General features: G+C 43.9%; 2 protein-coding genes and 2 pseudogenes across 3 annotated transcripts; 2 read left to right on the top strand and 2 right to left on the bottom strand.

Moving 5' to 3' along the window:
* Positions 1 to 38,142: 38,142 nt before the first annotated feature.
* Positions 38,143 to 64,507, top strand: MRPS5 (mitochondrial ribosomal protein S5). 2 transcript variants are annotated; one of them, XM_090281773.1, is made up of 12 exons: positions 38,143 to 38,419; positions 40,238 to 40,318; positions 44,468 to 44,605; positions 51,563 to 51,688; positions 53,056 to 53,289; positions 54,985 to 55,019; positions 56,425 to 56,515; positions 58,751 to 58,797; positions 59,268 to 59,325; positions 59,615 to 59,677; positions 61,905 to 62,041; positions 64,127 to 64,507. In XM_090281773.1, exons 1-12 carry the CDS (start codon positions 38,362 to 38,364, stop codon positions 64,349 to 64,351), a joined length of 1,293 nt encoding a protein of 430 aa, XP_090137899.1. In that variant the 5' UTR covers positions 38,143 to 38,361; the 3' UTR covers positions 64,352 to 64,507. The 2 variants fall into 2 exon arrangements, with proteins under 2 accessions (XP_090137899.1, XP_090137900.1); XM_090281774.1 differs by lacking the exon at positions 59,615 to 59,677.
* Positions 64,508 to 74,539: 10,032 nt separating this feature from the next.
* Positions 74,540 to 97,304, bottom strand: MAL (mal, T cell differentiation protein (MAL blood group)). The gene is made up of 4 exons (XM_090281772.1): positions 97,093 to 97,304; positions 79,313 to 79,480; positions 78,045 to 78,170; positions 74,540 to 74,725 (listed from the first exon to the last, which is right to left on the bottom strand). The coding sequence occupies exons 1-4, from the start codon at positions 97,183 to 97,185 to the stop codon at positions 74,651 to 74,653; spliced, it is 462 nt and encodes a 153-aa protein (XP_090137898.1). The 5' UTR covers positions 97,186 to 97,304; the 3' UTR covers positions 74,540 to 74,650.
* Positions 97,305 to 113,060: 15,756 nt separating this feature from the next.
* LOC150006503 (calponin-2 pseudogene) lies at positions 113,061 to 113,864 on the bottom strand (annotated as a pseudogene).
* Positions 113,865 to 122,737: 8,873 nt separating this feature from the next.
* LOC150006502 (DNA-directed RNA polymerases I, II, and III subunit RPABC4 pseudogene) lies at positions 122,738 to 122,914 on the top strand (annotated as a pseudogene).
* The last annotated feature ends 21,265 nt before the right edge of the window (positions 122,915 to 144,179 follow it).

Below are 144,179 nucleotides of genomic sequence, written 5' to 3'. Positions count from 1 at the left end.
ACTTATTATCCCACTCCTCAGACTATGTAATCTTTACAAAATTGAGTTAAAACCAAATTTCCAACCCATTTAGTATGTTCTTATCTTTTTCTAATGTATTCCCTCTACTTCTTGAATGAAGTTACTGTCATTTGAAGCTTGTGTTCTTATGAATTATGATGGTGATGGAAATAGTTGTTTCACAGAATGAGTTTTGTTCTTACATGATTTCTTAAAATGCAACAGAAAGATAAACATGGGCTATTTAGAAATTTAATGGCTGACTGAATTTCTGGCTTTCTTTGTGTATAAACAGATAACAGTAAGTATGTGGGCTCCCCCCACCCTAGGTCATTTATATTTAACATCACTGTTACGTCATGGTGATGTCTAGGAGGTTTGCTCTTTCAAAACCTGTTCTAGCCCTGACTGGTGTGGCTCAGTGGGTTGGGTGTCATTCTGAAAACCAAAAAGTCCCTGGTTCAGCTCCCAGTCAGGACAGGCCTGGGTTGCTGGTCCAGGTCCCCCGTTGGGGGCGTGCCAGGGGCGGCCTGTTGATGGTTCTGCTTTCATCAGTGTCTCACTCCCTCTTTTTCTCCCTCCCTTACCCTGTCTAAAAATAAATATAAAAAATCCCTTTAAAAAAATTGTTCAAGTGGTAAGTTCTAGTATCAAGTGGGATAGTTAAAAATGATACTCAAATATTTAATCCACGATGTCATAGATCAATGTGTTCCAAGCTCTTAGGTTAAGAAGATATTTCAGTTCTTGGAAATTTCTATCCCAAAATTTATTTTTGTTTAGTTCCTTTGTCTCTTTAGTTACAGTGTGATTGATCATGGTTGTTATCTCTATGCATTATTGCCTGCCAAGTATGTGTAGTTGTTTTATCTATTTATTGTACATGTATCAAAAACCCAAGTAAGCCTTTTTAAGGTATATTATTGTCAAGTATGTCAACCAAAATAAATTTCACCATTCAGTCTGCCTGAGAAGTTTCTGTTTTTGCATTACCTTGCATTAGGGGAAATACTCTTGCTTTTTGTTATTGTTGTTTTGTTTTTTGTTTTTTTTCATTTTGTTAAAACACAGAACACTTAATTGATTTTCTATATAAAGAAAGTAATGCACATTTCAAATAGAATATTCGTGTCCACTTTTCTTAAAGATACTTTCTCATGACAAAATTAAAGTTTCTGACTTTGGTTTGGGGAAATGTATTTTTTGAGGAATTGCTTCTTATGCTGTTTTCTTTTTACTTACAGTATATCTCTGTACCGGGGTAATTGTAGACCTATACGATTTGAACCACCAATGCTGGATTTCCATGAACAGTAAGTTTAAAATGTCTAGACCATAATTCTCCTTTAAAATATTGTATGTACCTAACTCATGCATTTGTCTTGTCTTTTGTCTGTATTATCTCTTTGAGAAAGTTAACGTTGTAGTCGTCAGGGAAACAAATGATGTTGAATACTGTTTGCAAATGGGAAGTGATATTATGAACCTAACATGATATTAACTTCTGAAGTTTGAAAACTACTCACATATTTGAGTCTCTGTTTCAGAGACTGTTACCTTCAGAAGCAGCATAAAAATTATAGGTTACTTTTTCTGATGACACTTCATTTCCATTTTTATTATTTAAATGTTTTCCTGTGGATGTAGAAGGATACTTTCTTTACTTATTTGATGTATTGCTTTCTTCTTCTTCTTCTTAAGCCCCTGTGTTGGAGGCGAAACAGCACTAGGTGTTAGACCGGTAGAGTCAGACCTGACCTTGGTTCAGCAACCTTGATGCTTGAGTCTGACTAAGAAATAATTCAGAGCCAAGGCTGAAATTTTAAGAGAAAGTTTATTTAGACAGTCAAAGAGGTAGAAGGAGTGAGCTGTAGAAGAAATAGGCTCAGGAGACGAGTTACAGAGGCAAAAGAAGGGCTCATGGAGCTTAGTAGAAAAGAGAGGAGAGGAAAGCATGCCTGGGGGAAGGGAGCGGGGAAAGGTGTGGGGGTGCTCCAAAGTACAATCATCAAATTAATGATATTATCACCAACCCAGAAGGGTAAACAAAGGCAAATCCCACAGAAGGACAGGTTCAGCTACAGACTTGCTTCCTCAAACTACACTTCTGGCTCACCTCCTACCTCTGGGTCTCAGGTTTCTCACACTGGAGATACACTAAGGGGAAAACAAGTCTTCACCCATATTTGTTCCCAACCCAATTTAGCAGGTGAATAAAGAGAACTTCTTAAATGATATAACTAATAGAGTAATGCCCCTCTGATAAGTTAGAATGGACAGGATAAAAACTGATGAACTCCATTCTAAGACTGTGACATAGGCAATACGAGGGTATATGAGCATATGTGAGTGTGGGAACAGAGGAGATCAGTATGCTATACCAAAAATTTTAGTCTAAAATAGTCAATATTTTTTATTTTGAAAAACTTAGTAACCATTCTAGAAAGATTGTTTAAAAAGTTATATCCAGCTGTTTTTCATTTTAACATTTATTTTTTTGAGAGAGTTTTACAGACTTCATGCATCCCTTGAGATAAAGAAGTTTTCAGGTATACAGAGTACCTGAATTGGAATTGGGAGTTCCTTTTCCAAATTATCTATTCCTCAACCCTTTGAATAATGTCCCACGCCCCAAATTGGAGAAATTGAATTTTCATAAATCTATTGTCATAAAAACCACATGGATGTAAACAGAGGTTCCTAAATTTAGAACTTTTCTTTAAACAATTTTTTTAAAGATTTTATTTATTTTTAGAGAGAGGGGAAGGAAGGGAGAAAGAGAGGGAGAGAAACATCAATGTGTGGTTGCCTCTTGTGCACCCCCAACTGGGGACCTGGCCCACAACCCAGGCATGTGCCATGACTGGGAATTGAACCAGTGACCCTTTGGTTCACAGCCCGGTGCTCAATCCACTGAGCTACACCAGCGTGGGCTAGCACTTTTAACTGTAGAAAATTGGAGGAGATGTGAATGAAGAATTTACCTAGCATTTTTGGAGCCTAAGGTTCATATGAAACTTGAAAGTAGTTATTATCTCACTTATATGTGGAATCTCATGAACGAACAAAATAACAAAGTGGAGACAGACTCATGGATACTGAGAACAGACTGACAGCTGTCAGAGGGGAGAGGGTTGAGGGCTGGGTGAGAAGGGTGAAGGGGTTAAGCAAAGAAAAAAGAAAGATTCATGGACATAGACAGCTATATGGTGATGCCAATTGCTGGAGGGAAGGAAGGTAGAAGAGGATAAAGGGGATCAATGGTGATGGAAGCAGACTATTGTGGGGTGGTGAACACACAATACAGTATACAGATGATGTATTGTAGAACTGTACACCTGAAACCTATATAATTTAACCAGTATCATTCCAATAAACTCATCCATTAATAAAAGAGGTTTAGAACAAACAAAATGAAGTTGTACATTTCATTGCAGAAAGTAAATTATTGTGTCAGATTACTAAAGAAAATCAGAGATTTGTTAGCATGTATCTCTTTTTAAAGTTGTTGGATGTTTATTTCTTTTTACTATCAGAAGCATAAACTTTAATTGGTTGAAATTTTTGCCTTCTTCAACTACTCTTTGCCTCCAAAAATCCCTGCTCTTTTTTAAATGAGTATTAAGTGGACAAAGAATCAGGTTAGAATACCTTAGCATAGAATGGCCCATCTTCATGCCTGTTACTCACCATCCACTCCCCCAGTTTTTGTTAATATAACCCCAGTTTTTTTCAGTTATCCAGCCCTTAAGAAAAGTGACCCTGTTCCCAGTTGAGGAGTAAATCCAAGTTAATCTACATCGGTTGTAATAATCCCATTCTTGTTTGTGATCAATTCAGAGGTGGATGTGACCTGTCCTACCCAACAGTGTGAGAGGGCTGGCCTACTGAAGGATTTCTGGGGGAGGATTTTTTTCATTCTAAAAAAGAGATACAGTAAAGAAATAGCCCTCTTGCATGTTGGACATTGTCTGCATGTGATTCCTGGTTGATAAGGCAACCACCTTGTAATCAGTGGGAAGTGCTAGCCTGAGGATAAAACCAGCAAGGTGTGTCTGACAGAAAGGAAAAATGGATAGAACTTGTGTCCTTGACCATAGTGTGGAACTGCTGAATTAATCAACCCTGGAACTGCCCATTTCAAGTTTTTCTGTTAGGTGACAGTTACTAGTTTTGCTTTCTTGATCTCTTACAGATTACATGGCATTGCTGACCCATTCCTCCCTCTCAGCTCTCTCTGCCTCCACCCTTGTGAACCACGCTCTCTCTTTTCCTCTTGTGTCTAAGGCCCTTTTTTCTTAGTCTCTTTCAGGGTTCTGTTCCTTTGTCTATCCCCTAACTGTGGCTGCTCCCATTTCCTCAGCCCTTTTCAGCCAGCTCCACACTTTCTTACTAGGTGATACTTCACAACTTTGGTATATATCTACGGTTCCCCACTCTATACTCCTAGTCCCCTCAGTACTCAACTTTGCATCCCCAACAGCACCTTAACTTCAGTGCATCCTGCTCTTGCTTCTGTATTTCCAATCTCTGTGAACGGTGCCATCCAGTCACCAAAGCCTGAATCCTGAGGATTCCTGGGTTCCTCCCTTTTCCTCAAAGCACCCCATCCCTTTTTCTCACCAATCTATTACCAGAATCCTGTCAGTATTTCCTGTCTTGTCCTCTATAACCTTCATTGCTTACCCTTCTCCCTTTAATTCAGCCCTTGGTCCTTTCTTATCTAGACTGTGACCACATGCTTGCCATTTCCAATTTATGATTTATACTATCAAGAGAGCAATCTCTTACTGTTGAGATCTTACCACGTCATTTCCTTCATCTTATCCCCCAAAAAACCCCTTGAGGATGTCCTGATATCGTCAGGATAATGTGAAATGTCTTAACATCAAGTGTGTTCTTTATTTTTCTTATATGCCACCCCACCCTGAACTATACCTGTAGAGAACTATTGATACTTAACGCTGCTCTGAAATACCTGATCTTTCTAAGCTTTAGGTATGTTTGCATACTTTAAGAGTTTCTCCCATATAAAAATATTTTTTTATGGAAGCTTTTATGTAGTCAGAAAAATATAAAGAACAAATGATGACATGCTCTGTTAACCCAGATTCAATAGAGAACATTTTTGCCATATTTTATTTTATATTTTTGTTGATTTTGAATCATTTGAAAGTGGCAGACATGATGGCATTTTATTTCCATATTCTTGAGCACACATATGCATGTATAAGATCATACTACATATTGCAATACCATTACTGGTATTATAAGACACTTCACAATAATTACAGAGTGCTTTTGATTCCTCTGTTTTGGTCAGTGTTTGGTTCTGAGGGATAGAAATCTCGCTAAAACTAGTTGGGGCAAAAAATGAGCATATATTGGAGGAATATTGAGGACCATAACATATCTGCAGGAAGGTAAGAGATGCAGCTGGGACCTGGGGACAACAGGATCACTGTTATCCCATGCCAGTAGTACTCCTCTCTGTGCCTTTTATTTTTGCCTGTTTGCATTCACTTATTGCCCCATACCAACATTTCCTTCCTACAGTGATAACACACACTGACTGCTCTTTAGACTTACCTTGTTTTTTTTTAGTTTGAAAAATCTCAGAGCAATTCGGTAATCACTTTTGCTTAGATCAGATGTCTACCCCACCAGACAGATAAGGCGGGTATTTGGTAGTGAACGTGTCTCCTGGGCATTGTCCTTATGTTTAACCCAGAGAAGAGAAATCATACAGTGGGCAGCTACTCCAGTTGAAATCAGTTACAGCCTCCTTGGCCTGTTGCCTCCCTAATGACCTTTAGCGCGATAGGGGATAGCTATCCTCTGTAAAGCAGGTCTTTCCCAGCCTGCCCAGCAGAGGTGGAAACTGCCTTCTCTCTGCTTCCATGGGGCTATGTTGACCCATAAAAGTGGGATGGCTCTCCACCCCAAATTTGGTCCAGGTGTCAAGTCTGATGACGTCACATGTACACACCAAGAGGGTATGAAAAGGTTTACTATACTCACATAATGAAGCTTTCTGGGGAGACCTGGGTGGGGGTGCTCCCAAACAGGTCTGAAACGTGGCTTGAGAGAGCAGAGAAAGGAGATTGACTTGGCTTTGATTGTCGTTAGGGGTGAGGCTGAGGTGGAGTGCATGGTTTGAACTTCTGACTAGATCCAAGAAGGGAGAGTGTGCAGGCTTCCTTACTGACTTGCCCAGATGTGTAGGGTAAGGTGAAGGGATGTTTGGGGCTTGAAACTGTGAATAATCAAACATTAAACAAGGAGTTAAGAGTCGTCATTATTCATGACGTCTTCTACTAGCATCTGTCAGTCAACTGGTGATCACTGTGATATCTGCTGCCCTACTAGGCCAGGCTATTGAGATAAATACACATTGCCTATCTTTGTCCTTCTGTCACATATTTCACATTTAAAACTTATATGTGGTACAGTAAGTCCAACAAGACTGTATGCTGATTTCTTTTGCTTTAGTTAAATTTGTTTTATGTTTTCAAGTTGTTTTTGCTATACTTTTTCTTCTTGATCCAGCAATGTACTGATTTAATGTCCATGCTATAAATGTTTCAATTTCTTGTTACGTATAGCAGTAATTTTAGGACTTGAGAAGTGTCCTTAACGGAACACATTCTAATATTTTTCCCAAAAATTTTAAGGGACACTTTCATCTCTCACTACCTTGACTGAGCTGCTGAAGTTTTGTCAAGGTACTCTGTGATCTTTTTTTCTACTGTTTTGTTATTTTGCAAATCCAGAAGCCACTCTTAAAACACCCTTTGCAGCATCTGGAAGAACTTGAAGTTGGGTGGAATTTAAGGCTCCATGTTGAGTCTGATTGCCATGCAAGGCCTTGCAGAGGTTTTCAGGCTCTTTTGCAAGAAGCAGCCTCCAGTTCCCTGGCCACTTTCTAGACCTTACATATACTGGCTTCTCTCACTACCCTGATTGTCCCTACTGCCCTCTAGAATGTCTTTCCCAGTAAGTCACATTACCCTTGCTTAGAAATGGCTATCTTTATTTTTATTTATTTTGTTTTAATTTATTCTTTAATTCTACCTCTTGTTCCCTTTTCCTCTCCCTTTCTTCCCCTCCCACCCCCCTTCATCAGTTGGCTGGAATAGTCTGGGCATAATTACCTCCCCCCTTCCTCTGCTCCCCCTTTAGTTATTTATGCCAGTCAGTTAAATATTTTCTTTTTCCATAACTCCCTTTCTCATACATTTTTTGCAGACTGTAAAAGATGCTTTGGATGGAAACTTGGTTTACTGAGTTCTTTGGCTTATATAATAATTAAGAGCAGAAAACTTGATTTGGAAACTAAAGCTTAAAATGGAGACTTAATGGTTCAAAAAAATGGAAATTGAGTAGACTCATAAAAATGGAGGTCTTTATTGTCAAGTTAAATGCAGTTCATCAAAGGCATTTCTTCCTTATCACTTTTTGGTATTCCAAGAAAATCAAGTAGGCTCTCTTTTCTGAAGGCACATTTGGTGCCTTTTAGCTTTTCAATTTCTGTTTCACCAACACCCAAGCTCAACCTTCAATCTAAAATGTGTTTGAGGAAATGGTCAGGTTTTGTGGTAATTGAGTAGTACAAAGTAGTACTTAGTGATTTGGCGCAATTTCCTGCCAGAAGTTGTGTATTAAGTGCTGTGTCACTGTCATTCATGAGGTTTGTCTCAAGGCAGTTGCTCAGCCATCTCTTCAGCTGTTTCCTGGCATTGCATGTTCTCCCTCTGTGGCATAGGAAGCTTGCCATTGACCACAGAATTGCAGTTTACTTTCCTAAGTACTTTCTGATTCATAGCTGCTTCTTCCTAATTCTTTTAAGCCTCAGACTCTTCTCAAATATGAAAAATAAGTAGCTCTGCTCTAACAGTACAGAGAGCAGCTATATATTTGATTCATCTTGGTTTATTTATGAGTAATTCACACTGTCCCCTTTGGTCCTACTTCTGTCTTTGAAGCAACTCATAATGGAAACAAACAGGACAAGCACTGGCAGACACTTGAAAATCTCTGTTTTATTTTTAAATCTACCTCTCTAGCCAAGCAGTCACATATGCTGCTTATGACAGGCAGAATTCAAAGATAGTCCCCAAATTCCTAGCCTCTGAGGTCCACACATCTTCTCCCAAGTGTATTCAGTCAAGCAGTCATCTAGATATTGCTCTACATGATTTGAAAATGTAATCAAGGTCCCAAATCAGTTAACTCTTAAGCTAGGGAGGTGGTCAGAGAGCCTGTCCTGATAACCAGAGTCCTTTCAAACCTGGCTATAGTAGTCAGAGATAGAAATGTTGGATATTTGAAGCATGAGACGTATTTGATGCAAGGGAGTGTCACCATGCTGGTTTTGGAAACGGAGGACACCAGTATGTCAAGAGACTGAGAGCATCCTAAATTTTGTCAGCAACCTGAATGAGCACCAGGAAGATAAACCCTCATTACCGCTGGCTGTAAAAACAAGTGCAGATTGGGGTGGCAGAAAAAACTGTCGAATTTTTGCCCCTTAAAGGGCCCACATGGTCTTAGAACTTATGCAAACCCCAGGGCAGCAACTGGAAGGTACCAATTGCATATGGGACATGGGTGAAGTGACTGGAAAAATGGCTCATGCTGGGCAAATCACCAGAAGCCAAGCAACAGCATTGTCCCCTCTCGTAGCCCCCCACCACAAACTAAGCCACAAAGAAGTGAAGTAGTTGGCTCCACCCTGGAAATTACCTAAGGCTCTGCCCCACACAATTTATAGGTGCCTTTGCTATATAGGCCATGCTACTAAGACAGGGAGTAAAAGCAGCTCTACCTAATATACAAAAACAAACATAGGGAGGCTGCCAAATTGAGGGGGCAAAGAAATATGGCCCAAATGAAAGAACAGAACAAAACCCCAGAGAAAGAACTAAATGAAACAGAGATAGCCAACCTATCAGATGCAGAGTTCAAAATACTGGTAATAAGGATGCTCAGAGAACTCATAGAGTGGGCAAAAGAAATAATAAAGGAAGAAATGGAGGTTACACAAAGTGAAATAAAGAAAAACATACAGGGAACCAACAGTGATGGGAAGGAAACTGGGATTCAAATACACAGTTTGGCAAAAAAGGAAGATATAAAATTCAACCAGAGTAAAAAGAAGAAACAAGAATGCAGAAAATGAGGCAGGGCTTAGGAACCTCTGGGACAACTTTAAATGTGCCAACATCCAAATCATAGGGGTGCCAGAAGGAGAAGAGGAAGAGCAAGAAATTGAAATTTTCTTTGAAAAAATAACAAAAGAAAACTTCCCTAATTGGGAAGGTAAATAGACATACAAGTCCAGGGAGCACAGAGAGTCCCAAACAAATTGCGCCCAAAGACAACCACACCAAGACACATCATAATTAAAATGCCAAAGGCTAAAGATAAAGAGAGAATCTTAAAAGCAGCAAGAGAAGAGAGTTACCTACAAAGGAGTTCCCATAAGATTCTCAGCTGATTTCTCAAAAGAAACTTTGCAGGCAAGAAGGGACTGGCAAGAAGTATTCAAAGTGATGAAAAGCAAGGACCTACAACCAGGATTACTCTATTGAGCAAAGCTATTATTTAGAATGGAAGGGCAGATAAAGTGCTTCCCAGACAAGGCAAGGCTAAAGGAGTTCATCATTACCAAGCCATTATTATATGAAATATTAAAGGAACTTATTGAAGAAAAAGAAGATCAAAACTATGAACATTAAAATGACAACAAACACACAACTATCAACAACTGAAATTTGAAAAACGAAACAAACTAAGCAAACGACCAGAACAGGAACAGAATCATAGATATGGAGATCATATGGAGGGTTATCAGCAGGGAGGGCGAGGGGGAGGGGGATGGGGAAGAATGGGGAAAAGATGCGGTCATTAGGAAGCATAATTGATAGGAACAAAATAGACAGGGGGACATTAAGAATAATATAGGAAAGGGTGAAGTCAAAGAACTTACATGCATGACCCATGGACATGAACTAAGGGGTAGGATTGCTGGAGGGAAGGGGAGTACTGGGCAGAGAGGGGCAAAGGGGAAAAATTTGAGACACCTATAACAGCATAATCAATAAAATATACTTAAAAAAATAATTATACTTGACAAAAATTTTCCACGGTTTAGTGTGGTTCAGTCTCCCACTTTATTGTGGATTCTGCTCATATCACCAAGGGAACTGAGAAGAGGGAGGGGCAGGGAAAGCTGTTCACACAAGGTCCATAAGCAGGTGGGTCCAAGCCTGTGGTATGGACTGCCCAGAACTGCAGGAAGCCTCCTGACACACTTCCTAAGACCTTCCCTCTGTTCTTGTTACTCCGAACTTCTTTGAAAAATATAAGTAGATAACCCTTCTTATCTGAGCAAGGATTAATTTGTGTAGGGTAGGGCCCGGGACCTTTCCTCTTTGATCCCTGTTAGAAAGGGCAGGGCAGCCTCAACAGCATGCAAATCAAGCATTCTGATCCACTCTGTGTTTTCAGGTTTCTAGAACCTCCAAACTTCTTTCCTTACCCCAAAGTCCTCTCCTGCAGTGGGCCATCTTTCATCCTGTCTTCTTGAAGAATCCCCCAGATTACAATTCATCTTATACCATCTCCTTTTTCTTAACTAAGATTGATTGCATGGAGGTCACAAGAGGAAAAACATTAAGAATGAGTTCATAAGGATTTGAATGACTGGTTGTCAGTTAGCCAACAGGACATTTGAGTGGTAAAAGAGTTTATTTGTTGACTAAAGCACATAATTGGCCATGGTTTGAGGCCCCAGCTGGATTTGTACCCTCTTCCCTAGTTGTGTCATCTGTGACCAGCCCCCTTCCCCTCCCCCCCGCCACATGGGATTGATGAGTCTGTTGGCTGAAGGGTTCAGAAAGTCTGCATCTGAGGCAGGAGGGATTTCACACATTGGGGGCTCCTGGGTTTGAGGAGCTTCTGAGGGTGCTCACAATCCTTCCTCTGGATATCCCCTCTCCATTTCCCAGGACTCAAGCCCTAGTTCCACTTTTGGGCTTTTTCCTCATGGCTGAATGGTTGAGCCACAGAAAGGTGTTGTCCCTCATGTTGGCTGGGCTGTAAGTCATGAGATACTGTTGGACAAGTCCTGGCAAGCACTTGAAAATCTTTGTTTTATTTTTAAATCTACCTGTCTAGCCAAGCAGTCATACATGCTGCTCTCAACAGGCAGAATTCTAAGATGGTCCCCAAATTCCTGGCCTCTGAGGTGCACACACATCTTCTCCCAGTTGTATTCAAATACTAACCTAGGTGTTGCTTCTCTGGGTAGAGCAGAGAACGTCTCCTATGGAATCCCGCCTTCCGCGGGCACTCTGGGCACAGCCTTCCAGTGACCAAGTGCAGCCAACTCATCTGCTCCCACTTCTGCAAGAGGTGGTAGCATCTGCAGTGACAAGCCCTCAGAAGGGCAGGAGGTTCTGGGTTGGGCCTGAGAGGCACCAGAAACCATTTAACCTTAACAACAATAAAACTTCATGTCAGCATTATAAATTCTCAAACCGATGTGCTGGCTGTTGAAAACCTTAAATATGTGTTAAACGTTTACAAAAGATAACAAAGAGTTTTTATTTACGTAGTTTGTGAAACCTATGTGTATGAACCTGACTTCTTGATGTAATATGGAAAGAAAATGTTATTCTGTTCTTGAAAAGACAATGTTTAAAATGATCCATGCTTGAACAGTAGATGAAGCTGTAGAAGAAAAGGAATAAAGTGCTAGTGAGGTAGATTTTGATGTTGTTTTAGATGATACTGACACCTCGTAAAACCTTTCAAGAATTACTTAATCTTTTTAAAAATGTTGGGTTTGGCTCATTATTTTTGTCCATGTTCTTCAACTATTTCTACATTTCAGTTTCCAAAATAATAACATTTCTAGTTATGGTCTACATAGCTCTTTCTTTTTTTTAAATTTCATTAGCTCTATCTTTTAAAATATTATAAATATATATTCTTTCTTGCTGAATTCTGAAGTAAATTGTCAGTCTGTTTTTCCAGCTCATTAATAGACCTTCACCGACCTATTTCATCTGTTGCCTTTTTATGGTATACTTTATACTAATATTTTGTTTTCTATGATTTCTTGCTTCATTTTCCTAATATCTTGCCATATCTCCTTAAGTATATTACATTATGCTTACTTTTAATTCTTGGCACAACTTTTCTAGCTTCAGGTCTTTTGCATTATTGAGCTTTATTAGATGATACTGTGAGCATAATTAAACCCAAAATCTCAGTGGGATTTAGACCAAAAGAGCACTCCTATCTGGGAAGTGCCACTTTCTTGGCAGAGGAAAGAGTGCAACAAAGCTCTTAAAACTTAATGATGCGTGTCACTTGCTCGCATTTCATTGGCCAAAACAAATCATATGGCCAAGCCTAATGTTTCTGAAGTGAAAAGTGTAATTTTCTCACAGGTTCAGATAACAGATCAGCAACACCATTACAGTATATCATGACAACATACATGTTTTCTAATAGATTGTTCTCCTCACAGATCCTGTTATTTTGAGGTATAAACTTAGGAGCTCCTGTCTCGTAATGCATATTGAGGAAGGACAGAAGGCGAGGCCTTGGTTGTTGTCTTTTGTGAATTTAAGAAGGGAGATGATCCCTAAGGTGGAGCCCCAGTTCCACACATATGGAGGGGGTACCCAAAAATAAAAAAATAAAACAGAATTATCTTCTGGAGGGCAGGCTCCTTGTAGTACAGGCTTCCCCCACTAGGTCAGTGTTCTAGGAACCCATCTGTATCAGTGTACCAGCTGGTGGTGTTGTGAGACACTGCGTCCGGCTTCAGGGAATTTTTTTGAAGACTCTTTCATTGCGTTTGCTCATTTTACGATGGGTGATTTACGAGCGCACCTGCCCACACTGCACTGAGTGTTCAGCAATTTTAACCAAAAAATGTTACAACCCCTGTGCCCTACCCTTCTTCCTTTTTTTGTTTGTTTGTTTGTTTCCCCCATGCAAAAAGTCCTCAAAGGGAAACATTTTGCCAACATGGAAGAGGGGACCCAAAAAACGACAGAAGCACTAAACGGCTTCAAAGTGGATGAGGTCAAAAACTGTTTTGAGCAGTGGAAAAAGCATCTAGCTCATAAGGCAGATCTGCTCATATAACTTTGCCAATTTCTCCTCCTAAGTTGAAGATCATGCATCAGTGGAATTGGGGAAGAAGTGGACACAATTCAAATTAATAGGAAGGTAGGGTGGAATTACAGAAAGAACTAAAAAGATCTGTCCATTTTGTTCCCTGCCTGCTTCCTTACTACATTGTAAGCTTCATCCAGGTAGAGACTTGCTTCATTATATCCCAGCATCTGGCTCAGTGTGTGACATATAATTAATTGTCACTCAAATATTTGTTGAATGGCTAAGTGCATTTTTATGTGTAAATTTTAATATCAACCAATTTATAAACAGTTTTATACATTCAGCTGTGTATTTGTCTAATAATTTTAATGTTTGATTTTTAACAACTAGAAATTAACTCAATAACTAGAAGTTATCTTTGAAGGATTTTTGACAATTTTCTTTTTGTTTTTGCAGGCCAGTTGGAATGCCAAAAATGGAAAAAGTTTATCTACATAACCCTAGTTCTGAAGAAACTATTACTTTAGTATCAATTTCTGCTACAACATCACATTTTCATGCATCATTTTTTCAAAATAGGGTAAGTCATTCTTATTTATAGCAGATTTCTCTTGAGTTTGAAGTTGAAATGTCTAGAATTTTTTTATGTGTAATTTTATTTTGCTGTAATTAAAACCTGTTTAAATGTTCCAAATTTGTTCTGGATTTCAGTTTGCCCCATTTCCTAAAAATTATCACTTTTGTTAAATACACATTTTTCTCAATATATGAATAGCTTATCAAATGAACTTTGAACTTTAAGCACTCTGCGAAACATAGCATTCCTATGTTCAGTTGATTTTTTTTTTTTTTTTGTTTGTTTGTTTGGTTTTTTTTTTTTCTTTTTTTTTTCAGATTTAATGTGAGTTATTGATTAAAATATTACATTTGTGCCAATTTCCCTTCCCTCTGCTCCCCTCCACCCGGTGGCCCCCCTCCCTCCAGTTGTCCCCCCCCTTTTAGATTATGTCCATTAGTTGTGCATACAGTTCCTCCCAACCTCTCTCCGTCTATTCCATTCCCTCCTACCTTGATCCCCAATTCCTATATCATCTCCCTCCCTTTCCCCATTCCCCCTCCCTGTTGACCTCCCCCCAATATGCTTCCCGTACCCACAGTTCCTTTTCCACTCTCGTTGCCTATTTAGTTTGCCTTTGTTTCATCTCCCTAGCTTCTGTTTTTTTAAACCAGTCCCTTTAACATCTCATATAACAGTGGTTTGGATCTAATGAACTCTTTCAGTTTTATTTTGTCCTGGAAACACTTTCTCTGTCCTTCTATTCTGAATGACAATTTCGCTGGATAGAGTATTCGTGGTTGTAGGTTTTGGATTTTCATTACTTTGAATATTTCTTGCCAGTCCCTTCTTGCCTGTAGGGTCTCCCTTGAGAAGTCAGCTGATAGTCTAGTTGGGACCCCTTTGTACATAATTCTTTTCTTCTCTCTTGCTGCTTTTAAGATTCTCTCTTTATCTTTAATTTTTGACATTTTGATTATAATGTGTCTTGGAGTGGTTCTCCCTGGGTCCAGTCTCTTGGGAACTCTCCTTGCTTCCTGGACCTGCAAGTCTATTCCCTTCCCCAAGTCTGGGAAGTTCTCCTTTATTATATTTTCACTCAATTTTTCAAGTTCTAGTTCATCTTCCTCATTCTCTGGCAAACCAATGATTCTTATGTTGGGTCTTTTATAGCTGTCCCAGAGGTTTCTGATCCTCTCATTGTTGCTTCCCATTTCCTCTCGCTGCATTGGTTGACTGCTTGTTCCTTCTCCATATTCCAGTTTGTTGAAATGAACTCTGGATTTTTTCTCACCTTCTATCTCGTATGCGGTTTTGTTCCTTTCGTTATGAAATTTTTTCGCTTCTTTCTTATCTTTTTCCTGCTCTTTTGTGAATTCTGTAAGCCACCTGATAACAATGGCCCAGAACTGAGCCTCTGACAGGTTTCTTATCTGTTCATCTGTCAGGTTCTCTATCTGCTGCCTGGTGAGTTGTGTCACCGGGATCTCTATAGTTGTCTGCCTCATTTTGACAGATGCGTTTTGTTTTCTTGGGCCGGCTGTCCGGGGCAGTGCCTGTGTACTCGTAATGACCCAGCGACCGGCGCCGTTTGGCGTCACAAATCAGCGACCGGCGCCTGCCTGTCCGCGACCTATTTCGCAGCCCTGTGGTGCTTTCTTTGGGGGCGGGGGTCCAAGATGGATTCACACAGTTATTCAGCTAGGAGACCGGGATCCGTCCTCCCGTCCCCCTGGGCCTCACTGTTCAAGGCGATGCGGCGGCCGCTCTCCCCAGCGCCGGAGTCGCGCACCGCCAGGGGCTTGCGCAGCCGGGATTCCTCGCCTCCCGCCGCTCCGGGTGCGACCGCAAACAGCACTGCCCTCTTTAACTCTTACCTGCCCAAATGGCACCTCTGGTTTATAACTTCATATGTTGGACTTCCGTGTAGTTTTATTTTCTGGAATTTCTAGTTATCCTTTGTTTTGAAGTAGTTGTATTCCTCTCTAGTTGTAGAGGGAGACCTAGCGTGTCCGTCTAAGCCTCCATCTTGGCCGGAAGTCGATTTTCTTTTCTAATAATAGGTAATTTCCTCATCATTGTGTTAGTTTTCTATTGATGCATAATAAATTCTCGCAAACATGATGGTGTAAAACGGAACTCACTTATTAGCACATAGTTCTATAAGTCATTATTAGTCCAGTGGGTTCTTAGGATGTTGGCTGGTTTGAGTCCTTGGCTGGGGACTTGGGGCGGGGGGCGGGGGGGGGATTTACTTTCAAACAACTTGCAGTTGTTGGCAGAATTCCGTTCCTTGTGGTTGTAGAACTGAGGTCTCTGTTTCTTTGCTAGCAATTGGCCAGGGACCTCTCTTTAGTTTCTTACAGCACCCACGTTCCTTTTTCAAGCCAGCAATGGTGTGTCACATCTCCCTCATATCTTCGGAAATCTTCGGCTTCCTCGGCCACCAGTGGAGAAAATTCTGCTTTAATCATGTCATTGGGTCAGGATAACATGGATAGTCTCCTTTTTGATTAATTAGAGTCAACTGACATAATCTCAATTTCATCTAAAAAGCTCCTTTTATCATGTTTATAAATAATCACAGATGTGATATCTCCTCATATTGATAGTCTCAGAAATTAGGGCCAGAAGTTTGAGGGGCTACTTTAGGGTTCTACCTACCACGAGTATCCTCTATGTTTTTACTTATAATCATTTTTGTTGATAGTATGCAGACTTATTAAAAATATAACTTTCATCTGACAAAAATATTGGGTCGTAATAAATTTTGAAATTGAGAAACTACATTAAGCCTTACTATATAGGCTTCCATAATGATTAGCTAAATAGCAAATATTGGAGGGAAGTAATGAATGGATCCTAATTTCATCTTCCCAGCAATATGACTAAGGAGAAGTTTTAGTAGCATATAAAATATGTTATTTAGATTTTTATATTTCTTCTTTCTAAAATCCTGTTTCATAACATGTTGTCATAAGCTAACAACCTCTAGAGTAAAGATATGAAATATAATATTGGCTTTTTAAATTTAAAAGTATTCTATAAATAAGGAATTGATAACTCAGCATATTAATTTGATAATAAAAACTTTAACTTTCTGTGGTACTCATGGAGAACATTCCTTTTTAAATGTATTTTTAATTATAGCTGATGTAAAATATATAAAAAACATAAAATAGAACATGAATGTCTATTCATGTTCTCTGCCCATTTTTAATTGGATTGTTTGGGAGTATTTTTATGTTGAGTTGTATGAGTTCTTTGTATATTTTGGCTATTAACTCCTTATGGATATATCATTTGCAGTATCTTCTTCCATTCAGTAGGTTGCCCCCTCCCTTTTTCTTTTTCTTTCTTTCTTTTTTTTTTTTTTTTGTTATTGGTTTCATGTTGCAAAACCTTTTTAGTTTGATGTTACCCAGTTTGTTTATTTTTACTTTTCTTGCTTTTACCCATGGAGATATACCAAAAAAATACACACACACACTGCTAAGACCTATGTTAAAGAGTTACTGCCTATGTTTTCTTCTACTTTTATAATTTCATCTCTTACATTTAAATCTTTAATCCATTTTGAGTTTTCTTTCTATATGGTGTAAGAAAGTGGTGTAATTCCTTCCTTTCTTCCTGCCTTCCTTCCTTCCTCCCTTCCTTTCTTTCTTTCATATATCTTTCAAGTTTTCTCAACACCATTCTATATACCCCATTGTGTACTCTTGTCTCCTTTGTCATAGATTAATTGTAAGTGTGGGTTTATTTCTGGGTGCTCTCTTCTGTTTCATTGATCTGTGTCTGTTTTTGTGCCAGTATGATAGTTTTGTAAAACAGTTTGAAATCAGGGAGCATGATACCTCCTACTTTGTTCTTTCTCAAGATTTCTTTGACTATTCAGGGTCTTTTGTGGTTCTGTATAAATTTTATGATTGTCTATTTTAGTTCTGTGAAAATGCCATTGGTATTTTGATATAATGCAATCCCTTTGGGTAGTGTGGACACTTTAATATTAATATTAATTCTCCCAGTCCATGATCATGGTATATCCCTTAAATGTGTATCTTTTTCGGTTCTTTCATCAGTATCTTACAGTTATAGAGTAGAGGTCTTTCTCCTCCTTGGTTAAATTTTTTCCTAGATATTTTGTTCTTTTTGATGCCATTGTAAATGGGATTGTTTTCTTACTTTCTCCTTCTGATCATTCAGTATTAATATAGAGAACCCCAACAGATTTCTTTATGTTAATTTTCTATTCTCCAATTTTACTGAATTCATTTATTAGTTTTAATAGTTCTTGGTGGAATTTTTATGTATAGTGTTGTCATCTGCAAATAACAGGTTTACTTTTTCCTTTTCAATTTGGATGCTTTTTATTTCATTTTCTTGCCTGTTGCTGTGGCTGGGTTATTGAATAAAGGTGGTGAGAGTGGCCCTCCTTATCTTGTTTCTGATCTCAGAAAAAAGCTTTCAACTTTTTACTGTTGAGTATGATGTTACCTGTAGGTTTGTCATATATGAACTTTTTTATGTTAAGGTATGTTCCCACTATACTCATTTTGTTGGGAGTTTTGTATGTTTTCCTTAATTTTTATTATAAATGGATGTTGGATTTTTATCAGATACTTTTTCTGCATCTACTGGTCATATGATTATTGTCCTTCATTTTGTTTATGTGGTATATTTTGTTGATTGATTTGTGGATACTGAACCATGCTCATGTTTATAAGATAAATCCCTCTCGATCATGGTATGTAATCTTTCTAATGTATTGCTGAATTTGGCTTGCTAATATTTTATTAAGGCTTTTGACATCTGTGTTCATCAGGGATATTTGTCCTGTATTTTTCTTTGTAGTGTCTTTGGTTTTGGTATCAGGATAATGCTAGCCTCATAGAATAAGTTTGGAAGCTTTCCCTCCTCTTCAGTTTTTTGGAAGAGTTTGAGAAGGATAGGAATTAATTTTTCTTTGACTATTTGGTAGAATTCATTTTTTAAAATATGTTTTATTGATTATACTGTTACAGTTGTCCCAATTTCTTTTCCTTTTGTTCCCATTCACCCAGTCACCCCCCTTCATTTGCCCCCTCCCTTAGTCCATGCCCATTGGTTGTGCATCTAGTTCTTCTCAACATCTTCCTGTCTACTCCACTCCCTCCTACTATGCTTCTTAATTCCTGTACCATCTCCCTCCCTTTCCCCCCTTCCCCCTCTCCGCTGACCTCCCCCTAATATGTTCCCCATACCTATCATTCTTTTCCCACTCTTGTTGCCTACCTAGTTTGCCTTTGTTTCAGTTCCCTGGCTTCTGTTGTTGGTTGTTGTGATACAGTTTTCATTTTAATGTTCATAGTTTTGATCCTCCTTCTCCTAAACAAGTCCCTTTAACATCTCATATAACAGTGGTTTGGATCTAATGAACTCCTTCAGTTTTACTTTGTCCTGGAAGCGCTTTCTCTGCCCTTCTATCCTGAATGACAGCTTCGCTGGATAGAGGAATCATGGCTGTAGGTTTTTGATTTTCATTACTTTGAATATTTCTTGCCAGTCCCTTCTTGCCTGTGAAGTCTCCTTTGAGAAATCAGCTGATAGTCTAATCGGGACCCCTTTGTATGTAATTCTCTTCTTCTCTTGCTGCTTTTAAGATTCTCTCTTTATCCTTAATTTTTGATGTTTTGATTATAATGTATCTTGGTGTGGTTCTCCCTGGGTCCAGTTGTATTGGAATTCTCTGTGCTTCCTGGACCTGTAAGTCTGTTTCCTTCCCCAAGTTTGGGAAGTTCTGCTTCATTATTTTTCGACATAACTTTTCACCTTCTGGCAGCCCTATGATTCAGTTGTTGGCCCACTTATAGCTGTCCCATAGGTTTCTGAGCCTCTCCTCATTTTCCTCACTTTTCGTTTGCTCCTTCTGCACTGGTTGACTGTTCCTTCCCTGTGTTCCAATTTGTTGATTTGATCCCTGGTTTTCCTTCCCTCACCACTTGTTGTGTATGTGTTTCATTCATTTCAGCAGGACTAGCCTTCATTCCTTCCCTGTCTTGTTTAAGATCCGCTGTTAGGTCTGTAAGCTGTCTTATAACTGTAGCTCTGAACTGTGCCTCAGAAAGATTATTGATCTGCTGGTCCAATAAATCATATATTTGCTGTCTGGTCAGCTGCGTGATTGGGATCTCTATCATGATCCCTGCCATCCTGACAGTTTTTGTTTACCTTTCCTTCTGGGGTGGGGCTGTCACACCTCCTACACTATAGAGGGTGGAGCCCCATGCACTTGTCACTATCACGACCCTTCTCACCACACCGTGGCACTTTGTGTGGCGGCAGGGGTCCAAGATGGATTCCTGCCGTTCACTCTCGTCTTGAGTCCTAGAAACATCTCTTACATAAAATATTTCTTAAAATAAATTTTCTTTGAGTTATTCTTTGTTGTTACCTAAAAGCTGTTTTCACAGTTTTTATAATTATTTAAAATTTCTTAAAGCAATAGTTCTCTCAAGTCATTTTCTGTCTTTAAGTTTCTTTACTTAAAAACTGTTTTTGCAATTTTTGTAAATGAGCTAATGGTCTCGAATAATAGAACCCTCATGGTGGGAGAGAACTGTGTATTCATCTAGTCCAGCACCTAATTATAGAAATAAAAAGCTAAATCGGAGAGGGGTTGGCCCTGGTGATACAGTTAGTGACAAGAGCCAAGGTGAGAGTCTAAGTGTTCTGTTTGCCTTATGCAGAGATTTGGATCATATTAAGCTCCAGTTTGCAGCATATACATTAGAGCTTGTATACAGAGGGGCACATGTGGATAAAAGTAATCGTCCTGCTTTCAGGCATTCAGACATGTTAGGTTAAAGGCAAAATACTGAAGTGAAAATAGAAACAGTTTTGAAATAGTTCACAGCTCCACTACAGATTTTATTTTTAACTTGTTAACTGTCTTTACTAATTCAAGCAGCATTTTATTGTTTCTAAACTGATTTAGGCTTCACCCTCATTAAAGGAGTGGGTTTTTACTTTTTTCACAATACAGAGACTAGACCAAGAGTTCCAAACACCGATTGTGACAGGAGCCAAGTGGGCATATAAACAAGATAAGCAGGCCACGTGGAACCAGGGGGCCTGGAGGGAGCGCCAGCCAGTGGTTGCCATGGGGCGCTGGTAAGCCCATGCGCAGTTTTTCTGGTTTTCCAAAAAGAACCAGAAATAGTAATTTTTCTATGATATCCCAATTCTACACATTGAAAATAAATTCAACTTTAGAAAGAAGCATAGGGGAGGCAATAGTAATAAATAAATACTTTCTATAAGATGTTAGGTGCTGGTACAAATTGAGAAGACAGGGATTATTGCAGTGAAGATGTGGTTCAATTCTTATCTTTTTCTTATAACTGAGATGTAATTGACATATAACATCGTGTAAACTTAAGGTGTATAGCACCTTGTATTGATACATTTATACATTAGAACATGATTACCACCATAGGGTTTGCTAATGCCCCTGTGATTATATAATTTGTGTGTGTGTGTGTGTGTGTGTGTGTGTGTGTGTGTGTGTGTGTGTGGTGGGACCATTAAGAACTAGTCTTAGGAACTTGGAAGTTTATACTACAGTATTATTGTTTGTCATTACTATTCTCTGCATTATTAGATCTCTAGACCTTATTTATCTACTAGTTGCATATTTGTACCCTTAAACAGTATAAATCCCCAATCTTCTCTCCCGCAGCCCCTGGGAAGCACCATTTACTCAGTTTTTACAAGTTCGGCTTCTTTAGATTAGACATATAAGTGATAACATGAAATCTTTGTCTTTCTCTTCCTGACTTATCTAATTTAGCATGATGTCCTCAGGTTCATCCATGTTGTCACAAATGGCAGGATTTCCTCTTTTGTGCTTGAATAATATTCCATCATATGTGTATATGTTTATCCATTCATCAATTAATGGACACTTAGTTGTTTCCATATTGATTATTGTGAATAATGTTGCAATAAACATGGGTGTGCATGTATCTCTTTATTATCCTATTTTCATTTCCTTTGGATATATACCCAGAAGTGAGATTAATGGATCATACAATAGTTCTTTCTTAATACTTTGAGGAAACTCCATACTGTTTTCCATAGTGGCCATACCAATTTACATTCTCACCAACAGTGTACAGAGATTCTCTTATCTCCACATCCTCCACAACATCTGTTATCTCTTCTAATGTTACCCATTTTAACTCGCATTTCCCTTACAATTGATTTGAGCTTTTTTTTTTTTTAAATCTTCACACGAGGACGTTTTTTCATTGATTTTAGAGAGAGAGGAACATTAATGTGGGAGAGAAGCATTGATTGGTTACCTCTCGTACTTATCTGGACTGGAGACCTCATGCTGATGCCCATGCCCATTCTGGGGATTGAACCTACAACCCAGGCATGTGCCCGACCGGTTATCAAACCTGCAACCCTTCAGTTAGGGGATGATTCTCCACCCAGCTGAACCACACCAGCCAGGGCAAGCATCTTTTCATGTACCTGTTGGCCATTTGGATGTTTTCTTTAAAAAAATAAAAAGTCTATTTAGACTTTCTGCCCATTTTTTATTCAGATTGCTTGTCTGTTTTTTCTGTTACTGAGTTGTATGGCATTTTATGTGTTTTGTAAATTAACCCCTTATCAGATAATATGGTTTATAAATATTTTCTCCTATTCTGTAGGTAGCCTTTTTATTTTATTGATCATTCCCTTTGCTGCACAGGAGCTTTTTAGTTTTATATTCCTACTTGTTGAATTATGCTTTTGTTGCTTGTTCTTTTGGTGTCATATAAAAAAAAAAATTACTTCCCAGGCCAGTGTCAAGGAGCTTCTTTCCTGTGTTTTCTTCTAGGAGTTTTACAGTATCAGGTCTTATGTTTAAGTCTTAAGTCATTTCAGTGTCGGTAGGTGATGTAAGATAGGGTTCCGGTTTTATTTTTCGACGTGCAGTTATCTAGGTTTTCCGACACCATTGGTTGAAGAAACTGTCCTCTCCCCATGGAGTATTCTTGCCTCCTTTGTCAAATATTAGTTGACCATATGCTCGGGAGTTTATTTTGGGGTTTCTGTTCTGTTCTGTTGGTCTGTATGTCTGTTTACTCCAGTACCACGCTGTTTTAATTGCTGTAGCCTTATAGTATAGTTTGAAAGCAGGAGCATGATACCTCTGGCATTGTTCTTCTTTCTCCTGACTTCTTTGGATATCTGGGGTCTGTTGTGTTTCCAAACAAACTCAATGATATTATTATTTACTTTGTTCAGTGATTTGGTCATCTTGAATTGATTTATTGTTGCCTACCTAGAGTTAAACCCAAGCATTCAATTACTTGGCCTTGCTCCAGGGAACATACAAACTAACACCATATACTTTCAGTAAAATTCACCCATTTTAGTGTACAGTCATGCACCGCTTAATGATGTTTTGTTCAATGATGGACCACATATATAAAAGTGGTCCCATAAGTTACAATAGGGCTGAAAAGCTATCACATAGTGACATTGTAGCTGTCAGAAAAGCAAAGCACAGTGCATTGCCGTTTTCCTCTTTCTTGGTCTTTCTGTAGCAGTGCTATTGGTGAGAAATGCCTGGGGGCATTCACCCGGGTACAGGTGAGCTTCCCATAAACATCTCTCCTTTCTACACCAATGTTATGACTGGATCACCACATGATTCTTACTATGATTGCAAGATGGCCTTCAGTGATAATCACTGGGAAACTCTGAAGGGATGAGTTTATTACTGACAGGCCATGGAGTGTACAAAGCATGCCTGGGAGAGAGCAACAGGGACCTGGTGTTCTGCTTTTATTGGGGTTGAATGGGGGCTCATCTTTACTGGTGAATTTAAAACATCATAAGGGTGGGGATTTCAAGTACAGGAAGAGAAAAACCAAGAAGCCCAAATGGTCTGTGTCTAAATGAACCAGGATCTCTAAAACAAAGGAGCATCAATCACTGGGAGAGAGGCAGCCTGCTTCTTTTATCGGGTCTTGCTGGCTTTGAAATGGATGCCTCTGCAATAAAAGCTTAAGTGAGGCATTTAACTTGTTTGTGGTGATGTTGATATTAACAAACCTACTGCTTCAGTCCTATAAAAGTATAGTACATACAATTACTATCTAGGTTTGTATAAGTGCATTCTATGATGTTTGCACATCAACAAAATGGACTAACCACACGTTTTTCAGGATGTACCCCCTAATTAATCTGCATGTGACTAGAGTTCTCAGTTTTGACAAACTCAAAAAGTCATGTAATCAACAATTCAACTCAAGTCTTGAGAATAGCCTGTTCTGGAAGGTTATATAAATGGAACTATGCTGTATAGAGCTTTTTGAGTTTGTCATCTTCCATTTCAAATTGATCCAAATAGTTGGATGTTTCAGTTCTTTGTACCATTCTTTTGCTGGGTGATATTTCACTGGAAGGCAGCATTGCAGTTTATTTATCCACTTATCAGTTAAAGACATTTGGGTAGTTTCCAGTTTAGAGTTACAAGAAATAAAGTCACTATAAAAATTTATGTACAGATTTTTGTGTGAACATAAATTTGCATTTCCCTTACATAAATACTTAGGAGTGGAATTGCTGGGTGGTGTGCTAAGTATATATTTAACAGTTCTTCATAGTAACTACCATTTTGCATTCCCACCTGAAATGTTTGAGAGTTCCAGTTGCTCAACATCCTTATTAGGACTGTACTGTTAAGTTTGCGTTTTATTTTATTTTAGTCACTCCAATAGGTGTACTGTGTTCTTTTTTATTTTAATTTACATTCACTAATGACTTATGGTTTTTGAGCATCTTTGCATTGACAAAAGTTCTTTATTACCTGTGTGATTGGCAAATCTTTCCTTTTAGACTGTATCATGTCTTTTCGATCTCTTATAGAATCTTTCACAGAACAGAAGTCATTAATTTCCATGAAGTCCAGTTTATGAAATTTTCGTTTTATTAGCCATGCTTTTAGAGTTGTAGCTAAGAACTCTTTGACAAAACCAAGGTCATAAAGATCGTCTTCAATTTTTCTTCCAGAAGTTTAATAGTTGGAGATTTTACATTTAGGTCTGTGGTCTATTTTGAGTTAATGCTTGTTGATGGCATGGGATATAGAGTCATTTTCTTTTTTGTTTTGCACAAACAGTTGTTCCTGCACCGTGGGTTGAAAAGACTGTCTCTTCTCATCAAAATCCCTCTACATTTTGTCAAAAATAAATTGACCTTGTATATGTGGTCTGTTTCCTAGTCTCTATTATGTGCTAATATGTCTACCCTTTCACCAGTACCTCACTGTCATGATTATTGTAGCTTTTTAGTAATTCCTAGAATGAAGAAGTTCATGTGGTCCAATTTTATTTTTATTTTTCAAAATTGTATTGCTCTTCTTACTCCCTTTCTTTGCCATCTAAATTTTAGAACGTGCTTGCTGGTCAGTTTCTCTTAAAAATCTTGCTGAGATGTTTTATTTTGAATTAATCTTAAATATACAGAAAAGTAAGTATAGTCTTTGTATGTTCTTCACCCAGTTTCTCTTAATGCTAACATGTTATATAGTCATATTACAGTTATCAAAACCAGGAAATTAACATTGGTACAATACAAAAACTTATGTGAATTTCATTAGTTTTTGTATCAATGTACTTTTTCCATTCTAGGATCCTATTTCACGTTGCATTTTGTTATTTCTCCTCAGACTGAAGTTTTTATTTCAATTGCATTGGATATTGAAATCAGTTTGGGAGAATTAATATCTTAACAATATTGAGTCTTCCAATCTATGAATGCAGTAGTAGCTCTCCATTTTTTAAAGCTTTCATTACTTTCAGCAAAGTGTTGTAGTTTTTAGCTTATATAATTATATTAGATTTATACCTCAGTATTTCTTTTATGTATATGTACATGTTATTGTAATAAATACTTTTTTAAACATTAAAATTCCAGTGTTAATTGCTAGGATAGGGAAATACCTTTTTAACATTTCAGTTGTGTTTTTATCTTTCTTGCAATAATAAAGCATAATATGCTGGAAATGTCGCGTATTTTATTCCATCTTCAGTATTAAAATGGCTACACAAAAATACACCGATTTTGATAAGTTTTTTTAAATGCACATTAATAGGACAGCTGTCACAATACAATCTAACAAAATTGTTTCAAATGAAGTTAAAGCTTACGAAGCACTGCTAGAGCCATCTTATGGGGGGAAAAAAACTTTGGGGCCAACCCAATATGAGTGAACAATTCATCTTTTATAAAAGCACTTAACAGAAAAAGAGAGTTAGATTACATATTGACCTAGTTTACTGAGATTTTAAAATCATGAATGGACATTGAATTTTGTCTTAATTATTTTATGCAGCTATTGAAATGACCATATGGTGTTTCTTCTTTAGTAAGGTGATAATATAAATTACATTGTTTTGAGTTTTGAATGTTGAACTGTAGAATTGCAGTGTTAAGATAAAAATCACTTGGTCAAGATGTATTATCCTTTTCCAAACATTGGCTGGATTCAATTTGCCAGTATTTTGCAGATGATTGTATGTCTACGTTCATGAGAAATACTGGCTTCTAGTTTTCTTGTGAAGTCTTTGTCTGGTATAGATATCAGGGTAATGCTAGACTCGTAAAATGAGGTGGGGAATGTCCTCTCTTCTGTACATTTGAAAGTTTATGTAGCTATATTATTTACTTATTTAATGGTTGGTATTAAATCCTTTTCTACCAGTGAAACCATCTGAGTTTGGGCCTTGCTTTTTTGGGTGGTGGGGGGAAGTGCCAAATTACTTTATTTGAATGAATGGTACAAATGAAAGGAGATATAAGTTGATGATTTTGTACAAGTTATAGGAAAGGTAAAGGTAACTCCCAACATGCAGGCACTGCTTTGGTGACCAGGGAAGTAACTCCTGTGGCTGTAGAAGACAGCCCAAGGCTTAGCTGTCTGTACTGTCTCGCAGAGTGTGCTTGTCAAAGAGACACTCTGCCACGGCAGATTGAGGGGCCCCCAACCTGCACAAGTTGGTTATGTGGTTACGTACTACTTTGATAGATTTCACCTCCTCATCTAGGTAGTGAGTCTCAATGAAGTCACACAAACTCACCAGAGCCTTGTCCAGAGTTTTTATTGGCATTTTATTATTTGGAATGATTGATTGACCACACAGTTGAACTCAATCTCCAGTGCCCTCCCCTCCCTGGATGTGGGGCTGATGGTACATGGCTCAAAGTCCTGGCCCTCTCATTACTTGGTTGGTCTTTCTTACATGGCTGGCCCCCATCCTGAGTCACCTTATTAGCATAAACTATGAGGTGTGGTCCTAGGGGCCCACTATGATAATCTCAGAAAATACTAAGAATTTAGAAGTTAACTCCCAGGAACCTGGGACAAAGGCCTGCCAAGTTCTTTATTACACAAACACACGCAGGACCCCTGGCTGCTGTGGCTCAGTGGATTGTGTGTCAGCCTGCGAGCCAAGTGTCGCTGGTTTAATTCCCAGTTAGGGCACATGACTCGGTTGCATGTCAGGTCCCCAGTTGGGGGAGGAAGTGAGAGGCAACCACACAGCAATGTTTCTCTCCCTCTTTTTCTCCTTTCCCCTCTCTCTAAAAATAAATAAATAAACTAAACAAACAAATAAATAAATAATTTAAAAACACACACACACACACACACACACAGCAATCAATGTGATAATGTTTCTTCAGTTATTCAAATAAAGTCCCAAATGTTAACACTGTACTTTAGACATTCAGAGAAGGAAAACTCTGACTCCAAAAAACCTCCGCTGCCTTGCGGCATACCTCTTCAGGGGAAAGGCTAAGGGAGTAAACCCCGACAGAAAATCCGGAGCCGGAGTCCCTAAGGCGGTTTGACGTTGTAGTCAACACCAGCAACTCCTGCGGCGCACCTGAAGCCAAGCTGTATTGACTCCGTCTTTCCCTTGGACCCTTCAGCTGCGAAGAGAGGGGGGGTCTGCTGCATGGGCAACAGCAGACCCTCCATATCACCCTGCCCAGGCTCTGCAGCTTCAGCTTCACTGGAGAGGACACTCCAGCGACATCGCAAGATGTCGATTCATCACGGGAGGAGACAGATACCGTGTCACTCCCGAGTCGGACTGCACAGCCATTCTCGGCGGTGCAGATAGACTCTTAAGAAGTTACACCATCGTCTCTCGAGACGGACGGCTGCCGACGACTTTAGACATTTCTCAACAAATAACTACAATATACCACTTCTGTTTACAGACCACTGGCAAGAACTTAAACATAGACCCAAGGGAGTCTGGAAATTGAAGTCCTTTTCCTGGTCAGCAATGGGCCCATCTAAAATTTGGAGATTCTACTACTAAAGAAGAAATGGAGTATAGGTGTTAACAGATGACCAGAAATCTGTGTCTCAAGACCCAAATACTCCAAAGCCATTTGGGACTGAGGTCCCATGCATGATATTCTCTGGGTCTCAGTTTTCTCTTCTGTTAGATGACGGACTTTCCACTTGTGGAAATAAATGAAGACCCTAAATGAGAAGAAAGAGACTATTTATTCAGAACTTGCTATAGCAAAGGATCAGCCACTATCTCCTGCTTTTGGCAGAGAATGAAAGGCATGCAGGGAGTAATAAAGCCTTATAATGAGTAAAAACAAAAGGGAAGCTTCAGGTATCCCCTAATTCCAGTTGTTGGCATGGGAACACTGGAGGGAGCAAGACAGCTTATGTAATTGGTTTGGGAGCATATTTAGCTTTCTATGGTTGGTCCTAGGTTGGAAGTGTGGGGCGGGGGTGGGAGATGTGGGAACTGTAAATAGGAGAACTAGTAGTCATTGACCAAGTTGTGGCTGTTGTGAGCTGACAGCCACAGAGGCCATGGTTTAGGTTTTAGATTGCTGGAAAGGTGCGGGTCAGAGTTCTATTGTCATATGTGGTATAGCCATTGTCCACCGGTATAGTAAGTCCCTCACTTCCTCCTTTTGGCCATTCTCTTGCCTGAGAGAGGCTGACCAATTTAGAGATCCAGATCTTTGCCACTTGGAGATTGTTCTGTTGTCCCACAGTAGACAATATCATGAGATCTTTCAGACTTTTTTTCCTCATCCAAGGATATATTTTTTATTGATTTTAGAGACAGGAAGGGGGAGAGAGAGAACATCAATGGGTTACTCTCATACATACCCCAACAAACCGGGGATTAAATCTGCAACTTAGGGACCAAAACCACAACCTTTTTTCTACATAGGATAATGCTCCAACCAACTGAGCCATCCAGCCAGGGCAATCGTTGGGATCTTTTATGTTGTACCATCATGGCACGCATCTGATGAGACAACAGTTGGGCAGAAGCATTGAGCCAGGTGTTTTTTAACACTTGTTATAGCACCTGTTCTGCCATGCCTGTTCCATGGATCCACATACAGTGAGAAGTAATAGCAATGGCCCAGATGCTACTGCAATTAGTCAATTACAAGTTTATGTGCCCTGGCTGAGTGGTTCGGTTGGTTGGAGTGTTGTCCTGTATACCAAAATGTTGTGGGTTCAATTCCCAGTCAGAGCACATACCTAGGTTGTGGGTTTGATCTCCAGTTGGGGCATGTACAAGAGGCAACTGATAGATATTTCTCTCTCTTAAATCAATAAACATATCTTCAAGTGAGGATTAAAAAAAAAAGAAGTTTATGCAATTGCCCATACCTACTTGTGCCAGTAAGCTGAGGCAGGTTTGCATATCTTCCAGAGGCAGTGATAGGTCTCTTACAGTATTTTTATTTTCCACCATTGAAAATACTGCTGAACGTTCACATGAAAAATGAGCCAGCGATTCCCCAAGGTAGCGTGCCTGAGTAATCAAGGGCGACCTTATTTTGGAGCTCGCGCCTGAGTTGGAATTTACAGCATTGGTGACTTGGAGTTACGATTTCTGTATATAGACAAGTCTTTGAATACTACTCCTAAACTGCATGAAGTTTTAGTCTGAGGAAAACAAGATGACTTGACTTGGCAGCAAGGAAGTAGAGCCCAGTAAGGGCACGTAGAGATCCAGGAAAACAAGTTGTTCATGATGAGATTGGAAACAAAGCCTATATTAGCTGTGTGACATATTTGGGTCCCTATTAGTTTCTTTCAAGTGACAACTCACCCATTACCCTGTGATACTTATTGAGTTCAAATTTAGAATTGCCTGGGATCTGATCTATAGATGGTAATAATTAGCTCTTTTTCTGGGAAAGAGAGATACTAGTCACAGATTGATTTGTTTTAAGATAATTTGTCCCTGTGGGTGCAAGTGGAAAAACCACTGGCTATAATTTCCTATAATTTCATTTAATGAGAGCAGAATTGTTCACATTCATTTATCATGGTGGTCTGGCAATGAATGGCATATCCAGCAGTTGGTAAGACTGAGAGCAGTGGCTAGTGTTTGGAATAATCTAAGAATGGGGTTACAATGAGTATGTTTGACCTAACAATTATAATAAAGAGGATAGAAAAGAAAAAAGGGACCATTATGATAGGTGGTGACAACCACGGATTCACAGAAATGAGAACAATAACTCTAGGCAAGCAGAGGGAAAAAAACAAAACAGGACTTTGGCACAGGTCTTGGTCTGATATAATATCTTGGGAAGAAGCTATCTACTATCTGAGGTGACCTATTTGTTCCAAAGTTCTCTGATGTGCATACGTCTGAAGATCAGTCGCTTCCAGATTATCTTGGAGAATTCTCAGTTTGAAGTGCTCCATTGAAGTAAGTTTCTAGTTGTGTTAATTTTGAACTTCTTCTTTAGTTGTGAAATGCATACTGAGAATGGACTACCTAGATTCTCACTGCTGTATTTGTTACCAGTACCTGATAAGGCCCCATACAATGAGGCTCAAGAGCAGTTTTTCTCTGATGTATCTTCCAATAGACAAAATCTCATGGCTGAGGATCATAAAGAGGCTTTTTAGAAAGATCCTGTGGGAAGGTTGTTCACCTGTTGATGACGGCACTGGGTCTAGTACATGAATCCCTTGCAATATTTTGCATGTCTGTATGCAGCAGGGTAGAGTTTAGTATTGAAAGCCAAATCAATCACTAAATAAGCAGGTCTTCTAGTTATCACTTCTTAGGGGGATAATTAATGCATCCTCAAGGGAGTGAACCACATGGTCATATGTGTTTCTGGCAGTACCTCTGGTCAGGGAGCTAGAGGGTTTCTGAAAGTTTTGCTAATTTTAAGTTAAGAATGTCATTGGTTCTTTCAGCCTTTCCAGAATATTGTAAATGGTAAAGGTAACATAGTTTTTGAGTAAGGGTTAGTATCTTATGGAGTTCTGTTATAATGGTTCCTGTAAAGTGTGTGTGCCCCGGCTGGAAACACAAAATAAAGAAGCTTTTAGTGAGTGTAAGGACTATAGCTTCTCAGCAATGAAATGCTTCATCCCATCCTGAAAACAGACTTAAAATAACTAAAACATATTAAAATTTCACAAAGGGTGAAAGCTAAACTTCACCTGAAGGTGGCCAAGGACCCTTGAGGCTTTTGTTCCTCTACATTTTTCCTAGAATTATGTTTACAGGTGAAAATGACCTAAAAATAACCTGCTAAAAATCGGTCTTTTAAAAGTTTATTTTACCAGTGTTAATTTAAAGTAGTCACCAATTTGTACCACAATAGGTAGTTTCACCCTTTAGCTGATAATCCATTTGAAGTCATCTGGCGCCACCAAGTGGCCATCTTGGGAGCACCAGAGATAACCTGAGTAAAAGGGTCCAATTGTGACCATGTTTTTCAGAATCAGGGGCTAACCACTGATATCTTATAATGGCCTCTTTGACTTCCTCTAGTTAGGATCCTCACCTTGGTTAAGGCTGCTTGCTTGGCATAATGATCTGCTAGGGCATTTCCTTTCACTTCATCTTATCATTTTTGCATGAGCCTCTGCATTCCTAAAAGCTACCGCTCTAGGAAGTAGGAGTGAATCTATGAGTTCCTTAGCTTTAGGCTATTTTTGGTGGGGAGTCTACCAGAGAGGTTAGGAAACCTTCTTTGTTTTGAAAGCATCTCAAACTCATGTACTGATCTCAAGTACATCTGTTATCCGTGCATATGCCTATTCTCTGGTCTTTGATTAGTTGACAAACTACATGAGGACTGTCTGGAAAGTCTAACCATTGTTAATCTAATGAACTATTTGCGTGACATCGATGTAACCTGGCAGCCATGGAGAATGGACTGGAATTCGAATGCATGAACAGTGACGACTTCACTGTACTAGTCAATGGGGGCGGCAGACATTGTTGAGTGAGCATGTGTACTGTGTGGCCATCGCATTCAAAATGAGCAAGTAGAGCAATGAATCTACATCAAATTTTACATTAAACTTGAACATTCCTTTGCGGAAACGATATGATTCAGAAGGCCACAGCTATGGGCAACTGGTGATTGGCAGCTTCATCACTACAACATGCCTGTTCACACATCACGTCTCATGCAGAAATTTTTGGCATGACATCAAATCACTCAGGTGACTCAACCTCCCTACAGCCCAGATTTGGCACCCTGTGACTTCTGGCTTTTCCCAAAACTGAAATCACCTTTGAAAGCAAAAAGATTTCAGACTGTTGATGAGATTCAGGAAAATACGATGGGGCAGCTGATGGCAATTGGGAGAATTGTGTGAGGTCCCAATGTGCGTAGTTTGAGGGGTACCAAGGCATCATTGTCTTGTGTACAATGTTTCTTGTATATTCTTCAATAAATGTCTGTCTTCCATAGTACGTGGCTGGATACTTTCTGGATAGGCCCCATATATATAGTAAGAGCAGAAAGTTCTACCATCTGGGCTGATTTTACCTCATGCAGAGGAGTGCATACTAAAAAAAATGTAAATTAGTAATAGCATATCCTGCTTGGTATCTTCCAGTTTCATTTTTGATATATGATTCATTAACAAAAAAATATTAGTTAGGAGTTTTTCATTGGAGTCTCTAATCAGACTGAGCATGGTACAGAAAGTTCCTTTACTGTGGAAAGACAATCATGAGGTTTTCCTGTTAAGAGCAGGTGAGTGGTAGGATTTGGGATGCCGCAGCAACATGCAGAAATGTGGGAGGGAGAGAGTAACGTTACCACAAGATGTTAATTAGTTGGCTTAAAGTGTAACACTATCTTTATTCACAGATGACATGATCTTATGTGTGTAGAAAGTCCTAAGAAATACACTGAAAACCTACTAAAATAAATGCGTTCAGCAAAGTTTCTGTGTACAGATCAATATACAAAAATCAATATTTCTCTACTTTATCCATAAAAGGAAAAAGTTGATAAATTAGATTTCAATAAAATTAAAACCTTTGCTTGGTTAAAGACTCTGTTAAAAGAATAAAAAGACAAGCTGCAAACTTGGAAGAAATATCTGCAAACAACCTGTCTGAAAATGTATTCATATCTGGAATAAATAAAGAACTTTCAAAATAATGGTAAAAGAAACCAAACAATCCAACTAAAGAGTGAGCAACCATTTCACCGAAAGGGACATACAGATGGCAAATAGGCACATGAAAAGAAGTTCAAAATCATTAGCTATGAATGAAACCATGATGTGATATCACTACACAACTATTAGAACAGCTAAAAAAATTTTTTTAAGTGATAATAGCAATTGCTACTGAGAATGCACAGGGACTAGATCTCTCACACATTCTGGTGGGAATATAAAATGGTATGGCCATTTGGAAAAGAGTTTGGCAGTTTCTTAAAAAAATTAACCTACACTTACCATACAGTCTAGCAGTCTCACTGTTTGGCATGCACCTCAGAGAAATGAAAGCATATGCTTATAGAAAACACGTACATAATGGGTATACACCCCAAAGTACTGAAAGCAGGGAGTCAAAAAGATATTTGTACACCCCCATGTTCATAGCAGCATTATCCAGAATAGCCAAGAGGTCTGTTGGCAGATGAACAGATAAACAAAATGTGTACATACATACAATGGAATATAATTCAGCCTTAAAAAGAGAAGGAAATTCAGACACATGCTTTGATGACATTATGCTAAGTGAAATACGCCAGTCACAAAAAGACAAAAATTATATGATTCCTCTTACATGAGGAACCTTGAGTAATCAAACTCAGAAAGCTAGAAAGTGGAGTGGTGGTTGCCAGAGACTGGAGAGAAAAACGAAGGGTGGAGGTTGCTGTTTAACAGGCACAAAGTGTCTGTTACGTAAGATGAAAGAGGTCTGGAGATGGATTTAGGTGATGGTTCTACAATGATATGGATGTTCTTAATGCCTCTGAACTGTACAGTTAAAAGTGGTTAAGATGATACATTTTATGTTATGTCTGTTTTGTCACAAATTTAAAAATTTAAATGTCAGAAAATGTATATGAATATTCATAGCAGCTTTATTTGAAATAGCCAAAAATTGGAGACAAACTAAATATTCTCCAATGGGTGAGTGGTTAAACCAAAAGGAAGAACCTACCGATGCATGCAACAACTTGGATGGACACCAAGGGCATTATGGAGAGTAAAAAAGCTAACATCCGAAGGCCACACACTGTAAGATTCTATTTATATCACATTCTCAAAATGGCAAATTTATAGAGATGGAGAACAGATTTAATGGTTGTCAAGGGTTAGGATGAAGAGAGGGAAGAGGGACTATAAAGGGCGATCACCAGGGATGTTGGTGGTGATAGAGCAGTTTTGTATCTTGATGGTGGTGGTTACAGAAATCTACATGTGATACAAATGGAAAGAGCTACATACACACACACCACAAATGAATGCATGTAAAACCGATAAAATCTAAATAAGCTCTGTGAATTGCACCAATGCCAATCCCCTGGTTTTGGTATTGTATGATGGTTCTGTTACCATCGGGTGCATGGGACCTTTCTGTACTAGTTTTGCAACTTTCTATGAATCTACAATTGTTTTAAAATAAAAAGTTAGAAGCAAATAAGAAACACACTAACCAAAACCTGAATGCTTGATCATGGGCCAGCAAGTTCTCATGTGACTTGAGCTGTCCATGATGAGCTGCCTGCTCCACCAGGTCATGAAGTTGGGTGCGCAGCAGCACTCCATCATCAAATGGAAGCAATTTATATGAATTTGGGTTCAAGCACATCCTAAAGGCACAAGTAATTGTGTGATTTCCTCATGACCACAGCCTCACTCCATGGGAAGTTCCCATGAACAGCTGCCTGGAGAAAACTCAAGTTCTGCTTGATATGCAGGTACCACTGAATGGGGACAGTGGTGAAGGGAAATCACCTCAGTGGAATGGCTTTTGAAGACTTGGTTATGGTGTTAGTTAGATGGTAACATGTTGTGTGCTGGGGCAAGGTCCTCCAGGATGCTAAATAAGCATCCAATATATAATGCTGATTCTCCTATAACTGGGATTATGGGTCCAGTTATCGAGAGCTGGGAATGGGAGTGCCTCCTCTCACTATTATCCCCAGTAATTGGCAAAAAATTTGTTTCCTGTCCCTGCTTATTTAGAGATCTTAGTTCCATATGGAATAATGCTTCTACCAGGTGGCACAAAAATGATTCCATCCAATTGGAAGTTGATATTGCCATCTGGCTACTTTTAACTACTCCTGCCACTGAAACAAAGAAAGGGTTTCTTCTGCCTGGGGTTATTGGTCGTGACTACCAAGGGGAAATTGGATTGCTGCTACACAATGATAAGCAGGAGTGTACATGGAATGCAAGAGATCCCCAGGTGACCACTTAGTACTCTCAAGTCCTGTAATTAAAGTTGGTGGAAAACTACAACAACTTAATCCAGGCAGAACTTCTAATGATCGAAGCTCTTCAAGAGTGAAGGTTTGGGTCAGGCCAACAGCAAGGAACCATGGCCAGTTGAGATGCTTGCTGAAGGCAAAGAGAACATGCAATGGGTTGAAGATGGTAATTATAGATATTAGCTATGATCACATAACCAGTTACAGAAATGAGATCATGATAGTTATTAGTTGCTAATTTTGATGTTTGTATAAAACAAAATATTTTGCTTACTTTCCTTCTCTTATCCCCTTAACAAGATATATTGATAATAGTCAATCTTTTTATCTCAGTATTTAAATTATAGGATATAAAAGGGGAGTATGAATCAGCCAGAGGGAAAATAAACATCACACAAGGACAAGAAAGCCTTTGAATCCTCTTTTGGGAAAAGGTGTTTTTGGTTGTCCACAGGGTAGTTGTATCATGCAAGGCAGAAGCGCAACCTTTTTCTTTATTTGAAGATTAAGTATGGTTTAAGGAGGTATATATTGGTACCAAGTTGAAAGGGATGGATTTTTATGACTATAAAATATGTCAACTTGGCTAGGTTGAATTACATGTCCTTATATGGTGACTGGATACCAAAGAGATTTAAGTGGAAGCCGCCAGTCCTCTTTAGGCCTTGATTGGACATCCCCAAAAACATCTCTCCAATGCAGTCTTCAAATATTTTTGTCCCTTTTTGTCTTTTCACCTTCTGAGACTCCCATTACTTGGATGTTGGAATGCCTGACATTGTCCCATCAGTCTTTGAGGCTCTGTTAATTTTTTTCAGTCTTTTTTCTGTTGTTTGCATTGGGTGATTTCTATTGTGAACCTTGAGAAAGAAGACATCTACTAAGAAGGGCTCCTGGTGGCTAACTGGGCTAATTTTTTTAAAAAATTATTTCTTTTTGTTGTTTATTTATTTTAGATAAAGGGGAAAGGAGAGAGGGAGCGAAACATCACTGTGTGGTTGCCTCTCACTCACACCCCCAACTGGGGACCTGATGTGCAACCTAGTCATGTGCCCTGACTCGCAATCGAACCAGTGACACTTGGCTCGCAGGCTGACGCACAATCCGCTGAGCCACAGCAGCCAGGGCTTGGGCTAATTTTTATTTTAAAAAATTACCTAGAGCCTAGCAGCCATTTCTGCACAGAGGTCCCTGTGCAAATAGTACTTCAGGAAGAAGCCTGTGCTGAACTGCCTGCCTACACAGTGTGGCTGCCATCTGAGCCATCTCTTAAAAAGGAGTTCCTAGAATCCTATTTCAACCAAGGCTTTCCTAATCCAATTGGAGCTGCATAGCTCCAACCAACCAGAATGACTCTATTCTGGCCAAGCAGGGCAGTGCCTTTTGGACCAATAAAACTTCGAGGATTTGGAGTCCTCATTTGCATGGCGACAGACCAATCAGGAACCAGGAAGGGGCCTTCTGTCCTATAAAGCAGCCCTCCTCTGACTCTGGGGATACATTTTCCCTTTCCACCAAATCCTGGAGAGTGCATTTCCCTCACCGAGCCAAAACACCAAAAATGTCTCACCAGAGCAGAGCACTATCTAGCCAGAGAAGGGCCTGGCTCCAGTGCTGCCTGACAACCATGCTGTCTCAGGAGCTAAGTTTCCTTCTTCACCACACTCCAAATTGAGGATTCCTGTTGGCTTTGCGCAAACAACTGTAAATTGACACCATGCAACCTCTTTTCAAGGTCACTGGTTTTCTCCTCTGCCTCCTGAGGCCTTATACCACTCTGTTGATCAAAATAGCGGTAGCTCAGCCTGAATTCAAGGTAGGGGGCGTAAACTCCATTCCTTGACAAAGGATGACATGCAACTACAGGAAGAGAAGGAAGTTTTGGGGGCCACATTTGCAGGCATCCTATCATACATGAATTATTTAATTAGGCAGCAGTTCTCCCGCTATAAACTAGCTCTGTGATGTTTCCCAAACCCTTACCAGCACTAGGAGTGATCAGTGTCTTTCCTTTTAAATAGGCCAATTTGATATGCTAAAAGCCTATTTTAAATGGGATGCACTATAAAACAGGCAAGAGTGAAACCGGTGGTTTCGTTCAGCGAAGTTAAAATAGTAGTAGATGGCGGAACTGTATCAATCTTGATAATCTCGGACTCTGACTTGTCACTATTTTTGTTTTCATATATGTTTGAACATTTTACACTAAGTTTGAAAGCCGCAGGTCTGTCTGAGCAGCATTCCTAGCTTCCTACAAAATGTCAGTGTTTTTCCCTTTCTGGGTAGTTGGGTCATAGTGGCATGCCCAGATGAAGCCATGCCCAGGTGAGTAAAAACTGTGGCCCAGATCTGGGATACAGGTGTGTGGCGAAACAGAATCATATTAAAGCTAATGATCTTCAGAGCGCTACTGGAGTGGTATGAACGACACCTCCATACTCCTCGTCCTTCTTACCCCATGGACCTCCACTCACACTTTCCCCCTGACGCCTGTACCTCGCCCACATGGATGGAGGGAGGGTCCCCGAGCCCAGCACGCATTGGCGGGAGGAGGTGATCACCGGCCCCTGCCCTTCGCTTTGGAGATCCGGCTAGTCCCGCCCCCTCCCGCGAGGGAACGCGGACCTGCCTTAGTCCCAATCCTAGGCGGCGGCCAGCCCAAACGCCGCTTCCGGGTCCTCACGCGAGGACCCTGCCAGGCTGTCCGCAGCGGCGCCGGACTTATTCCACCCCGCTGCAAGTCGGAACGCTCTCCCATTCCGCTCCGCACAGCGGTGCGGCCGACTGACGTCGGGAATTCGGCTGCGGGGAGCCGAGGTGCGCTGTCCGACGAGCTGCAGTACCGCCAGGCGGTGGGGAGGGCTGCCTGGAAGAGGCGTCGTTGGGGCTCCAACATGGCGGCGGCAGTTCGCGCGGCAGGCTGCTTCCCTGCGTGGTGTGGCGCGACGGCGGGTGAGAGCCGGGGCGCCTAGTAGGGACTGATAGTCGGGCGGGGGGCTTTCCCAGGCGGAGAAACGCGGGAAGCCGCGCGCAGACCCCGGCCGCTCACTCCGGGCTCCGTCCTGCTCTGATCCGCTGTGTGACCTTGCGCGCGCCCAAGCCTTACGGGTTGCAGGGTCCACCTGTCAAGTGAGGGAAGACTGGGGCCAGGAGCCGCAGGCAAGCGCCCTCCTGATGGGCGCGGCCCACGGTTATTGCGGTGATGTCGTTGCGGGCTTTCAGCTGGGTGGGGGCCGGCAAAGCCTGAGAGAGAGGGCCGCGCTGCAGCTTGAGTCGCATGGGGTTAGTGTCAGTCGCGTTAGATCCCGGCTTGTCAGTGCCATTGTTAAATACAGGGATGTTCTGAATGTCGGTACTTTTGCTGTCGCTCCCCACCCCGTTGGCTGTTTGCAGCTGTCCTCCAGCAGTACTTGCGGGTTCTTAATTTCTCGCATCCTTGCCGACGTTTGTTGTCAGTCGTTTTGATTATCGTCATCTGAGTGAGTGTAAAGTGGTATCACTGGTTTTGATTTGCATTTCTCTGATGGCTAGTGAGCATCTTTTCTTATTGCTTAATGGCCATTTGTATACGGTCATCAGAGAAATGTCTGTTTAAATCTTTGCCCATTTTAAAATTGGGCTGTCTTTTTATTAGTGAATTATAAGAGTCTTATATTTTCTAGGTATAAGTTCCTTGTCAGATACGTGATTTGCAAAAAATGTATCCCATTCTGTATTGTTTTTATATTTTCTTGAGTGTTTTTTGAAGCATAAGTTTTAAATTTCGAGTCTGATTTATCTTTTTTTGTTTTTGTTGCGTATGCTATTTGTGTTATATCTAAGAAACTATTGCTAAATCCAAGGTCATGATGATTTACCCTTGCATTTTCTTATGAGTTTTTTTCCTGAGTACCTTTAGGTCTTTGATTCATTTTGAATTAATTTTTATGTATGATGTGGAGTAGGGCTCTGATTTCATTCTTTTGCATGTGGATAGTCATTTGTCCCAGCACCATTTCTTGCCTTAGCACCCTTTTCCATAGTCAGTTGCCCACTAATGCTGTTGTAGCCTGTGGTGAAGCACTGAACTCTGAAATGGTACCCAGTACAGCGGCAGCCAGCACTCCCGAGGGGAGAGGGGAGCAGCATGCGGGGCATGCAGGGCGGGCACGGTGGGAATGGGGTGTGGGGCTTCACCAAGAAGTGCTGGTTCAGAGAGACCAGAGAACATGCAGAGACACACAGAAGGCTGCAGGAGCAGAGCGTGCTCAGCGCTGACTGTGAGTCTCATGTGGCCAAAGGGAGGGTGCAGGCAGTGAGGCTGAGCCCTGCAGGCTCTGCTGAGGAGTCAGCCTTGTTCTATAGGCAAGTGATACACTGGGGCTGTGAGAGACCAGGCCTGTTATTTTAGAAAGGCCTGCCAGCAGGTGGTGAGTTACAGGGGCGCAGACCAGAAGCAGGGAGACCTAGTATGGAATTGTTGTTAGTTACCACGTGGCTGAGGGATGATGACAGCTGCATAGGCAGTGAGATCATAGGAGGATTCGGCCCACAGGTGGGTCAGTTTTTGAGGAGAATTTATAGGGCTTGGTAACTGGTTGGATGTGAGAATCAAGATGTGATGTGATGTCTCTTGGGCAAGTGGTCATGGAGCCCAGAAATTACTCGTTTACTTGTCTTGGTTCTTTTATTCTATAGATATTAATATTAACGTTAATATGGGTTTTACTGTTCTTAAAGTTCCTCGTCATGTAAAAATGTATCTTAACTTGTTTTTTTTTTAACTTACAGGTCACTTATGGTCCAGTCAGCTTTACATAAAAACCTTTCCAGCAGCTTCTACTTTGGCACTGAAGACTGTTCTCAATAATGGTAAGATTCATTTATCCAGCTATCTTCTCTTATAAGATCTAATGTAAGAGTACTTTATGTAGTTTTTAGAAATGTAAGTGAACAATGCACATTCTTTATAATTGACATGTGTAGCGTCTAAAGAATATTATTTATGATTACAGTTGTTATAGTTCAAGGCTTTAAAAATAGCTACAGTTTGCTTCCTTTGTCTCTCTAACCGCTTTCCTGAGCCTATTTCTTCTCCTGGCTCACTTCTTACCCCTGTGACTTTCTAAATAAACTTTCTCTTATAATTTGAAAAAAAATAGCTACAACATATCGAGTAGTTACTGTGTGTCAGACTTATAACATTTAATCTTGGGTAATTCTCACAAGCAGTGTTTATGTGGAAGTTGTTACTCCCATTTTAGTTGATGAGATAACACTGAGAAGCTGAGCAACTTGTACAAGGTCACATAGCCAGTAAATGGCAGGGCTGGGTCCTGAGTTGTCTGGATGCTGTGATGTCTCTTCCACACATAGTTTTTGTCGAGGCCTCTGCTCCTGGCCTGATGTGGTGCAAGACTTTCTCTCTAGTCACACTCCAGAAAGAGAAGAAGCTAAGCTTTGCTGAGCCCATGTTGTACCTGTGGTCAGTTTAATCCTACCTTTTCCACATGGACTGTGAATTGAAATCTCATTGTGTCCTTGAGTTTGTGGATGTGTGCTGGGCCTTACGTTTATTGTTATTCCCTTTCATTGTTAACCTCACCTGTCGAGATGCCGGTATGCTTTGCTTGAGAGGTCCAGCAGAGGAATCTGGTGGGCCTGGGCTCTTCCCTGTATCATTCCATTTGTTGTTGCATGAGTCATTCATTCATGAATTGCTTACTTTGTCCTTTACTATGAGCCAGGCCATGTCCCCAGCCTACACTGCTGGGAGGAAGGTCAGAGAGCAGCCCCTTGGCTGAGGGAGAGCCCTGCGGAAGGCTGAGTGCAGAGGAATGCTGAGTGGCGGAGGGACGCACAGCTCTCTGACCCCGCACTTTCTGCCTTTTCACACACAGGCAGGTGTCACCCCTCAGGCCCCCAGTTTCCACATCTATCAAATAGGGACATAGTCCCTGCTTTGAAGATTGTTGTGTTATTCTTGAAATATTTATTTCTACAGAATGCTAAAATGTTTCTATCTCATAGCCAGTTCCCTTTCCTACTTACTCCTTCCTGTCTTTCTTCTTGTCAGATAATTTCAATTTTTTCAGCTTTCATCTGGTTATATTTCTAAATAGATTGTGTATATTGGTTTTGCCTCTACTAACATTGTTATGCTAATTTTTAGTCTATTAAATTTGTTGGGATGATGTTGGTTAATAAGATTGTATAGGTTTCAAGTGTACATTTCTATGATACATGATATGTATATTGCCTTATGTGCTCACCACCCAAAGTCACGCTAACTGAAGAGGTCTTACGCCTCCATCTCTGCTTTTCCCTACCTAGTTGTATGCACAATTTTGATGGAATCTATGGAAGTGTTTTCATTATTAAGGTTTTATGTATATTATTACCACAGCTGAGCTAGTTAGTGTTCTGTCATTACATTTCCTTCAACATTTTCTTTCTCCTACAGTTAATAATTGCCTTGATTTTAAAAAGTTGCTCTGTTTTCTTTGTACCTACTCTGATGTTTGCAGCAGATTGGTTAGAAACATAGCCATAATCTTTCAAAAATCTCAAGTGTCACCAGTTAATCAGCTTGATTTAATAGTAGAAGCCTAGTTAAAAGGAAGAAATTCTTCATGGTGAAAACTACTAGACAATGAAATGAAACCTTCAGGGACAGACCCTGTGTCTCGGAAGAGGTCCGCCCCATGGGGGCTTCCTGGGCTTGGCCCTCCATGGGCTTCGCGGTGGTTGTTTCCTGAGATAGGGACATCATTGTTTGAAATTAAAAAGAAGTCAAAGGATCAGAACAAAAGTGATCAGTGATTGTCTGGATAATTATCTGTAACTGACCTTCAGAATGTGACTTAGCAGGAGCTGCTGCCATCTTCTGTTTTAAAAATCACAAGTTAAGTAAATTAGTTGTAGCACTTGTATATTAAGGGGTTATTTCTAAACTAAAATTGAATTCTTTCAACTTTTGACAATTAGACCTTTTCAGGCTAAATACGTTATTGTGAATAGCATTTTGCTCTTATTGAAAAAACATTAAAGAATTCTAAATCTGATGGTAGTGATTTTTACACTTGAACTATATCAGGTAAATCAGATCGCAGTACTAAATGGTGCAAGGTAAAATTCATGTGCAGTTGATATTTTATTGTAGCCTGAGAGCACAAGAAAAGCTAAAATGTGTCCAACAGAATGGGGTTTAGAATGATTCTTGAAGCCCTAAATTTATTTAAAATGAAAAGCCATTATTTCCTATTTTTATTGAGTAATTCACTAAGCAAGCTATCCCATCATGTCATGTTGTAAAGTACAAAGAACCTGCTAACTCTCAAACCAGAGTAGGAAATAATTAGCAGCAAAGAACAAATGTAATTAAATCTCGAAGTAGGGAGTCTCTGAGTAAGAGTCAACAGTATTAGAATACCTACAAGTCAGGAAGTGATATTTCCACAGCTCAATGCAAATACATCTGAGATCGAAGCGGAAAATTATTCAGCACCAAACACCAGGAAATGAGAAAATGTAGCTAGACAGCTCAGCAAACAATTTAGGAAATTACTACCCTCAATTAATTTAGTTAATCGCGTTAGATTGTAACTCTGGAGTGTCCAAGCATGGAGAAACAGAGGAGGAAGTGGGGAAGCCGTCCGTGGGGGCTACTTGCGATAGTCTAAAACCAGCTTGTTTTCTGTTTGGGTGTACATGCCTTTGCTGTGCACCCAGCTCTGCAGACCTGGGAATAAACAAAGCTTCATCTACTGCTGAAGTCCTGTGTCCCGGTGTTTTTTATTGTGAGCGTTTCTCACAATGTGAGCCAGCTTCCACCTTCATGCCTTTGAGTAATTCATTTGGGATTGAAATTGGTGTTTTAAATCTCATCTACTAACATGTCTAATGACTTTTGGCAAATCCCTAACCGTGTAGGCCTAAGTTTCTTGTGAAATGAAGGAGGTGGATGAAATGATTTTTAGTTATTATTAAAGGAGATTATTCCTGTATTTTTTCAATGTCTATTTAAAATGGAAATATTTTGACAGTTTATTGCAGTCATAGGATAAATTTTCCACATATGCTCAAGCAAATTGTTTTCTGTTGCCACTAAGATCCTTTCTCGTGTTTGGCCCTCAGTGGGATGAAGCAGTTGTTCTGTATTCTTCTCTGTAACTTCAAACTGGAGAACAGCTACTGTCACTCTTTGGCTTCCTCTTGGCGCAGCCCAGTACCCTTAAATAACCTTTTTCCTCTACTTCGCTGTTAGTTGCTAGGTTCCCCACTGAAATGCAAAGGCTCAAGCATATGCACTTTCTCTAATCAACATTTCCATTTCCTTGAGTCCACTGATTCTTCTTACCCCTCACAGGACACCACCATCCATGGCATTGAGGAAATGACTGCCTCTAAGAAATGGCTGTTTCAAAACACTTTTTAAAGTGATACATGTATGTTTAAAAAATTCCAAAAAAAAAAAAAAAAAAGAAAACCCCAAAAGCCAGTCCCTCATCTCCAACTTCAAATGTATCTGTTTTCTTCCCAAAGGCAACCACTGTTACCTTCCTATGTATGCTTCCTGGAGTCAGTCTGTTCATACCCCACTCCTTATTTTTTAAACAAGAGGGGCAGAATGCTCTACGCATTGTTTTGCACCAGGTCTTTGTTTTCCCAATGTGTCTTTCCATTGTCTGGTTGCACAGAACAGAGGGCGCCATTTGCTGGGAGTGGATAGTGCAATGCATGGGGTCCTGTCCTGGAGCACAGCAGCCCTGCTGCTGCTTTAGACAGCTCCAGCCATTATGTGGATGAACTGTAGTTTCTCTAACTGTAATGGCCATTTTGGTTATCAGTCCAAAGTTTAGTTTTAGTTTTAAAAGAAACATTGTCCTTAAAATGTGATTCTTAAAAGTTCAGAGTTTTAATGACTTATTTTTATTAGAAACAGTTAATTATTTGGTGCTGGCTATGTTTCTTCACAGCCATGGAGAGTCTAACTCAAAGTTTTATTCCATCTACCTACAGGCCTTTTGTCATCTCCAGGAACCAGAGACAATTGTCATTTCAGCAGCTTGACCGGTGCGCTACAGACACAATGCTGGATTTCTTCTCCCAGCAACTCGATGGGCCAACAGTATAGATCCTATAGTTTCTTCACTAAATGTACGTAGACTGGCCACAAGCTTCCCATTTCATGAGACAAGAAAATAAAAGGTGTTTATATCTTAGTATTTCTGATTTGTCTCAAATGAATTAACACTTCAGTGATTAGCATGTGATGTACTATTAAAATAAAAACGTTTCTTCATGTACCTTGTAGAATGATCTCACATGCCACCAGTTGTAGTATTTGTATTATACTTTGGGGACCACTGGTTTACTTTAATGGCCTTATTTGGAGTATCTGAGGCTGATTTAGATACACACTAAGAATATACTCAGAGTTTGTTATCAGTTCTGCTTTAGTTGAGATATGACATTTAATCAGGAAAAGTTCATTTTAAGTAGACATTTTGTTAATACTACTCTACTCCTACTTGTGGTGGAATTTGAAAGAATCCAGTCTGAACTGAAATAAAATGAGATTAAAGTTACAACTAAGCATTAGGCAAATTTTTAAAAAGTAGAATTATAAAACCGGTTTATTTAAAACTATTTAGTAAATATAGAAAATCAAAAAAAGAAAAGCACCTATAACCTTCTGCCCTGAAATCCTGAGTTTGCCATTTTTTCCTGCAGCAACATATTATACATTTTCCACGTTAGTTCAAGGACTCCTCCAGTGCGGTGTTATGATGGTTGAGTGTTTCTCTGCATGGGTTTAGTTCACTGTGATGTGTAGGTCTCATATAACCAGGTCATTTGTGTAGCAATGCAAGAAAGAGGACCAGATGGTAAGGACATGACAAGTAGCATAGGCGTCAGGGTGCCTGCAGACTGGGGTGCAAAGAAAGAGGAGAGGTGGATGGAGTTGGAGTCTCTTGGTGTGCTCCTAGCCCCAAGTGTTCCTAGGAGTCGACTTTGTACTTTAGGGGCCATATCAGACTTGGAGGCCTTGGGAATTTTTGAGCCTTTCTTTTTCCTGCCCTAAAAGGCCTATCTCTTAACTCCTGTTGTTCTAGAGGTGCCTCTTGCCGTCTTAGGCCCCGTCCCTACACTGTTGTCCCACCAGCCTCTTGACTGCATTAACCTATGGGACCCTGTACCCTTATGAGTTTATTGCTCCCAAGTCGTACTGAGATTAGCTTCAAGGGGAAGAACTCAATTGGAACTAGCATGGGGCTAGTTTTTGCTGTTTCAGTAGAAAATACTTAATTTTCCAAATCTCCAAGAAGTAAAAAACAAAAAAACACTTTCAAAATTCATTAAGATTTCCTAAGAATACTTAATGTTTTACTTTACATAATTATGGTAGTTAACAGAAGTATATATTAACCTACCTATGCCCTTTCCAAAAAATGCTGGAAAGAGTTGACATAGTGGTAAGTCTGTTCTAAATGGCGTTTTAGGTTAATTAGAATCTTAAACCAGTATATTCTGATATTAAAATAATAAAAATCTATGTCAAAACAACCTAATTCAACTTGCAACCATTAAAAAATTATGTTTGTGCCCTGGCCAGGTGGCTCAGTTGGTTGGAGCCTTGTCTCATACACAAACGGTTGCAGGTTCAATTCCTGGTCAGGCCACATACCCAGGGACCTAGGTTGCAGGTTTGATCCCTGGTTGGGGTGTGTACAGGAGACAACCAATCGATATTTCTCTCTTATTGATGTTTCTTCCTTTTGCTTTAAAACAAAAATCAACATATCTTTGGGTGAGGATTAAAAATTTTTTTTAAATTATACTAAGAATATGAAGTAAGACTCACAATGTAATAAGTAAAAAATACAGGATACAAAATTGTACACATTATAATTTCAGTTTTGTCTAAACATGTATGCAAGCGTGAATAGAAGAGACTATACATACTGATCTAATGGTGATGGGGTTATGGTTGCTTTTATATTCTTCACACTGTATATTTTCAAGATTGAAAAAACAACTTTCTGTTATAATTAAAAAGATTAAAACCATTTTAAGTAGCATGATGCCATTTAAAAGTTGACATATGACTTGTTTTTTTCCAATGTAGTCAGAAATTTTAGTTTCCGCTTATGTAAAAAAATGAACTAAACATTTTGGTTTCCTACATTTTTGTCTAAATACCAAGTTCTTATTAAATAAAATCCATTTTAGTCTTTTTTTATATGTTGTATTGATTATGTTGTTACAGTTGTCCCAATTTCTTTTCCCTCTGCTCCCCTCCACCCAGTGACCTCCCTCCCTCCAGTTGTCCCCCTTTTAGTCCATGTCCATTGGTTGTGCATATAGTTCTTCTCAACATCTTCTTGTCTACTCCACTCCCTCCTACTATGCTTCTTAACTCCTGTACCATCTCCCTCCCTTTCCCCCTTTCCTTCTCCCTGGTGACCTCCCCCCATAATGTTCCCCACACTTATATTCTTTTCCCACTCTCGTTGCCTGCTTAGTTTGCCTTTGTTTCAATTCCCTAGTTTCTGTTGTTAGTTGTTGTGATACAGTTTTTATTTTAATGTTCATAGTTTTGATCCTCTTTCTCCTAAACAAGTCCCTTTAACATCTCATATAATAGTGGTTTAGATCTGATGAACACCTTCAGTTTTACTTTGTCCTGGAAGCACTTTCTCTGCCCTTCTATTCTGAATGACAGCTTCACTGGAAAGAGTAATCATGGTTGTAGGTTTTTGATTTTCATTACTTGGAATATTTCTTGCCAGTCCCTTCTTGCCTGCAGAGTTTCTTTTGAGAAATCAGCTGGGAGTCTTATTGGGACCTCTTTGTACATAATACTCTTCTTCTCTCTTGCTGCTTTTAAGATTCTCTTTATCCTTAATTTTTGACATTTTGATTATAATGTGTCTTGGTGTGGTTCTCCCTGGGTCCAGTTTTTTTGGAACTTTGTGCTTCTTGGACCTATAAGTCTTATTTCCTTCCCCAAGTTAGGGAAGTTCTGCTTCATTATTTTTTCACATAACTTTTCAATTTCTAGTTCTTTTTCACCTTCTGGCAACCCTATGATTCGGATGTTGGCCCGCTTATAGCTGTCCCATTGGTTTCTGAGCCTCTCCTCATTTTCCTCACTTTTTGTTTCCTCTTTCTGCACTGGTTCACTGTTTGGTCCTTCCCGATTAGTTGACTTGATCCCTGGTTTTCTCTCCCTCACCACCAGTGTTGTATGTGTTTTCATTCATTTCAGCAGGACTAGCTTTCATTCCTTCCCTGTCTTGTTTAAGATCTGCTGTTAGGTCTGTAAGCTTTCTTATAACCAAAGCTCTGAACTGTGTCTCAGAAAGGTTTCCTATCTGCTGAGCTGTTAGATTAGATATTTGCTGTCTGGTCAGCTGCGTGATTGGGATCTCTATCGTGATCTGTGCCATCCTGACAGCTTTGTGTTTCCTTTGCTTCCTGGGCAGGGCTGTCACACCCCCTGTGCTATTGGGGGCGACCCTTCTCACCACTTTGTGACGTTTTGTGTGGGGTGGGGGTCCAAGATGGATTCCTGCCGTTCACTCTCCACTGAGAGACTGAAAGCCTCCTCCTTCGTCCCCACCTCCTCTGGGCCTCACAGTCTGAGGCGATGGGGTTCTTCCTTCCCTGGTGTTGGAATCGCAAGCTGATGGGTTTGGTCTGCAACTGGGGGTGCTCCCCAGGCACTTCTCATCTCCCCTTAAATACGGGTGTCTGTGCTTACTGCTGTCCCACTGCCGTCGCTTGCAGCTGCCGCCGCCAGCATAGCTTGACCTCTCTGCCCCAGTTTCACCCCTCCTACCTGTCTGGACGAGCACCACTTGTTTATAACTTCATACGTTGGACTTTCATGCAGCTTTATTTTCCGGAACTTCTGGTTATTTCTGGTTTTGTGGTAGTTGTATTCCTTCTTAGTAACTGAGGGAGACAGAGCGTGTCAGTCTAGACCTCCACCTTGGCTGGACGTTCCCATTTTAGTCTTTATGAATAATTTTCTTATTTTGATTCTAAGTGATGAAAATATCTAATCAATTGACCTCTTAATATGATCCCATTAGAAATGCTCTCATTGTGAACTTTCAGGTTCAGATGGCATTTGTAGGTACCATAATTTTATTTTATTTTTTTAAGTGTATTTTATCATCTTGTTACAGTATCCCAATTTCTTTTCCATTTGCTCTCCTCAGCCCAGTACCTCCCTTCTTTTCAGCAATCCCACCCCCTTTAGTTCATGTTCATGGGTCGTGCATATAAGCTTTTGGGCTTCACCCTTTCCTATATTATTAGTATCTTCTCACTGTCTATTTTGTACCAACCAATTATGCATCTTAATCCCTGCTCCATTTTCCCATTTCTCCGCTTTCCCTTTCCTAGCTGACAACCCTCCAAATGATACCAATACCTATGATTCTGTTCCTGTTCTGGTTTACTTAGTTGGATTTTTTTTTATTTTTTAGATTCAGTTGTTGATAGTTTGAGTTTGTTGTCATTTTAATGTTCATAGTTTTGATCTTCTTTTTCTTAAATAAGTCCCTTTAACATTTCATGGAATAATGGCTTGGTGATAATAAACTCCTTTAGCTTTACCTTGTCTGGGAAGCACTTCCATCTGCCCTTCCATTCTAAATGATAGCTTTGCTGGATAGAGTAATCCTGGTTGTAGGTCCTTGCTTTTCATCACATTGAATACTTCTTGTCAGTCCCTTCTTGCCTGCAAAGTTTCTTATGAGAAATCAGCTGATAATGTTATAGACACCCGTGTGTAGGTAACTCTCTGCTTTTCTCTTGCTGCTTTTAAAATTCTCTATCTTGAAACTTTGGCATCTTAATGATGATGTGTCTTGGTGTGATCCTCTTTGGGTCTAGCTTGTTTGGGACTCTCTGTGCTTCTTGGACTTGTGTGTCTATTTCTTTTGCCAAATTTGGGAAGCTTTCCTTCATTATATTTTCTCATAAGCTTTCGATGTCTTGCTCTCCTTCTTCTCCTTCTGGCACCCCTATGATTCAGGTGTTGGCACATTTAAGGTTGTCCCAGAGTTTCCTAATCCTCTCCTTATTTTTTCAATTCTTATTTCCTCTTTCTGTGCTGCCGCCGCTACCACCACACCATGTCCACTCTGCCCCGGCTCCAACCCTCCTTCCTGTGTGGATGACTATTTCTTCTTGATATCTTTGCTTGTTGGACTTTCATGCAGCTTTGTTTTCTGGAACTTTTGGTTGTCTCTAGTTTTGAGATAGTTGTATTCCTTCTTAGATGTGGAGGGAGATGCACCGAGTCTGTCTAGGGTACCATAATTTTTAAGCAGTCAGGAAAGAAAATCAAATCTTTAGAGTTTCGCCTGAGGTTGGTAATTTTTTTTTTTTAAGATTTTATTTTTTAGAGAGACGTAAAGGGAGGGAGAAAGAGGAAGAGAGAAACATCAATGTGTGAAAGAATCAGTAGGTTGCCTCTTGCACGCCCCAACCAGGCACCTGGCCCATAACCCAGGCATGTGCTCTGGTCTGTAATCAAATGGCGACCTTTCAGTTTGTAGGACAAGGCCCAACCCACTGAGCCACACCGGTCAGGACTGAGGTTGGTAATTTTATTTTGAACCTGTGGTTCTTTAAAGTGAATCAATGTTATCCTAAAGTTTGAGCTCAACCTAAACCCTTTGCTCTGATCAGGGATATACAAAGCAGCATGTGACATGGAATCTCACTTTTTGACCTTTAGTTATGAAGAACAGCTATAATCATATGTCTGTATTTTGAAAAATGGTATGCTGTGCAGGTAAAAACATTTAACACTATTATAAATCCAAAACATTTTTCCCTTTCCATGTTGTCTACCCTGAAGGTCAAGGTAAGGCCTTTTATGAAGCAAGCAGGTAGAACTTTTAAACCCTAAGGGCCCATAAGAGAAGGAGAATGAAGATGCTCACTTGTTTTCTAGAATATGTTTAGTACTTCAGGCATGCAGCTATATATGTAGGTTAGATTTTTGACTAGTACAGCATTTGTTGTGTGGCTCTTGATTCTTAATTAAATAAATTGATAATTGAACAATCTGTGGCTATAAAATCAGTTGGTGATACTGTGAAAGGCTGGAAGTCCTTAGGAAGAGAGAATTTAAATCAAACAAATGGTGTGGCTACACCAGTGAAATTCAGAAGTAAAGAATCTGAACATTCCACAAGCACAAAGGGGAAAATACTGATTCAGAAGTATGGTAGAAAAATATTTGGGGATCCCAGAAATTCACAAGTGGAAATAAATCAGCAGTGTCATAGTCTATACATAAGTAAAAGACAAGCATGATTTTTTTTTTTTTTTAATAGAGAGGAAGGAAGGGAGAGAGTGAGAAACATCTATATGAGAAACATTGATTGGTTGCCTCCGTATGTGCCCTGACTGGGGATCGAACCTGCAACTTTGGTGTATGAGATGACATTCCAAACAACTGAGCCCCAGCCAGGGCAAGATAAGCATGATTTAAGAAACACACACACTCACATGCAAGTATTAACTATCAGGCCCCTACTTACTCATTCTTTCATGTGGATTGATTAGACTTTAATCAGAGTTGAAGATAAATTTGGGCATTTGATTTTGAAGAATACACAGAGATGTTTAGGGCATTCACAGAAGAATAGAGCAAAAAAATCCAAATTATTAACATTCATGGGTTCAGATTGACATATTGATTTTTATTTGGACTAAAAAACCTCTATTTAAGAAGGGTTATAATGGAGGCAAGAGGGCAGGGAAGAGACCTGTAACATAGCTGATTAAATGGGAAACACATCTGGTGAGTGGGATTGATTTATTTGTGTGTGTGTGTTGTGAGTGGGATATAAATGTCGGTTGTCTTTTTGTGGAGGAAGGCCATATTTAAAAGTTGCAGAATCGTCTTCTCTTGGGCTTTCCAAATGTAACCATGTGATAATGTGCAAAGAGTGATTTAATTTTGCTTTCATTGCTGCAGTGTTGCAAGTGAAACTGGCACCTTCTGGCTTGTTTTATTCAATGGGAGACCATGTATCGTTGCTTAAAAATTTTAAGACAAATAAATAAAAAGTTTCATTACAGTGACAGCAGATGAGCTATGGAAAGGTGCTTTAGCAGAGACTGGTGCTGGAGCAAGAAAAGGAAGAGGCAAGAGAACTAAGAAAAAAAGAAGAAAGGATTTGAACAGGGGTCAGATCATCGGTGAAGGTAAACTTACCTAAAAAATAGCTGATGTACTCCCCTCGTCCCCAAATTTTATAGATATTTTTACAATTTAGATGCGTTAAAACATGTCTCTTGAAGGGCATTACGATCTGCTGCTTACTTATTGCCCCGGGATAATGGGGAAGAAACATTTCGTAGAAAGGGATTCAGTCATTCCTTCAACAACAAAGTGCCAATGTGGCATCTGCTTTGATGGTTCCCATCCTCAGCTTCTGATTCAGGATAAGAAATGGAATAACTGGAGAGTTGGCAAACTGCCTCTGCACAGGGCTAGTCATTAGTCTCAGCTTTGTGAGCCATTCGTGTCTGCTGTTGGGGCACAGAAACAGTCCTGGACAACACACAGCTTGTTCCAGACAAGCGGTGGGTGGGATTCAGCCCATGGCCCTTAGTTTGCCAACCAGAGGAACACATGATTATTCATTCTTGTGTTTTTTGAAGAATTAAAAATAGTATGGTGTACTTAAATTGGCATTTTGTACTGTGGTTGCCAACAAACTATTGTTGATAGTAATAGCCTTTTAGGCATGAAAAAAGTACCTTCACTGTTCTTCTAGTTACTTACTTCCACTTTGATGTTTTTTTCTGACTTACCTTGCATTTTATTTTTTAACATTTAAAAAATTATAACCATCATATATGTATAGTTCTCAGTAAAAAATTTAGACTGTAGGAGAAACCTAAGTCCTCCTGGTGCCCTTTCGATAACCCCATTTCCCAGTTGCTACCCCCAAGAAAACCACTGATCACCTTTTGGTGCGTTTCCTTCTGACTTTTTTTAATGCTTTTATATACATAAAAACTCTAGAAGAAGTATAAATATATATATGTGTATACACACACACACGTTTTCTTTTAAAAATAATTAAATTATATCATGTGCTACATAGTGTTTTATAATTTACCTTTTTCACTCAACAAGAGGCCTTGGGAATTGTTCCACATCAGAGCCTATAGAACTACTTCATTATTTCAATTTAGTGTAGATTTCATAGGTTGGATATGCCATGGTTTGTTTAACCACCCCAGTAGTGCTGGGCTTGTAGCACATTGTTTCCATCCTTTGCCTTTACAACTCACACTTCACTGGACATCCTTGTCCAAGTACCCATATGCCTCCTACCTGCGTGGGAGTATTTCTTTAGGCAATACCATGAAGTGGGATTAATAGTTATTAAGGTAGGTACATAAGAAATGTTAATACATGTGCCAGGTGCGCCCTGCCAAGTGACTGTTAGTTTAAGCACCTACAAGGAGTGTCATCTGTACACCCATTGCCTCGCATTTTAACACTCAAGAAATGAATGCTTTAAAAAATTTTTTATTCATATATGCTTTTAAACCTTCAGGGCGTAGTGGCTTCCTGTGGCCTGGTCTGAATGTCCCTCTTATGAGGGATGGAGCTGTGCAGACCATTGGCCAAAGAAGCAAGGAAGAGCAGGAGAAGGTGGAAGCTGACATGATCCAGCAGAGAGAAGAGTGGGACCGGAAGAGGAAGATGAAGATTAAGCGGGAGCGAGGCTGGAGTGGAAACTCATGGGGAGGTGTCAGTCTTGGCCCCCCCGACCCTGGTCCCAATGGAGGTAGCAGAGTCCTGGTTTTGTTTACCTTTGTGACAGTACTTATAGTTCTAGAATTCCTTAATATGATTTTATTTACTTACCTGTTTAGATTGTCCCCCCCACAAAAGGATTTGAACATCGTTGAAATAACTTTATATTATTATCCAGCTCTATTTTATGGAACATTAGAGTCCTGTAACCAAGAAGTATTCCACAAACAGGATGCAAGCCCTGGGTTCTGACATTGTTATTGTATGGCTTCTCAGAGCCTTAAATGTGGTGGTGTGCATTATGGAGCTGCGCAGGCATTTTCCCAAACACAACAGGTCGTGAGGTGCCTGTGGAGCAGCATGGCGTGGGAGTGCTGTTTCCCTAACAGAGGATAGACCAGAGAGTTGTCATGAAGCCTCATAAAGGCACACATGGAAGAAAAATTGGTAACACTTACCACTCCAGATTATTAAACAAAGTTCCCTGCACTCCCCCCACCCCGTGTATGTAGATGTAAAAGTCATCTCGAAAATTCAGTATTGAGGTGGAGATGAAGAAATAGATAAGGAGTGTGTCTGCTTTCTTAAGTTTGGCTTAAAGAGAAGAGCAGAAATTGAGATGGAGAGACTGGTGAACCTTCTTAGAACTGAATAAAATGTTTCAGGTGGGAGGTGAAAGATATGGGAGGGAGAGGGGGGAAAAAAGATCAACTAAGTCCCTAATGGGGGCCCAGATTCAGAGTGGAGATAAGTGGGTTAACGCATGACAGATTCGGGAGAGCCTGTATTATTGGTAGTGGAAATGTGTGTGGGACAGGGTGTGTGAAAGATGTCTGTCTGGAGTCTTCAGCTAGACTGTGAGGATGAGGGGGCCATCTGCTGAAGGGAGGATTGGGGGCACTGATGAGCATGGCCACCAGAATATTTTGATGAAAAGTTGGGCATCTGGGACTGGCTTCCAGTGGAGTGGGAATTGAACAGTTTGGAAGAAAGAAGACCATGAGTTGATAGTCGTTAAAGCTGGCTAATGAATACATAAACTGTCATTCTGCTATCCTATCTTTGTATATGATTGAAATTTTCTGTAGTAAACAGTTAAAAGAACACAGTATTTGAGGCTGTGTGGTGAATGGAGAGAGGCCTGAGTAAAGGGACGCAAAAGGCTGACAGGTGGCAGGGAGCACTTGATTGAGTTAGAGACCGTGAATATTTAGGGGCCCACGTGTGTGCTGTGCTTTGACTTCTCTCCAGCAGCACCCAGCAGGCCAGGTGTGGCCGGACAGCTGCACGGATTCAGGCCTGGACAGTATGGTGGAGAGAAAAGGGAGAGGCAGTCGAGGATATTCACAGGATCTGGTGGAAAAGATGGACTGTGGTGTGTTGGCTGAGTTGGAGAGGCTGTGAAGACCAGAGAGGGTGGGAGGGAAGGGAAAACAGTGGTCAAGAGTCAGGTGCTGGGCGGCTCCCAGAGCCATCGCTCGGGGAGTCACTGAGTGAGAAGGCTGGAGGGGTAGGAGGAAGCAGGCAGGGAGGTGGAGGCCCAGTTTATGCATTTAACGGAGCAGTCTGGTGAGGGTGGAGGACCAGGGCATGGCCTGGGGAGCGGCACCAAAAGAGCCGAGTTCTTTCTCACATAAACATTGATGATTGTGCCTGTGTTGAAAATGCTTTTGTGCATTGATTGTATAGACATGTATCTGTATGCCTGTTTCTTTTTTTTCTACAGAAACATATGATGATTTTGATACCAGGATTCTTGAGGTAGGCATGCTGAATTCAGTACCCAGTTAGGCCTTTGGAGGAGTTGGGAAAGTTGGGGCAGGTGGAGTGGAGATAGGGCAAGAGGACTGTGAGGAAAAGCCTTGATGTGTGACATTTCCTAAGACACAGAGCTGATTTGGGTAATAAAATAATGAAACTTGAGTTTTAGTTACTTGATATTGATTCTCCTGACTTGCCCTTTTGGGGGGCTACCAGTTGAGGCCTAATGACAAGGCAACTTTGATGATGTTGATAACAGAATTTGGTGATTACATTTAGATTTTCCTCCTTCCTAAAGCTAAAGTAGCATTCACAGTCTGTCCTTAAATTATGAACCAGCTGTATCTGGAATCAGTTCAGGGAGCAGAGACTATAAGAGCCATGGGGCAGGAGTGGAAAGCATGGATCTGCTATGAATATACAGCTCCTGATGGGAAATCACCCAGCAGCCCCTTGAGACTGAAGCTATGTCAGGTAAATTTCAGTCACCTTTCAGGGCAGTCCCTGAAATAGTCATCTTTCCTTAGAGCTGGTGCTGCAGTCTTGGTCAGTGTTAACTGCCACATGGAGTAATCATTTATTGAATTTGTGACTGAATTTATATATTGTTTCTTTAATACCAGTTGTATTACAGAAGTTAAAATATGTTTCCAAGTATTTTATGTGTTTGGGTCCCACTGTATACCTTTTGGAAGTTAATTCCTTTGAAGAATTCTTGTATTTGTGAGTGATTTCCTGTAAGATGATCCACAGGAGTGGACTCGAGCTCGCTTTTCCTTTAACCTCATTTTATGGGAAAGGGGCTGCTATGTAAGCATTTTAGTTAACAGTTTCATGGTTCCTGGCTTTTTATATATACAAAAAAAAGCAGGTTTTCCTGCAGTTCATAATAAGCAAGTATTTCCAAATTTTCTGTTTTCTGGCAATCCTAATCCTTAGTGTAGAGATCCAGTTTTATGCTAATTATCTATATACTGCATTTTATTACTTCTAGATATACATTTTTTCATACTTCAACATCTCTGATATTGGGATGTGTCTTATAGCCACCAGTTATGAACTATGTCAAAGTTTAAGCAGCAAACTTTTCCTTTGTATACATTCATTAAAGTGAGGTGTGTTAAGTTGTGCAGTTTCAGATACTTTTAAGTTACCTCAGTTGAACTGCTAAAACCCTAAGAAATAGGAAGAGAGAGTCTTATTTCCAGTTTACTCCTGAAGGAACTGTCTAGAGAGTGGTTTCCTGTGGAGGAAGTTTGCGCTTGTGCTCATGGATGGGGATGACGTGTCTTCACCATGAATGTGCATGCGTGTGTGTATGCACACATGTGTAAGGAGGCCACTGCAGTTCCCTGCTTCAGAATTTTCTTAAGGTGAAATATTTATGAACTATTTTGTCTTTTAGGTAAGAAATGTTTTCAATATGACGGCAAAAGAAGGAAGAAAGAGATCCGTCCGTGTCCTGGTCGTTGTGGGGAATGGCAGAGGAGCCGCAGGTGAATGGGCTGTGGTGATGCTGGTTGGTGGTGCAGGTGGTGGAGGTGGGGATAGCTGTGGCCTGTTCTTGGATTTGGGTCTTTGAGTTCATGCTGCTGACCAGACTTTTTCTACCAATGAATGAAATCTTTTAGGGTTTGAGCTCACAGACCTTGTGATCAACCCATGAAATCCCTTGGAATAGAAAGAAAAGATCTTCCCACATCTGCTCTTCTCTGTGAGGACCAGTGGATATTTTAAAAGGCTTAAGACACTATTGTGTTATGTATAATAGGGGAAAATGAGGAGGAAAGAAACCACTACATGTTCAATAGTAGGGACATAGTTACAAAAAGAATGCAGCCATACATCATAATCTGTAACCACGAAAGAGTTATGGGAACTTACTAAGAATGCTACATTATAAAAAACAACCTCATATAAGAACAAATGTAATTCCAATTTTTTAAAAAGTATGTTTATATGCAAAGGAAAGACTGGAAGTATGTATACCAAGAAGGTTATTAACATTTAATGCCTAGGTTTACCACTATTTAAATTTTTTTTTTAATACTTTTCTGTAAGTTTTCATGGTGAATGTCTGTTTTTGAAATATGTACCTGATTGTGTAAAGGAAAGAAAACTGCCTATTAAACCACATTGACACTTTAAAACAAGTCATACATATGGATAGTATGTTGCCAAAGGAAATCAATCTTAAGTTATTTTTGTATCTTTCCAGAAGTCCTTTATTCATATATCTTTTTACAAACATTTGTACAAAGGTATCATAGTATATCCATAATTTTTTTTTACCTTTTATCACTTAGCATTACCCAAAGACCTTGCTGTATTAGCATAAACAGCTTCCCCCTCATTCTTTGTACTGATTGCATAGTGTTTCATTGTATGGGTAACTTTAATTTTTGTTACTTTTTCCTTATTGATAAACATTTCTTGTTTCCAATTCTGTAGTATTTATTGAAAAAGCATGGCTTATTGTATATGAATTCATTGAACTTTGGCAAGAATGTCAATAGAGGACATTTCTTGCACTGAAATTGCTGCCTCAAAGCTATATGTATTTTGAATGTTGATAAATATTGCCAGGACCCTCCCAAAAGGTTGCATCAGTTTTTGTTCATCAGTACCCTCACACCCTTGTCAGCACTAGATATAATCAAACTTTCCTAATTATCAATGTTCTAGTGAAACCTAGCTCTTTATTTTGATTTGCCCTTCCTTATCTGTGAGTTTGGACACCATTTTACATGTTTATCGGCCATTATTATTTCCTCTGAGATTTGTCAGTTCATTTGCTTTGCCCATTTTTCTGTTGGGTGATTATTCTTCTTATTGAGGATATAGCTCTTTGTAAGTTAAAAGGCATTGGCCCTTTGCTATCATATATTTTGACTTAGCTTTCTTTATTTTTCCCACACGTAAGTTTTAAGTCCACAGAAGTTTTAAACCTGTAGGTAGCAAGTGTATCAGTCCTTTTTTACTTCTGGTTTTGTGGTTTTATACTTAGAAAACTTTCATTTGAAGGTTGTAAATACATTCACTCATATTTTCCTCAAGGACTTGTATGGTTTAATTTGTTGTGTTTAAATTAAGAATTGGAATCCTTTTGTCCCAAGTACTCAGATGTCTTGTATCTCTCATAGAGTAATATTGTCTTATGTTACTTTCCTGTGTATAACTTTCACATACATTCTTCAGAATAATTAATTAGTGGTCACAGCAATCAGTGGAGGCATTTCTGGTAACTTGTGATAAGCCTCACTTCATGGGGTCAAGCATTCACACACTCAGGGATCATCGATTTTATCTTCTAGTTCATTGAAATCTGCATTGCATTTGAAAGTTCCAGTGAAATCATAGTTTTACTCTATATCCATGTATGTTTTCCCAACCTTTCTGTTTTTAAAAAAATATTCAAAACCATGTACCTTATTAATGTAGGGCATGGTTATTTTTTATTGAGTATATGTGGTTTCCTGTAGAGATTTATAAAAGGTAATGTTATAGATTTAATAGCTAATCAAATGTACTATTTCCAAAATGCCCCAAAACAGATAAGCAAATGTCTGTAGCCTCATGCTTTATCGTTTGTTTTGGATAGCAGGTTTTCTGTGGGCAGATGAAAAATGAAGTGCCATGAAATATTGTGGGAGCTGAAACTTGAAATGTGTTGAGAGACATTATGTGCTAAATGTATGCCCCTTTTCATATTTTGGCTTTTTCTTTTAAAGGTTTTGCCATTGGGAAAGCCACTGAACGGTCGGACGCTTTCAGAAAAGTGCGTACATTTTTTCTTTGTTGATAGTAAGAGATCAGTAGGCTCTGTGGTAGACACCATGAGACTCCCACACAATAATAAAATAACAGCTCTCCCCTGAGGCTTCCTGTCCGAGTTTCTATCTATCACAAAGAGCAGTTACCTGAAATACATGTGTTCTTTTGCATCATTTTCATCAGACTTGTGATTGTTACCAAAACTGTGAGACAGCTGGGAAAGTGTCTCCCACTCACAGGATGTTCTAGGACACTAAGGCATTATTGTTAATTTTTTCAGGTGTGATAGTGATATTATGGTTAAGATTTTTTTTAATTAAATCCTTTGCTTTGCTTTTATAAGTATGTATTGAAATTGTTGTATATGTTTGAAATTTTCCATAATAAAATATTCTGTGAAAGGTCTTTTTTGAAATCGGTGAGAAAATGTAAATTCCAACAAAAGATTTAAGAAAAATATTTTTCTTCTTTCAGGCAAAGAACAGAGCTGTTCACTATTTGCATTATATAGAACGATATGAAGACCATACAAGTGAGTGTTAATCTTTCCTTGTAAAATTTGCAGAGTTTTGCTTGTTCTTTATGTATGGCAGTATCTCTGTGGTAGCTTTGTTTTTCTCTACTTGTTGTTACATTCTTACAATAACCATATAAAATGTAGAAACAAACTTTCTTTTCTGAGGTGATGATGAACGAAATCAGACTTTGTCATTCGTCCTTGGCCGCTGTGTGGCTGCTTAGGGTCTTATGAGTTGCTCTGTGATATTTGCCAGGGCATTAACGCTACACACCTAATCCTGCTCATCTTTTTTATTCTCCAGTATTCCATGATATCTCTTTAACATTTAAAAGGACACATATCAAGATGAAGAAGCAACCCAGAGGTAACTAAAGAATTTTTAAGATAAAGCAGAGCAGTTATAGAGATTCTATCACATCCTTTATTTTGCTCCCTTTTACTCGAGCTCATTTTGAAAATGCCGAATGGAAAGCTAAGTTAGATTTTCAAGAAGGCTAAATGATTTTTATACCTAAGTGATTTTTGAAAGACTGCCCCAAATTTTAATTTAATTATAGAAGTTACCATTTTTAATCTTCTCTGTCTCCTAATCATGCTGTATTTTTTAGGTTTCTATTGATTATATAGTTTAACCTATTACCTGCGCATTGGGGTTAAACATTCTGATTTTGAAGCTAAAACAGTATGATATTATAGATAGCTCTCCCTAAAGTATGTTCCTGTGCATCCGTATTTCTGTGAGAAGATATTAATAGGTGTTACTTCAAAAAGAACCCAAGTAGGAAAACTGGATTAAGGAAAGTCAAAAGGATGTTTGTGTATCTTTGTGCGTCTCCCAGGTGGGCACTTAGAATGCAGCATTCCCAAGCTTACTTAACTGTGGGAAACTACTGTCTTGGCTGCAGGACAACACTGAATTCTTTACAGCACTACAAAGCATTTCCCATACAACACACACACTTGCACACACGAATTTAGCTTTTATTAAACAAATGTTTTTTTACATAGTCCCTACCTGGAAGTCTTCACAAAGTACATACAGAAAGCCCTCACATAACATTGTTCATATGTTCTGCAAAGCAGTTGCTACCATTGGTGGAGTGTCCCGTGTGGTCCAGGTCCTGGGCAGCGTACATTCCTTCCTTGAGTGCCCCATCATACCTGGGTCATCGAGCGAGTAGGGTCTGCCTCTGAGGACCTCCAAACAGCTGCCTCTCACTCCCTTGCATGTGCACCTCTCCAGGGGTGTGTGCATCTGTACATATCAGTATGTGTATGTGCCATACACACACAGACACATGTTCTGTGTGTAACTCCACACAGAACAAACCACCCCATTGTTAACCTGTCTTTAGCCACCCTCTAAAGCCCTCAGTTCTCAAATGATCTGGTATAGCTATAGAGTCCACAATTAGTTTTCTCTTTCAAATAGAAAGGACAGTTCTAGGTAAGACTGTGTTATGTGCTTATATTCAAATAAGTTTTTACATGCATATATTGAATCACCAAGAAAAATGCTGTGCCTTCAGGTGAGTGGGGAGGTTGCTGAGTTTCATGTCTGTCTAATCAGAATGTTAGCATCTAAAGTTGGGGCTTTTTTCTCTCACTCATTCCCACCTGCCTTTGCCAGGTACTGATCTAGGCTTTGGGGACAGGGCAGTAAAGAAACCATATCCAACTCTCATGGAGCCCACATTCTACTGAGGGGAACATCGGATACAGAGGTTCTGCTGAGGGCCTGAAATAGCAGCCAGGATGCCGGTTTGGGGGGATCTTGGCCTTGGGGAAGGAAGGGTGACACCTTCAGTCTCGTGGTTAAAGAAGGCCTCTCTGAGGAAGAGGTCTTTGAGTGAGACCTTGAAGGTGAGAAGTTAGCCGTATGGGGAGAACAGACAGGGAAACACCAAGTGGAGAGTCCTTGGAGGTGGAGCCAGAAGGGCAGAGTCTCTGTGTGAGGTCAATGAGATGTCAGGTCCTAGACAGCTTTGTGGGCTAGAGTTCTTTATTTTTATTTTAAATTCAGAGAACAATGGGAGGTGAGGGCTTGAAAGGGGAAGTGATGTGTTTGGTTTGTGTTTTTAAAGCTCTTCTTGAAGAAGGTATTAGTAGACATGAATAAGGCATGCGGTTGGAGGGAAGGCCAGCAAGGAGGTGAGAAGGACGGGCCAGAAGGACATCAGGGGAGAGTGTTACTAAAGCCAAAAGAGTCTCCAGGAGGAGAAAGTGGGCATCTCTGCTCAGTGCAACCAAACAGTCGTGGGGCGACATCAGATGTGTCCCCGGACCCTTATTTCTTAGCAGGGTGCCAAAGACTTTTAGGCAACTCAGTTAATCTTCATAACAACCTTGTTCTTTTTTCTTTTTCCTTTTCTTTTTTTTACACATGTGCTCAAGAAATTTATATAATTTATTTAATCTTCATAACATCTCATTAAAATAAGGTAGGGTCTTCAGGGGAATTAAGTAAGTTGTCAGGGTCACCCAGCTGGGAAGTGATGAAGCCAGACTGTGACCCAGAGTCTCCTAAACCCAGAGCCTGGAGCTCTGTGAAAGCCAGCAGGGTGACTGACCCTGACTTTTCCCTTTTCTAGGCTATGGTCTCCGCTGCCACCGGGCCATCATCACCATATGCCGTCTCATTGGCATCAAAGACATGTACGCCAAGGTCTCAGGGTCCCTCAACATGCTCAACCTCACCCGGGGCCTCTTCCATGGGCTCTCTCGCCAGGTAACCCTGCCTGGGTCTGATACAGAAGTTGTGGTTGGCATTTCAGTTGTGTGCATTGAGACCACCATGTCCTGGGGCCACCTGAGGACACAGGGGTGTATGCTGTCTAACCACATAGTTAATCCAACTGGAGAGTTAGTTCATGAAGATTAGCCTTTACAAAAGTACTTCATGGGTGTTTGAACTTCCAAAATTCAGTATTTTTAAGAGCCAGTAATTATAAAATTATTATGAAAAGAATATATGCTTGTTCTAAATCTCTAGCAGTACAGAAATTAAAATAAAAAGAGAAAATTTATTTCCTAATTTAGTCCTTTCAGCTTGGACTGGGGTGAAGCCCTTCAGCCCCCTCTCTACTCATGAGAGCTATCTTCAGTAGAAGCAGCTTTCGCGATACCTACACAGGTTGTTCAGATACCTGAGTTAGAAACCATAAGCACTAATATGCTGGGTTATTTCTTCACATAGATGGGAGCCCTGGGCTACTGCCCACCTGTCCCCTCAGCCCGGGTGGGCTCATAGTCACTCTGCTGCCAGTGGAGAGGAAGGTCTGACTGTCCCTTGAAAGGGTGGGTAGATCTTAGCAGAGCAGGAGGAGCAAAAAAGACCACCAGGTTCAAGAGACTCCTTCTTCTGGATTCCATTTATTGAGGATTTTGACAGGCTTCCTGACACTTAGAGAGTTTAATGGTTGTTTTTTACTAAAGTGACCTGTGTAATAATTGTAGTTCTCTCTGTTCAAAATAAGAAAATTAATTAAAAGAAAAAGCTTTGTATAAAAAGATCTTTTTTGAAGAGCTGTACGTGTGTGTTTGTACTATCCAAAATATCCTTCAAAAGTATGTGCTTCTAAATTTAAACTTATTGTTAAGAGGTTTGTTGGATGTAACTAAGATTGGTTTTTAGATAGGTCACATTTATAATCAAGTATACTCATTCAATTATGTGATATTTTTGTTTTATGTTAGTACTTTGAATCTTCTATTGTAATTACATTGTATCACACAAACCTTCTTAAATGCCATCAGCTATTTAAAAAGCTGCATTATTTAATGCGCTACTTGAGAAAAAGAAGCCACCAATTTAAGTAACATGCTATTGATTATAACACACTGATTTAAATTATTTTGTTCTTATGAAACAACTCACCTCTTCTCTAGTTTCAAACATGTATAGAATTAGAATACTACAAGGTGGACAGAGTCTGGAAACATGACATTGAACATATCAGGTATTTTAATAAACCATCTACTAAAGTTATTTGCCTATTTCCAGACTTCGGTGGCTATTTTCTTTTGTGAATCCCCTGGTGCTCTCATCTAATGTCGACAGGAAGCAGCAGCTTTGGTCAGTTTTGTTTCTCAATAACATCCACACCCAGCTCCAGTTATTTGCACCAAATCTCAGACATCATTTTATTTCATCCATAAATATGTATCTCTGAGAGAGAAGGAGTTTTAAGAACCCCGCAGTACTATTATTTTCTTACCTAAAGAATTAATAGGAATTTAGTATTATCACACTTCTCATCAGTGTTTGTAGAAATGTCCATTTGTTAGATTAAAAAATATTTTTATATAATTTGTTTGAATCAGATTATAGATAGGTCAGTACATTGTAAGTTTTTGCTATGTGTCACTTTTAATGTATAGGTTCCCTTTTTTTTTTGGTTTTGTTTTGTTGAGGAAACAAAGTTGTTCATCCTGTTGTTCCCCGGTCTGGTGCTGACTTCATGTCTGTGGATCCTTCACATCTTCTCTCTTTGTGTCCTATGAATTGGGAGCTAGACTGGGGCTTGATGAAATTCAGATTGATTTTGGGCACAACATAGCACGTGATTGGGAGGACTTGGAAGGCAGGAGACCAGAGGCCAAGGCCTTCCTCCATCCCAGCTGGAGAGGCAGGGCTAAGATTATTCCACCTACAGCCAGTCACCCCAGAATCAACTGAAAGGGTATTTTAAGCCCCTTAAGTGGTACAGTGCTGTCACTGCTGACTTCACCCTGGCTGAAGGCAGAGCCTGCTCTCTGAATTACAGTTGTGCCTCAGAGACTTAACTGCTGTTTTCCATTCGGTCTTGCCCAGGAAACCCACCAGCAGCTGGCTGATAAGAAGAGTCTCCATGTTGTAGAGTTCCGGGAGGAATGCGGCCCTCTGCCCATTGTGGTCGCCTCGCCCCAGGGGGCCTTGAGAAAGGATCCGGAGCCAGAAGATGAGGTTCCGGACACCAAACTGGACTGGGAGGAGGTGAGGGCAGCCCAGGGAATGAAGCGCTCCGTGTGGTCGAATTTAAAGAGAGCTGCCACCTGAGCTTCCCTCGGCCTCACCCGCCAGAGGTCAGTGGCTGGAGGAGACTCACTCTCACACCTTGAAAGAAGCCCAGGGTGGTGGTGGTGGTGGTGTTGTTTTAAGGAAAGAGCAACTTTAACTTCCTTATTTACCAATAATAAATAGAGTCTTAACTTACTGACTATGTGGTATATACCCGTCGCTGTGATAGGAACTTTACATAATATCTTAGTTCAAGACTACTCTAAATAATCATGTAAACTAGTAAAAATAAATGAATTAGGGAGATAGGGCTTACAGTCTGACGTAATCAAACGTAATATGCAGTCAAGTTGTAGTTAACTATAGTCAGCTTGAAAGTCGAGGAAAACAGGCAAACCTTGGTTTTTGGTTTTTGGTTTTTGTTTTTAATTTAATTAATTTATTTTTAGAGGGAGGGGAAGGAAGGGAGAAAGAGAAGGAGAGAAACATTGATCGATTCCTTCTCATATGCACCCTGACAATTCCAAACCCACAACCCAGGCATGTGCCCTGGCCGGGAATTGAACTGGCGACCTTTTGCTTTGTGGGGTGATACTCCAACTGACCCATGCCGGTCAGGTCTAAACCTTGTATTTTTTGACTCTAGAAATTTTATTTTTATTAAGCCTTTTGTATAGATATTTTAGTGCTTGCTCTGGGTATTACATTGTGCATGTATCACTTACACTAGTCTACTGATGTTGCCCTTTTTACCAGTCAAGTGTCATGTAAAAACCTTACCTCTCTTAAGTTCCTTTACCCTCTGTATTTCTGATTGTTTTTAAAAATCCTCTACCTACATTGAGAACCACATTAGACAGTGTTACACTTCCTGCTTTAAGCATGAGACATGATAAAGAAAACTCAAGAAGAAAGAAAGCCTGTCGTATTACCCATAGTTTTACTCTTTCAATTGCTCTTTCTTCCTTACTGATATTCCAAGAGTCGTTTTATCATTTTGAGTAGGAAAATCCCAGTTCTCCTGTGTTTCTCCTGTACTGTCACTGCTACCACACACAACACTTTGGACAGCAGCATGGTGTCCTACAATTAACTCAGTTCTGACACTGCCTGGATATAGCATCAGATCCCACAGGTTAAGGGCTCAGTCCCACAAGGCTGCCCTCCCTCCATTTCAAATGCCAAACCCAAATTGGGTTGTCGCCTGTGCTTCTGCTGGATGGTTGTAAATCGGGAGTTCCCACAGCTGTCCTCTTCGGGTTCCATTAATTTGCTAAGAGTGGCTCACAGAACTCAGGAGAAACAATTTACTTACATTTACCACTTTATTATAAAAGGCTGTGTTGAGATACAGATGAACATCCAGATGGGAGATGCTTAGTGTGAAGCATATAGGGAGGGGTGTGGAGCTTCCATGCCTCCCTGGGCATCACTTTCCCAGCATCTCCCCCTGTTCACCGACCCAGATAGAAGTTCTCCAGACTGAGGAAGTCTGCAGAGCGACCCACCAAATAAATACTCTTGTGTACAAAACACTGCATGCTTGTAAGGAAACTACTCAAGGCCAGGGAAAGACCTACCCAAAAAGATTAGGGGAAACAATGTTTAGGGCTAAAAACAGTGCCCGCCTTCAACAGCTGTAGTGGAAAACCTTGTAATTCGTGTGGCATTGGAGAAGTAAGGAGACTCTTGACTTGAGGGTGGAAGGATTAACCTCACACTAAACCTATCTCTGGTCCTGACTCACAAACCTAAAATGCGAGGCCCAACTAGAGCACAGCAGTTTCCAGGTAACTTAACTGTGTTCCAGAACGAAGCTCAAGGATATTTGTAAGAATGCAGAATAAAACACACAGTGTAGTCTAATTCACAGTGCCTGGCATCTAATAAAACATCACCAGGAATGCAGAGAAGCAGAGAATAAAACCCATAACAAGGTGTAAACCAGCCAATTGCAACTGAGCCAGAAATAACAATAATTGAATTAGTAAATAAGAACATTGAAACAGATTAGTAGATGAGGACTGTATTCCATATGTTCAAAAAACTAGAGAAAAAACTTAACATGTTAAGAGGCATGGAAGACCAAAAATACACAAATGAAACTTCTAGAGATGAAAAACATACTGGCTGTGGTTAATAGCAGGTTAGATTGTGGAAGAAACAAGTCAACCTGAAGACATAGCAATAAAAGGAATACCTAAAATTAAATAGGAAAATGGGGAGGAAAGGGTCTCCGGTGTCTACTCTCTAGGCGACGGCAGAAGGGCCTTGCATGATGCCTTGGTACTTACTAGTGCTGGTGTGGAAACACCAAGGGAACCAAGCCAGACAAATCAGAACACCAAACCCATGTCCGCTTGTGTGGTCGTGCCCAAGAAAGGAAGGGTTTTTATCCATCTTTGTCCCGCACACCTCTCCCAGCCACCTGACCACTCCCAGACCCTGATGGCTACTGCAGCCATGTCTGTTCTTTCTCACAGGTGTTCTTTCTGGGAAACAACTTACTGGGCCCAAACAGAACAGAGCTTGCTTAAGCCGAGGGCTTCTTTCTGCTTCTCAGTACTGGAAGCTCCGTTCTCCCACCTCAGCAGGAATTCTCATTGAGAAGAGTTTGGGACAGAAAGCCTGGGATCCTGTATCTGAAACACCGTGATTAAGGCCTTCCTCTCAGATTTTCAAGGGTCTTCCAGAGCAATAGCCCTTCTAAGCCCAAAGGTGAATGGGGCAGCTGAGAGCCTGCATTCAGCCAGGCCTCAGGGCTGGGGGCCGACAGTGCTCTGGGAGGCCAGGGAATGTGGGGGAGGCACTCGTCTACTAGACCCCCCTCTGCAAGGTGGCTGCGCCCTTGCCTGGGCTCCCAGGCGGCCAACCCTGTTTCAAGGCCTGGCTAAGCCACATAGCAGGCAGGGGCCCCAGAGGGAATGATTCAGTGTCAAAGAACCTACTTCCTTGCCTGCACAGTGGGAGTGACAGTAACACCTACCTCAGAATTGTCATGAGGTGGCAGTAAAGAGCGTGTAGGGAGCTCTTAACTTGAGTCACACAGAGTGATGCCAGTGACTGGGGACCTTGTGTTTAACACTTGAGGAGGGAACAAAGCTACGCAGAGGGTGCTGGCCAGAATGAGGCCTGATGCAGACCACTGGCAGCTGTCTCCCCTCTATCAGCACTCATTCTCTGCCTTCCTGCCTAGTGAGGCTAGAAGCCTTTGCCCTTTCCATTACTACAGGGAGAGCTATGCCAGGGCACGGAGGGTACCCTGGTGGCAGCTCCTGCCCCCCCCCCCCAAATGGTCTGACACCTTTGGCTTATTAGCATCAGGGGCTGGTGAACTTGAACTGTTTGACTCAGGTTAAGTGGGGTAAAGGGCAGGGGAGCCCTATCAGAGCATCTAGCTGCCCAGGCCAGCTCACTGGCCACGCTGTCTCAGCATGCATTCTTGTCATTGTTTGCCCAAGGCAGGGCACGGGCCAAGACTGGGGCCCTAGCTCTGCTTTTAGAAGTGAGAGGTCCATGGAAATATGCTGTCTGTCCACCTGCACTTGCCCTGCTGGCCGTCCCTTCCTGGCCTGGGTGATAGGCATGAGTCATAGGAGGGACACTCTGGGCCAACTCACTTCCTCCTTGCACAGCCACTCTCCATCCTGGGAGCTGCATAGAGCCACTCTGTCCTAGCCTTGCTCTGCCCTGTTGTGGGGTGGGGAAGGGTACACTCGTACAGAGGTCAGAGCATCTGCCTGGGATGTGGCTGGGTAGGGGTGGGGGTGGGAGCAGAGAGCCAGGACCCAGGAGCAGGAGCCTGCTGGGGTTAGGGCAGCCCCCTGGAGCATGTGGCAGAGCTTAGGCCAGTGGATGACACTGTGGTCATCATCGTCACCAACATTCACAGTATAGGGTAGGAAGAGTGTGCTGGAGTCTGGTGTGTGATGCTCAGGACAGCCACATCTCACCCAAGTGCTGGTGGGCGCATGTCCTGTGTGACCCACAGGGTTGTCATCAGTTCTAACCCCAAAACTGAAGCCTTCTGGGGGCCACAGAGCCTGAACACTGTCCCCACACTCACAGGGACAGCTCTCTTCACTTTTCTGCTGTGTCATCGGTGCAGGTTGCTAATAGTGACAGTAGAAAGCAACTGGATATCTTGAAAGAGGAGGGCGTCATGCCTGAAGGTCAATCTGTGTTGTTGCAAATGGCAGGATGTACCTTCTTTTTATGACTAATATTGCATTGTACATATGCATCACTCCTTTATCCGTTCATTTATTGATGGACACTTAGGTCACGTCCACGTCATGGCTATTGTGAATAATGCTGCTGTGAACATGGCGGGGGTAGAGGGACAGATAATCTCTTTGGCATAGTGAAATAAGTAAATCAGAAAAAGACAAATACTTGTTATCACATATGTGGAATATTTTTTAAAAATAAACTCAGAAATAGAGATCAGATTTGTAGTTGCCAGAGCAGGGTTTGGGGAGAAGAATTGAGTGAAGGTGATCAGAAGGTTCAAACTTCCAGTTATAGGACAAATAAGTCTTGGGGAATGTAACTAACGTACAGCATAGTGACTAGAGTTAATAATAACAGATTATACATTTGAAAGTAGCTAAGAGCAGATCTTAAAACTTCTTGTTATAAGAGAAAAAAATTTGTGACTGCAGTGATGGATGTCATCGGCGGCGGCGGCGGCGGCCGTCCGTCTCAAGAGACGATGGTGTAGCTTCTCAAGAGTCTATCTGCACCGCCGAGAATGACTGTGCAGCCCAACTCGGGAGTGACACGGTATCTGTCTCCTCCCGTGTTGAATCGACATCTTGCGATGACGCTGGAGTGTCCTCTCCAGTGAAGCTGAAGCTACAGAGCCTGGGCAGGGTGATATGGAGGGTCTGCTGTTGCCCATGCAGCAGACCCCCCCTCTCTTCGCAGCTGAAGGGTCCAAGGGAAAGACGAAGTCAATACAGCTTGGCTTCAGGTGCGCCGCAGGAGTTGCCGGTGTTGACTACAACGTCGAACCGCCTTAGGGACTCCGGCTCCGGATTTTCTGTCGGGGTTTACTCCCTTAGCCTTTCCCCTGAAGAGGTATGCCGCAAGGCAGCGGAGGTTTTTGGAGTCAGAGTTTTCCTTCTCTGATGTGCCCTGACTGGAAGATCGAACCAGCGACACTTAGCTCGCAGGCTGACGCTCAATCCACTGAGCCAAACCAGCCAGGGTTAGTGATGGATGTAAACTACATTTATTGTGCTGACCATTTCACAGTATATACAAATATCAAATCATGTTGTACATGCGAAACTTATACAATGTTATATGGCAATTATAACTCAAACTGGGAAAAAGAGGAGGAGGGCAGGAAGACGAGCGGGTGGCTGGCCTAGGAGGGTGTCAGGAACCCTGAGGCTGGGTGCTCACTCCAGCACTAACTGCTGGGTGCTCTGTGTGCCTTTCGGGCCCCCTCTTTGTAACCTCTCAACCCCACCTGTGCTGCTATCTGTGGGGGAAGGGGTGTGCTGCTCACGTCTGGCTGGCTTCTCATGATCAGGCAACCGAGGGGACTAAAGGGTCTGGTTGGATGACCCTGACCCTCAGGCCCTCATGGTACACTTCTCTTAGAGGTCAGAGGACTCTGGTGGAAATGGCCTCCTTCCCAAGGAGCTGAAGTTGGGTTTACTAGGTGGGAATATTTTAAACTGTCATGGCCAATTAAATGTTCCATTCTGTGGGAAAAAGCAAAAATATCCATCCAAGTTCATGACAATGTCAGGAACATGGTTAATGAACAAACACACTCTGAACAACCATTATCTGCCTGGGTTAGAAACTCGAGGATCATTTTAGACCCTTCCGTCCTCAGCCTGCCTTCTTCCCAGGGGCTTCCCTGAGCCAAGTCCTGGAACTTTCCCAGCAGCCTATGAATATTAGTGTTCTGCAGGCAAGGGTGCTGAGGCTGAGACTGGCCACACCCTGGTCTGGTTCAGGGATCCCTGCTATTGGCTCCACCTTCACTGTCTCAGTTTACCAAAGTCTGGCCAAGTATGTCCTACCTCCCCGGCCCAGCCTGTCTGGTCACCCACTGCCACTGCCCAGACCTTCAAGATCTCTCATCTGGGCAGCAGACACTGTCTTCGGTAAAGCCAGGTTGCAGCCTTGTCATCAGGGGGGTACTCTGGGCTCTCAAAACCTCCTGAGACCTTCCCTCCCCCACCCTACCCCTACCTGGGATGGATCACACTCCTGATCTCATATCACCTCCCAGGCAGATTGGGCTTCTGGCTGGGTTCCCAACACTTCTCATGTGCTATTAGGAAACATCAATACCACTAGTTAGTATTGTGGCTGTGAAGGCCTTCCTTGGCATGTGTGTGCCCCCTGCTCCCAGAGGGACAGGGTCCCTGCCATGGTGAGGTATGACAATGACAGGTAATTTGTGTGGGGGGCCCTGGAGCCAGACCCCTTAAGCTAGAATCACTGACTTGCTGTGTGACCTTGGATAAATCACTTAACCTCTCTGTTTCAGATGCCTCATCTAAATGGCATCCATCACATATGTGGTCACAAGGATTAAGTGAAGAAGTGCTTCCAGTAGCCCTAGGCATCCAGTGTTTTCGGCAAGTCTTTTCCCTCCATACCCTGGGGTCTGCATCCCATAGGATCTTGTTGACCATGTGTTAGTTGAAGGAAGTCCTGGAAGCTGGGCACTCTGCATTTCTCAAACCTCCCAGGGTACCATCTATAGAGCCTGGACTGTGACTGTCCCCACATTAACAGTGAATGAAGAAAGAGGCCACAGTAGGATCCCCAGCATCTGCCTTCAGCACCCTAAGCTTTCAGAGGTGACCACAACCTGGGGTGATGGAGACACAACAAAGGCCTTTGAATCACACAGAGAATGGGGGAAATTGCTGTAATCTGTTTTTCCAAATTGTGTTATTTTAAATGCCCTGGGTGGGTGCCCATGTGTGCAGGGACATTTGGCTGGGCCAGAAGCACTTTGTCCCCTGAGAGGCCCATTGTGACCCTGAACTGGCCTGAGTGATTCCCGGAACAACAGGCCCTTGTGTGGCCCCAAAGGCTGCTCACCCGGCCCATGGCTGGCAATGCGAGTGTTTTGCTATCTGGAAGGTCAGTGCAGGGAGGCTGTGGGGTTCTGGTAAGTGGTGCTCTTTAGAGTTTTAGTGTAGAATGTCGAAGAGGCCCAGCTCCTGTCAATCGTGTCTTCTCCAGGAGAAGGGCAGATCTTGGGACCAACCCGAGCAGAACGGACGATCAGGGGTCTGTCCCAGAGAACTGAAGGCAGGCAAAGCGCCTCCCAGGCCACCCTGCCCTGCTCAGGGAAGGCTCCCAGGAGGTGCCTCCAGAGCCCCTAGGAAGCACGGGCCAGGCCACTGAAGCCACCACACCTGGCTGGATTTGATCCACAGCTGTCTTCATTCTGTCCTCCTGTGATGCACACCCTCACCACACACTTGTGGTGGCTGTGGTTGGTTCTGTTCTCAAAGCTTTGGCTCTGGGTCACATTGCAGACATCGGCTTATTCACCCTCTTTACAAAGCTGCACTGAATGGGCCTTTGGTTTTGTAGGGGCTGCAAAGTAGAACTGACTGGTTGCCTGAACACAACTGGCATTGTAGGGACTTTGCAACTCAAAGGAACCAGCCCCTTTCAATAAGACAACTGGGTCCAGGACCCAGACCCAGCACATAGCTTCTTGTGATCCCTCTTAGTGGTCAGGGGCTGCACTGAAGGCCCCTGCCCACCTGCACTGGGTACACTGGGAAGTGGCAGTGAGATGTCACTTCCCAAGGGGCTAGAGGACAGACCCACATGGGGACAGGCCTGGGCCCTGGAGGCAGTAGGTGAGCAAAGGGCTCCAGGGATGGAAGGAGCAGGCACTTAGAGCAGCTCCTATTTTGTTCGTTCTCACCAGCTGAGTTCATCTGTTTCCTGTGAAGCAACTGCAGTGGTCATTTCCTGTGGCCAAAGTGAGGATGACAGGACTCTATAGGTATATAAAGTGCATATGTGGTAAGTACCTGGCCCAAGGCGAAAGCTCCAAAGGTGACGGCAAGATGGTTACACAGGTGCAGATGTGGGTCTCTTGGGCAGTTGGGTGCAGTATTCATGCTACCTGTCCTTTGGTCCAAGTCAGGGCCACCAAGCAGCCAACATGTAAGGAATGCATCACCTGCCCTTGGGGTAGCATCAAGATATACCCCAGGGAAGGTTCCCTTCTGCCCAAGACCCAGAGGCAGAGATGGGAGGCATGGTGGCCACAAGATTTGGGGGCAGACACTATCCTACATCTTGAGGGAGACCAGTGGTCCCAGCACACAGTATATGCTCAGACAATGCTCGTTCTTAGCAGAGGCCTGCCCATCGACCAGTATTTGGACATGTGAACACTTCCAAAATGGCTGGATGCAAAGGAGCTGAGCTATGAGATGCAGGGGCAAATCGAGGCCAGAAGAGAGCATTTGTGAGGCTGCCCATCCTATTAACATCCAGTGCGAATCAGATGCAAATCAAAGGCCAAGTGAAACTGAACTGTAAGATTGATCTGGACTGGGAGGAAAGAAAAATCCAGTGGGAGGATCCCCTGCAATACCTCAGGCTAGTTAAGGGTTCTACAGTTGGATTTGCCTGCAACTGAAAGAGAGAAACAGAGAAAGCGTATCAAAGTTTTTTTAAAGGGAAGGATTTAAAATTTGAAACCTTGAGAAACCCTTCAGAAAGTCAACTAAGCCTTCCACTTTTCTTGATGGGGGTCAGAAATGAGGCTCTGTTGGCATCATGGTGCCATCTCACTGGCAGTTTTGTTCAAAAAGACTTCCCTCAACCATTGATTGCAAATATGTTAAACATGTGAGAAATTTCCTCTCATTTCTTAATTTGTACTTCAATTTTTCAAACTAAAGCCCTAATCAAACCTTTGCTCCTAACTTCCAGTGAAGATTTTTCTTACATTTTGTGTTAAGTGGACTCACTAAAAGGACTACTTTTCTGGTACCATTACCCTGGGATAACAAGACAGCCTGACGATACCACTGAGACCCAATTCAGCCATGGGGTCCCCAAGTCAGAAGGGAAGTAAACTGTCTACTGGCAAAGCTCTTCTTGAGGCTTCAGTCTTTGCTGTCTGTGGCTGCTAGCAAGAAGTGACCTGTCTGTGCACTGCTGTCTGAGAGCTGACCGGTGTTTGAGGCACCTGTTCTGGTGTCCCAGGTGTGAAATATCACTGACTTCCTTGGGCGATGGGACAAAGAAGCATTGATAATGAGAGCTGGGCTTTTGAGTCCTAACTGGGTGCCCTCCTTCCTAACTATCCTGTCCTTTCAGCCCAGACGTCTCACACATGCAGTGTGGCACTCACCACTTGTCACACTTCACTCTGTAGTCTGGGCCCTGTCCTCTCCTGTGAGGTGGCCCAATGAAGTTCTAAAAATAGTTTATATCCATATTCCCAATTGGAGCAGACCTCAGAGCACACTGCCCAGAGCATTTTTGATCAGCTACACAGAGAATGAGAAGCTTCTGCACCTAGTTTTCTTTGGCTTAAAGACTTTCTAATTGAGCATAGACCCCTTTGTCTTGTGGGAAAAAGAATGGAACCCTCAGGCTGGTACCTGGAAGTTTGCAGGGAGGTGAGACTGTCCTGGGGAGGGTGGGACACCCAGTGCAGTGGCAGAGCACTCATAGCTGTCACCTGAATTGCCATTTGATGCTGCCCCTAGAGTCACTCTGAGCCAAGGATTCCTCAGAAAGAAAGCTGATATGATAGCATTCCTGATACAAAAAAAAAAAAAAAAAAAACACCCCACAAAAGTACTGAACACAAAGGCACTTTATGAAGTGTCTCAAAGGTTTATCATCTTCCACCGTGGACACCTGCAAATATTGGTTGGGCGAGTTTTACTCTTCCTGATGGGTAGAAGCTCCATGAAGACTTAGAAAACATGCCAGGAGACAGGTGCTCAGAGAGCCTGTGAAAAATTCCAAGAGTTCTCAAGATCCATCCAGAGGTCAGCAGGGCGTCTTCGTTTCATGGTCTCTCAGATCATAGCCCCCGCCTCCCACCCCATCATGCCCCCTCAAACAGGAAACGACCAGAGAAAGACAGCTGTCATTAGAGGTTAAAGGTAGCTGGCCCCCAACCCTAATGTGAAGGTCTATGGGACAGGAAATGTAACATCCACAAGAAACAGAGTGTTGGGGTTTTTTTTTGGTTTCTTTTCTTTTTCTCCACCATGGAGAACACACCTGCATTCTAAAGAGTTACACTGGAAGACGGGCTGATCAAGTAACACCGTCTGGGTGTTCAGCTAAAGTTCTTCCTCTGCTTTACGATGACTTCCATCGGATTAAAGAAAACACAGCGTGGACGACGTACAGCAGAGTGGCTACATATGAAAACACCTGAAACCAAGATAAATGACCATTAACAGGCATACACGGGGACAGGGCAAGGCAGAGGCTGGCTGCTCTCATGGGCTCGTTCAGGATGAGAGACCTGCCATGTGTGGCCAGCTGCTGCTTCCCACCACCCACGTCACACCCTTCTGAGCCCAGTTGTGGCGCTAGAATGCTGTCAGCACACAGCTCCAGCTGACTGGACAATCCACTGGACTCGGTGTGCAAGGTCAACTTTCTATTTTCTCACATGATCGTGTGGGCACCACCCAACTGGAAACTGCATCTCAGAAGCAGAAGAGTATCAACCACTCTCCATGGAAACTTCCTTCCTCCACACCACTAGGGCCAGAGTCCGCCAGCTGTGACCCCAGCAGCCTCTGCTGAGAGAATATGTCCAGGTGGGTTTGCTGGCTCTGGCAAAGGTCTCGATGCTGCCTGGACATCCTCAGACTCCACCAAAATTTTATTCTACAACTCCATACCACAGTCCTGGGTAAGGGGGCCAGGCTCACAGGAAGTGAGGAGCAGGTACATGGAGGAGGGATTTTGAGTTTTTGCACAAAAGGAGGTGGCTCACTGAGAAAGCTGCTGGAAAGATCCTGTCAGCTGCTTTGGGGATTGGAATGAAGGCCCTGGAAACGTGGCAATTGGTCACTTGTTGGCTGTCATACCCCTGACTTGCTGTGTTCACTGGGCACCATTTACTCCTATCCCCCTCCTCTGGTGGCTGGCCTCCCTAAAGGCTGCCTGCCTCCAAGTCAACTATCTGCACCTGCTTTGTGACCTTAGGCTCAGGATCAAGAGTTTCCAAGCCAGGCACAGCATTTAGGGTGGCCACGCTTCCATGACTTTGGAAAATGCCCGTAAACAGCGGCAGCACCGTGCTGCTCTGTCCCCTGCTCCACACATGGGCGAACCCTTCAGCTTTGGTGGCCAGAGGCGATGAGTAAGCCAAGTTACTTAATAACAAATGTAAGAGAACTCATCCGGGGACTTTTAAGTACCCAGCCTGGAAGGAGCAGTCATACATGTGTGAGCAGCCCCCTAGAAATAAAATTCCCCCACCAGCAGGGAGCAGTTCACCATCTGAGCAATTCCAGACCTATGCGGCAAAGAGAATGAACACTGTACATCTCACCCAGCTATGTGGGGGCACCTCACATGCCTGAGGTTGAAAGAAGCCAGATATAGAAGAAAACACATGGGATGACTCACTCCACTTACACGGATTCAAAAGCAGATAGAACTGAACCAACAAGTCAGGTTGGGTGCGCAGTGATGGCGGCAGGACAAGAAGGGACTCTGGGAGCTGTTTATTCTGTTCTGTTTCATGATCAGGATGCTTGTTATACAGAGGAATTTACTTTATGAAAATCTATCAAGCTGTACCCTTACGTCCTGATCACTTCTCTGCATATATGTTGCATCTTGATCAAAAGTAAAAGAGAAGAGTCGGAACACAGGAGAGCCCAGTGGTTCTCAATGAGAGACCTGTCCAGCGGGCAAGAGCATGTATTCACTCTGAGTTTCATTGTCAAGTGCTGACCCACTAGTCACATTCCATCTACATTTCACCATCTTTGTCCACAGTAACTTTATGGAAATCGTTGTCAAATGCCTTGCTGATATCTGCTTGAAGAGAAGGCTTCTGCATTGGGATGAGAGAGGTATGAGGCTCTCTAGGTGAGGGGGAGAGCACACAGAGTTATTTGAAGGATGACCAATCTCCCAAGGGAAGGAAGACTAAGCAAGGTGCTGTCCAGTTGTGCTACCACTTAAAAAACATCCTCCTTGGAAAATGACCAATATGGAAACCATTCTATACTGTGGAACATTGAGGGGTACCAGGGACCTTGAGGTGGTCATGTTTATGGAACTGGGGAGTAGGCTGGGAGCTTAAGGGGCACATGTGGTTTCCCTGTGTTGGGGGATGGGCCCACAGGTACCAGTGGATAAAACTTTGAGGAACTTTCCTCCAGTCCATTGGCTCTGGGGAGCAGGAAGAGCACCCTCACCAACCCCCTTCCCAGGGCTCTCTACTCCACCTTTTCCAAATAGGAGGAACAGCAGGGCTGTGGTGTCTGGAGCTGGCTTTCATCATTATTTGAATAAGTCATAGGTCAACCTCTACAGATCTAAGGAGTGCTATTTCTGAAACATTTTCTTATTTTTTAAATGATATCCATGGTTAGAAATACATCGACATCATGAGTTAGTGCCCCAGTACAAGCCCGTGTGCACACGACTCTGAAAAGCTCTGTGAAACAATCTATTCTCAAACTCCCTGTCATTCTGATCCTTTCTATTACAAAGAAAATCCACCAACGGGTCTGGCTCTGCAATTGGAGAGCATCGTTTTTAGAGCTCAGACACCTGGCTCCTATCAACACACAGATGGCATCCCCACTTGTTCTGCTGATTGGCTGTGTGAGGTGCAAGCCCCTGTCACACCCACTGCTCACTGGGAGGCCTCAGTGGAAGTCGTTCACTACCTCTGTGTTCCTCAAGGGAGCTGGACAGGAAATACAGCCGTTTTACAGATGAGCAAGTCAAGGCTGAGAGTACAAGGGGCCCACCCACGCAAGGAATTGGTGGAGATCTGACTGGCCCCTCTTCCTCCCACAGGTCCTCAACTATCAGGCAGTAGACAGCATCATGGCCTCTGAAGCAACAAACACCCACAGCCGGGGGGGTCTGGACCGGGGCCTGGCAAGACACTGGCCACTCGATTTTCCATCCTGGCTTTAGTGCTCCGCAGCCCTGACTATGCCTTGATGGCAGATGGACCACTCAGTGGGATCCAGGAGGCCCAAGTGGCCAGATTCACTGCTCCAACCTGGTGCTGAGTGTGGGCGACAGAGCACCTGGCCTGAACACCAGGCCCCACCAACTCGCGCGATCTCAGGGCAAGTTATGTACACTCTCGGTGCCCTGGTTCTCTGTCTGTGAGATGGTTAGTGTAAGAACAGTGCCTACATCCTAGAGCTGCTGTGAGGGTTAGACGAGATTTTTCATGGAGCCCACACAGTGCTGGCACCTGGCAGTCATGTCTCCTCACACACCTGCCATTCGCAAAGCCCCCAGGGCATAGACCCCTGAACTGGCCAGGCTGGGCAGCGTGACACTGACTGATGGCTGGAGGGGCCTTGGGCATAGCACTTCTCTTCTCCAGGACTTTGCTTCTTCAGAAATGAGGGGAAGGTTTACTTTATTCAAAAGTTAATGAACCAAAAAAGTAGAAAGCAAGCCCGGGCATCCTTCAGCTCAGACCTGGTTAGTGAGTGATGGGAGCTGAGGACGCAGACAGCTGATGGGGACTCACCACAGCAGAGATGTTTTCGTGGTAGTGCTTGTAGGTGAAGCCCTCGTGCATCTGTATGGTGGCCAGAGCTTCCAGGACAGAAGCGCTGAGGTAAAACAGGGCGGCGGTGCAGTGGTAGGCTGCATCCTGCAGGGTCAGAAAGGGCGTTGGAGAGATGAAGGGGCCCAGACGTGGACATGAGGGCAGCTGTGGTCCAGCAGGGCCTGTCCATGTCCTGACCCCACCTGGCAAGGCTTCAGTCCCTTCATCCCTTATCCACCCATCACCACAGCCTCCAATCCCCGCCTCTCAGACTATCTAATCAGCACTGCCCAGCAGTTTTTTTTCCTCACTGGTTTAGAGGTCGGAAAGACTTTGATGAAGAAGAGATGCTGCTTTCCCTTGAGGTGGAATCAAGAAAGAGGAGGGGGCAGGAAGAACAGCTCAGGATTTAATAGGTAGAAATTGGTTCTGGACCTGAGAAAGGTCACACATGGTCAGAGTCCCAGTTGGCATGTGACCTTGGTGGCCAGTGCAGGGCAACAGAGGCCCAGGCCATTTCTATTAGCATTTTGTTTTGTTGTTCAAAATTTTTGGTGGGGAGAGTCCAGTTATGTTTAAAAGCAAACAAGAAGTTTGGAGAAGCTGTAATTTGAAAGTGATTTCAAAGTCCCAGTAGGAGGCTTTTTGAGAGAGAGAGGCCCAGCAAAACCTGCCCCCACTTCCAGGGCTGATGATGACAGGTGTCCCATGTGTAAGCATTACCCTCTTCTGGGTCTCATGGCAGAATTTATGTGGACAGAAACCTAAGGTTATCCCTTGCTCCCTTCCAACTCCCTCTCTGGTGACCCTGCTTCAGAAGGTGTAACTGGGACCTGAGCAGTAAGCATGGCCCCCACTAGGCAGGCAAGTCCAACACCCAGGACAAGATGGAAACCAGCCCTCCTGGAGGACCGAGGTGCCACTCTAGGCACTGGCAGGCGCAGGCACTGTGGGCAGGGAGTTGGGCTGCGGGTTACCCATGAAGAAGGCAGTCATGCAAAAGAAAGCAGAGTGGGCCCAGGGAGTCGGGCAGTGACCAGCCAGCAGCCTTTGCCCCCTCCTGCCCTCCTGGCCGCAGGGAGCCCTGGGTGCTTGGACAGCTCAGACCTGATGGCCTGGTCAGCTGATGTTGGAACATGGGTAGGAGAAGTCTATGGAGCAGCCTCGCCCAGCATGGGAAAAGCCAGCCTCCCAGGGAAGAGGGTCCGACATTGCCCACCCCCTCAGATATCACAAGCTGGACTCACCAGGGTGATCCAGGAAGCCTCCCCGCCATGTGCACCAATCATGTACAGGACAACCAGGGTAGTGGTGGCCACGAAGCAGAACACAGACACGAACATCACCCATCCCTGCATCAACGGCAAGGGCACCAGCGAGGAGGCGATCAGGATCCACACCAGGCCCCCGAAGACCTGAAGAGGGAGTGCATGGGAAGGGTGAGCAGGGGGCCAGGAAGGGGCAGACCCAGAGGTCATGCTGGGCGGAAGACAGAAGGAAGGCAGAGCACTGTGGTGAGCATTTTTCTCACCAGAAATGACTCTCTCATCCCCTCAAGACTCTAGCCTGGACCTCTCATCCCAGTCTGTCCAACTCCCTGCTTGCTTGTCTTTTTCATTTTTTAAAATACCTAATGCAATTAAGATTTTTTAATTTAACAAATGCTTATACAGTTATTCCCTCACTTACCGCGGGTATTACATTCTAGACGACCCCCCCCCCCGGCAATAGGTGAAAATCCGCGAAGTAGGAACCTTACATTTATTTTAGTATTTATATATATTTTAAGGCTTTATAAACCCTTCCCACACACTTATAAACCATTCCCAGTCCTTTATTAACCTTTCCCACTCCCTTAACCTTTTCCACACTTTTATAAACATGACTTATGTTCTTAAATGTATTCTACACTCTTAAACCTACGTAACTTGTTAACAACATACGTATACAGTACCGCAAAATCCTGTGATATAGCGAAAAATCCGTGATAATTAAATATAATATTTTCAAAAATCCTGTGATACAGTGAGGCCGTGATAAGTGAACCGCAATATAGAGAGGGACTACTGTATCACATCTATATACCATGTACTGTCCTAAATACTTTAAAAATATTAACTCAGTTAATCGTCACAACAACCCCATGAGCAAGGCACTGACCCATTTGTTAGATGGGGAAACTGAGGTCCATGAAAGTTAGGTTTTTCGTCATCCTAAGAAAAAACTTAATGTCATTCATCTAGATTATCATTAGAAGGGTTGTTCTTTATTCTGAGGTTATATTCTTTTTAGTATTTTGATATTAAAATGTCCTTTCTTTTATGAAATGGTAGTGACCAGCAAAATACATTAGCCACACTATGTCCTTAGCATTTTGTTTTTTGAAATTTGACCCCTGAAATCCCGAAGTCCAGGAGGTGCTCTGATAACAGGGAGTCCAGGCGGGAGTGCAGAGGGCCCAGGTCAGCCCGGTCTCCCCAGGTGGCTCAGGACACACATGAAAGAAGCACCTCCCATCCTCACCCAGAAGACACCCCCACTGATGTCCACAGGGTCAGTGAGTCTCATGCTTTCAAAAGTCAGTAATGCCCCTCAATGCCACAGTCCCTCTTCTCCAAGTGTGTACAAACCCATGCTGGCATTTTCTGTACAGTCTTCCCTCTCCTTGTCCCCCTTTCATGACAGTGAAATCAGCTCAGCCTCACCCACCGCCCCCACCCAGTTAAGAACCGTATTTGGAGCTGGACATGTGTGGACATGGCTTTGCAGTTAAAAGGTTCCAAGGAACTGTGCTGTGTGGCACCATCTTCCTGAACACCTGAGGGCTGAGAAAGGGCCGTTGCCCTGCAGCCCTGTGTGTCCTGTGGTGTGAACTCACATGGTACCTGCTGCCTACTGTCCTCACAGGTGTTCTCAGCCACTAAGCTGAGAAGCATCAGAAGAGAATCACATTTGGATAGAAAAATCAGTGCAGTGAAGAATCTGTACTTATCAAAACCAGGCTGGGCCTAATGAATCAGACATGGGCCTCTATTCCCAGAAAACTTTCTTACTGATGAATGTGAGGTTGCCTGAAGCCCCATGACAGAGCCAGTAGGGCACACTTTACACTTAATAATAACTGGAGCAAAACCAATTAACTATAATTCCTTAGACAGCCATAGAGTAAGATGTGTGTACAGATTTCATTCACGGTGTTCTTTAGGATTAAACAGATCACTTATGCCTTTCAATATGGGTGCTAACAAAGGGACATAAGCGTGCCGATGGCCAAGTAGGACGTGGATTTAGGAGGCGAGAGAGTGTGGCATGGAGAAGAGGAAGGGTCACGCGTCTGGTTGGTGGGCAGAAGCAAGGATCTAGGACACTCCTCTCTTAAGCATCCTCTGCCTGGTCACCGGTGACAATGCAAGGAGGACCTAAGCCAGTTCCCTAGTCACCTGCTCTAGAAAGCCCTGCACTTCTCTTTTGTTTCACTAAGCCCCAAACAGGTTTTGCTGCACTAAGCCCCAAACAGGTATATTCAGTTACAATATGGCACTCTGCCTGACCAGGTGATGGAGGGGATGAGGTCCCCTTTGCTCAGGGCTAACTTCTGGGTGTGGGTCACCTGTCCAGCCATGCATCAGTGTCTGAGTTAGTTAACTGGTCTCAGGGTCCTATTAGAGCCACATGTGAACCAATCCGAAAAGAAAAGCTTGGGTTGCCCACAGAGGGGCGTGTACTCGTGACGGAACCTGTGTGGGGCCCAGTGGGCTGGAGGTGTTTGTATGTGGTTGATGGACATGGCATTGAGGAACACTCAATGCCCATCAGGAAAATGATTCTCTTTTTTGCTCTCTGGTTTTTCTAAGGCAAAGAGAGGGGCTCAGGGTGGACCCAGGTGTCTGGAGCTCCCCTAGATGGGTGGGCAGATGGAGATCTGGATAATAACACTTTTTTATTTTCAACACAGTGATATTGTTATTTTGGGGAAAAAATTAACTGTAAAACATATATTACAGGTAAATTAATGCACAGGTGGTGCCTGGAAATGGCAAAATCCGAGAAGGTGGCTCTTACCTCCTGGACTGTGGACCACTTAACTTTCATCTGGATTCATCCCTAGGTTGCTGGGTCAGGAATCAAAGGTCAGAAAAATAAGATGAATTCAGAGTGAAGTCACTGCCCTGAGCATTCGTCATGGAATCCTGAGCGTGCACTCACACCGGATATGGCTGTAACTTTGGTGCCGAGCCCCTGGCATTCAGTGGCAGAGGGAAGGAAGCTTCAAGATTAATCCAGGCCTTCTGATCTGCTTCAGGTGTGTGTTTTCACCTGATGAAGACTATGCTCCAGCTCCCTAGAAAACATCTCTCTCTTCCCTCCTCCCTCTGTTCCTTCCCCAGCCTCTCTCTCATATTCCTGAAGTCTATGGTAAGAACCAATCCCACCTCTCAAAACCCCCAACTGGGGACCTGGCCTGCAACCCAGGCATGTGCCCTGACTGGGAACAAACCAGCGACCCTTTGGTTTGCAGGCCAATGCTCAATCCACTGAGCCACAGCAGCCAGGGCCAGAAACATATTTTAAGTTACACATCAAGAGAAGGGGATGTGTTCTGTAAGTCTAAAATTATCTCAAAATAAAAAGCTTTTTATAATGGTGAGAGAGAGAGAGAGAGAGAGAGAGAGAGAGAGAGAAAGGGGATGTCCTCGGCGCAGATGAAGTGATTAAAACCCCAGGGGTGTACTCCCAGGGGACAGGCAATGGGCCTGTCCTCTGCCCTCACAGCCCTGCCCAGGAGGTGCCCAGGGGTGGCTGCTTCCTCAGGGAGCCACAGGGGGCGTATGGGAAGAGTGCCGAGGTGGGAGCAGAGCAGCCCTGGGGACAGGAGGCTGAGCTGAGGAGAGACCCTATTCCCAGCTAGATGTGCGTAAGCACAGCCCTGGGCACACTGCTCTTGGAGAATCCCAGGGCAGGTTCCTGTTAGGAGTTGTAACAGCTATGAGGGCTCCGCTCCCCGGGGCACATGTGAGGTCCCGACAGCTATGAGGGCTCCGCTCCCCGGGGCACATGTGAGGTCCCGCAGTACTCGCATCGCACAGCATTTGCACATGAGCCCTGAGACAGGTGCCACTGCACCTGATGGTAGAGGCTTTAGCAAGTGACCCAGCCTTACAGCCTCAGCTTCCTAGTCTGTAACTGACAATCTGCAGCTGTCTCCCCCACATTGCAGACTGGCGGAATATGGATGTGAGTGTGAAGCTTCGGGGAAACTGGATGTGAGTGCGAAGCTTCTAGGAAACTATGGATGTGAGTGTGAAACTTCTGGGAAACTATGGATGTGAGTGTGAAGCTTCTGGCACCGAACACAGCACCGCCCAACAACCGGGGTAAGACACGCTCACCCAGGAGGCCCACAGCCCAGTGGAGACAGACACAGAGGCTACTAGTTACACTGCAGGGTGATAACCAGCTCTGAGAGGGCTGGGGCAGAGCCCCAATCAAATCATGAATGGAGAGGTGGACTTTGTTGCTTAACTGGGCTTAAGGGTCAAGAAGTAGCTTTCCATGGGGAGGAAAGAGGACAGGACAGCCCAGAGGATGCTGAAGCAGCAGTGAGGACATCAGAGGCCGGGAAGCCACTCATGAAGTGAGCGACAAGGAGTGGCAGGATGTGGAGCTCGAGGGAGGGCAAGCCTCAAGACAGAACTGACCAGGCTAGTGGGAAGGCCTCCCAGACCCACACAGTGCAGAGCTGGGATTCTGCATGAATCATGGTACCAAGCCAGGGCCTGCCCCACTCCACCCATTAAGTGTGCAGAGAGCAAACAGAGAACAAGGGCTGCACCCATACCCAGCTGATAAGGCATCCTGGGTGGGGAGCAGTCATTCTGTCCCAGCTGCAGGACCCCACTGGCTAAATATTTGTCAAGAGCAAGGGGGTAGGTGAGGGTTCAAGCATTTCCCTTTGAAAGGAACACTCTAAGCGGTCCCAGCTTCCAGGAAGCAAATGCTCAGAGGCCATCATCCACCCCTGCCTGCATCCAGGTCACTGTCCCCTATGACCCAGATGCTGCAGCTGCGGGGGTGGTCTCAGGTAAAGGAGTCTAAGTCCCCTGGGCTGAGCGCTCTCTCTGGTACGCAGATCCCTAAGTTGGAAAGGGGGCGTGCGACCTGGGCTAACACTGTATGGTTCTCAGCTCTCCCTCTGCATTAGAATCACTCGAGACACCTTGAAAAATCCACCAGTGGGCAGAGTCTGACTCTACTGGAGAGAAGCAGTTACGGGACAAGAAACAGACATCCAGGCTCTTGTCAGAGGCCTTGGAACATGTTTCCATAATAACCCATGGAGGACATTCTGGTAACTCCTGTCAGACAAAAGAAGGAGCAGCTCCGGTCTACAAGGCCCAGCCCAGCCGTCCAGTGGTACTAGCGACACGTGGCTCCAGTTCCTGCCAGGGTTCCGGGTGCTAAGTTCCCTCTCCTTAAGCTTCAATCCTTGTCTTACCTAGAATATGAGTTCAGCCTCAGTGTCTATGAATCGGGGCTGAGCTGGTGGTCTGGGCCCCTACCCACACTAGCATTTCAGGACTGGAAACCTGTTCTTCAATTCAGGCCAATTTGGATGCTGAGCATAGCTGAAGTTCCCTAAGAACCAAAGATAATGTACGAAACTAGACAAAAAAATTCCCAAAGACCTATAAAGTTCCTATCCAGGTAGACCATGGGTAGGAAATGAAAAAGCAATTCCTTAGGAGATAGTCTTGGAGGAGCTCCTGTGTAAACTCAGAGAAGGTCCTTTCTTTTTCTATCTGAATTAAGCATGGGAGGCAGACAAGGGTGGTTCAGGGTAGACTTTAGAATACTTTGAATCCTAGCTCTGCCACTTGCTAGCTGGGTGGCCTGTGTTCCCTGGGCCAGTTAGTTAACCTCTCTGTTCCCTATCTGAAAAGTAGTGACAACAATAGAGCCCACCCTAAGTGGCTGGAGTGAAACGGGATTATATCTGCAGACCATCTGGCACTCAGAGAGCACTGTAAGCTGCAGTCACAACTGCCATGTGATGAGGTCATAAACTGTAACCATGTGAAAATTCCAGGAGGCCTAGGATCTCCACTGCACAAGTGTCCACTCCAACCTTGTTGGGACTCAGAATTTAAAAATACCTTCAAGCCCTGGATGGATGGCTCAGCTGGTTGGAGCATCATCCCAACACCAAAAGGTTGTGGGTTCGATCCCTGCTCAGAGCACATACCTAGGTTGTGGGTTCGAACATTTCTCTTACATTGATGTCTCTCTTCTCTCCCTTTTTCTTTCTCTGTCTCTCTGTCTCTCTCTCCCTCTCCTTTCCTCCCTAAAATCAATAAACATATCCTTGGAAGAAGATTAAAAAAAAAAAAAAAACCTTCAAAAGCATCAAAAAGAGAAAAACCTAGGATTTCCCAGAAATCAAAAGTGGAGAAAAATGTGTCTGCCTTTGTGAAATAAACACAAAAGACATCTAAGCATGAGAAATCATTTCTTCAAATAATGAACCTCGGTTACAAAGGGGGAAAGGAATCTTGGGCACATTCTTGAGATTCACAAGGCTGTGCCCTTGCCTGCACAGTGCTGAAGGGGCTCAGTGTCCACAATGGCCCACTGTCTCTGCCGATGGACTTTTGACAACTGAGCTCAGTGCAGAGGAATTGCTTAAATTCTCTGGATCAATTTTCCTGGGGCTCCACTGTACTCTCTAAGGGTCTCCACCAGCAGACACTCTTCCAATAACATGCATGTGAAGATGTGAACCAAAGAGGTCTCCCCACACAGGGCTTTCCACAAACACACCTGGTGGTGTGGGCCCTACAGCTCTGAGCACCTGGTGTTAGGATGGTGCATGTGAACAGAAGTTTGTGCCCTGAACTCATGAGAAGTCAAAGAAACTGGCCACAGAACACAGCACCACTTTGGTCAGGTTTCCCCAGGAAGGAAAAGAAAAGATGGCCACAGCAGATAAGACGCGTCCCCACGGGCATGAGTGCGAAGCCTATCTATGCTCCCCCAGGGCCACCAGGGACAGCAGCCCCAATCCATGTTGCTGGAAACACCTACACTCACTGAACTATCTAGCCGTCAGGGGTAACTGCAAGGTCAGGAGGGCGTAGTGAGTGGGCGACTGGGCAAGTATAGAACCGAAGCGCCCTCTGGTACAAGGAGGCACAGAGGGAGGTCAGAGGGGAAAGACCCAACACCCCCACCCCCAAAGCCTTCCCCAGGGTCCCTTGGCTCTTCCCTTCAGAAAATGAATCTGAGAGGGAGGCTGGGGGACTGTCTTGTTCTAAGGGGCGAAGATGGCAGGAAGCAGACACAGAGGGGCACATGCCAGCTTCTCTGGTTCTTGCCCGGGTCCCGCCTCCCTTGTGGAGAAACTCAGCTCCCAGCAAGTCCAAGGTGCTGCTTCCTTCACTTGCTCACTCACTCATCCACTCATTCATTCATTTGTTCATTCCTGCATCTAACAGATGCCAAGGGTGACCAGGAGTATGGCCAGCACTGAGGGCAGGTGCACCCAGGAAACAGATGTATCCAAAGGGACACACTACTAAACGGAGCCCATTTCTCCCTTTCTGTCCTCTCTCTTCAGTGTTGCCACCAGGCCCACTGGAGTAGTTCTGGGCTGACCAAGGGCAGAATCCAGGTGAAAGTGTCCGGGCCCTAGTGAGGGTGACCAGCTAAATACCTCTGCCCAGGACACAGAGCCCAGAACTTTGCACAGGATCCCCTACTCTGACTCCACAGGAGGTGGTTGGGGCAAGTCAGAAGATTGGGGCGGGGGGATCCCTTCCACCTCTGCCAACTGACAAGGGAGCTTATCAGGAGTCTGACCTCTGAGGCTCTCCCAACGTGTACACTGGGAGTGGTGCTGAGGATCCCTAACTCAGTTTACCTATAGCAGTTGCTCTGCCCTCCTGGCTTCTTTATCAGCAGGTTTCTTCCTCCCAGAAGGACCCATCATGTCACCATCCCTCCCCAGGGGTCTTAGATTGTGTCCATTTATCTAATCTGAAGGCAAGACCGGGACTCTGAGGTGGGAGTGGAGGCTGCATTCTGTTTGCGAAGAACGGGGTATGGATTTGGGATTTAAAGAAATGAGGGTGAGTTCACACACATAGTTGATATTAACAGTGTGGCCTGAGAGGAGGCCCCTGCTCAGACCTGCTACCCTACTTCCCTCAAGTGGCAGGGAAGTCTTCTGTTCCTCTGTAAACATCACACATCTGCTCCACCTCACAGGCCAGAAGCATCATAACTGATCATGGCTGAATACGACCTTCCTCACCAGGCAGAGGATAGTCACCAGGTTCCAAATGAATGGGAACTCCTCTCAGACCCACAAAGCCAGGGGCTTTCCTCAGGCATGTCCTCAGTTGGATGGAAAATTTTTCCTACCACGCCTAGACCCATTGGCTTCACCCAGTGGGATAAACAGGAACAGGAGGTTCTGTGAAAAATACGGATAAGCCACCTGTGAAAGACAGAATCCACCTGGGACATGTTAGACCAGGTGGGAGTGGCTTCAGTGCAAAAACAAGCAAAACAAAAGGCAGGAATGGGAGTCACCAAATCGGTTAGCAACGTGAGCAAACCAACAAAATAGGGGTGTACCTGCGAACTGCCCCTACAGGGCCCCTCGCTTCTCTCAAAGATCCCAGGGATCTCCTGGGAATTGATGGTGATTTTCATTTTCGTCTTCTGTCTGCCCTTGGGGTCAAAGACTCATCCTGTGATTCACAGCCAGTGGGAGACGAGGTGCCAACCCCTGTCCCTCAAGCGTGCATTGAGTACAACTGTACAGCACACAGTCTGTGCTGAATGTGGACAAAGTCAGGGTCCAGGGAGGAGACAGACCACAGCAGGGCATGTGGTATAAGTGCTGAGTGCTAGGAAGGGGTGCTCTGAGGGGTGGCCTCCAGGTAGCCCAGGCCCGAAGGATAGAGTAAGTGCTTAGCCCCACCATGCCATCTGCTCCAAAGGAGCGCTGCGAATGGAGACCAGTGAGGACTATGGGGCTAGTTCTGGAAAGATCCTAAGACCCAAAGCTGGTGGTTCCCTCCCCACCAGGCCCCGGAACGGTGCCTGGCTTAGCAGCCAGCAGTGCAGGGCAGGGTGGAGGCTGGGGCAAGGGCGGTGGGGGCACACTTTCTTGCCAGTGTCTGCTCTCCCCTCCTTGAACCGATGGCCTTCCAGACCATGATGCACTGACACCAGTGATGACAAATTGTTTCGGAAAGGTTTAATCCGGGGCCCACTGGTAATTGGTTCCTTTGCCCTTGGAGAGATACAGCAATTTTCACCACACTCAGAATTCACAAAGCTCTCCCTGCCCGTCCTGGCAGCAGGTGGCAGGAGAGAGGCTCAGGAAGGACCCCACCCCCAAGGCAGAGGCAGGACAGGACAGCTGAGGACCCCCTTCCCACTTGCCACCCCATCTGCCTGGCCAGGGGTAGCTCCAAGCTGAGGAGCCACTTGCTGGCAAGGTCCCACAGGGGGTGGTGTCTGCAGTACCTGGTGATTCTGGGGACACGTGTGGCCTCCACAGCCACACACACTCCCAAACCTCACTCACCCTCTGCCTCACACACCCTGCTCGAGAAAGGCGTCCAAGGCAAAAAGGGGGCACGGGATTGGCCTCGCGCCCCTTTTACATGGACTGACCGGCCACTCAGTATCAGAGCAGGTGTTTGAGTTCTTAGTGAATTGATAATAATTGACCCTAACAGCTCCTAAGCAGTAAGTCCTGTGCATCATGTTATTGTGAGCGCTTTGTTGTCTGTTACACTGGCTTATTTCTCACAGCAATCCTAGAGGAAGGTGCCGTTATAACTCCATTTCACGGCACTGAAGGCTGGCCTCCCTGCCTGTGACAGTTCCCCAAGGTGACTGACAAGCAGTCCACCAGAAATGCCCCATGAAAACGGTAATGTGGAGGGATAGCAGACGAGCCCATTAGCCTTCATCCTGCTCCCACCACCCTGGGCCTAGACGAGCAGACAGCAGGAGGTGCCGGGAGGAGACTTCCCTCCCCCACTCCTCCACTGCTCAATAGGCTCTGTTCTTTCAGAGGAAAAGAATACCAAGGTTTGTGCTTAAGGCCAAAAAAGCAAGAAGAGCAGAACTCAAGGACATCACCCCCTCTTCTGCAGGCAAGGCTGCAGCCCTCATTTCTGTGACCATCAACACAGACCTCGTCCCGACCTGTACCCACCCCTACCCCACTAACAGGTGTGCAGGCACAGCTTATCCTCTGTCCTTCCCCATTTGCTCTTTTCCTGGAGTGCCCTCACCCCCACCCCGTACCCTCGGCCCTGTAAGGGCCTGCAAAGTTGGAGCCAGGAGTTTCTGGGGCCCTTCTCCCCTCCTCCTCCTCCTCCTCTTCCCTACCCCACCCCTCCCACCCAACTGCATTCTAACAGGAATCAGGCTCTGGGGTGAAATTTCAGGTCTGCTGGCCCTGGGCCTTCCTCTTCCCACTGCCCTGGGTATCAGTGTGTGATGGCTGGTGACAGGGCTGTTCTTTTAGTTCCTACTCACTTTTCTCAGGCCCTAGCTACCTTGGTGCACTAAAGTGACTCAACACAGGGGTCGTCAGCCCCAAGGTGGGCAGAACGTGAGCTATGAGTGTGGTGGGAGTGGTAGAGAGCCTGGAGCTAAGGGTGGCAGAGAGCCATGCCTGCACATCACACTGGTGCCCAGCAGGAGCTACCGGGAACCAAATTCTTCCTTCCACCCAAATGTAGGAAGCAGGTCAGACCCTTGGTGCAGAGAAAACCGCTCACTGCTCCCGGGAACCATCTGAAACCTACAAGGAGTCAGCCTACACTTCCCTGTAGCTTTAGTGTTTCAGGGACTGGGGTGCCTCTCACCCAGTGTCCTCACATCCATCAGCACCTGAAGAGAACCCACATTGGGGTATCTTATCAGCGCCTGCCCCAGGTGGCCTTTGGTCCAAAACACTACTGAGAGGCTGGGGGGCTCTGGGCTGCATCCATTAAGAGTCAGCCCCCATCAAGGTCTAGACAAGCTGGCTCCATCCCACCTGAGACAAGCCTCAGCTGGCTCAGTCCCCACCCCAGCCCTTCCCTCACAGAATGTGTCTGGAGCCCAGAGCAAAGCAAAGCCATTCTAAAGACGGGAGCGCCATGTCCTCCCCCACCCTCCACGAGCTGCAGGCACAGTGGGTGTAGGAGCAAATAGGCATCCTTTGTCCCTGTCCTGAGCTGCCCCTGCAGTGGCATCTGGTACCCTTCCACCCTCCTGAAAGCACCCAGAGAGGGTGCCTCAGACCACTATGGACATTATGCTGTCTGCGCCAAGTTGGGGGCGACTTATAGGAAGCTTAAAGGCAGCTTGGTTTGATGACATGGCACAGCCATCGGGAGCTGCGCCCATCACCACACCTAGCAGTTTCCAGAGAACAGCTCAAAGTCACTGACTCCGGATCAAAGCAGCCCTCTGATTCTTGAAAAACTGGAAAAGTCACTTCTCAACTCTGAGAACAAATCCCTTAGAGACCTCTACCTGGAATTCTTCCCTCCCTTTAGAGAGGAGGAAAGGAGAAACCCTAGGCAGTGCCCTTAACCCATTCTAAACATCAAGGGAGAGGTCCCCCCCTCTCCCCCACAACACAAGATAGGAACAAGGCCCGGAGTTCGTGGACACAGCCAGAGAAGACCATGCTCAGTCACTGTGCGGCCCCCACACTCCAGCGACCACAGAAGTCCCTGGCTGGGGCAGCAGGAAAAGTTCCCTGGGAGTAGGGGGGTGCCTGCTCTGGACCCAGGAGAACCTGGGGGCACCTGGCTCACTGCCCCAGCCTCTCACTAAACACTTTCCCCACTACTTTTTTTTTTTTTCAAGATTAACTTGAATTTATTGAATAAGCAAAGACTGAAAGAAAAAGCTATATAAAGAGGACAATCAAGCTACAGAATTATTGGTGTGAGAGGTGAAGGGGAAAAAAGGATGTCACCAGTCAGTATCACAGTGAGTTTGAATTGGTCATCGGAGGAAATACTGCCATGACTTTATACACATACATTAAAGGTATTACAGGCCATCTTGACAAGAACATACCATTATACAAAGTTTAAAGTGATGTCTCATCAGTTCAAAGTTAAAGCAAATTTTAAAAGGAAGAGGTTATCAAACTCACATGAACATAATGAAGAATTAGAACTTATTTCTCATGGCATTGAACATATGATTGTATATTCAAACGATGATATTGCACAAAATACGTTATCTCTTAGTAGACTATACTTTCTGGAAGAGCAAAACCATTTCTCATTCATCCCAACATCCATCATGTCTTGCATAGTGCCACCAGGTTTCCCATCTCCTTGTCAGCCCTCCTCAGCCCTCTTTAAATCTTGTTCTTTTGATTAAATTCTTGCTCAACTGCAGCCACAGACATAAAAATTGTGCATTGATATTTCCCAACTCTGCTACACATGGCTGAAGAGAAACTCCAGGCTGAGATGCCCGCCAGCCTGCTGCACCATGGCCAGGCAGTGGGCCTTGGGGAGTGGGGATGGGCAGGGAAGTGGTGTCTGGGCTCCCCTGTGTCCCCACTATTCTGTCCTCCCCAGTAAAAACGCTGAGGGGAGTTGGCCTACAGATGACCATGGGGCCTGTGAAGTTCTTATCAAATGCAGATTTTTGAACCTGCCCTGGATCTACTGTCTCAGACCCTCCAGTGTGTTTTTGACAAGTGGGCCCAGGAGGTTGTGAGCTCCCCAGTGGCCCTAAGCTGTCCCTTCATTCTCAGGGTGGGAGAAGGGAGCCAGGCCTTGCCCAGGGCTGCCAGGTGGCAGGGCTGCCGGTCATGGCCCCTTTTGCTGTAGGCAAAAGTGCATCGTGGGTGTCTGAGGAAATGCGGACACCTGCATGGGATTTGCTGTCACTGCAGGAAGTGCCACCCTAGAGACCGAGTTACCTGTGCAGCTGCCTCTTCTCTCTGAGCCTCAGTTTCCTTTCAGCTCTGCAAAACTGGGTTTCTGTGACTATGCATCTCTCCTCTCCTAGGAGTTCAGATGTTGTCTTCTCAATGTTGCCAAAATGGGGACCCCTCCAGAAAATGGCTGTATCATTGTGCCCCACCAGCATCCCAGTGCCCAGTCCTGGCAGGTGAAAATCCAGGGAAGATCCCAGGACTTGTCTGGTCACTATCAAGTAATAAGAGGTCCCCAATTACTTTAGGTCACAGAAACAATCTCATTTTAGTAACTGCTATGTCCAGTTCACTGTAAACTGATCCCAGGTGGCCCCCTCCACTCCACCCCCACCTGAAAGTGCACCCTACAAAGCACTGCCTCTTCCCCCATGCAAGCAGGGAAGTGCTGCCCCAGAGAGATGGGTGGCACCCCTAGCACACTCTTTTCAAAGAATGTTCTCTCTTAATCTCAGCCATGCTTTCAGTGGCTCCACTTCTTACACAGGCTGGGAGGAGACTGTGGGTTAGTAATTTCATAACCCGTTTCCAGGACTTCTTTTACAACTTTTAAAGGCGTGTGTGTGTACGGGGGTGCAGGGTGGGGATCTCCTGGCACTTTGTGAGACACTTCTTTTTAGGGCTCTGGATAGAGCTGAGACAAAAAGCACCCCATGTTAGCATCCTGTTCTCTGGATGGTGGCTGGAGTGTCATGAAGTTCTTGACAAAGGAGGAGGAGGAGGAGGAAACAGAGATTGTGGCTTCAATAGGAAAAGTCCCCCACAAGGTGGGGATGGGGGACAGGACAGAGGCAGAGTCCTGGGTGAGTTGTGGGAGGGAGACATTGAACATTCCACCTGGGTCCACTGGAGATGCAGCTGTGCCCCCAGGGCCTGCAACAGCAGCATGGCCTGTGTGGCTCTGGGGGTGCTCACTTCCTGTGAGGACCTGGCAGTGTTCAGAGGTCAGGAGCTCTGGGCTAGGGGTGCTGGGCTCTGGTGAGGCTGCCACGCCCCACCCTGAGCCACCTCCTGTCCCTGCTCCCTGACTTGGGAGGGCAATGAGCTCCACCCTGGTTACCTCTGGAGGCTGAAGTTTGCTATATGCACCTCCCAGGCTACTGGGAGGTCAGGCGTGGGAACGTGAATTATGAGTAATCAACAACTCACTGGACTACAGATTTATAAAAAAAAAAATCAAGCGTTTCATACCCATCGCACAAGCAGAAAATTACAACGTCTGATGTACCATATGCGGCAAGGATGAGGAACAATGGTGATTCCATAGGCTACTGGCAAGATTCAGCAAGGTTCAAGTTTAGCCTGAAGCTTATACAATTGAAGGACCATTTTCATAAAATACAAAATAGGGCAAGGTCTTGGAAAAGGCTGAGTGAGTGGGGGTCCTAAGCCTATTTAAGTTTCAGGGGCATCCCAGTAAGTCTGCTCCTGGGGTGTGTAAATCAGAATGAGCCAATGTGAACATGTATAAACCTCAAAGGACACTGCATGGAAAACATGCTGCAGAAAGCTGGGTACAGGAGGATACTGTCCACGAAGTGTGCAAACACATGAAGAAGGGCCATGTGCTGCTCACCGCATTTAGCCTAAGGGTGGTCCTAGGGTTTCGGGGAGCAGAATAATGGAATAGCATATCCAAGGGACTTAGATGCCATCTGAAAGGCTCTATTTCCTTAATACTAAAAGTAATAAGGCAAAATATTAAGACTTGACAAAGCTGAGTGATAATTACCTGGGTGCTTATTATAGTATTTTATATATACACACACGTATACATATATACTTTCCTGTAATTTTGAAACACTTTTGCAATTTTTAAAAATTGAAGTGAAGTTCGAACAACATAAAATTAACCATTTTAAACTGGCCAATTCAATGACATTTAATAAATTCACAATGTTGTGCAACCACCATCTCTACTGATTTCCCAAACATTTCCATCATTGCAGATGAAACCCATATCCATTAAGCAGTTGCTCTCCTTCTTCCTCTCCTCTCAGCCCCCAGCAAACACCAGTTGTGTTCTGTCTCTACAGATTTACCTATTCTGGGTATTTTACATAAATGGAAGCATACAATAGGTGACTTTTTGTGTCTGGCTTCCTCTACTAAGCATAGTGTTTTCAAGATTTATTAACTTTATAGTATGTATTAGTGCCTGATTCCTTTCTGTGGCTGAAAGATATGCCATTGTATGGATATGTCACAATTTGTTTACGTGTTCATCTGTTGATGGGCTTCTGGGCCATTTCTACCTGTTGGTTATTGTGAATGGTGCCTTTATGAGCATGCCTGTCTGTGTACCTAGTCAGGCCCCTGCTTTCAATTCCTTTGGTTATAAACCTAGGCGTGGAATTGCTGGGTCATATGGCCAGTTTTATTCTTTGAGGACCCACCATCAATGCATGAGGGTTCCATTTTCTCCACATCCTGGCCAGCATTGATCACCTTCCATTGTTTTATGTCATCCTAGTTTTGTGTGAAGTGGCACCTCATTGTGATTTTAATGCTGTTTTCCTAAATGATGTTGAGTATCTGTTCATGGGCTTATTGGCCATGTGCATATCTCCTTTGGAGAAATATCTGTTTAAGTCCTTTGTCCATTTGTTTTATTGGGTTGTTTATCTTTTTGTTGTTGAGTTGTAATAGTCCATAATTTAAAAACACATCCCAGTCGGCCCTTTAATCTGCTACTTTTCCCACGGGTCAAGACACAGACAGCTTTGTATTTATAGTCCTGCAGAGGGAAAATCACGGGACTGTGTCCACCTTCTTCTCTGCTCTCCCAGCTCCCTGGGAGCCCATCCCAATCTAGAGAGGGAGAGAGAGAAGATAACTGAGGAGCAGAGCCTCTCAGGAAAAGGACAGGGGAGCAGGGGCTGAAGTGGAAGAGAAAAAACAACTTCTAAGGCAGCTGAGAAGGAAGTGTTCTGGCAAGGGAGAATTATTTCTTCTGGAAGCCCTGTTGCAGGTCACATACAGCCCTGGAGGAGTAAGTTTCCACTAATCCCTGGCTCTATTTCCCATACTCCTGTTCTCTTCTTTCACTTGGTGGAGTGGGCTTGGGGGGCGGTCCTCTTGTCCCCTCCTCTGATGATTAGCCTCCCTAGCTGGGCTGTTCTTACCCTTGGGGGCACTCCTTCCCCTGAGCTGCCATATTAAGAGGAAGCAGAGGACACCTGGAGGCCATCCTCTCTGTGAAGTGAGGCCTGATGGCAGCTACCACCTGCTGCCACCTGAGCCAGCTCTGGAGGTGAGAGGAGGGCATGCCAGAATCCTCTGCATGGAGCCCAACTAGCACGCTCTCTTAAGGTTCTTGCTATAATGCTCCCCAAACAACTACACAGGCAGAGTGAAGCCCGCATTGGAGTGATTTAAGTGTAGGAAGAGCTTTTGTTATTTAAATGTCTCTGCCCCATCACACCTTGCCATTAGCCATCATCTCTTTTGGTCATGAAACTCTGCCTTTGTAAAAACAGTACAGTAGCCTCTAAAGGAACTGCCATTCCACATGAGCACTGCATGCTCTGTGTTTCAGCAATCCAGCCTCAGGCAAGCACAGGGTAAGTGCTGAATAGAAGGAATGAGCTATTTGGGGAAAGAATGTGCTAGCGGAACAAGGCCCTTCCCACTCTGGGGGGGGGGGTGCCCCTATCTACACATCATGGGATTGGGTTCAGTCATATCGAGGGCTTCTTCTAGATGTCACTTCCTTGATTCTGGCTAGCCCCAGGGTTTGAAGTCCTTCCAGACACACCCAGGTTTGGGCTCAACTCTCACAAGTTCAGTGATCTGCTGCCACCAAATCCTCCATGGATGACAGAACCTGCTTCCCTTCCTGCCTCCATCAACTCTCCAGGCAGGAGGTGGGGGTGCAGGAAGGGAGTCTCTGTATCTGTCACAGAATAAACACAGCTGCCCCCTTCCAGGTAAGAGCTGGTGGCCACTGGGGAGCACCTTACCATCCTGAAGCCACCAGGGAAGGAGAGACCATTGGCAGGTGCATAGACCTTCACTGCTCAAGGTCGGCCCAGACACCGGGACCACTCTGCCAGCACTCCGCCCTCCAACACACACACACACACACACACACACACACACACTCACACACACCCAGACACTGGGACCACTCTGCCAGCACTCCGCCCCCCAACACACACACACACACACACACACACACACACTCACACACACCCAGACACTGGGATCACTCTGCCAGCACTCCGCCCCCCAACACACACACACACACACTCACACACATCCAGACACTGGGACCACTCTGCCAGCACTCTGCCCCCCAACACACACACACACACACACACACTCACACACACCCAGACACTGGGACCACTCTGCCAGCACTCCGCCCCCCAACACACACACACACACACACACACACACACACACTCACACACACCCAGACACTGGGATCACTCTGCCAGCACTCCGCCCCCCAACACACACACACACACACACACACACACACACACACTCGGCAGAATGACTGGGGGAGCAAACCACGGCCTGTTTTATTATTTCCAGATCAAGACAGCCTTAAATACATTGACTCGCCAGAAACTTTCAAAGACCAGTAGAGAATGATCGGGATTCAACTCCTTCAATGACACCAGCCCCACATCCAAACCTCGGCTAGTGAACTCAGATTTCTTCTTCAGACTTCGAACAACGAAATCCTAACGCTAGAAAAAGCTGGGCACCTCTGCGCGACCATCTCTTTCCAATAAGGGCTTCTTCTGCTTGGCAAATGAGAAGCGGGTCCAGAGCGCAGCTTTGGAACCCGATGCAACTATGCTACCGGGCCCGCTTCCAATCTCTGACCCAGGGCTGAGTACTTGGTTTTCCTTCTAAGTCTGTGTCCTCCATTGTCGTTGGTCCAGAAGGGTCCAAACGACTGGAAGGATGGAGTCGGGAAGGGGGAGACCCTCCTCACCCTGGCCCCGATGCGGCTGGACCGGTTCAGCTCGCGAAAATGGTGCGGATGGCCCATCCTTCCCACCCCGCAGCGCGGCCACGAGAGCCACTCACAAACTCGAGGATGAAGAGCAGATCCGGGAAGGTGGTGAAAACCGCGAGGCCGCTGGGCAGGGAGCTGCCCCCTGATGCCGCTGCAGGGGCCATGCCAGAGGGCTGCGTCGACCTCAGGACTGGACGCGCGGCTCCGGCTCCGCGATGACCGCTGGCTGGCTAGGCGGAGGCCAGTGGCCGGGCGCCCCCGCGCGCGTATTAAGAGCAGGGGCGCCCGGCGGAGGAGGGAGGAGCCCAAGCCTCCGCCCGCCCCGCCCGCTTTCCCGCGGGGCGCGCCCCTAGGGACCTGGCTGTGGAGGGGGGCGCGCTGCTGACGCCGTCCTGACCACTCAGAGGGCGCGCCGCGGGCTTGTGGAGTGAGGGCGAGGGCCTTGTCCCGCGTCCCACTTCCAGTGCCACCTCCCTCAGAGACCAAGAATAAGCCACTGAATTTGTGCACTCTTCGCAGGTGGTCACCATCCCTTAGAAATGATAGACATCAATAACTGCATCACCAAACTCCTCACCGTGGGGCCCCTCGAGTTGCTGTTGTTTTAGCTCTTATGTTGGGTCCCTTCATCTTTCTAAGGGGGTGAGTTAATATTTGCGACCCCCAAGTCCAGGCTCACAGTGCGACAAGTTCCTAGTCCTGCTCCATGACGGTCTGCAAGAACAGTGCTGAGAACATCTCTGGCCACCCACCCCTTCTTTCTGCGCTGGAAACCGTGCGCCTTCAGACCACTGGGAGCTACAGTTGTGAGTCTGTCTGTCTCTGAGGGTAGGACACTCTCAGCCATGCCAGCCTTGGAGAAGAGTTGCTGCTGCTGCTGCTCCTAGGGCAGATCTGCATTGAACTTGAGACATGGTGACACTCCTAGAGCAGATTTATCCCTTTCACCAGAGGGGGCAGCTGGTGCCTCAGCTATGGGATGACTCATCTTCCTCATGCCCTTTGGTTGCCTGTTAATTGTGGGGCTTACTGCTTGTATTTGTTTGTTTTTTTGTTTCTGGACCACAATTTCTATTCTATTCTTTTTTCTTTTTTACTTTTTTTTTTTTAAAACAAGCGCTATACTCGAGTAGTTGCCTGTTTATTTTAATTTAGTTACTATTACCATGGCATGCCCCCAGCTCAGACTCCCCAGCACCTCTGTGGCTTCACCCACAGCTGGTAGCTGGGCATCCAGCCCCCCCCACTCTCCAGTGGGACCCTCACCCTTTTCCTCTACACAGTCCTCTTTCCTTCCCAGTCCCTCTGGAAAGAAGTAAATTCCTGGACACATTTTCCAAAGCAAAAATCCTTTTCCATGAGCTGTCCATTCTAACCACTTTTGGAGAGGGACCAGGCATTTGAGATGAGAAAAATCACACTGCACCTCTGTGAACTTCTTTGGGGGTGTTGACCTCAGTGACCTGAGACCCAGGGGACCATTGTGTCAGGGCCCATTGTCCCCCGTCTCCTACCAGGTCCCCAGGGCAAGACCTCTCTGCCTGGATGAGCCTTCATGGGCACATGGGCTGTGAGATTGTCAGGGCCTTCCCCATGTCCTCATCCACCCAGGCACCTGACACTGAGCCAGCTGGGCCTGATGGCCTTGGAAAGACATCTTCTTCATCCAGAGGCGACTCTAGTGGGGACAAGCCTCAAACAAGGTAGCCAAAGAAAACCACAACCCTCAAGCAAATTCAAAAAACAAACAAACAAGAAGAATGACAAAAACAGTAACTGCTCATCAATTTCTCTATCAGTATTCATTATTTAAAAACACAAAGTTTTTTACCAATTCTTTAATAATCTCTTTGCCTGGCCTTGAGGTTTTCTGTTCGTTTGTTTTTTGTTTGTTTGTTTATTTTTGTTTTGTTTTTTGCTAGTGATTTCACATCTTTGTGGATAAGGCCTTCAAGTGTGGGCCTGTGACTTGGGGAAAGGCTCCTTAGTGTCCTTCAATGATGCTGATTGACTCCAGTCCTCTTCTGATAAGGCCTAAAATGGTCCAAAGGATTAGGAGGCAGCCTGACCAAGGTCAAGGGGGCTTGTCCCTCTCTCTGTGACACTCTCTTCTCCCTGTAGTCCTCTGCTTCCTGATAACACTACCCTCTGCAGGGCATCCATCGCCCCATCCCTTTCAACCTGTCTCCTCCTCTGTTATATCATATCCTGAGCACCTAACCAAGAACCCAGTCCATGCTAGGTGCTCAGTAAATGTGAGTGCAATGCCAGGGCGGACCCAGCCTTTCCTGTACTAGACCACAGAGAAGGAAATGGGATGATTCTGTTTGAACATAAAGAGTATTGGGAAGCAGAGACAGGTCTGTGTTCATGTCCTACCAGAGCTTCCCCAGAGGGCTCTGGGCCATTTGCTCATGGTTCATATTTATAAGAAGCACAGGACCAGATTTTGGTTGCCAGCAGAATATAAAAAAACAACCCCAGCCAATAGTAAGTCATTGGAATGTCCTCAGTCTTTCTAGCAACATAGTGGATGTGAGTATGGGGTCAGTCTGGGCTGGATTTGGGGCTTCTGTCAAAATAATAACATAGCTGCCTAGGGTGGGTTTCTACAAAGTAGAAAGTAAAAGTTACATTGCTGTGCCAGCCAGAGGGCTGAAGAGGTCACCTCCCACTCATAAGGAGGGAATGAAGGAGAGGGCACCTGTTCTGGGAAGGGTCCATGGGACAGGAAATGCCAATAATTAATAGCAGATGATTTGCTTTTGAGGTCTGTAGAATGACTCTCATTTTAATGATGATGTAATGCAGGCTCAGAAAGGTTAATTAGCTACCCAAGACTGCAGAGCTGGTGAGGGGTGAAGCTCAGCCTTGAACTGGAGTGATTCCGTGCCCATCTCCAAAGCTATAAGTACTTAAGACCACGCTTAAGCTGGACAGCTGCCAATCAAATGCTCTGCTCCACGCAGACCATCGGCAGGCACCCAAATCCAGTCTTAGTGGTCATCTCAAGCTAAGGTCTGGGCTTGTTCCCTGAAGTATCCCTGCCGGGCTGACAGGGCTCTGCACCCTGACAGGGAACAACAGAAGGCTGGAGGTCATCATCTCTGTTTATGGCTGGGGAAGGTGGATGAAGGCCAGGCTCAGAGAGCTACTGTGAGCCAGAATTTACCCCAAAGGGTCTTACTTGATTTGCAGTTGCCACAGTCCTGGATTTCCACCCACGGCATTAAGCAATGAGGGCACCTGCTGGACAGATGGGTTAATGGCAGTCACAACTGCCTTGGCTGTAGCCTACTAAGTGCCCAGCACCACCATAGACACTTTGTCCACAAGAGCTCATTTAATCCCACAGAGCCTTTCTAATAAGTGTCACCCACCGTACAGGCTCAGAGTGAAGAGGGGATGTGCCTAGGCCACAGGGAGAGCAACAGGATCTCTTGGCTCCAGAAGGCAGACTGCCCCCCTGCCTTGTGCCTACTGCATAAAATGCACATCCTTGAAAACTAGAATTGGCGTTTGCTCCCCAGAGAGCTGTGCCTTGATAGACTGACCAATGGGGGCACCTGTACCCTGTTCCTTCCTGTGACAATGAGCCACTGCATGTGATCTTTTGCTCTTGTGCCCAACTTTTTCTAGGCACTCCCCCACCACCTGAGAGAGCCATCACCAAGCTCTGAGATTCCAAGCATGAAGCAGGGGCTGGCATTGTCTGGATGTCTCAGGGACAAGGACAGAGGGCAGAGAGTTTGCAAGTCCCAGCACGTTGGGTGAGTTCCATCTAAAAGGGGCATCCCACGCAGAGTCAGTAGATGCTGGAACAGGGCCTGCACTGGCATTTTCCTGCTCTCTACAAATGCTGAGCAGTGAGGCATGGGCCAGTCACTCTACATCAAGATTGGTGTGGGGACAGGCCCGCATTTCTGAGCACCTGTTGGGACCACTGAAAGTGTAATCCTGGTAGAGACCCCTGCCCTCAATCCTCCCATCAGTATCAGCTTGGTCATTACCAGGCAACAGGTGTAGCATGGGAACAAGGTGGACGTGATCCATGCCTTTTCGAAGCTTATCATGTGTTGCAGGAGCCAGGGACCAACCAGACATCTACATAATAAATGTACAATGAAGTTTGGGGCTAGAAGGAGAGAGCAGGGAGCTCTGAGTGCATCTTCCAACACAGCCTGGCTTGGCCTGGGTTGGGGGAGCCTGTGGGAGGAAGTGGCCCTTGAGTGAGCAAGCAGTGGTTAATTGGGGGAGGGACAGCATGCACTGGCCCCTGGCTGTCTCTGGAGGAACATCAGGCACTACTCCACACACTGGGATGGCTGCAAGTACAGGGGGAATCCATAGTAAGAGTCAGAGGCCCTCGGGTGGGGGACATCCAAGGTAGAAGGAAGTAGACACTGGCAGTGAGCTCTGAAAGAAGACTTGAGAGATGTGGACAGGGGTGCTGGAGGAGATAGAAAGGGTTTGACAGGCGGAGGGAACAGCATACATGTGTCCTAGAGGCTGGAGAGCTTTTGATCTCTGTGGGGAGCAGGGTGGCTCCTGGGACAGAGCTGGAAAGGCCACAGGCAGACTGGCTCAGGAGAAAAGAGGCAACAAGGTATATAGCGTGCTTCAAGCTTAGTCATTTCCCTGTTCAGCCCTGAGAGTAATCCGGCTCTTTCTGTCTGCTGCAAAGAGGGCAGAACCTGCGCTCACCTCTATATCAGAGCTCAGGGCCTGCCTGGAGAGTCGCACTGAGAATTTGGCCCAAGTTGCCCAAAACATCAGGAAACATCAGAGGCACAGAACAGGGCTGGGCCCGTGGGTTCTTGGAATGTGGTCCCGGCAGGTTTGGGGCTGGGCTGACTTGCTCCCATGTGAAGCACCTTCCTTTGCGGTCTCACCTCTCAGCTAGCCTTTGCCACACAGCATGCTTCTTAGACTTGGAAGCAATTGCTGAGTAAATATCAAATGTTAGCAGATGGAACAGACTTGGTTTCAGGCCTTTCACTCTCAAATTTACACTCCTATCTGGGGCTTCCTCCGAATACCTCCCTGTGGAAACTGACCCCTCATGAATGACCAGGAACCCACCTTCTAGAAAAGCCACTTGCCTCCAGTCATTGAGAAAGTAAGGGCCCTCTGTCATTATCTATTCTTAGCACTCCTGTTTCAGTTGGAAAAAATATTCTTAAATGTAGAAAACATATAAAAGAAAAGTATGCTAATGCCCCTGATTCTTCCAAATTAAGACGACCATTTTCATTTCTGCAAATTATTTTAGAACTCATGAAGAGTCAGACAACCATGACACAGAGTGCGTCCTTTGAGTGAACTGATTCCTATCACCATGAATGAACCTGTTTTTCCAACTGTGAGTCCTAACGGAAGAAGAGGAAAAAGCTCTTGGTTACCCTTCATCTTCGTCTATGACTCAGAGCAACTAAGCCCTTGGCAGGAAGGGAGGATACTTGCCACTGCCTCACCTCGATGACAAGTGAGGAGGCTCCAGAGAGGTGCACACAGAGGTCTGCAAGAAACACCCTGGCCAAAAAGGGTGGAGGCCAACCGGAGCCTGTGGAAAGTAAGTCTGGACCCTCATCCGATCAGCCTAGCTGGTTTGGGGAACAGCTCAGACTGTGCAGAGCTGGCCACTGCATCGTGGAAGATGACTCAGACCCCATCACCTCGGTGTCACGTCCCCAAACCATCACCTCCCATACTCATCTTCTCGCAGATCCAAGACCTCCCAGGCCCCAACATTTTCCCAAAACATCACCTCCCAGAAACATTGCCTCTCAGATCCATCACCTTCTCTAAACCCCTTAAAGACCAGACTTTTAGCATGACCAGATTCCCTGAGATAGAACATCCTCTTCCCACTGCCCCCCACCTCTGATCATTGCTCAGAGGGAGCAGCTCTGTGGGAAAGGACAACTCCTTCTCAAGAAGGCCTTGTGACCACATCCACTTGGCACAGGGCAAATCACCCAGACACACAAGGCCTGTGTCCACACAACAGGATCCCATGCCAGCAAGAGAAGACAGTAGACATTCACATGCTGACACAAGAAGTTAGCCAGGAGAACATCTTTTGCAGGTGAAAAAAGGAAGTTGCAGATCAATACATAAAGCATAATTCCTGTGTTTTCTTTGAGGAAACAATAAGTTTATAAATGTGATAAAGTAACTGGAAGGAAAGAAAAGCCACCTTTTCATAGTGGTTCCTTCTGGGGACAGGATGGTGCGTGAGGGAAAGGTGGAGCTGAGGGTCAGAAAGAAATGTCACTTGTTTTTTAAATAGTGAATGTGGAATATAGAACTTGTTACTGGAAAACCCATTAATGAAAGGCACATCTTGGCTGCAACCTGCTGACCTGAGAAGTTCCTTCTGCCATGCTGGGAAGGCCTGTGTGCCGCAGAGCCAGGCTGGGGTGAGGACAGGAGTCCCAGATCTCAGAGCTCCCCACTTCAGGAAACGGCATTTTTTCCTCCTACCCCAAATGGTCCTGACCTCCAGGAGACAGGCTAGGGGTGTGGCTGGATAGAGACAGTTTCACACCTGCGGCCAGGGACAAGGCGGCGGGCCTCTGGGCCTGACCCCTGGCTGGTGACACTCCTGCTTGCTTGGCAGCCTCAGGTGTCCAGTTGTCACAGCCCTCTTGCTTCAGACCTCCTTCCCACAGAAGGAGGGCAGCATTCAGGCGGCTGGCCCTTCTGAATGTCGGCCACTGGCTTTCCCTGCAGCGTAGCCCCTTCCACGAATACAGCCACGTATGGAGTCTGGGCTGCATCTCTGGTTTTATCACAATTGCCCCCCTCTTTGTGGTTCCATGTGAAATATACAATGGACATCTAATGAGAGACCTTGGAGACCCTCCAGATTACGGAAAGAGAACCTGGGACCTAGGTTAAAAATCTCCCTTCTGCTATTTATTCACTATTCAACTTCAGACAAATTACTTGATTTCTGTGACTTGGTGTCCTTGTCTATAAACAGCAATGATGATCCTGCTTTCATGGGGCTATTGTGGGTTAAGTGAGATATAAATGAGATGTTCTGGGTCGAGTGCCTGCTGTGAGGTAAACCGCAGGATTAATACATTCTCACAGAACTCCCCCGGGCTCATCCCTGTCACACGTGTATGTGTGATCTTGCACGTACCTTCACTCGCAGAAGAAAACTTTTCTCCCTACGTGGATGCAGAGGCCATTAGAGAACATTCTGGCTCTCACTCACACACCTGCATCTCCGCCTCATTTCCTGGCCACCACCTCCTGGGCCTGAGGCTGTTTCTGTCCCTTCCGGTTTCAGCCAGTGGAAGTTTTTGTTCAGGTCACTGTAGGAGCCACCAACTGTAAATTCCTGCAGCTCAGCAGACGGGAGGCCATGAGAGCCAATGCCACCGCTGAGAACTAAAGTAAAGGATGACACTATGTGTCACTACTACCTGACTTTGAACTCTTAAAAAGGAGTCTTCACAGTGTTGTAATGCTAAGGGAGGGAAATGATTTCAGAACTATCCCCGAATTTTCATCAGCAAGTAAAATTTCTAAGCCCCAGTAGAAACCTAGGCATTGGTGGACTGGCTTCCTCCTTGGTTCATTCCCATTGCTCTCACGTGGCCATCAGCTGGCACATGTCATGATGCAGACCAGGCAACACACCGAATACTGGAGGCAGCAGCTGGACAGATCCTCCCCTGCCTCTAGGCCTCAGTCACACGCCAACCTGCTCTGGAGGTTTCACCCTCCTATGGCCGCTCAGACCTGTGGGGGTTGATGGAGTCCTGCCCAACTCAGAGGGAGGGGGGCAGAAGCAGAATTGCCACTGGCAGCCCCTAGGGCTCTGTCTTGGGTCAGGCCTGGTTCCCTGGGGTGCTGAGCAACTTCAGCCCAGGAGCCTCCACCTTGCCTCTGTGATAACCTCTCACCTCGTGCCCCAGCACTGCCAGCGAGATCCTCTCACCCACCCCACACCAACACCAGCTTGTCTCTGAGTCAAGCCCTGGAAGGAGAGGAGGGTGAGACTTCACTTCCTTGGTGAAGTTAATTACTATTTTATTCTTTTTGCTCTTTTGTAAATGGAATGGTTTTTCAAATTTCCTTTTTATATCACTCATTGTTCATGAATAGAAATGCAGCCAGACTTTGTATCCTGCTACTTTGCGGAATTTATTTATTTGTTCTAACAGTTTTTTGATGGAATCTTCAGAGTATTTTTTTATTTCAATCATTTTTTATTTTTTAAATATATTTTATTGATTACGCTGCTAGAGTTGTCCCAATATTTTTCCCTTTGCCCTCTTCCACCCAGTACCCCCTTCCCTCCAACAACCCCCCCTCCTTAGTTCATGTCCATGGGTCATGCATATAAGTTCCTTGGCTTCACCCTTTCCTATATTATTATTATTATTTTTAAATGTAAGGTTTTATTTGTTTGTTTTGTTTTTTTATTTTTTTTCAAGTATATTTATTGATTATGTTGTTATAGTAGTTCCAATTTTTTCCCCCTTTGCTCCCCTCTGCCCAGTAACCCCCTTTCCTCCAGCAATCCCACCCCCACTTAGTTTATGTCCATGGGTCGTGCATGTAAGTTTTTTGGCTTCACCCTTTCCTATATTATTCTTAATATCCCCTGGTCTATTTTGTACCAATCCATTATGCTTCTTAGTCCCTGCACTGATTCCCCATTTCTCCCTCTCCCCCCTCCCAGCTGATAACCCTCCAAATGATCCCTATACCTATGATTATGTTCCTATTTTAATGGTTTGCTTAGTTTGTTTTTGTTTTTTAGATTCTATTGTCAATAATTGTGAGTTTGTTGTCATTTTAATGTTTTTAGTTTTGATCTTCTTCTTTTTCTTAAATAAGTCCCTTCATCATTTCATATAATAATGACTTGGTGATGATGATCTCCTTTAGCTTTATCTTGTCTGGGAAACACTTTATCTGCCCTTCCATTCTAAATGATAGCTTGGCTGGATAGACTAATCTTGGTTGTAGGTCCTTACTTTTCATTACATTGAATACTTCTTGACAGTCCCTTCTTGCCTGCAAAGTTTATTTTGAGAAATCAGCTGATAGTCTTATGGGAATTCCTTTGTAGGTAACTCTTTTCTACTCTCTTGCTACTTTTAAGATTCTCTCTTTTATCTTTAACCTTTGGCATTCTAATTATGATATGTCTTGGTGTGGTCCTACTTGGGTCCAACTTGTTTGGGACTCTCTCTGTTTCCTGGACTTGTATGTATATTTCCTTTGCGAAATTACAGAAGTTTTCTTTCATTATTTTTTTCAAATAAGTTTTCAATTTCTTTTTCTTCCTGTTCTCCTTCTGGTATTCCTATGATTCAGATGTTGGTACATTTATAAAGTTGTCCCAGAAGTTCCTAATCCTCTCTTTGTTTTCTTGAATTCTTGTTTCTTCTCTTTGTTCTGGCTGAATGTTTATTTCTCCCGTATATTCCAAATTGTTGATGTGAATCCCGGCTTCCTTCTCATCACTGTTAATTTTATGTATATTTTTCTTTATTTCGCTTTGTATAACCTTCACTTATTCCTTTATTTTGTGGTCATACTCAATCATTTCTCTGAGCATACTGATCACCAGTGTTTTGAACTCTGCATCTGATAGGTTGGCTTTGTTTCATTTAGTTCTTTTTCTGGGGTTTTGTTCTGTCCTTTAATTTGGGCCATATTTCTTTGCCTCCTCAATTTAGCAGCCTTCCTGTGTTTGTTTCTGTGTATTAAGTAGAGCTGCTTTGACTCCGTATCTTGGTAGTGTGACCTAATGTAGTATGTGGCCTGTAGGGCCCAGTAGCACAGCCTCCCATATCACACAAGCTGGGCACTCGAGATGCACCCTTTGTGTGGGCTGAGTACACCCTCCTCTTGTAGTTGAGCCTTGGTTGCTGTTAGCAGATCAATGGGAGGGATTTACCCAGGCCAGTCAGCTGCAAGGACTTGCTGTGACCACTGACCACCAACCTCTGTCCCCCATGGAGAATCAGCTGTGCAGGGGCAGGGTGGTAGTGCTCTGACAAGGTCTATAGCTGTCCACTGGATACATTGGCCCTGGGGTTTCCTGGGTGGTGCAGGCCAACATCAGCCCCCACCTGTGTTTTGCCCAGGGCTCCCTTCTTGAGCTATAGAGCAATCTGAGATGGCTGCTATTTGTGCTGGGCTTAGAGAGTCCCAGGAGAAGGTAAGCTGTGAATCTAAGCTGGTTGCTGGTAGTGCCTGGCCTTGAACTTACTGAGGCCAGCTGTTACTTGTTTGATAGGACTTAGGAAGTTGTGAATCATAAGCCAAGACCAGTCATTCATATGGAAAGCGGCTTGGGTGGGTCCAAAGTTGTGTAGGGCACAGTTTCTGGGATCTCCAAGACAGGTCACACAGTGTTAGCCAGGTTGATAGAGTCTTAGATATGGCACCAGCTTGCAGGCTTTGTTGGGGGAGGGTTTAGAAAAGAGACAATGGACTCTGCTGGCCTTGATGCCAGACATTTCTCTTTCTCCCTGTATCAAGCTGCTACCTCAGTGCTGGAGCTCAGAGGGAGTAAGTCCGAGTAGGTGAGTCTGTGTGTGGGTTCTTTAAGATGAACTTTTTGAGGCTTCAGAAGTTTCTTCCACTGACTCAATCCTTGCTGGTTTTTGCAGCCAGAAGCTGTGGGGACTTATCTTCCTGACACTATAACCCTGGGCTTGGGGGCCTAGTGTGGTGTTGGGATTCCTTGCTCCTGAGATATCCCTCCAAAATTTTTATCCACCACACATGGGTGAGAGACCAGCCTGTCCTGCATCTGTGCCTCTCCTACCTGTTTTGATGGATGTGGCTTCTTTAATTCTGTAGTTGTCAGACTTCCATTCAACTCAGTTTCTGACAGTTTTGGCTGATGGTTGCTCTATATTTTATTTGTAATTTTGATGTGGTTGTGCAAAGAGGTGAGCCATATCTGCCTACACTGTCATCTTGACTGGATTCTCCTTTAAAAAAAATCATGAAAAAGTGTTGAATTTTGTCAAATGCTTTTTTTGACATCAATTGAGATGATTATGGTTTTTTTCCTTCAGTCTGTTACTGTATTACATTGATTTATTTTTCACATATTGAACCATCCTGGCATTACAGGAATAAATCCCACTGCATGGTGTATAATCCTTTTAGTATGCTGCTGAATTCTTTTTGTTAATATTTTGTTGAGGATTCATTAGTTTTCATAAGTGACATTGGTCTATAGTTTTCTTGCAGGGTCTTTGTCTGTCTTTGGTAGCAGAGTAATGCTGGCCTTATCAAATGGATTTGGAAGTCACTACTCTTCAATATTCTGGAAAATTTGAGAAGGATTGGGATTATTTCTTTTCTTTTTTATATGTTTGGTAGAATTCACCAGTGAAGTCATCATCAGGCTCAGGGCTATTTGTTATGAATGGTCTGTTTTTTGTGAGTTAGCCTTGGTAAGTTTTGAGTTTCTAAGAATGTGTCCATCTCTTTTAGATTATCCAATGTATTGTCATATGATTGTTCATAATATTCTCATAATCCTATTTCTGTAGAGTAGATAGTAATGTCCCCACTTTTGTTTCAGATTTTAGTAATTTGAGTTCTCTTTCTTTTTATTTTTCTTAGTCCATCTAGGTAAAAGTTTGTCAATGTTGTTGACCTTTTTGAAGAACCAGCTTTCAGTTTCATTGATTTTTCTTTTCTTGTTTTTCTATTCTCTCTATTTTATTTATCTGTATTCTAATCTTTATTACGTCTTTTCTTCTTTAGTTTTGGGTTTAGTTTGTTCTTCTTTCTCTAGTTCTTTAAGCTGTAAAATAAGATTGATTTTAAATATTTTTGTTTTATAACATAAGTGTCTTTAGCTATAAATCCCCCCTTAGCAGTATTTTCACTGCACCCCAAAATTTTTGTATATTGTGGTTTAGTTTTCACTCATCTCCAAGTTTTTCTAATTTCATTTGTGATTTCTTCTTTAGTCTTGTGATGGTTTAAAAATGTGTTAATTTTCACAATTTCATGAATTACTCAGTTTTTGTTTTGTTTTGTTTTTGACTTCTAACTGTATCCCATTGTGGTGAGAGAAGTTACTTTGGATAATATCAATCTCTTTAAATTTACTGAGACTTCATTTGAGGTCTAACATACAGTTTATCCTGGAAAATGTCCCACGTGCACTAGAGAAGAATGTATATGCTGTTGTTGGATAGAGTGTTCTATATATGTCATTTAAATCTAGTTGGTTTATTGTGTCATTTAAGTCCTCTATTTCTTTACTTATCTTCTGTCTCATTGTCCTACCCATTATTGTAGTAGGGTATTAAAGTCTTCCCTTGGAAGTTGCAAGTCTTCAATGGACTCTGGAGCTCCCAAATAGTTACAGCAGACAGATTCTACCAGTGTAATTGTTGTCCAGGCAGGCAGACAGAATCCTGGTGCTTCCTGCTCCACTGTCTTTCCAGAATCCACCAAACAACAACTGTTCTTTTTAAAATGGAAACCTGTCAATATTGTGAATGGAAAATGGCATCATTTATTATATATAGAAAGGAGCTCTGAAAATAGATGCCAAGAAAACCGAACAGCAGGATTACATTCTAGAAGATTCTGTGGCCAAGTCAGGGTCTCCACCAGGGCCTGAGAAAGTATGGCAATGTGGCCCCAGTGACAGCAGGAGCAGGATGAGGCCCGCTGGCCCTCGGGCAGCCACCTCCCCTGCAGTCCCCTGTGGAGTGGGGTAAATTGATTCTCCTTCCCCAGCATAGGGAACTAATCAATACAATAAAAAGAACAACTTACTTTAAAAATTAAAAAGGGAATTTTTTTCTCACCATACTTACAACCTGAACTCACCTGGCTTGAGACTGGTGCTCTGAGTAAGGAGTGAATTTACACCGCTGAAGAAAAGATTGGCTCAAGTACAGAGGCTCCCAGGCAACTGCCAGGTTATTCCTAACAGACTTAGAAAATCCTCCCCTGAATCTTTCTTGGTGATTGTTGTTCTCCTCCAAGGATATTTTTCATTGATTCTAGAGAGGAAGGGAGAGGGATGTGCCCCTGACTTGGAATTGAACTCACAACCTTTTGGTGGACGATGCTCCAACCAACTGAGCCACACTGTCCAGGGCGGTGGTGGTTGTTCTTAATAGACAAAGGACAGCTGGCTCCCTGAACTTCCTGAATAACTTGTAGACACCTCAGGGAGTTTCTCTGCACTGCTACAATGGGTGTCGTAAATGATGTTTGGCATTAGAGCTCAGTATTTCCCTAAGAAATCTGTCCGGTAAGGACTGTTTATAGCTAAGACACCTGCTGCTGGGCCTGCATACACCCACATGGGTGGTTATGATTTTTAGTTTTGAGAAAGGTCACCATGTCACAATACTGTCCTGAGTTTTCCCTGGCTTTTAATTGCTATTCCATTCATGTTAATTAATATAGCCAAGAATAAGTTACTGCTTTCTTTTGTTGATTGCTTTGTTTGCTTGCTGCTACATCATTTCCACTTTGTTATGGTCTTTGTAGTCACTAAGTTCTTTCTGCTGGAAAGCAAGAACCAGTTTGGTGGCTGTTGTAGTGTAAACCCTGATATTTTTTTCTTTTTTTTTTTTCTTGTTGTAATGCAAGCACCTGACTTAAACTTTGATTGCTGAGGCATCTACTTCAAAGACAGCTATCTGGGACAAACCATTGCTGGCCACAGCTAAGAGCCCAGCCACTGAGGCTCCTTTGTGTCAGAGAGCTCAATTGATTTAAATAACTGAACTTAGGGCCACTTGTTGATTTTCTCTTCCCACATTTTAAATTCCTGCTCTTATGTTTCTTTTCTTTCATTCTTTTCTTTTTTTCATATAAGGAAGCATTTATTTGAGGCTCAACATGAAATCATAAAAATAAAATTTGTATTAACCCAAATCTACAATACATTTGAACTCAAGAAACCCTAAGCCCTCACCCTCTACCCAGTAAAAGCAGAACACCAGGTACCTGTCACCCTGTGACCTCACTGAATGGCCCCAGGTAGGCTATGTAATCCCAGGTCTTGTAAGTTATAAACCTGTATCTTTTCAAAGTTTCCTGATGGTTATTGCTGAAGGGCATCTTGCAGTCATAATAAGCACCACAAGGGCTGGTCCAGCTATAGCACTGGTTATTAATAGGTGGAGATTAATACAAAACACTGGCCACCAAATCTTGAAACCCTTGGCTCAGAAGCCCCTAAGTTAGGGCCAGAAGGGAAGGCAGTTCTTATCCCCCAGCTCTGGGTTCTGTCTGCTAAGGCATCCAGCAGAGAAAAACAATCACGCAGGTTTGTTTTCCTGGCTGTAGCCTGATCAACAGTCATAGCACAGAGAAGAGAGCCTAGCAGGGGACAGCAGGAGCAGAGCCTGGGCTGGCGGGACCAATACCAGGAAGGACGGTGGGAGAGGCGGTAGGTGGGTTCTACAAAACAGAACTGAGAGTCAAGCCAGAAGGCCCTTCTCCCTCTTGAACTATGGGCCTCTGGACATCCATTGGCAGCTTGATTTCCTTTTCATTAGCTTCACAGCAAAGTCCGTGGAGTCTCCAAAACATGTCACCCATCTGTCTATTTTCTCCCTCTCCCTCACCTCCCTGGTCCAAGCCTGGGGCTGCCTTGGCCATGGTCTCTGTATAGCCTCCTTGCTGGTCTGGACGAGCTTTGTGAGCCATGTTGAGGGCACTTCAAGCCTGTGCCTACAGCACTGCCCTCCACAGCATGGCCCACCCTGGCCCACCCAACCCCACCCAGCCCCGTCTCTGTCGTTCCTGCAGTTCTGGGACTCGCTTTCCTCCACTCCACTCCTCAAACAGAGGTCAGGGCCTTTGTGCTCAGTGTTCCCTCCATTTAGAACACCTCTTCCTGAAGGACTCAGTACCATGATCTCCTAGAGCGACCTTCCCTGACAAGCCCTCACCAGAAACCCCTTTCTCACGATGTCACTTCTTATGTCCCCTTGATCATTTCTCATGGCACTTTCTTAACTGAAAATTGTCTGGTGTTTGCGTGCTTGATGAATTCTGGCCCTCTGAAAAGCCTGCCTCATTCTCCACACCAGGAATAACACTGGCACCTAGAAGGTCCTCAGTCAGTAGTTGTTGACTGTGTGACATCCTCTGAGAAACTGGAAGCTAGCCTAATTCCTAAAGCATGGCTGGTCCTTATGCTTCTACAAATGAGAATTAGTCTGTACTTAGCCCTCAAGACCCACTCTCCCTGAGCAAATGCTCACAGTGGAGTACTGGGATGGCGACTGAGCAGGTCAGCACATCATATTCTAAGTTGTCTGCAATCTGCTTCACCATCTTCTGTGCTGCTCAGGAGGCTGCCCTCACCTCTCTCCCTCCCTCTCTTCCTTCCCTTCTTAAAAAGAGGTTTTTATTGTCTTTGATCCTAGTTGGTATTTCACATTATTCCTTGTTCCCAGGGCTGGTCCTGGGTGGGGTTGGTCCCAGGAAGGTCCCTGTGCAGTGCTTGACTGGGGGAGAGGACAAGTATAGTAGGGGATCTGGCTTTGCCTCAGCTACTCAGGACTCCATTGTCCTGTCTGGGGCACTGGGAGGGTCCTAGGGAAATCCAGCCCCTCACAATGCCTAAAATATCTGGGGACTGTGGCCTGGCCCTCTCCCAGAAGACTTCCTTCCCAAAACACCCTTTCACCATCCCCCCCACCCCACCCCCCAAAATATTATTTTTGTTTTGTTAAAATTGCCTGAAACTTCCATGGTACAAAACCCACAAACTGATCAGCAGTGAAAAGAGGAGAGGGGCAGAAACAAGTGGAAGCCATTTGGGGCCAGTTTCCCTCCCTGCACTGGTTTCTTCTTCCCACCAAAGCCTGCTGGGAAATTTACCACCTGGAAGCGCCCAGTAGGGACCCCTACCCCACACACATCTGGATCTGATCTTCACGGACCTTCAGCTGGCAGTACTTGAACACATGGGGGGGAAAAAGATGAAAACATAGGGAAAACTCAAAATCCCAGATGGGGTGATGATACGGGGAGACATCCCACAAGAAGGGCCTCAGTAGCCTGCCTCCTCTTGGTAGTAGGTGGTTACTCCATGGTATTCGCTGGGCTTGGGCAGTCATCTGCTGACCCTGGAGTCCCTTAGGCCACTGGGCCTTGTGGGCAGTACTGGGGTTGGATATCTGCCAGCCCAAGCCAAAGACCTGGCCACTCTGGTTAATGCCCTTCATGTAGCCCATCTGCAGAGACATGGAAGTTGTCACACTTGCTGGTCCCAGCTTGGCTTCACAGATGTGCCGCTGGGTCCTGTGGGCCATCATGCCCACCTGGCTGGCACACTTGTTGGTGCATGTCTGGAATCCAATAATGCACTGGCCTGCCTTCGTGGTGGTGTCACTGAAGTTCTGCTCCTGCGTTTCCGAGTACTTGATGCTGACGTCTACACCACTCTGCAGCCCCTTTGCCTTGGCCTTCCCTGCCAGTGCCAGGAGAGACACCTGGACATGTGTCACATTTCCACTCTCAAACAAGTCATTGGCCTCGAACAGGTCTGTGGAGTTCAGCTGCAGCTGACCATGGCCTTGATGAAGTTGGAGAGGTTTTCTAGCTGGTGCCAATTTTGCATGAAGTGTTTGATATTGGGGATTGAGCCCAGCTACAGCTTATTCATGAGTGTGCACAGGATAACTCTGACCTTCAGACCCTTCTGGAAGTCAGGACCAATAGACAGGCCCATGAGTCCCTCAATCCAGCTGCAGAGTTCTGCCTCCTTCTAAGGGTCATATTTGGACAGGAGCCGGTTCTTGACCTCGGCCAAAAACCCATATGAGGACCCCTTGTTGAACTGCGTGGAGCTCATGCCAGCAGTGGCAGATGGCGGAACAGACCTGCCCCATTTTATTCAGTCTCTGACCAACCTCATCTTGTTCTGTCAATGCACAGTCCTCTCCCTCAGAGGTCACTTGGAATCCCCTCACTGCACACTCATTTTGCCCTAGAACCAATGTCTAATGTTACACTCACAGGCCCTCTGTATGGCGGCAGGCGCCTTCCCTGCTCTCCTCTGCTCTGTGCACTTGCCTTCTACCCTCTTCTTCACCTGATGTATCTCAAGGCCAGGCACCTACTTGTGTGGCCCCCTCCACCTCTCCTTCTTGTGCCCTCAGCTCTTCTACTCACCCAGCATTTTGTCCACATGAATTCTTTATTATTCCATTTTTCTATCATTAAGGCCTAGAGCACACATGTTTGATAAACAAGTAAACGATTGATTCTGTGAGTGAGTCTGTGAGGGAGTGAGTGATCAGTCCTTCCTGGCTGTCACAGTGTCTGTATAGAGGTTCTGACATAGGACTTGCAGGGGACAGATGTGGGTTGGCAGCAGTTTGTGGCTGAATTGGAAGGCAGCCTGTTCATCCCCACCCCCACCTTGCCTTCTTCCTTGCTCAAGACCCAGATTTTAGTCCAGTCCCAGGCCCTGCAGGCTCCACAGCACCTCCCCAGGTCCAGTGCTTCCCAACCTTTCTTGAATCAGAAAGCATTTGGTGTAACAATATTTTATAAAATTTAAAGATCTGTTTGTCGGTAAACAATACTCACACTCAGATGAAAAGCAAACTTTTTGTTACAGCTACCCAAGGCTTCACCTGGTGACTGGAAAGCATGAGCTGGAGCTGAGGGGCAGCTTACGTGTGGCAAAAGAGATGTGGGTCCTGGGGACTGGCTGGTCTGAATCCTTTGGCCTCAAAAGCCCCGGTGCACAGAGCCTGTCCCTGGCTGTCAGGTACCTGTGGCACCTGGTTCTGGGGCAATTAGAGCTGATGCACAGTGGTCCAGAGTGGGAGTCCAATCAGGGAGTGTCTTAATGGATAATTCACCATGAGGTGCCATATATTTTTTCCAGGTTTAAGAGCAAGCAAATTGGGCTGTCAAATGGAAAGGCAGCGGAGATAATCACCCATTCATTATTAGATCTTACCTAATAAGTTTTAATCCTTGAAAGCCTTGTTTTAACTTACCTAGAGCCATATTTAACAATTATAACTGGGACTCATTTTGTCAAACCAACTTGTAAGTGCCAAAGACAATTTAATTTTAACTTATTACTCATGTGTCCGGGTGTCTATGGAACATTTTAGGGCAATGGGTACTGTAACTGGTAAATTTAGCCGAGGCTATAAAGTGAGACATACCTATTTTTTTCTCTATCTTATATTTAATTGCTTTCTTAAGATTATAGGGGATATAATGTTTAATTTTAGTGGGGTCAACAGGTATAACTGTAATCTGAGATCTAGTATTAAGTCCATGAAACTGTCAGTTGGTACATTTAAACAAATTTTGAAGTTAATTTAGAACCTAGGTTGTGGAGGCAAAAATGCTGATCAGCACACATTTTTTGTTGTTCTTACATAATTTTGAAAGTAAAGTTTAGATTTTCAGTTCAGTCAGGTTCTGGACCCTTGTTTCAACTTAATTGAACATATATATGTATGTATAAGTGTATCATTTACTTATATGTGTGTATATATGTATAGAATGGGGCAAAAGTAGGTTTATAGTGGTGACTACATGAAACAGAGTTTATTCTTGTATTATTACTTATTAATTATTTTATTATTTCCATACAAACAACTGTAAGTCTACTTTTGCCCCACCTTGTATATTTTAATAAATTTACTATTTTTAATCTCCCCATGTATCTAGATTTCTTTTCTTTCTTTTTTGGGGAGAGGGGTGGTGCTTGTAGAATCCTAAAGCCATGATTTTAGTTTTCGTCTCTGATAACTCACAGTGGAGGCCTTCTAGGAGACTACAGGAAAGCGGGAGAGGTGCAGAGACCCTTCCTCATCTGCAGCCACCCCTCTCCTTCCAGGGCTGCACCGTCCCAGAGATCAGGGCTCACACTTAGCAGAATGATAACAGCCTCTCCTGGGACAGGCAGTTCACCTACCATCTGAGGTGCTAGGCCCTTCGCATATCATGTGTGGGGTGAGGGTGGAGTGCTAATTTAGGCCCAAGCACCCATGGCTTGGGATTTTGCATTACTTAAGAAACTGGGTAACTTCCTGTGCAGGTGTTGGGGCGGGGTGTAGCTCACCATACCCCTGAGGATCTAGAGAGCAGGACCTGTGCAGGTGGCAGCAGCAAGGTGTGCTGCCGCAAAGAAGACAGGTAAGAGGATACCCCACATGAACAACATGGGCAGCAAGACTGATACCTATTCTCTACCACAGGAGAGCCCAGCCAACATAGGGTTCACCTGAATCAGACAAACTAGGGTTCTGCCCTAAATAAGAATAAAGAAAAATGACACCAAAAGAGTGGTAAGCCCCTGGAATGGGCCTCCACTAAACACTGGCTGTTCTGGAAACACATCGGAGTATACAACCTGGAAAGGTGACTCATCCCTCCTATTGCTCTAAAGTGGCTCTGCCTGGGCTGGTGTACAGTCCCCAGTTTGCCCAATGAGCACCATTCACCTGGAATATTCCCATGCAGAGGGAATTTGGGCAAGAAGACAGTGGCAGTCACAGAGCAGGCACAAGGCTAACAACTAATGTGCAAACCCCTCTAGCCGTGGCCTAGACCAACCGATAAATGGAGAGCGGGCTCCCCGCCAAGCAGTCACGGCCATGCCACGCCTCCCTGCTTACAGCACCAATTGTTCTATAAGATGTGAGGATTTCTCTGATGGTGGACACAACACAAAGTCCTCAGAGAGATGAAAGGCAGACTGTCACTTGCAGCTCCAAACCAGAGTAGCAGGCAGCTGGGGCTGCCCTGGCAGCTGTGAGACAAGCGGGGTGGGGTCAGCTAGGTTTTTCGAGCTCTCCGTGGACTGGGCTCTGAGAAGGACAGCTCAGGGACTGTCCCTGCCTGTCTAGCGCCTGGCCCCTGGTGCTGAGGGCTAGTATATAGGGTCAGGACCACATAAGGGAAGTGGTTGGGGTACATACAGTCTTAGTCAGCTGTTCAAGAAAGGCACTAACCAGCCTCTAGCCAGGCCTCAAAACTGGGTCAAACATTTTTGAAATAACTATCTTACAACTGTGCAGGTGGCTGGTACTTCGTCCAGAGATGAGGGGGCAATAGCCCTGCCCCTCTGGCTCCTGTGCCCTCACACACAGCAGATGGATGGAAGCTCTGTTAGTCACAGCAAAGCTACTTGCAGTTATTAGTTCAGGCCTGGGCACAAACCACAACTCAGCCAATTATGAAATTCATGTGTTCAGTCTTCAATCATACATTAGTTCCACAGAATACATTTAGCACCTCCTCTTATGCTGTCACTATGCGGGTACTGGGAAGTTCCCACTGGACAGAACAAAGTCCCTTCTTTGTGGAGCTTTGACCCTGGTTGGAGGGATCTCCAATGTGGGAGAGAGTGTATAAAGTACTTCTCATCATCCACTTGGGATTGAAACCCCGGCACTCGGGTATATGCAGGAACTGCACCTGGTCCCCTTGATAGGAGTGTTGTGTGACTAGGGGACAGAGTGAGGTGGGGAATGCACAGTCAGGCATTCAAGTCCCTCCTGGTTTCACCAGATGTCAAGGCAGCATGTGATATTGGGCCTCAATTTTAGGGCTCATACTCCAGAAGGGCGCTCCCATGACGTGGCTCTTTTATGTCCTTGGGCCTTCTTGTGTGAAGATATGATGGTGCTGCAATAGCTTCCCTGAGATGCTGAGGACAAAGCCATGGAAATAACAGGACCCCAAGGTGCCATGCCTCCAGTCTTTTTGTTAAGTGAGAGCTGGCACTGAATTCCTTAGCCGTAAAGCCACTTTGGGTCGGGGACTCTGCTCCTTGCCCTCTAACTGTGTTCACACTATGGTTCTATGCATTTCAGGGGTCCTTGTTCTGTGACACCAAGGAAGGCAGAGCAGTTGTGGGTTCCCTCTGTCTCTCCGTGTGTCTGATGTGACTTTTAAACAAAAAACCCAACAGTCTCAAGTCTGGAGAGTACTTGGGGGAAGCCCACTGGGACTCCCCGCTGCCCTGATAGCCCCTCTGATAAGACTTAGACAGCAGCATGGCTAAGGCGAATCATGGGCCGCCCCGGCAGCTCGAGAGGTCAGAATCAGGGCCCCTCACTTAACCACACAAGAGGGGAGTGTCCCCTCTACTGTGTCACCAATGACCTATGACCTGAGGAGAAGGTCTAAGTGCTGACCACCACAAGGCCAAGGTGTTGGTACCAGTGACCTGACCCCTAAGTCACAGGGGGTCCTGCACCCAGGAGGTAGGGGAGCATCTATAAGGGGTGAGGCCCTCCAGACTGTCCTAGGGCCAGAGGAAGCTCACCTGTGTGTGCTGGCTGGTTTTGGGGAGTCTCCCGTGTAGCCCACGCCTTCTGACCTAGGTCGTTGGTACAAGAAGCTGTTTGCCAGGTTTCTTGTTGGTGGCTAGAACCCCTCCTGACTCCCTTCTGAGAATAGATATGGAAGTAGCCATTTATTAAGTGTCAAGGGCTGTTTACCCATGATCGCTGATCTTCACAACCATCCTTATAAACGAAAAAAGTGATGCTCAGTAGGGCCGAGTGACTACTGTAAGCCACACAGCAAGGAAATAGTGGAGCCTGATTTAACCCGTGTCTGACCCAAAATGCAGAGCCCCCTCTTTCCCTAACCACCAGCATGGGTATTCAAAACCATGGGCAGTTGCTGCAGTGGCCAGTGTGGTGACAAGGGCAGGCTGGGCCATTACCTCATCCCTGACCCTGTCTCCTCATCTATAAAGTGGGACGAGTACTGCTGCTAAGAGTTAAGATGTCTGGTGCCTGCCCAGGGGAGCCCTGACCACAGCATGGCCTGCCTCCTGGGGGACTGCCTCCTTAAAGTTCACTTCCATCAATTAGAAGAAAAAGAGGAGACAGAGTTGATGATGGCATTATGGAGTCAAGCCCTAGGCTTCAAGAAAATCACAGGGGACCGCATCATCTTGTTGCCCCTACTGCAAAGCCCAGTGTGCCAAAGACCTCTCACCCTCATGGACCCCAATGTGCCAGAGCTGGGGGGTGCACAGTGGCTGTGTCCACACACTGTGGGGCCACCAGAGGACTCAGGCTTTGTAGCCTGGCCAAAGACCCTGAAATGTAATCTGGGTTTCCATCATTCTGCAGCTGGAACATGCTTGGCCTTCGATGCCCTAGACTGGGCTGAGCTGTGTGCCCTGGTGAACTGGTGGGCCTGACGTGCAAGGCTGGACTGACTGACGTAGGGAGAGCTGGGGCCCTCTGCACCTCTGCAGGCTCTGAGGCATTGGATGACATGCCCATGGGTGGGCCTGTTCTAGATCCTGTCCTCCTGGAGTGGCTGGTGTTGCTGTTGTGGGCAGGAATAAAAGGGTCCTAAGGAATGGGCTCTGGGTCACATAGCATGAGTTCAGGTCCATTTTGGTCCCCTGGAAGCTGTGGCAAATTATTTAACTTCCTTAAGCCTAGGTCTCCTCACTGTGAAGTAGGCCGCCCCTTGGGGTTGCTGTGGGACTAAATAAGTCTTTCCCATCTCAAGCCCATTCCACAGGAATGGCAAATAAAGGCCCTAGTTGTGACCCAGACACCTTGCCATCTATCTCCCTCTGTGTAATGCCCCCCAGCCCTCCCTGTGTCCTGGTTTAAGATAGCCCCTTCCTCTTCACCCCCAACCCCTGCTCTTCCTGTGAGTCCCCCCCATCAGCCTTCCAGGCTGCAGGAGCCTGAGGGCACAGACTGCAGACCTTCATTTCAGGCACTGCCCACAGTGGGAGCCAAACACAGCAATGTGGAGTCCAAGAGGAATCCTGACTGAAGAAGCCCCATGTGGCCCTCTGTCTTGGGGCTGGTGTCATCTCCTGGCCATGGTCCCATTTCTCCTCTCATGCCTTCCTTGCCCTTGCCATATACCATCACCCCACACTCGGCCTCCACGAAGACTCCAGCTGCCAAGGTGCTTGCTATGGACTGAATTGTGTTCCCCACAAATTCACATGTTGAAGCTGTAACAGAGCCCTTGGGCTGCTGGGATTGAAACAGAACCCACGAGCTGTTTAGTTAGGGGCCCGATTGCCCGCCGCCAGAATTATAACTCTCAGTACCAGAGTTTAGTGAAAAGAAAAAGAATCCTTTATTTGCACATAGTTCTGCCTCCCTCTCCCAGACCTGGCCAGTCTTAGGAAAAGTCAGAAACACTGTTTCCCTACTTCCTAGGCACAGTTCAGCTTTACCAGTAGCTGCCAATCACTCAATTCTGATTGGGGAGGTCCTTTCTGTGCTGTGGTGCCCTTCAGCTCTCTATGCAGAACCACCTGGATTCTCAGCCTCCTTGTAAACTGCCTTCTTCCTGCAAACCGTGTGGATCTCCTCTCCTTCTCACACTGCATGGTGAGGGCCTCTTAAAGCAGCCTGGAGAGCCCCCTCCTCCAAGCCACATGGAGGGAGCCCATGCGAAAATGTCCGCAGCTGTTTATATATCCCTGACTGCATCCTCTGATGCAGTGGGTGTTGCAACCAGTTCTGACCATTCACAGAACCCTACCCAGGCTCTGTAAGCTCCTTCAGTACCATCCCACAGTCCAAGACCCCTCCCATCTTCCTGAGCCTTGGAAATTTCAAAGCGGATCTTTGTACAACAAAGTTTCCAGTCACTAGCCCTAGGCATGCAAAGGCATCCTGAAAGCTGCTTCCTTTTCCCTATCTCCCAGCCGCAAACTCTGGGGTTTGTTTTTGGACTCCCCTGTTTCTGTAACAAAGTTCTAACCCCAACTGTATTTTAAATTGTTATTTTTATTTTTATAGAAGGGCAGGGATGGAGAAAGAATTGAAGAGAAACAACTATGTGTGAGAGAAACATCACTGGCAACCCAAGCATATGCTCAATTTCTAACTGAGAATTGAGCCAGCGACCTTTTGCTTTGCAGGGTGATACCCAATCAACTGAGCCACACCAGCCAGGACTGTGATGGTATTTTGAGGTGGGGCTTTGGGATGTGATTAGATGAGATTGTGAGGCTGGGGCACCCAATGAGCTATGTTGTTAGATAGGACAAGGTCTGGGTGGTTCTTACCAAATGTTAAAATGTAGCACAGTATGTTGCAGATGTAGCTGTAAACAAGATGAGCTGCCAAGAACTCAACAGGCTAAATGTAGCCAATTGCAAAAAAAAAGAAATCAACATGTAATTGACCAAATAGTGTATACAAGCAAGGGCTAAGCCTCCCTCCTGGAGACAGAACTTTGGGTATGAATCCCCTGTCTCCTTTATTTGCTGCAAGTAAATAAAACTACATTGCTATAACCATATCTGGTTCTTGAATAGAGCACCCCAAGCCGCAAACCCCTTGAGTTCAGTAACAATGTGAGGTCAGAGGGAAGGTGGCTGTCTGCACACTGGGAAGAGAGCTCTCACCAAGAACCAAAACTGTTGAAACTTCCATCTTGGCCTTTCAGCCTCCAGAACTGTGAGAAATAAGTGCAGATTAAAGTCCCCCAGTCTAAGGTATTTGTTATAGTAGCGGGGCTGACTCACACAGGGGAAGACCTCCCCACTTTGATTTCAGCTGTAAAACAATATCACTAGGTGCTCCATGTGTTCTGTGCAGCAACCACTATGCTAAAGTTCAGTGCAGATGAGGCATGTGAGATCTGGTAGAAAGCATTGCTAGAACACCTGTGGTAAGTGTAAGAATGGAGTCGCTCAGAAGGCATCGAGACACAGCGAGCAGGAAAAAAGTTTATTGGGGGAATCAGCGAGTTGGGAGGGAGCCATGCCGCGGGTGGCTCTGACTCCGAACTCCTAGGGGAGGAGGGGATTGCTTTATAGAGGGAAGAAAAAAAGGGACTATCGAGTTCAGTTTGGTTATCTCGCAGCTGCAAGTATGACGGGATGAACAAAGCCAAACGCAGTTCAGTTTGACTCACCCTGCTATTGTGGGGAACTCCTAACCCAAAACATCGCTATCTCCCAGGCAGCTGCAGGCGGGGGTGGGTAGGTGGGTGGTTGGGTAGGGGAGAGAATGGGAACCGAGGCTGTCAGTAAGAACAAAGAATTGGAGGCACAGGAAACAAGTAACTTGATTGAAATCACACAGCTAGAATGTGGCACAGTTGGGATTTGCACCTGGCTGTAATGGGCCTCAGAGTCCAGGATCTAAACCACAGTGCTATATTCTGCCCCAGACCAATGAAGTGACCTCTGGGTCTCAGTAATCCAAATTTAAAATGGTTATTTATACACTCACAGTTTTCAAATTAACACAGAACATAACTATGTGAGCCCATTACCAGGGCTGCTTCCCAGGGCCGTGGTGAGGCCTTACAGCTGCATGGGAAACCCTTCCTGCTCCTCATGTAGGCCATCAAATCCTAGAAATAACTGAAGAGTAGAGTAGATTTATGAAATAACAGGATATACAAATAATAGATTTTGAAATGATTGCCTTGATAATGCAAAGTTAGAGCAATATATAAAAATTGTGACTCCTAGGGAGAAATCAGTCTTATCTTGACTATCTTTTCCCTGTTTTAATCATGGCTCTGGGGTCACTCTGGTTCCCTCCCATGAGGCCCCTAAAGGAGACCTCTACTATGGCATATTTCACTGTCCTCAAAGGAGGTTTTGGTGCAAGAAATGTTAGCCAGAGGTCACTTTAATATCCAATTCATTGGGAAGTTGGCTGCAACACGATGAGGGACCACAGTTCATTTGGAAGTAGAGATTGAGGAGCTTCTGTAAACTAAGTGGGGACTAAAATGGACAAGGACGTCCAACCCCCAAAGCAGCAACCAATGATATATATCTGTGGAGACTGTCATAGAGAAAATGAAATAAAATCCAGGGATCCAATCAGATGCAGAGAATGAGGACACAGAATAATGTATAAGAAAAAGACTAAAAGATTGGTAGTTTTTGATGCTCTATGAAACATGGAATTCAGAGAAATATTTTTGTCTGCATTTGGATTTGCTGTTAATGTTTAGCTTTTGAGTAGTGTACTTATCTTTGTGAATACCACTATATACATAACGATTTCATTTTAAAAACCATATTGTATTTAGGTATCAATAGTTTATGTAAGAAAATTATTTTCTGTTCAATTACATTATTTGTAATTTAATTTTATTGTATGTGTCATCTAATACAATGAAGGTTAAAAGTGCTTCTCCAAACCACACTTTCAATCAAAACCTGAAATCGTTGGGGCCCTTGTTAAAAATAAAGGTTTATATTATAACTTCCAATTCATTAAACTCACAAAAACCTAGTTTTTATTTAAGCATTAATTTCAACCAACATGTTTTTAAATTTTACATATTTTAGTTTGCCTATTAACAATCATTTTAAGAGTACCTCTATTTCTTGATAATTAAATTCTCTTAAGCCTTTAAAATTGAGTTTATAAATATTACAGTTTCTGTTTTCCTTTTAAGTGTTTCTGTTACTGTAGACAGTCCATTGGAGTGCTGGGGAGTCTCCCCCATTGGCCAAGATGGAGGCAGATGGAGGTTCTTACACTGAGTGCTTCCAAAAACTGGAAAGATGAATGTGCACTAAAAGCTAGAAAGATAGGGGGAAAAAAATCTTCCCCAGACTCCATCACTGTAAGAACACTGCAGTCTTGAGCAGGAAGAAGAGTTGGTCTTGGAGATGAGAATCCATTATTTTCCCAGGTTGTGTGGCATCTGAATAAAACCTCTTTCCTTTTGTACCAGCACCTGCCTCATTAGTTTGACTTTTGTTGTGTCAGGCAGTCAAACCTCTGTTTGTTCAGTCCCAGTTTTTGGCGACTCTGGTGGGACAGCATGAATATCAGTAAGTCCCAGAGGGCCTGGGCTAGGGTCCTAGCTGCCTGAGGCAGGCTGGCCACAGAGTGGGAATGTGGGGACTTCCCAGCAGGTGCCAAGAGCTTTTCTCAGGGAATTTCCCTACACGCCTTCCTTTCCCTCTCTCTTTTTCTCTCTCAAATCAATCAATAATTTCTTTTTAAAGAAAGAGTTTTGGAGAGGGAAGGTCCCACCAAAGAGTAACTGAAATATAACCAGACAGCATAAACAAATGACTTAAAGGGTATCCCAAGAGCATCAGGGTCGGGAGATCAAAGAGACTGCACCATTGAAACCCCCAGGTCTCCTATAAAGAATCTCATACCACAAAGGTGGGAAATCAAAACAGACAAATCTAATAAATTAAAACAAACTCGAAGAATACAACATGGGAAGACACAGAAACAATCTCCCAATGAAAGGAAAAGAGGAATCCCCAGAAAGAGAGGTAGATGGAATAGATATAAGCCAACTATCAGACATGGAATTCAAAATAATGGTGATGAAGAAGCTCAATGTACTTGACAATCTCAAAGAAAACTATGACAAACTCCAATGAAATTACCAACAACTCCAAGAAAACTACGAAGACTTGCAGGGAAGCTACAGGGAACTTACGGAGAACTACACCAGCATAAAAAAGGACATAGAAACTATTAATAAGAACCAGGAAGAAATGAAGAATACAACTTCTGAACTGAAGAACACTGTAGAATCAATCAAAAGCAGGCTAAACAAAGCAGAGGATCGGATCAGTGAGTTAGAGAACAATGTAGAAAAAAAAATTCCCAGACAATACAATAAATTGGAAAAAAGATTGAAAAAGTATGAAGAGAGTTTAAGAGAACTGCAATACAACATGAGACGAAACAATATTCAAATCATAGGGATACAAGAAGGAGAAGAAGAAGAGCAAGGATAAAAAACCTGATAGGAAAAGTAATGACAGAAAATTTTCCTAACCCGATGAGAGGAAAAGTCATGCAAGTCCAGGAAGCACAGAGAGTTCCAATGAAGAGGAACCCCAAAAGGCCCACTCCAAGGCACATCATAATTGAAATGGCAAAATTCAAAGACAAAATGAGAATCCTAAAAGCAGCAAGAGAAACACAGCAAAGAGCATACAAGGGAGCTCCGATAAGGCTATCAAACGATTTCTCAACAGAAATACTACAAGCCAGAAGGGAATGGTAAAAATATTTCAAGCAATGAAAAACAAAGGCCTACAACCAAGACTACTCTACCCAGCAAGGCTCTCATTCAAAATGGAAGGTGAAATAAGGAGTTTCTCAGACAAAGGAAGACTAAAAGAATACATCTCCACCAAACCACCATTGCAAGAGATGCTAAAAGGAATGCTTTAAAAAAAGAAGAAAAAAATAAATAAAAGAGAGAGAGAGAGAGAGAGAGAGAGAGAGAGAGAGAGAGAGAGAGGAACACAGGTACAAAGGGAAATGAATAAATACATGTCAATAATAACCTTAAATGTAAATGGACTAAATGCTCCAATTAAAAGATATAGAGTAGCAGAATGGATATGAAAACAGGACCCACATATATGCTGTCTACAAGAAACACACATCAGAACAAAAGATTTACACAGACTGAAATTGGAGGGATGCAAAAAAGTTTTCCAAGCAAACGGACATGAAAAAAAAAAGCTGGGGTAGCAATACTCATATCAGACAAAACGGATTTCAAAACAAGGGCCATAAAAAGAGACAAAGAAGGACATTTCATAATACTTAAAGTAAACATATACGCACCCAACATAGGAGCACCCAAATATATAAAGAAAATACTAGAAGACCACAAGAAGGAAATTAATAGCAACACACTCATAGTAGGGGACTTCAACACTCCATTATCAACAACAGACAGATCTTCAAAGCAAAGAAACACCAAGGATATACAGGCATTGAACAGCAAACTAGACCAAATGGACTTAAGTGATATATATATAGAACGTTTCACCCCAAAGAAGCAAAATATACATTCTTTTCAAATGCACATGGAATATTTTCAAATATAGACCACATGACAGGACACAAAACAAGCCTCAATAAGTTCAAGAAAATTGAAATTATATCAAGCATCTTTTCAGACCACAATACCTTGAAACTAGAAATCAACCTCAAAGAAAAAAAATCAAAGACATCCAAACTCATGGAGAATGAATAACATGATATTAAATAATGAATGGGTTAACAATGACATCAAGGAAGAAATCAGGAAGTTTCTGAAAACTAATGATAATGAACACACAACAGCCCAAAACCTATGGGACCCAGAAAAAGCAGTCCTAAGAGGGAAGTTCATAGCAATACAGGCATACCTGAAAAGGATAGAAGAACCTCAAATAAAAAATCTAACCCTACAGCTACAAGAACGAGAACAACAGCAACAAACAAAGCCTAGGGCAAGTAGAAGGAAGGAAATCATCAAGATCAAAGCAGAATTAAATGACATAGAGACTAAAGAAACAATTCAAAAGATCAACAAAACTAGGAGCTGGTTCTTTGAAAAAATAAACAAAATCGACAAGCCTTTAGCCAGGTTCATCAAGAAAAAAAGAGAGAAGACCCAAATAAACAAAATCAGAAATGAAAGAGCAGAAATCACGATTGATATCACAGAAATACAAACGATTATAAGAAATTACTACAAACTACTGTATGGCAAGAAATTTGAAAACTTAGAAGAAATGGACAAATTTCTAGAAACATATAATCTTCCAAAACTGAATCAAGAAGAAATAGAAAGTCTCAACAGACCAATAATAAAGAAGGAAATTGAAACAGTAATCAAAAATCTACCGGCACACATAAGCCCTGGACCAGATGGCTTCACAGGCGAATTTTACAAAACATTTAGGGAAGAACTAACTCCTACCCTTCTCAAACTATTCCAAAATCCAGGAAGAGGGAAAAATCCCAAACTCTTTCTATGAAGCCAATATTACTCTAATTCCAAAACCAGTTCAAGACACAACAAAGAAAGAAAGCTATAGGCCAATATCACTGATGAACATAGATGCCAAAATCCTCAACAAAATATTGGCAAATAGGATCCCACAACACATTAAAAAGATCATACGCCACGATCAAGTGGGATTCATCCCAGGGATGCAAGGATGGTTTAATAATCACAAATCAATAAATATAATACACCACCTAAACAAAATGAAACACAAAAATCACACGATCATATCAATAGATGCAGAAAAAGCATTTGATAAAATACAAGATCCATTTATGATGAAAACACTCAGCAAAATGGGAATAGAGGGAGCATATCTTAATATAATCAAGGCTATATATGAGAAACCTGAAACCAACATCATACTCAATGGACAAAAACTGAAAGCATTCCCCCTGAGATTAGGAACAAAACAAGGCTGCCCACACTCTCCACTCCTATTCAACATAGTGTTGGAAGTTCTAGTCACAGCAATCAGACAAGAAAAAGAAATAAAAGGCATCCAAATAGGGAAAGAAGAAGTAAAACTATCATTATATGCAGATGACATGATAGTATACATAGAAAACCCTATAAACTCCACTAAAAAAACTAGTCAATATAATAAACAAATTTGGCAAAATACCAGGGTACAAAATAAATATACAGAAATCTAAGGCATTTCTGTATACCAACAATAAAATATCAGAGCTAGAAACAAAATAGAAAATCTCATTTACTATAGCAACAAGAAAAATAAAGTACCTAGGAATAAACTTAACCAAAGTGATAAAAGAGCTGTACTCTGAAAACTATGTAACATTGAAGAAAGAAATTAAGGAAGATACAAATAAATGGAAGCAAATACCATGTTCATGGATGAGAAGAATCAACATCATTAAAATGTCCATACTACCCAAAGCAATTTACAGATTCAATGCAATTTCTATTAAAATACCAATGACATTTTTAACAGACCTTGAACAAATACTTCAAAAATTCATATGGAACCAAAAAAGACCCCAAATTGCCAAAGCAATCTTGAGACAGAACACAGCAGGAGGAATTACAATACCAGACATCAAACAATACTACAAAGCCACTGTGATCAAAACAGTCTGGTATTGGCATAAGAACAGACATATAGATCAATGGAGCACAATTGAGAGTCCAGAAATAAACCCAGGACTATATGGTCAACTAATATTTGACAAGAGGGGAAGGAGCATAAAATGGAGCGAGAAGAGCCTCTTCAACAAATGGTGCTGGGAGAACTGGACAGGGACATGCAACAAAATGAAACTAGACCACCAACTTACACCACACACCAGAATAAACTCAAGATGGATCAAAGACTTAAATGTAAGCCGTGACACCATAAAAGTCCTAGAGGAAAACATAGGCAGGAAAATCTCAGATATCCCATGTAGCAATATTTTCACGGATACATCTCCTAAGGCAAAGGAAATAAAGGAAAAAATAAATGGGACTACATCAAACTAAAGAGTTTCTGCTCAGCAAAAGAAAACATCAGCAAGATGAAAAGGAAACCAACCATATGGGAAAACATATTTGCCAATGAAACCTCAGACAAGGGATTGATCTCCAAAATACATAAAGAGCTTATACGACTCAACATCAACAAGACAGACAACCCAATTAAAAAATGGGCAAAGGACCTGAATAAACACTTCTCTGAAGAGGACATACAGAAGGTCCATAGACATATGAAAGGATGCTCAACATCACTAGCCATCAGAGAGATACAAATAAAAACCACAATGAGATACCACTTTACACCTGTCAGAATGGCCATCATCAACAAATCAACAAACAACAAGTGCTGGCGAGAATGTGGAGAAACGGGAACCCTACTGCACTGTTCGTGGGAATGCAGACTGGTGCAGCCACTATGGAAAACAGTATGGAATTTCCTCAAAAAACTAAAAATGGAACTGCCTTTTGAACCAGCAATTCCACTGCTAGGATTATACCCCAAAAATCCAAAACCCTAATTCGAAAGAACTTATGCACCCCTATGTTCATAGCAGCACTGTTTACAATAGCTGAGTGCTGGAATCAGCCTAAGTGCCCATATGTAGATGAGAGGATTAAAAAACTGTGGTACTTTTACACAATGGAATACTATGCAGCAGAGAGAAAGAAAGAACTCCTGCCATTTGCGACAACACGGATGGAACTAGAGAGAATTATGCTTAGTGAAATAAGCCAGGCAACGAAAGAAAAATACCATATGATTTCACCCAATACAGGAGGTTAAGGAACAACACAAACAAATGAACTAAATAGAACAAGGAATAGAATAACAGTTATTAGGGGGGAGCGGGGAGGGGGAGGGAGAGAAAGGGGATAAGTAAGGAAAGGGTTTAAAGAACATGTATAAATGACTCATGGACATGGACAATGCGGGGGGGAAATGACTGAGGGAGAAGGATTGGGATGGGTGGTGGGGGAGCGATGGGGGAAAAATGGGACAACTGTAATTGAAAAAAAAATTAATTTTTTTTTGTAAAATAAAAAATGTCTTTGGCACTGTAAAATTGCCTATTTTATGACATTTAACAAGCAATAAAGATAGATAACTAAAAAAAAAAAAAAGAGTTTTGAGGGCTCCAGCCAATCCCCAAGGAGAGGGAGAGGGTATGAATGTTTGTCTTAAATAAAGAGCTTTAAGGAGCCTGCTTGAAGAATTTAACCTGTGTCCCCACAGTTTGAGGGATATAGGGACTGGTCCCGGGTTCAAGCTTGAAAAAGCCAGAGTGAGTGATGGCTGGAGCCTGCTGTCATGTTCGAGCACAGTGCGTCCAGGTAAGAATGCCAGAGAAATTTGCTCCAGAGCAGATAGGGACCAAAAAGTGAGGGAGGAATCTGATGATCCTCCTAGCTCTTATGGGAAGAGGACAGCACTGAGGAGTTGCAGGTGAGGCTGGCTGCCCAGGGGTGCCTTGTTCAGCAGCGAAGGTGGACAGAGCTACATCCTTCCTCATTCAGGGTCTGCCAGCCAGAGGTGCACAACAAAGCAGCTTCAGAGTGGGTGGTGGGGTGGCGGGGTGGTGACATTCCACGGAAGTCATTCAAACACACTGTATGAGAAAGAGGCTACTTCTCACCTCTGCCAGTGCCAGGGTGCACTTCGGGACCCACTGCCATTTCCCCTGCTGTGGCCAGTTGGGGTCGGGGTCACATAAGGGTGGGGCGTTGGCAGGGACTCAACAACACGTTCAGTCTTCATCACCTCAGAAGGACCTGATAACCTGTCCATGTTTTCCTCTAAGAATTAGCCCCAAAGAGTGAATTAAAGGCAGAGAGGGATGCTAACACACAGCTGCTTTTCAATTGCTTTACACAAGTCATGGATAAATATTACAGTCAGTTGGAAGGGCTGGGCTTGGTAGGAAAAGTAAAAGCCCCACCCCCACCCCGCCCCAAGCCCTTCCCCTGGCTCCTGCGAGAAATCTCAGCTTCTCTCCACATAGCAGCACCATTCAGCAGACAGATCATGGAAGTCACTGTGGTTGAAAAGTGGCCACATACTAAACCTGACAAGTTCAGGGGAGGCCTGCATGGTGACTTACAAACTCAGAAACCTAAAGTAACCACATAAAATGATGTGAAATTAAAACTTTTTAACTAAAAGACCATCATGTCCTAGGCTAGAATCTTCCCAGACAAAAGTCAGTCTTGACCTTAATTGGGCCTGTCTATTGTCTTTTTGTATCTACAATATCATGCTTTTGGAATGTCAGATTTCTTTTTTCCAGACCCCTCAAAGCACAAGCACTGCACCAGAGTGGAGACCACAAATCTCCTCATTGTTACTGTTATTGTTATCATGTTATCAGGATCTCTTTGCAGACTGGAATCATGCTAGGTATAGGCAGGAGGCCATTGTCCACCAGCTCCTCATTTTGCAAAGGGTGAACTTGAGTGAATTTCAATTGGAATTCAGGGTCTCCCTGATTTAAGGTAAGAGGCCCTGATTTTATTTGAGATATCTTTTTTAAATCCTTGAAGTGGAACTAAAGGTTAAGGTTGAGAGAGAACCCAGGCTAAGGCGGGACTAGAGGAATAATGGGTGGCTGGTTTTAACTTAGGCTTTTCAATTGGAATTGCTTTCTGAGAGTTTGAACAAAAAACCCTTTTTCTCTGGATAAATGAGGGCCTGAATGTGCTGGGCTCCAAAGACAAGGGACACTTCCTCCTCCAGCCTGAATCTAGGGTATCATTAGGTGACTCAGCATCTGTGTGGAGGTGTCAGGGGACATAGGGAATTCCAACTCAACTGTAATTAAACAATTGACTAATTTGGGCATGCACATATAAAGGGTGGTCACCTTGTACTCCAAGTCCTCACTGCTGTGTTAGACAGCCAAGGAGAGAAAGTGAGGCACACAAAAGGGTTGATGTGACTCAAGAGGTGAGAGCCTCATGGAGCTCAACTCATGAACAGCACACTTCAACCTACTACACAATATCCCTAGAAATTTGGGCAGACTCTATAGATCTCAAAATAAAAATATAAATTACATGGCAAATTGTTCCTCCACAACGAGAAACTCCCAGACACCAGCCCTCATTAATACTCCTGGAGATAAAGAAAGCCTTTACTTGTAAGGATTTTACAGAAATGGGAAAATTAAACTAGAAATGATATCAACTTAAAATAGCCAAAATATAGATTCCTTGGCTGCCTAAATTAGATTTTTTTTCCATGCAAAGTTAGAAAATGCCGGTTCTAAAATTAAATTGAACAAATGGGAAGCATATCTTGATTTGGAAATTAGAAGAAAAAATATATATATATATTTTTAAAAAAGAAATTAGAAGTGTCTAGGAGGAGCACAGATCAATTCTTTAAAAAAAAAGAAGTTAATAAGAAATTTTAGAGACAAGGTCAATGTGTAGGTGTAGGTAGAGTCGCTTCAGCTCCTTGCACAACCATAGAAAGAATTACAACCAGATCTCAAAACTAATAACACCCAGAAATTTGAGCTGTATGGAATTCCAACAATCAAGGATTTAAAGAAGCCACATTCATCTAGATGGGTAGGAGGGGCGGAGTCATGGAGATATTCGGAGAGGTAGTGTGGCGTGGAGAGGTGATAATGGCAGCAGTGAAACAGACAGTCCCACATTTACATACGGTGGGTCAAAATCAGAAGGGATACCTTAGGAGCAAGCGATGCCAGCCCCAGGCCAGGCTGTACAGCCCAGGATTCCAGTACTGGGAATATAAATCCCCATTACCTCTAGCTATAAAAATCAATGGGGGTTGGAGCAGTGGAAGAAACTGCTGGATTTTTGCTACTTAAAGGGCTTAGGACATACAGAATACCACCAACTCTGGGTTTCACCACTGGGACAGCAGCTGGAAAGGCACTAGTCACATATGGGAAGTCGGTGAGGTGACTGGGAATGGGGCAAGTACCGAGCAAACTTCCAAAAGCCAGTAAGTGGCATTGTCTCCTGCTCGCCCTTCCATTAAATCTGGCCACTATCACTCAATTCTTTGCATGTATGAGCCCCTGAAATTCTTTTCTTGCCCTTCTCAAGAACCCATTTCCAGACTGGTTCAGCAGACTCACCTTGGTCCCAGTCCCTGTCTGATAACAGTGCTGTGTGGGCTCGACCTCCTCTTCTCACCTTCCACCCTGAGGATCCTGGCTGGCTCCACACTGGCTAGGCTCCCAAGGGGACAGGTTTATGATTTTAACACAAAGCATCTGGCCCGAGGCCAGCTTGCCTTCCCAGAGAGCGAGTCCTCAGGCCAGGACTCCTGGTCTTTCGTATATCCTGGCCCCTAGAGCCTCCAAGCTCCAGCTCTGCAGCTCTGGCACAGGGCACGCTCTGGAGGCCCCTCTACTCTGTACACCCAAGGAGCCTCTTAGCTGCGGCCTCAGGTCACACCAACAGCACAGCCATGAATCCAGGCTATCCACACTGAAAGTCAACATTGGGACACTTAAACTTTTATCTTTCCGTTATGGAAACAAAAGTGACACAAAAGCACAGAGAAGTGATCTGCCCAGGGTCACACAGTGACTTGATGGAACAGCCATGGAAAACCTTTTCATCTTAGATCATTGTAGATTCTCCTTCAGTTGTAAGAAATGGTGTTGAGAGAACCTGTGGACTTATGACCAGTTTCCCTCAGTAATAACATCTTTCAAAACTGTCGTGTGACATCAGAATATAGACATGGATACAGTCTACTGATCCTGTTCCCCAGTTATAGTCTTCCTTATTTGTGTGAGTGTGTGTGTGTACTTAGTTTTTTACAATTTTATCATGTGTGGATTAGTGTATCCGCCACCAGTCAAGATCGTATAGCTGTGGCTCCATCTCTCACTGTTCTGGATTTCTCACTGTCCTTAGCAAGTAACTCAAGCCTATCAGTTGAGGATTACCTGTGTTCCTGAAACTTACACAATGGATCCATATTTTTGTTAATAAGGACTGGAATGGCATGACAACTGACGTAAATATCAAAGTGGTGATAGTATCAGTTATAAACAATATCTATCACCAGATCATCAGAAGGTTTGGGCCCTGGTGCATACTACATTCTTTGCATGTCAATAATTAATACCTGAGTTATACTATTTAAAAAAGTACTGTATTCCTGGCCAGGTAGCTCAGTTGGTTAGAGCAGCATTCCGATACACCAAGGTTGTAGGTTGGATCCACAGTAAGAGCACATACAGTAGTCCGCCAAGGAATGCATAAATAAGTGGTACAATAAGCTGATGTCTCTCTGTCTCTCTCCCTCCCTTTCTCTCTCATTCTAAAAATCAATTTAAAAAACCATTACAATAACAGGTCTGTTAGCAGAGAATAATCTGTGCAGGGTGCTGGGTCATCTGTCTGCTCTGACCCTACATCCCTATAAGTAAATGACCTCATAATACATTCTGTTATAGTCTATGAAGTTGTCTGCTTCACTTTGGGGTCTAAAAATACCTTCTCGTTACAGTGGCCATTAAGCCTTTGTCCCACTGTCAGACACAATATGCAGAATACTGCCATCACCAGAAGGTCCCTCCTTTTCCCTTTTATAATCATATTCATATCCCTTCTGCCCCACCCCCTTCTTAGGCCTGACTCTCAAATCTGATCTCTATTTCTATAATTTTGTGATTTCAAGAATATTATTTCAATTAAATAATGCAGTGTGTAACATTTGGGGATTTTTTAAAAGTATATTTTATTATGTCGTTACAGTAGTCCCAATTTTATCCCATTTGCTCCCCTCTGCCAGTACTCCACTTCCCTCAGAAATCCCACTCCCCTTAGTTCATGTCCATGGGTTGTGCATATAAGTTCTTTGGCTTCACCCTTTCTTATAGTATTCTTAACTTCCCCTTGTTTATTTTGTACCAACCAATTATGCTTCTTAATCCCTGCACCATTTCCCCATTTCTCCTCCTTTTCCCTCCCAGCTGATAATCCTCCAAATGATACCCACACCTATGATTCTGCTCCTGTTCTGGTTTGCTTAGTTGGATTTTGGTTTTACTTTTTAGATTCAGTCGTTGATGTGAGTTTGTTGTGATTTTAGTGTTCATAGTTTTGATCTTCTTTTTCTTAAATAAGTCCCTTTAACATTTCATACGATAACGGCTTGGTGATAATAAACTTTTTTAGCTTTTCCTTGTCTGAGAAGCACTTTATTTGCCCTTCCATTCTAAATCATAGCTTGGCTGGATAGACTAATCTACCCCTTTGTAGGTAACTCTCTGCTAGATTTCTCTTGCTGCTTTTAAGATTATCTTTTTATCTTGAAACTTTGGCATTTTAATTATGATGTGTCTTGGTGTGGTCCTCTTTGGGTTTAGCTTGTTTGGGACTCTCCGTGCTTCATGGGCTTGTATGTCTATTTTCTTTGCCAAATTTGGGAAGTTTTCCTTCATTATTTTTCCACATAAGCTTTCAATTTCTTGCTCTTCCTCTTCTCCTTCTGGCATCCCTATTGTTTGGATGTTGGCATGTTTAAAGTTGTCCCAGAGGTTCCTAAGCCTCTCCTAATTTTTTTCAAGGCTTCTTTCCTCATTTTGTACTGGATGACTGTTTTTTTTCTTCCTTATACTCCAAATCATTGATTTGAATCTCGGTTTCCTTCCCTTCACCATTGGTTTGGTGTGGATTTTCCTTTGTTTCATTTAGCATAGCCTTCACTTCTTCCCTTATGCATTTGCCATACTTAAGCATATCTGTCAAGCCTGTGAGCATCTTTATCACCAGTGTTTTGAATTCTGCTTCTGTTAGGTTGGTTATCTTCTCATCTGTTAGGTTGGCTATCTCCTCATTGCTTAGTTCTCCCTCCCACTGGAACCTTGATCCATTCCCCCTTTTGGGCCAGACTTCTCTGTCTTCTCATTCTGACAGTCTCCTGTGTTTGTTGCCTCTGTGTCTTAGGTAGCCCTGTTGCTCCTGTTACTTTGTAAGGAGCGGAGCCTTAGGTATTGATCATGTCAGTACAGGGCGACCTGTTTCATCACGTTGTGGCGCTGTATGTGGGGGAGGGGTCTGAGAGGGAACAATGCCACTTACTCAACACTCGCCCCTTTTCCAGGCATTTCTCCCACTTTCATATAGGATTGGCACCTCTCTAGCTGTTGCCCTGGCTGTCGTTCCTAGAGTGGGTGGGTCTGTGGCTATTCTAGGACTGTGGGGTCCTTTAAACAAGCAGACTCTGCTGAGAGACTGACAGTTTCTTCCTGCACCCCAACCCCCACTGGTTTGCACAGTCAGAAGCAGTGAGACTTTATTTTCCCTGGCGCTGGGACCGTGAGCTGCGTGGTCTGGTCAGGAGCTGGAAACACTCCCTAGGTGTTCTTCCCCACTTTTTAAAACATGTGACTGTCCATTCTGCTGCCCTGCCACTGCCGCCACTGCCACCGCTGCTGCCACCACCACGCCACATCCACTCCGCCCCGGCTATGACCCTCCTACCTGTCTGGATGAGTATTTCTTATTTATATCTTTGTTTGTTGGACTTCCATGCAGCTTGATTTTCTGGAACTTCTGGTTGTCTCTAGTTTTGAGGTAGTTGTATTTCTTCTTAGTTGTGGAGGGAGACCCAATGTGTCTGTCTAGGCCTCCATCTTGGCCGTAAGTCTCTGGGGATTTTTTTTAAATTAATATAATTCTCTGGAGATTTTTTTAGGTTGTTATGTGTATCAGTAGTTTTTTCCTTTTAATTATTGAGTAGTACCACAGCTGGTTTAGCCAGTCACCTTTTGAATGACATCTGGGTTGTTTCCAGTTTGGGGCTATTGCAAATAAAGCTGCTGTAAACATTTGTGAACAGATTGTCATGTGAATGTGTTTGCAGTTCTCAGGAGTGAAATTATTGAATCCTATGTTATTTGCATGTTTAGTTTTACAGAGCGCTATACCATTTTACATGTACTCCCATCAACAATGCATAAGTGATCCAGTTTTTCCACTTCTTGCCAGGTTTTGGTGTTGCCATTATTTAAAATTTTAACCATTCTGATAAGTTTAAGGGTTGCGTTTTCCTAGTAGGAATGAAGTTAAACAACTTTGCATGTGCTTATTGGCCATTTGTATGTACATCCATTTTTCGTTCATATCCTTTGTCTACTCTTTAATTGGTTTTTTTCTTTTTATTTTTGAGTCGTAAGGAGTCTTTAAGTATCTAGATACAAGTTCCTTATCAGATATAGGATTTACAAATATCTTCTCCCATTTTATGAGTGGTCATTTCACTCTTTTAATAGCTCCTTTGAAACATAACATTTTGGATTTTGATGAAGTCCAGCTTAACTTTTGCTTGTGCTTTTGGTGTTATATCTAAGGAATCATTGCTTAATACACGGTCATTTACTCCTATGTTTTATCCTAAGACTTTAGTAATTTTTCCTTTTACATTTAAGTCTTTGATCCATTTTGAGTTCATTTTTGTAGGACTCCAACATCATTCTTTTGCATGTGGAAATCCAGTTGTCCCAGCACCACTGGTTGAAAACATGATTCTTTTGTCATTGAATTGTTTTAACACACATGTCAAAAATTAATAGACTGTAATGTGAGGATTTATTTCTGGATTTTCAATTTTATTCTTTTGATCTATCTGTCAAGTTTTGTCAGTACCACATTGTATTGATTACTATATTTTGTATTAATTTTTTTTAAATCCTCACCTGAGGATATCTTTATTAATTTTAGAGAGAGAGGGAGGGAGAGAGAGACAGAAACATCGATGTAAAAGAGAAACAACCTAGGCATGTGCCCTGACCAGGACTCAAACCCACAACATTTTGGTGTATGGGATGATGCTCCAACCAACTGAGCCAGCCAGCTAGGGCTGTATTAAGTTTTGAAATATAGAAATGTGAGTCTTCCAACTTTGTTTTTCTTTTTAAAATTTTTAAAATTTATTGATTTGAAAGAGAGGAAAGGAGGGAGGGAGGGAGGGGAAAAGAGAGGTGGGGAAGAGAGAGAGAAAGAATGGGTCATTGATTTTTTCTTATTTATCCATTCATCGGTGGCTTCTTGTATGTGCCCTGACCAAGGACTAAACCCGAAACCTTGGCATATTGGGATGATGCTCTAATCAACTAAGCTATCCAGCCAGGGCCAGTTTTTCTTTTTCAGACTTGTTTTGTCTATTCTGGGTCCTTTGCATTTCCATATGAATTTTGGGGTCAGCTTTTCAGTTTCTGCCAAAACTGCCAGTGAGATTTTGATAGGTATTGCACTGAATGTGCTGTTTAATTTGCAGGAATATTGCCATCTTAACAATATTGTCTTCTGATTCATAAACACAAGATCTCTTTGTATTTATTTAGGGGTTCTACATTTTCTTTCAACAATACATTGCAGTTTTCAGTAAACAAATCTTGCACTTTTTAACTTAATTTTATTCCTAAGTATTTCATTCTTTACGATGCAATTGTACATTTAATTGTTTTCCTAATTTTGTTTATTTAAAACATTTTTTTACAGAATAGTTTTGGTTTTTTTAATTTAAATTATTTTTTATTTTTTAATTACAGTTGACATACAGTATTATATTAGTTTCAGGTGTACATTCCAGTGATTAGACATTTATATAACTTACTAAGTGATCATCCTGATAAATCCAGTACTCATCTGTCACCATACATAGTTATTAGAATATTATTGACTATATTCCCTATGCTATATTTACATTCCTGTGAATATTCTTTAATAACCAGTTTATTCTTTTCACCCTTTTTACTCATTCCCCAATCCCCCTCCCATCTGGCAACTGTCAAAATATTCTCTGTATCTGTGAGTCTGTTTCTGTTCTGCTTCTTTATTTTGTTTTTAGATTCATTTGTTGATATATATATTTATTGCCATTTTATTGTTTATATCTTTGATCCTGTTTCTTCTTCTTAAAGAAGACCCTTTAACATTTCATGTAATACTGGTTTGGTGATGATGATGAATTCCTTTAGCTTTACCTTGTCTGGGAAACACTTTATCTGCCCTTCCATTCTAAATGACAGCTTTGCTTGGTAGAGTAATCTTGTTTGTAGGTCCTTACTTTTCATCATTTTGAGTATATCTTGCCAATCCCTTTCTGGCCTGCAAAGTTTCTGCTGAAAAATCAGTGGATGGTCTTATGGGAGCTCACTTGTAAGTAAGTAACCACTTTTCTGTTGCTGGGACTTCTTTTCCGAGCACTGGAACTCTGGCCTGGTGTAGGGTTGGGACCCCTCACTCCTCATGGGGGACCTCTGCAGCTGAGATATCCCTTGCAATTTTTATCTGCCACACGTGGATGTGGGACCAGCTTGTTTCACATCTCCGCCCCTCCTACCAGTCTCGATGTGGCTTCTTCTTTAAATCTGTAGTTCTAGGACTTCTATGTAGATAGATTTCAGGTGGTTCTGAATGATGGTTGTTCTGTAGCTTAGTTGTAATTTTGATATGGTTGTGAGAGAATGCAAATACTGCCTTTATCTACAACTGCCATCTTGACCTGAAATCCTTAATTTTATTTTTGGATTATTTATTACCAGTGTACAGCCAACAATTACTCTTAATTGGCCTTTGATTAACATTTGGTTTCAATTGAAAGTGCAGTTATGGAAGTATCTTCCAAAAGCCTTTATAAGTTTAATATATGTATTTTCCTTTTTAAGCACTTCAAGGGTCTGAAAGAAAAGTAATTTTGAGCCTTTTCATTTTAAATATTGAATTTGAAATATGATGAACTGTACAATTCTCTTATAGTAGTGTTCCAACACTACTTATGAACTTAGATTTCAGCCTAAAACCACAAGTCTAAAGCAATTATGCAATTACCAGAGTCTGAGAGTCCCAAATCCCTAAGACATTATCTGCATAAGATCCAAGGTATGCAAACTTCTCAATGCACATACCCTAGTACCTAAACATGTCTGAGCTCATGCACAGTCCTTCCACGATGGGTATCGGGGTGCCTGGTGCAAAGGGCAGTTATGGTCTCAGTTACCTTCAGATCTTGGGGGAAGGTCCACTCACTCACCTGAGGAATAATCTAAAAGTCTTGATGAGCAATTAATTGTAGCCAGTTCAAGCAAAGAAACTTACACAAGAGAAATATGCGTGTAAATGCAAGCTCAGGTTGTTTTGAAAATATTTTGATGTTTCATACCAGTTCTACGTTCAATACCTCTCATAATACTTTTGAATTTGTTTTTATTATAAGTAAATGTACATAGGAAAGTAACATAACGAGGAAAGAGTATTTAATAATTTCACTTATCTTTGTTCTCTTGACTCCTACCTGTTATAATGAAAAATTATGAAAATGTATGAGATCTACAAAAAGAAAACGAATAACATAATGAATTATTTCCCTAAGCTCCATATAGTTACCCCAGTTTACCCCAACGTGCAAAAAAAAAGGTATTGTTTTCCATGTGTTCCATGATGTGTAAAACATTGGGAAGTAAAATGTAAGAAGGTTTTACTACAGTCCAGGCTGTTGGCCCACATTACTTCACTTAATTCCCGCAATAGAGGGGCAAGAAGGAGAGTGAATGACCAGGAGAGAGTCTCTGCCTGCAATTGGCTCACATGAGACAATTGCCAAAAAGAAATGGTCTGTATCCACTGTTCACAGTTTAGTGTTAATTTATTTCTAGTGCAGCATTTCACCTCTACTAGTGAAATGAAAGACAAAGGTTTCATTTAAACTGCACCAGTAAGAGATGCCTATGAGGCTGGACAATTTCAGCCACACAAATGTTTTGACTGCTGCTCACAAGTAGAGATCTTAATGGTCAAGAAAGTGCCCGAGGCTCTCTGAGAATGTTGGCTATTATAGTTAGGGATCTAATATGAATTTAGTACTAATAAATTTATAACTAATATGAAAAGTGTTCCTTCTTATATATGCATCATGATGTGGAATTCAAAATTCTTCTTAAAGAATTCATGGTAAACAGATTCTTGAGATGGACACAAGACCTCCAAAAGGCTCTGGTCACCTCTCTGAGTGTTCTCCCACCTCCCTGGGAGGCCAGGGTGGCCAGTGTAGGCGTAAGGATCTGCCACTCCCTGCTTAACTGCCCCCCTCTACCCTAAGCTCCTCATCCTCAGGAGAACCATAGTAATGGCTACTCTCTGACAGCCCACATCCTGTCACCAGTCACCCCAACCTGGCTGCTGTTGGCTCCTCAAATCACAATTGCTTCTAGCCTAGGAGCCTTTCCTTAGGTGGCTTTCAGTGCAAGTGCCATCCCTACTGCCAATCATTCTGGTAACTTCTGGAGGCCCCACATTCCAGGAAGCCCTTTGTAAATCCCTTACCCCTGCTTCCAGTTGGAATCAGTGCCTTGTTGCCCTAAGATATTAACCCTTGACCCCTGCAACACCACACTTCCAGGTTCTTGAGATGGGGAGCCCTGTCCAGGGCCAGGCATAGAGTACCCTCTCAGCAAATGTAATGCGACAGAACCAAACCTGTGCTTTTTTGCTGAAAGCAAATACCACGGCGGCTCTCAGAAAGCACATACCCTGGCAGGGCTTTGCTGCTTGCCTGGTTCTCATTTGCTCCTGCCCCCTGTCTCCTGAATCCACATTAAGGGAGCCTGGCAGGAAGGGACCCCAGGCTCGATCTGGGCCTCATGACCTGACCTCTCACTGCACAAAAGAGATCTTGCTTGGCTTCCCCCCCTTGACTTTATTCTCCACGATACCAGTCCCCCTCTCCGGGAGGAGATTGTGGCCTCAGAGGGCTTTTGAAGGACTCTTTGTGTGCACCTCAGTCTACAGAGAAATGGACCGAGGCACAGAGAGAGGCAGGTGTCTAGGACTGCGGATGTTAGTGCAGCCAGAGCAGTCCTTCTGCCTCCAGCAGTGGAATTTTGGCAACAAGTAGAGCCAGATAACAGGGCCGGGGCCCTGAACACCTACATAAACCTGTCTGCTCAGGGTCCCTGAGGAGGCGGGGGAGCTAGGCAGGTCAGGGGTGTCCCTGGAAGCTCCTGGAAACCTGGGCAAATACCAGACAGGCAGAAGCTGATTAAAGGGACAGGTTGGCTTTTAACAATGTGCTGACAGCTGCAATTCTTCTCCTGTAGCCCTGTGATCCTACAGCCTCACCCCTCCCTCCCTCTCCTGGCTCTCCTGGGAGCTGCTACAGCACAGCTGCTGCCCAGTACGTGTCCTGCTTCCACACGGGCTCATCCAGGGAGGCTGTGGGCACTCAGTGAGCAGAGCTGAGCACAAAGGGGCAAACGTGGTGGAGACACAAGTCCCACCTGTCCCCTTCCACACAAAGCATACCTTTCTCCTTGGCTTGGGCCCAGCCATCACCCCACCACAGCAACAAGGGATGGACAGAGGGGACCTCTGTGCATACCCACTCCTTTCTTTCAGCCCTGACCCAATATTGTGGTCTAGGAACATTCTGTTCTGGGACCTCAATTTCCCCATGTGTAAGGCAAGGGGCACCTCTGTGTCATCCCCTTCGGCAGGGGCAGCCTTCCCTGGCAAGGTTCCTTAGGACCCCTCCTGAGTCAAGACCCCTCCTAGGTCAGCCTCACCACTTCCGGCCCTGACCCCCTGACACTACCTGGGGACCATTCCTCTGGCACTCAAGCAGCCCACCCACCACCCAGTGGAGCAACTCAGGTAACTGCACTGAACTGTCAGCCAGTGTCCCACCTCAAGGTGGCTCCTGAATTATTTTCCCCTAAATGCAGTCTTAACTCTGAGAGGAGAGATAGTTCCATCATCTTAACAGTGGTGGGGTTGCTCCCTATGGTGCTGAAGAAAGGGATGTTACCTGGTGCCATAGTTGGTTTGATTATGCAAATCAGTGATGACCACACTTCACAGGTTCCCAAACTTGCTGCCGCAGTTGTCACAGGGGCATCATGATGGCTGCCCTCCGCTCAGTGCACTTGGAGAAGTGACATAAATGCATTACTAACCTTGCCGCATAATCACGCCATAATCAAAATGTATCTGACTTCACCCACTTTGGTTTATCTCCATTGTAAGTACCTACTCCTGGATATCACAGTGTAGGGTAAGCATCACGCCAAGTTGTGGATAAGAAACAAGTCTTGAAGAATTTATGTGACTTGCCTGAATTCACAGCCTCCTCCGTGTTCATGGTCCCTGCATTTGGGCTGAGCAGGTAGCCTGGCTGAGTTGGCCAGGAGAGTCATTGGCTGCATCTCTTCTTCCTAGAGGTGCGAGTGGGTCTCCATGTGGAGAACAAGGGTGTGAGGAAGCAGGAGCCATGAAAAGAGATACAGCAGCCCACTGCTAGCCTTCTCCACACAGAGGACGAAGAGAACCCCTGCCCATTACACTCAAAGGCCACAAATGCCCCTCCTGACCCCAAGTCCAGACGTCTCTCCAGTTTGGCTGTGACATTTTGGAGTCGTGGTTTTAGCAGTTGCCTTAGAAGAACTCCCTACACATAGGCTGTGGGATTCTTGGGGACAGAGTGTCTGTTTGCTGGGCCCGGAACGAGGGCAGACCCAGGAAGTACGTTGTCCAGCCCTGGCAGCTGCAGCTGTCTGTGGTGTGGCCTGCAGCCGGGCCCTGAGAGGCCACCGGAGCTGGCACGGGCCCTGCCAGTAGGGGGCTTCGGTTCTCCTCATTGTAGATGAGGGTCAAAGGTGGAAGGAGCTGGATTGCCACATGGAAGTAAAGGGACAGGCACAGAACACCCTTTGCTTGCAGGATGCCAGACCGTGGGTTGGAGGTGAAGACTGGGAGGGCAGAAGCCAGCTCTGCCACTGTCCCTGCAGGCTGGCTGTGGCCTTTGCAAGCCTCTGTCCCTGCCCACAGTGCTTGGAAGAGCACAAGGAGCTGAGGTTGGGGGGGCGGGCCAGGGAGGGTAGGGACAGGTAGAGAAAATAGAAACATCCAAGAGCCAGACCCCAGCTTCATGGGGGACAGCAGCAGGGATGGAGGAGCTGGGGAAGATGTCATGCAAGACAAGTAAGAGTTGTCCATGTCAACAAGAGGGTCAGGGCTTCACATGCCCAGAAAGAGGGGTCAAAATGTCCACTATGTGCACAGACACAGGAGCAGTGCTGAGGAGGCCACAGAGGCTGTCCTGACACAGGACCATCAGGGTTGGGGTGGGGAAGCGATGCAGCTGGACACAAGACAGGGTCATACTTGCACAGAGGGCCCACATCCCAAGGAGACTGGCTTTATTCTGAGGACCTTTGGGCCGAGGAGGGACAGAATCTGATCTGTGGCTGGGGGGTTTGCTGGGGGGTCCTGAAGGCAGTACCTGGCTCTGGGGAATGCAGGTCTTGTGTGCGATTCTAGTGATGGCCTAGAGTAGTGAGGAGAAGATGGACTCCAGCCCCACTCAGCAGGTGGGGCCTCTGGGGTCAGGTCTGAGGGAAGGTTGGGCTCTGGAGGTGGAGTGGAAGGTGGGGAAGAGAACACCCCTCAGAGAGCTGTGTGTTCACTGCTGTGTAGCAAGCCAACCACGATGGGAGTCATCTTCCTCACATAAAGTGAAAAGGCCAAGGAAGGCAGTGGCTGGTGTCAGTTCATCAGTTATCAATGCCTGGCCAACGTCTTTGCCATCTCCTTGCCAGTAGCCCAGCCATGATGTCCTTGTTCGAGGCAGGAGGAGGAGAGGGCAGAGAGTGGGTGTGATGGTCCCTGCTTAGGCCACCACTTGAGGTGGAAGGACCCCCCAGTGCTGGAAAGAGCAGTTGCCACTGACACCTTGTGCACCTCCATCTCTGGAAATGACCTGGTGCCAATGATGCTGATGCGAGAGACAAAGACTCTGCCCTCGTGACTCAAGCAGGACAACTCTGCAGGGGCAGCCTGCTCATCGGGCCAAGGCTAAAACCTCACTGCAGGCCAGCTCCTCCTCTGCTTGTCCTGCTTCCTCACCAGTTTCAGGTCCATC

The sequence above is a fragment of the Furipterus horrens genome, unplaced genomic scaffold (assembly GCF_987537825.1).
Source record: "Furipterus horrens unplaced genomic scaffold, mFurHor1.1.pri manual_scaffold_6, whole genome shotgun sequence".
In the NCBI taxonomy this organism is placed as follows: Eukaryota; Metazoa; Chordata; class Mammalia; order Chiroptera; family Furipteridae; genus Furipterus; species Furipterus horrens.
Note: the sequence above shows the minus strand (reverse complement) of the source record. Positions and strands in the feature narration are given on the sequence as shown.

Excerpts from the sequence above, each read along its gene's own strand:
- MRPS5 (XM_090281773.1), top strand. The coding sequence starts at position 38,362 with ATGGCGGCGGCAGTTCGCGCGGCAGGCTGCTTCCCTGCGTGGTGTGGC. Across the intron at positions 44,606-51,562 it reads CTATAGTTTCTTCACTAAAT|TGACAGCAGATGAGCTATGG; the intron begins GTACGTAGACTG and ends GTTTCATTACAG. Across the intron at positions 59,678-61,904 it reads GATGAAGAAGCAACCCAGAG|GCTATGGTCTCCGCTGCCAC; the intron begins GTAACTAAAGAA and ends TCCCTTTTCTAG.
- MAL (XM_090281772.1), bottom strand. The coding sequence starts at position 97,185 with ATGGCCCCTGCAGCGGCATCAGGGGGCAGCTCCCTGCCCAGCGGCCTC. Across the intron at positions 79,481-97,092 it reads TGCTCTTCATCCTCGAGTTT|GTCTTCGGGGGCCTGGTGTG; the intron begins GTGAGTGGCTCT and ends CTCCCTCTTCAG. Across the intron at positions 74,726-78,044 it reads ACGAAAACATCTCTGCTGTG|GTGTTTTCATATGTAGCCAC; the intron begins GTGAGTCCCCAT and ends TCTTGGTTTCAG.